Here is a 138,794-nt window from a genome sequence, read left to right as displayed (position 1 = left end):
ATCTGTGAAAGTAAAACAATTGAATACGTGAATCTGATTACAAATGTCTGATAGCTACCTTGAATACTGATGAATTTCAATGTAATAGGTAGATAGTGATTGCAAGGTTAAGAACATGTGAATTGAGATGAAAAAAATTTTGAATATGATAGGCATCGCAAGTTTGATTTTGAAATTGAATTAAAGTAATTAAAATAATTAAGAAATGTCATGTGAAACTTTGAAGAAATTTGATGTAAAATAGTAGGAGAATTGATGGAAAATCCACTTGCCATGCCATTTTGAAAACTTCTTGTTAATTTAAAATAAAAGGAAAGATATTGAGTTTTGAATTTAAAATAATTAAAAAATAATAGGAATTGACATGTGGCATTTTGAAGACTCCTTGTTAAATATAAAAAAGGAAGGTTTTTTAAAAATCCACTCTTTTATTATATAGGTAGATATGCTTCCCAACATATTTTAGGTTAGTTAAGTCGTTATGATATGATATGGCATACATATATTTTTTCTAACAGCAAGGCTTGAACGAAATCCTTTCTTCAATCAAAAACCTAAATAAAACATATAAAATGCGCACACACATTTTAAGAGAAGTTATAATATGGCAAAATAGTAATATCTCCATTTAAGATCACTAGATTTTATCCCCCGTATTACGAGGGTTGTTTTACATTATTCGTTTTTAATATTTATATATGTATATTTGGATTTTAATTTTATTTATCGTAAGAAAGTTAATAATTAATATACTTGAGGTTTGATGATAAAATGGTTTCAAAAATAAATGATATGTTATAATCCAGTTTAAAAGGTATCTGGGTTTGGTGATACCCATTACCCGTTTATTTTCTTTATTATAAAATTGTTTCTTAATTATAAATAATATCTTTTTTTAAATAAAATAGGATATTAATTTTTAGCATATCCCTATTTTATATGATTTTCATATAAAATATTTTATGAGATTAATTTTTAATATAATGAGATGTTATAACCCGTTTAAGAGCTATCTGGGTTTGGTGAGACATTTACCCGTGAATTCGGGTCAAATGCGTGAGAAACCTTCATTTATAGATAAAGCAATCTGATGGCTTAAGAGAATGGTTATTTTACATTTTTTGTTTTCTAATATTTATTTTTTAGATTTTAATTTTCTTTATTGTAAGAAAGTTAATAATATACTTAGAGTTTGATGATGAAAGAGTTTCATAAATAAATGATATGTTATAACCCGTTTAAAAACTATCTGTATTTGGTGACCCATGACCCGCTTATGTTTTTACTATAAAATTATTTATTAATTATAAATAATATTTTTTTCTTTTTGAATTGGATATTAAATTTTAGTAATTTTATTGGATTTTCATATCAAATAATTGGTAAGATTAATTTTTAATTTAATGAGATGTTATAACCCGTTTAAGAGTCATCTGGTTTTGGTAAGACCCATATCCATGAATTTGGGTTAAATCAATGAGATGTCTCCATCTAAAAATCAAACAATCTGGTGGCTTCCATAAAAGATGGGAACGACCACATCGCGACACATAGGATTTTAGGGTTTTCGTTTATATATATTATAGATTAGTAGAACCAAACTTTTAACAGGTTCAACTAAAAATATTAAAATTTAAAATAAACTTTTAACCTGAAGAATCTATAATTTATGGTGACCGAAAAGAATACACCGTTCATATAAATTCAGTTATAATTACATGGTTTAATAAAAAGTCCATTTGGATTAACATCAATTGGGTTCGGTTTACTGTAAATTTTCTCGGGTATATACCTAAGACTGAATATGACTGAAATTGTGGAATTAAGGTTTGAAGATCAAAATGTATACAATAGGGTCGGTCCGGAATTGGGTAAGTTTTGGGTCGGGGTTACGGTCTTAATTGAGAATACCTGTGTTTTGCTCACCCCTGCAATGCTGTACTAAATCATCGATGCTCACAAGCAGGTAAACTAAGTATAAGCTGCTTATAATTTTATTCATAAGTGAGGCGACTTATACTTTTGTTTAAACATATAGTGTTTCCATTTCGAGGCTATATAGTTTTGCCATTAGTTATGACACTAAAATACTTGATCATCGGCTGGGTATAAATTTAGTTTCTTTTAGTTTTCAAATCAATTGAATGAGTTTAACATGAAGTTTTGAAAGAAGAATTTCACTATATTAGAATTTATTGTTCGTAAGATTTATGATGAGAGTTTTAACAAGAAGAGTAATTATATAAAAAAGACAAGATGGCTAGTTATTTAGTTTTATGTTTAATGTTGTTGAATTAGTAAAGGTGTGTGGAAACAGAATAAAGAGTTATAACTTGCAACTCTAATTTGTCAATTTTGGTAAAATTCTATCCTTAAAGATTAGCTCCAAATGAAAACATTTTAGTCAAGATTGTGAGTTTAAAGGTTCAAGATACATGGAGAAAAGAGTTTGTGTTCAACTCTAAAACATTTGTCATTTGTGTGATTATGACTTTTGCCTAATCATGATTATCGATTTCATACGCATAACGAAGCTAGCGGTAAGGTCTCGGTTGGGTGAATGAGAGCAAACCTTACTTCTAACGCAGGGTGTAGAGAGACTATTTTCAATGAGACCGTCAACTCCAACTATTTAAATGAATGAAAGGACAAAAATCAATTTAAAAGGCAAATGATTAAGAAAAAAAAGATAAAGATTCAAATATGAAGATAAATTAAATTGTTTATTTGAATTGTTTTGGTTAAAATGTTGTTTTTTATTTGTTTATTTCATTAAGTTTGAATTATAATAAGATTAGTTTATAGTTAATATAAATATGTGGTTATGTAAAAGTTTTTGAGTTTAATAGAAACAAATTGGGGGAGTTTGTCTTCTAAAATGCTTGTGATCTTATTCTTGACTCAGTTGTATCATGCTGCTCTGTGCCTTATTTTTTACATTCGTTAAAGTAAACCATGTAACAACTTTTTGGATCGATACCATTACTATTAGTAAAGAAAGAAAATTGATTTTGGATGCTATTATCATGACTACTTGGTGGGTGATTTGAAAGCATAGAAACGACATAATCTTTGCTGCAGGTCCAAATAAACGTGAGTCTATCTTTGATGATATTGTTAATTATAATTTTTATGGTATTCTAGTAGGTATTCTAAAACTAAAATAGGTTTCGTTGATTGGTTAAAACCCCCTTTTTTTGATGATGTAATTTTGTTTTTGTTTCCTCTTTAGCTTTTTGCTAATATGGGTTTTATAAAGTTAGCTGTTCCAAAAAAAATGTGGCTAAATGCCTCAAAGCAACTTCCATACAAACATACTAAATGATAGTAGTAAACACTGTAAACTACCGTTAACATAAGGTTATGAGTAAACTACCCCCTATGTCCTTTCCTGATTCTCTAATTTAGAGTTGCTCCACCAGTCTTCTCCCTATCAGAAGTCAATTTCAAACAAGATGATTTTATGAGAAATGTAGTGCAATCTATATACGAATACAAATTACTTATTCTAATTTAGTTGTGTTTTGGTAATTTATGTAATTTTAATTTATATTAATGAAATTTTATCTAATTTATAAGTTCTATTTTATTTTATTATCAGAAAGTTGTTACCGTTTGAAATGGGCCCACCTACCTTCGTCCAACAAGGACCTGTTGAGCGGACTTCAACCACATAGGTACCTATCCATTTCATTCTCTTCTTGTTCGGAGCTTCCAAATCAAGCAAACGAGCCCCCGCAAACAGATTGTTGTGTGTGCTCTTATACAATATACGTGTGAAAACCAGATCCTCCAGAAGAGAAGTAGGAGCCAGATGATTTTAACGACATGTCAGAATTTTACAACCGATTGTATTTCAACAACTGATTTGAAGGCGAGTACACTACATATATTCTTTCGGAAGACAATTTCGAACAAGATGATTTATGAGAAAGAGAGTACGATACAAGACTTATGCAAATACAGATTATTCGTTTTTATTTAATTGTGTTTTAATAACTTACATATTATTTATATTAATTTAACAAAAAATTTCAATTTATAAATTTAATTAAAAACTTCGATTTAATTTATAAATTTCATGTTTCTTCTTTTAATAAAACGTTATTACCGTTTTGCATGGCTCCACTCATTTTCGATAGGTTTTAACGACCTGCTAAGCAGACTTCAACACACATAAGTCCCTATCCGTTCTCTTTTCATCAAGCAGACAAGCCCCACAATCAAACCGAAACCGTTATAGATGCTCTTATAGTCTTATACAGCATACATACATGTGTGAAAACGTAACATAATAGTTTGATAAAGTTAAAAATGTGTTCAAACACAAAAAAAAAACACTAACAAGACATATAAAAAAAACTCCATCTATAAAATAATAGAATTTGTTGGAAAATTATAGTAGAATAATATTAATACACCGATGACGAGCAATATATTTGGCTTGTCGATGTTTTGCATCGCCTTTGTTAAACCATCCAACACGGGGTCACCTATGCCTGTTTTAAGGTGGACCTCCCCCACTATTAATATCCTCCCATTCTTTCATCCCAAAACACCACAATATTATTATTCATTCCCACTCACTCTCACTTTCAAATTCCTTACAGGAAGCTACCTTACCACATAGCTTCCAGTTACAACAATGGCCTCTGCTAGTTTACCCAATCCCATAACAATCATATATTCACATAATACTAATAATAAACACAAAACAATCAAGTCCGCTCTTCAATCACCTACTGGCATTACTTTCCCTAAACAACCCCCACTTACAAAACCATGGAACTTCTTTCAAAAGGCGTCCGCGATCGCATTGGACGCGATTGAAAACTCGCTACTCGAACGCGAAAAGAAACACCCGTTACCCAAAACAGTCGACCCCAATGTCCAAATTGCGGGAAACTTCTCCCCGGTCCCGGAACATCCGGTGCAACACTGTCTAGTAGACGGGACAATCCCGAACCATATCGACGGTGTGTACTTGCGAAACGGGGCCAACCCGATGTTCGAGCCGACTTCGGGTCACCATTTGTTTGATGGTGATGGTATGATTTACGCGGTGAAGTTCGATAAGGGATCGGCGAGCTACGCTTGTCGGTTTACGGAGACGCAGAGGCTTGTTCAAGAACGCGCGATCGGGAAATCAGTTTTCCCGAAAGCTATTGGGGAGCTTCATGGTCATGCGGGTATTGCTAAATTGTTGCTGTTTTATGCGCGCGGGTTATGCGGGTTGGTGGATCATAGTCAAGGAATAGGTGTGGCGAATGCGGGTTTGGTTTATTTTAATAATCGGCTTTTGGCTATGTCCGAAGATGATTTGCCGTATGAAGTAAGGGTTACCCCGACAGGGGATTTGAAAACTGTCGGGCGGTATAACTTTGACGGACAGTTAAAGTCTACAATGATTGCTCACCTGAAACTGGATCCAGTTTCGGGTGTGCTTTTTGCTCTGAGTTATGATGTAATTCATAAGCCTTACTTAAAATACTTTCGATTTTCACCTGATGGGTCAAAATCGAAGGAAGTGGCGATTAATTTGGGGGGTCTCACTATGGTTCATGATTTCGCAATCACGAAGAATTTCGTTGTGGTCCCGGACCACCAGGTGGTGTTCAAGATGTCGGAGATGATCACGGGTGGGTCGCCTGTGGTGTTTGATAAAAAGAAAGTGTCGCGGTTTGGTGTTCCCGACAAGTATGCCGAAAATGATTTGGGGATCAAATGGGTTGATGTTCCCGATTGTTTCTGTTTTCATCTTTGGAACGCTTGGGAAGAACCCGAAACCAACGAAGTTGTCGTGATCGGGTCTTGCATGACGCCCGCGGACTCCATTTTTAATGAAAGTAACGAAGAATTGAAAAGTGTACTATCGGAAATTAGGCTTCATCCAAAAACTGGAAAATCCACTCGTCGGGCGCTCATTTCGCCCCAAAATGACGTTAATTTGGAAGCCGGGATGGTAAACAAAAACCTTCTAGGGCGCAAGTCGAAATTCGCATACCTTGCGATAGCAGACCCATGGCCGAAAGTTTCGGGGTTCGCAAAAGTGGACCTCTCCACGGGCGAAATAAAGAAATTCATCTACGGAGACGAAAAATGTGGTGGGGAGCCTCTGTTTCTTCCCAAAGACTCTAACCCCGAAGGTGAAGACGACGGCCACATTTTATCGTTTGTCCACAACGAGAAAACATCGCAATCGGAGCTTCAAATCGTCAATGCCATCACATTACAGCTAGAGGCGACCGTGAAGCTCCCGTCGAGGGTTCCATATGGTTTCCATGGAACATTTATAAGCGCCAAAAGCTTGTCGACGCAAGCATAAAGAAAAATCGTCGAAAATTACCTATTTCCAATACCGACACCAGTTCCAATAATAATATTCAAGATATGTGTACAGCTACTCTAATAGTAGAAGCAATTTTGCTAGAGAGATGGTTTGCAGATACTTTGGGGTGGTTTAGCAGTTTCTAAATATTTAGGGTTCGTTTTGGAATTACTTAAAAGGTGAGGGACCAGTTTGTAGCTTTTGTATATGTATAAATTGAAGCTCAGCTTGGTTCATTTACCATCTGGGTACCATCGCTAAAGCATGGAGTACATATCGTTAAGCAGTCAGTTTGTAAATAATATAATTATTATTGTTTGTAAAAAGCAACAAAGTAAGTCGTTATTTCAATTTAACCCCTCATTTTCCTCCAGCTTACAATATCTGTCTTAGATTTTCAGTTTTGACACGTTAGGTTTCTGTTAATGCAATTAAATATGTATTCCTCTTAACGGTTATAAGGTAGTTGATATCGGGTGAGTTCTAGATATTTTTGACATAAAATATTAATAATGAAATATTTATATTATCCATAGGCACAAAATGTGTGTTAATATAATTGGAATCGGCCCAAAACTGAAAGATATAAAATAATAAATTAATACCGGTTATATTTTAATGAACATTGAGCATTCATACCAAGGTATTTATAATATTACGAACAAGATCTACACTGACAACTTTGTCTGAAGAAAGTCACTATGGTATCGTTAGACTGCTCCTTTGATAACATCGTTAGACCTGAACTGACAACCTTCTCTAAGAAATCGTTAGTAGCTCATTTGGTAGCATCACTGCTGATTGAGTGATTTCACATCTTAAGTAATTGAATATTTAAAAAGCCTATTTAAAATACAAGTTATTACGGTTTTTTACATTATTTATTATTATCACAGATTGCGCATAACGGTGCTAAATTCGTTACCAAGAAAAGATCGGGGAGATATTTTATATATTAATTTAATTATTAGGAAAGCCTGTTTTCTTGGGAAGTAGGTAGCAGCATATCGACATCAATCCAAATTCGACCTCGTTATATACGCTACAAATATTCTTCTTTTTAAAATGTTATTCCTGATGGCCAAGGATGACATAAGCAAATAATAATAATAATAATAATAATAATAATAATAATAATAATAATAATAATAATAATAATTGATCAAAGGCTACTAATCAAACCAGCAGAGATATGCAGACCCTCAAACCCTTACTCATATTGGCCTATTGGCTCTCATTGTTTCCACATTCATCACTCTAGTTTTAAAAAATGTTCTGTATTCCTTCTTTGCTTTGTAACATTATTTCTATTTTTCTACTTTTGTCATAATAACGTCTTTCTAGTTAGGTTCCTTTATTTAGATAATGTTTACTAGTCTTTTAATAATTTTATTAAGAGACTACTTTTAAATCATTTAGAGAGATAGTGTGTTTGGTTATATCTCTCAATGACTCATAAAGTCTTTTATTAATTAAATTTCATAAACATGTTAAATGATTCAAGCAGTTAGACATCTTATTAATTTCGCACTAGAGTCTAGATTGTCAAATAATCCCTTAATTAGTTTTTGATATCATGGATCGAAACATCCTCTCTGCCAATGGCGTTCTAAATAAAGCCTAGGGGTAAACTTTTTGTGTGAAGTTTGATTTTTTCATCGTTTTATCTGTTGAGACACCCCTCAAAATTTATTAAAAGCCCAACACCTCACCCCTCAAAGCCGAACACCTCAAAAAGGTTTCAGGTAAAGCTCACATATTAATTAATAGCACAAGTCAATTGGCATGTCTTTGAACATAAAAAAAAAAAGAAAGCGAATAAATAGTTAGCGTGACTCCGATTGCACTCATCACCACCACCTGCCCACTAGTGACCAGGCTACCGCCTCCCGTCGGTCGCTTCCGCATGTGCTCTGCGCTCATCACCACTACCTTCCATCATTGATCAATATCTTACCAAAGTTTTCTTCTAATTGTTTGTATCTTGTTCGCTTCGGATTTTAGGGTTTTTGTGCAAATTGTATTTGTCTATAGGGATGAAATTGGTAGGCTAGGGTTAAGTTATTAATTTTAGTTGGTATTATGTATTTGACTAAACTTCACATTGTGTTTCTTTTAAAATTAGGGAACTTGAAACTTGTAGGATGAAATCACACTCTAAACAAGTTCTTATTAGTAAATTTTTTAAAAGAAAATTCCAAAAAAATGATGACTTTGATAGAAGTGCAAATATTGCTAATGATATGTAAGAAAATGATTATATTGGCCCAAATATTTCTTCAACTTCAATTCATTCAATACCAAAGACAATCAATTTGAATGATTTTTCTTCGGATCCTTTTTGATAGGCCACATATTGCTACTTATCACCCTAATTAAATGACATAAGAATATCATATCTTGTTAATGGGGCTTTTCAACTACGTAGTCATATTTCTATTCAAAGACTTTTATGGTAAGTGAAGACGTTTTGTTGTAGAATGGTTTAATGAATATCCGTGCTAATGATGAATTACTAAAATCTCTTTGTAAAGGTCTTTTTATTTGAAATTTAAAGTTAGTTAATGATAATAACCTGAATGTTCGTAAGCACGCATTAGGGAATGCAAAAAATTAAAATAAATTGACAGCTCCATTAATATAAAAAGAGATTATCGGATGCTTTGTGAAAGAAGTAACTAAAATCATTTGCGAAGAACTTAAAGACAATGTGATTGGGTTGTTAGTAGATGAGTATATTGATGTATCTTTAATGGAACAAATGGCTATAGCTGTGAGATATTTTGATAAACTCGGAGTTGTTAAAGAGAGTTTTATTGGAATTGTTCATATATGACGGTATAATGACTCGATTTCAAGCTTTTTTAAAATTTCAAAAAGGAAAAATCTATTAGATATATGTTTAACTTTTTTTATTATCATGTTTTTTAATGTACGATTGTACAATAAATAAAAATTTCAGATACCCTTGCATTTTTGTTCAAGATCTACCCAGTGATGGCATGGACCAGGTTCGGGCTGGATCCTAGACCCATACCCAGTTGTAAAATTCAGTCCCATACCTAGTCCATTACCCATCGGGTATCAAGAATACCCATGATTTGTTAGTTTGTTTAAAAAAAATTCCGTTAAGATTTCAAAGTATATTTTTAATCATTATATTTATCATATATATATTTTATGTATATATGAACTATTACAAATATAAATCTAACACATTACATACATATATGAACGCTATCATAAATAAATAAAATCACTATAATTTTTATATAACTTTATGTATAAACTTAATAACATATAAGGTATAAATAATATTTTTTTTAAATACATATTTTAAATAGTTTTTTTTATCATATAATGAACCCACAAAAATGAAGTGTTATTAGATGAGGGTTGAGGAAAAATAAAACTAACAATTAAAAATTTTCGGGTTTACAATTCGGGTACATAGTTCGGGTAAATGAGTTTGTGTATTTGGGTAATTGAGCCGAGTATCACCAAATATCATACCCGACCCGTACTCGTGAATATTTCAAAACTAATCTCATATCTAGGCTAATACCCATCGGGCTTCAGGTATACTCGTCTGGATGCTTCGAGTTTGGGTTAATTTGTCATTGCTAGATCTGCCACTACTCTCCGCATATCACACCTAGCCTTAGGGATCTAGCGAATGATCAAAAATTGATACCTCTTTATTTATTTGAGATGTTATGCAACAGGAAAATGTTTATCTATTCTGAACAATAAAATATTAATTTAAAAGATTAATTGATAATACATAGGATTTAAATACCCTTGGCGCAGTTACAAATATTGTTCGGACTATTACAATGATTTCAAAATAATTTGAGTGATCAGAGTTCTCTTCTATTGCCTATGGAGTCCTCGAGTTCGTCAACAGTCTATCCTTACCACAACCTATTCATCATTAGAAAATACTTTTAAAAATATGTCAGCACAATGCTAGTGAATGACATTAGTAAACTCGAAAGAATTTTATAAAGATTTGATCATTTAGACGCACAATCTAGGGCCCTTGTGGCCGCGCGGCGCCCGGGTGGGGAAGGAAAACTATTGGTTTTTGACATCTTTAGTCCTTGAACTTTATTAAATGGTTAAATATTAAATATTTTAAAGTTTAACAAAGAATGAACAACTTTAAGAACATAAAGGATATGAATTGAAAATACATTAAAGAATACTTGTAAATGTTTTAATTTTATTAATAATAAGGATCCGAATAATGTTCCTGAATCGGGTTTTATGTAAACGAATACAAGTACGAAAAATCCGAGATTTTACACATTTAGTGGTGGTGATGCAGCGGCTGAGGTTGTAGTAATGATGGTTGCTTTGGATCTGATGTAGCAACGTGTTTGACGGAGCAACGGCGAGAATGAATTTTCGACAAATGAAGGAGAAACAAGAAACTAACTGGCGATTGCGACCGGTTTTCAAAAACTAGTACCGCTTTGACAATTATATGTACTAAATCAGAGTCCTTGTCCTTGGCTATGTTACCAAGTAAAAACTATTAAGTGTGTCAATGATATATATTTACGGTATAATTGTATGACTATATTGTTAATTGTAACTACGGTTTTACAAGCAAGAATGTTAAACATTTGATTTATATTTATATAATATTACCTTTAACATTTATTTGTTACTCCGTGTCTAACAATCTTAGGTCAATAAAAATAAGCAAGTCTAGAGAAGCTCTAATTAAGCCCTTCCATCAGTTTTTATTTTCTATTAGCTAGGGGGAGAGGTAACCAACTAAATACTAAGGGCACGCCATTACACCAAAAAAGGTATCTATATTTATATAGCAACTACATGTGTCATGATGAGTAAACATGGTCAACTCATCGTTAGTTAGATTGTAAATGAAGTACCTAACTATTTCACTATAAGTCCATTTTATGATTCTTCATTGTTGCTTTACGATTACAAATTACTTTTATAGTTTTATATATATAGTCATACACATTTAGATTATTAAACTTTTCCAGGCATGCAACCAAACTCATTGACTTTTCATGTTTCGGGATGTGCTAACCATGTTGTTTATGCATTGACCATGAGCCGAAAGGCCACGTGTCCCTTACTAGTACGAGGATTTATCACACGTCAGCACTAGTTCAAGAGCCAAAGAAGTCATGCCTCAATCAACGCTTAGTGTTAAAAGAATACATAAACCTCTTGGTTTCCACATTTGACACGTAGAATTTTTGTGAGGGAATATTACAAACATGTATAAAAATAGACATGCTAGGAATACATGCAGAAAAACAGCTTCATTCGAACTGCCTGCAGAACATGCTAGCATTTAATATTTAACAACGGTCTTTGCATACGTAAATGAGCATACTAGTTCTATGAACCACGTACTGAGATTGTCAATTATTAAACAACCACAATTTGTGCAGTATAACATGTAAAACTAACCTATTTTTGAATGGGAATCAACATTATCTAGTGAATTCAACTGTTCATATAAATGAAAGAAAAATGTCAAGATGAGATTTTCATCCCAAAAAGAGGGATATGGCAAAATTGATATATGTTCTTAACCGGATTGAGCTTTTTATGGTTTAATTATGCATAAAACATAAGTCGATAAGAGTTGCCCTTTCAACTTCTTTATAGTACATGCCTACTTGTTAACTTAATATTGAGATTGAGGGTTCAAATCATACAGGACACGTATTAGGTGAATTTAAAAGTAGATATAGCCGTTTAGAAAAGAAAAAAGTTAACTCCGTACTTTATATAATTGAACTCAAACTATTAGAGCTTCCATACAGAAATGACTGTTTATTTTACTTTGGGAAAATCCCCAAAATAGCCCATCTATAAAATGAGATTCCAACTTTGTCTCCTAAACTTAATATTTTCAAAAATGACCATTTCTAACTCATCTTTGACCATGTATTAGGAAATCTAACGTGTCTTTGACGACATGTTAGCATAACACGTCGTCAAAGACGCGTTAGATTTTCTAACACATGGTTAAAGACGCCAACACGTCATCAAAGACGCGTTAGATTTCCTAACACATTGTTAAAGATGAGTTAGGCCTCCAAATACATAGTCAAAGATATGTTAGCATCAAACACATAGTTGAAGATATGTTAGTTTTTTTGTTTGTTTTTTTAATATTATATTTTTATAACTAGTTTAAATTATATTTGTTTTTCTTTTATAACTTTTAATATATAAAAGTTTTATATTATTTCGAATATACCGACGAGACATGCTTACCTTTACCTATTGACCGACATAAACTAACTCAAACTCGAGCTGTGCCAAATCAATATCGAAATATTCAATAAAATTTGACCCCACTCGGTTTTAAATAAAATTTATGTCGGTCCCTAGATAAAAATAAAAATTTCTCGTCAGTATATTCAAAATAATATAAAACTTTTATATATTAAACGTTATGAAAAAAACAAATATAAGTAAAACAGTTATAATAAAAATATAATATTAAAAAACAAACAAAAAGGCAAACATATCTTCGACTACGCGTTTGATGCTAACATATCTTTGACTACGTGTTTTGAGGCCTAACTCATCTTTAAACATGTGTTACGAAATCTAACGCGTCTTTGACGACGTGTTGGCGTCTTTAACCATGTGTTAGGAAATTCAACGCGTCTTTGACGACGTGTTATGCTAACAGCTCGTCAAAGACGCGTTAGATTTCATAATACATGGTCAAAAATAAGTTAGAGATGGCCATTTTTAGAAAATATTAAGTTTAGAGGAAAAAGTTGAAATTTTATTTCGTAGATGGACTATTTTAAGGATTTTCCCTTTTTACTTTTCTTATTTTGTTGAGCCAAACTTCGACTGACCGTGTTACGAAGTAGTTTTGCTAGGCAAACACATGACACAACGAAAGACATTGTGGGCCCAAATGAATTTCTTTTTCTTATTATTTGACTCATGTCCACATCAGCTTTGCAATCGTCAATGTATGCGTCACCCACAACTCTCTAACATTTCATATTGAAATGATGCAAGGTTAAAAAATGAACAGGAGTTTATTGCTAATGAATACTAGCCATGTATAAGTCTGACTGTCTGACATTATAGGATAGATAACCTTGTACCTGCACGTGGCGGGTCTTGGACCAAATATTAGTATACGTATTAATTCATGAAATAGATGGCGCAGTACTTCAGTTTATCAGTTCCCACTGCCCAGCTGTTGATGCACCAGAATAAATAATTAACCTAGCTCGAAGTATATATTGAGTTATAATAAACAATTTTGGACATCTCATAAAATAAAACACGAATAGAACATTTATCTTAGTTAAATTAGTTATCTTTTACCAAATTAACATTTATCTTAGTTAAATGAATAATATAATATGATGATGTGTTATATCAAGACATATATATAGAGGTTGAAGCCATAACACTATTGGTGATGAAAATTGGTAGCATGGTAAAAGGTCATAAAGTCAAGGAAACATATGATTAAGATCATGAAGTAAAAGAAGTTAACATCGTTTTGTGTTCCAATGGTTAACGGTATTGAGAGATGAACAAAATAGATACACTAATGTTAATAGCCCAAAAATAAGCTAGGGCTACACAAAGGAAAGTGAGGACAAAGGGAGTAAAGGGAAGCATATATGTATGCTAAAAATAAAAGGGTAGGCATGAATTAGAACCGGTGTAAGCATTGTACGCCACATCGCATGTTCACTCGACATCTCCGAATAACTATTAAATAACTAAATAATAAATACAAAATTTATTAGTATTGAAATAAATATTTAAAACATTTATTACGCTGACGTGTCATATTGTAATTTGTAATACCTTGGGGTGGAATGACATTGCGTGTCCGAACCCGTCCTTTAAATTACCATTTCACGCTTCAAGGATTATGATTATTTATAAATGTAAGGGTGTGTTTGGGATTCCTTATTTAGTTCAAAAGGACTTTTGATTAAAAGGACTTTTATAACTTATAACTTTTGAAAAAGAGTTTTTAAAAAAGTGTTTGGATTAGCTTATGTGGGTACATAGGCATTTTTAACCCAAAAGTCACAAATTCTTGACTTTTCAAAATCATTTTTTTTACACTAAATGAAAAGTTAAAACCTAAAGTCCTTTTCACTTATCTAAACATCTTTTTCTATTTTCTCATTTTTGCAAAAGTTAAAAAGTTAAAAGGAGGGGAAAATAAGCAATCCCAAACACCCCCTAAATATTTTTTTACAGGTAATTCTGGTATTTATTCTCCATATTACATTTGGAGTTACTTACGTCGTATAGACGACAATCACGTATAACACGCTGTGGATTAAGTTATATGTTACCCTCATTGTATCTAGTCTCCTAATAAACTCTTGCGGGATTATTGTTAATACAAGAGACTTTTGTCATAAACATTTAATTGTATCGCGTAAGATTTTGGTCTGCAATATAGATGGAGTTCATTATGAACGGGTTGGATTGTGTGATTAAAAGTTTAACAAGGTTTGGTAATCTTTTCTTATTGTGATTATGTATTGGCCCTTTAACGGGCCAAGTTTTCTGTTAAGCGGTGGGTTGTATCAGTTAGATCACGTAGATCTCTTGATCATTAGATTGTACATTGATTCTCAATGTATAACTTGAGTATAACATAAGTTGAGTAGTAAAGATGAATGATGGAGGAAGTGGTGATGTGACGAACATTGTTTTTACAGTACCATTTTTTATTTTATTTTCTAGTTATTAAAAATAATTCTTTAAGTGAAAAAACCTAATTTTCTTCATCAAAAGATTAAATCTAAAAGTGATAGCGTAATTAAAATTATTAATTAAAAATAATAATTAAATTAATGAATCATCAGGGTAAACATTTCAAATTCATAGTTAAAAAAATTATTTGATGAAAAAAAAACAAAAATTTAAGTCAAAAATCATATAATTTTTGTATTAAAAAAATACTATAAAATATATTTTTTAATTAATAATTTAAAAAAAATATTAAAATTAACATACCGAAAGATTGAAGACTTTATGGTCGAACATCGCTTGAACATGGGCCGATTGAAGATGGAGTGTAAACTGGATTTTAGCGTTATTTGAGAAATTGATCAACAATATGATAAATGAGATATAGAATAAGGATGGTCATAAAACGATCGGAAATATTGAAGAATCCCGAGCATCGTTAGACGGTTGATCAAGAGCGCCGTAAGAGAATTAGGGTTTGGGAGGTGTTGAGAAATATGAATGGATATACTAAAATGATAATCGGGTTAGAAAACATAAATGGGTCACGTGTGTTTGTGATTAGTATTAGGATTAAAATTAAATGCTTAATTATGTAGAAATTAGAAGTATGGAAGTTGGATGACATGGAAGCTTAGGTGGACAGCCTAGAAGATGAACAAATGGATAAATTGGTTTTGCTTTAATAGATTAGTTAGATTAGATAGATGTATTATGCCTTTAATGGGCCAAGTTTTTTGTTAAATGCTTGGTTGTATCAGTTAGACGTAGATCTCTTGATCATTAAATTGTACATTGATTCTCAATGTATAACTTGCGTATAACATAAATTGAGTAGTGAAGATGAATGATGGAGGAAGTGGTGATGTGGCGAACATTGTTTTTACGGTACCATTTTTTATAATTTGTTTTCTAGTTTATTAAAAAATTTCTTTAAGTAAAAAAAACCTAATTTTCTTTCTTTAATTTCATCAAAAGATTAAATCTTAAAGTGATAAACGTAAATACAGTGCATGGGCATGATGTTTTGTCAATGAGGTATGTTGAGTTCACACATTTAAAGAAAAATGCATCTGCAGTTTGCTATTTGATTGTGGTTTTGGTTTATTTATTTAAGTACGGTGGTCAAAATGACCACGTGAGTTATTTCCGTCAGAAATTATTCAATTAAGATGCAAGATAAGAAGTGATAACGTAACAAACTAATAAAAAAGACAGATCGTAAAAGCACATGTTCAATCGAAAGAAAATGCGGCTAACAGCGTCCACGTTAAGGTTCTAAGATCGTGGAGATCTGCTGTTTTGTCAGAAATAGAAACATGTCTACAAAGTCAAAAATCAACTCAAGTCGTTCCCGGGGTGGCAGAATAATAAATTAGATTATTCATAAAATTATTTGTATGGCGAAAAAATGTTTAATTATATTTTGGATACGTTATATCATTTATATGGCATCTGCGTGTCCCATGATGCAGACAACACGCGTCAACTCATTCTACCCTAAAACGTTTTTACATTATTATGACCAGTTCGAGATGATGCTCAACTCTGTAAAAATTGAAAACATCTCACTCTTCGAGTCTCACATGTCACAAGTAATTGACAAGAAACGTTAACTATTTTGTACGATAATTAACATACCACCATAATATACGATAATATAATGAATCTGAAACTGAAACGTATTTTGAGGCTTTGAGTTAATTTGGATGTCTAAACGAGTTCAGGTACCTACTACAAACACTTGATGGTTATCATAATCACGTTAACCTGTTTATTTGCCTTTTTAGTTTCTAAAAGTTTGTTTTAAATAATAAGTAAAACTATTAATTTGAGTTATTTTTATGTCAAAGTTAAAATTTGTTGGCACGCACACATTAAATAGGTAAATTTAAACGGTAAAGCATCGTGTAAACAAATTACACATTTGTTTCATGAAAAACAGTTATTGTTCGTGTAAACCCACAAACACAAACCGTTTAATAGTTTCAAACCTTTAGTTTAACCTGACTGACAAGTCAAGTCAACCATCAATCGATCAGCATGTTACATTAGCATATACGATGGTAGCAGATTTATATACAAGTGACCACATTGAAAAAACTTAAAACTTTTAATTAAACTTTAAAAGTAAAAGTTTTATGTCAACTAGTTTAGTAACTTTGAAACATCATTTCTATTTAGTTTTGTTTTTGTTAGAAAAATCTATTGCTAAATCTACTCTTTAGTATTTAGTTTTATTTAGCTGTATATATATATATAATAAGCTTGAAGATGTTGAACATGCCACATGCCCCTTCCTTGCTAGTATGAGGAACTATTACACGTCATGGGTATTACTTAAGGAACCTACATGGTCATGCAAGACCAACAGGTTTGAGCCCACAACTTGTGTATTGGAAGGTCACGACACAAATCCTATGTATGGGGATGCTATAAGATTGATAGTGAATAAATATTCCTCAAATACTAACAAATTTCTATATGTATAGGGGCAAATAGTTATGAATTAGGAAAAACTTTATAAAATGCATTCATTAAAAACCAGCTTCTTAACTTTTTATTGACAAGACTTGACGTAATATTGTGACAAATAAGATCTGTCATAAATAAGCGACGGAATTTTAATGGATGAAATCTGTAATTGCATAAAAAAACTAGGAAGAACTTTATAGATGAAATGTGCAACTGGTAATTCTATCTTAAATTAAGCTTGTTTTTAGTTTCAAAATTGGTCTGAAACGGTTGCAAATTGTTTGGCACAATGGCACGTTCTGCAAATCTGTTTGCTATAAGGTACATAAAACAGATAATTAAACAAGGGAAGAGAAATATAGAAATTTGACAGGTGAACATTATTATTGTTTGTAATGAGTTAAAGGTTAATATACTAAGCACTTAATATTTAATTAAACAAAACAAACAAATAGTTAACCAAGTTTTCTAAAAATGGGTATTTGGGATGAGCCTGACCCTCGTTTCCTGTCGCATAGAGATGAACTAAATTGGTCCGATCGGATTGAGTTCTGAAATGTTAAATATTCTTGATATACAGTTCTATATATTATTGATCATCTTAAATTAAGGACGTGATATTCTTCTACATATAATTAAGTATATAGTCTGATTATTAACCAGATACAGTAATCTTTTAGACCAAAAATGAATATGTGCTTGGACTCGTGATGTACGTGGTACTCACATACTTGGCTCACAAACTAAATAAATCAGCATTAGCTGTTTCACTAAACACGTTAAGGTCTACTTAACTTTAGGATGATATGCTAATAACTTACACATGCTTAAAATACATGTATATAAGCGATGCTTATTATATCTTGAAGGTATAATTTGATGGTTATTTTAGTGTTATTAGATTAACTTGTCGATAGAGGAAATGACGTTAAGAGATTAAACGAGTTAGGTGACGCGAGATTGTGGACTTGCTTAACAATAATGTTATTTGGGCTTTGTTATTTGGTTTCATACTTAGACTTAAGTGTAATGTTAAATGGGCTTTTAATTGATTTATTTGGGCTCATAATGGAATTGGATTTGGATTGTATTAATCTATGTTTTTCATTCCTTGGATTATTCTAACTTCATCGAATACATAGAATAGAGAGGACGGTTACTTCTTTCTCTTGTTCCTCATCACATACACAGATTCTTCAAAATCCAATTTCATGTGTAGAAAATCTCTGTCTTATCCGATAAATCATTGCATGTAACCCGTAAACAGGTTTATATGAAAGTGTTCACGATTCAGAGATTAATCCAGGCAATTGTTCAAGAAACCAAGATTGAAATCAAGATTACAGGTTTGCAATGATCGAATTAATCATCCAGGTACTTAAATTATACAACATATTTTAATACGATTAATCTTAAATTAAGGAATATGCTTGTTCCCACAAACAAAACTTATGACCTATTAGGGCATCCGTAGTGAAGGAGCTTAAAACACCCATTTTACATGACATGTTAACGCCACGTAGACATGAGGGCTTTTTCCAGTTTTATGCGTAATGGTTTCATTTAACCACATAGTTAAAGTAATGTTTAAATACAAAAGGTAGTTGGTGGCAAACGCTGCAATAGGGCAACGCCCAATCTTTAGAGAGGTTTTGTGACGTAGGGTGTTTTTGAGGCGACAGATAGGTGAGCAAACGCCCCATTACAGATGCCCTTACTTAGCAGGATCTACAAGAACTTTATGAGAGAATATTCCTCAAGTATATATATGCAGAGGGCCTTTCAAAATGTCACTTGTTCACAGGAAATAAGCAAACTAGTTGTTCAATGAATCAAAACGGATTTTCTTGAACTTAACTGCATGCCTCCTCAATATAAACAATGCATATAAAATGGTACCCTTTGGACTTCTCCAGGGTACATAGATACCCTTTCAACATCTCCATAAACTTCTCATCAGATACAAGATACAAACAAAAGCAGGTGTCACACATATGTAAGGGCCCACAGTTCATGATGACCTGTAAAGTGAACTACCTGGATATTTTGTTCCCATTTTCATATTTAAATCCCATACTTCATATGTAAACCAAGGAACTGAAGGCACCTTCACAGGATATTTTTCTGCAATGGAATGAGCACAAACACTCTTTCTATTGTGATGTTTGTTACTGAATAAAATTCTAGAGACTAGAGAATTCTTCACATGATGAAGTGTTTTTCTGAAGACAATGGTACAATACTAGTATGTTTCTCAGCTCTATTGTTTGGTCCTTTATTTTATCCTTCTTTGTTTTTGGATAGATAACCTTTATTTACTCATGTCTTGAGTCCTGGTTAGATGGCTATGCTAGTCTATCTTTGTTTGTCACTTCTTTTTCTATCATGGTCCATGTCCCAGAGTGACTAAACATGCTTAGCATGTATCTTAATAAAATTTTCCAGAGTCTATTTCAAAAAAAAATAAAAAGGTACTGGTCTGGTCACTTCAAAGAAGGTGAAGTTTGGAATACAGACCCCAAAGATACAAGAAAGGTAGTCTTATCAAACTGATTAGATACAGAATCAAGTACTTGAAAGTGGCACACATTGGTTTTCAATTTTGGTTGAATTGCACGGGACACCTGCCTATAACAGTCTTCCACTTAGAGACGCTAATAAAAAAAATTAAGAAAATAATTACTTCACCTAGCTAGGTTCATCTTATGGTTTTGTTGGCTCTCTCTTTGAATCTGAATCCCAATTCTCTGCATGGGAAAGTTTGATAAAATTATCTTTGAAATAATATTAATTCCTTATGCTAGAGGACCCATGCATTTGAGTGTACAAATAGGCATGTTGGTGGAAAAGCAGACCCAAAAGAGAACATGTAAGCAACAAAAAGAAAATTGGTTATTCTATAAACAGGGAAGATGTTTTTTTTAATTAATTAATTAATTTTTTTATCGTAAGCAACCTCAGCTTGTGCAGTGTTGTAGCCTGACATGCATTGTGACAAATTCTAGTTTAGAGTCTGCATAAGTTGATGGCATTGGGGGGCCCTTTCAGCTTCTCCAGGTCAGCATACACCCTTTCAACTAAAAGCGTTTTTGGTATTCAACTTCTGTGTGCAAGGCTGTCTTGGATATCAAAATACAATATACGCACACGATTGATAATGTATATGAACATAAATTGAATTAATGGATTAATCAAAGTGTGATGACTGTGATCAATCTTGTTGATGAACACCGAAATATTGACCAAGTATTTATACAATAATATGGCGGGGATAATTGCTGTTATAAATCATTGCAACGGTTGTGACTTGTGAGTTGTGAATGAAACAGTTTCTTGGAGACTATTTGTAGCTGCGTAAGTTACCCGACCAAACATAATAATACATATAAAACCCAAGTCTAAAACGTGTTACATAAAAATATATAAGTTCACATAAATAAAACCTAATGATGTTTATATAGATCTAATAGGCTGGCCCAAGGGCCATTTAACTCAAGCTAGGGCTTGGGCCCTTGTTACACTTTGGCCTACCCAAGATCGTGTTCTTGAATTGTGATTTCATAAATTATAAACACAAGCGAAATTAATACACCATTTGAGATAGATTGAGTATGAATGAAAATACACAAACTATAAGCAACACACTTCATTGAAAACTTATGACCTATTAGGGCATCCGTAGTGGAGGAGCTAAGACCGCCCATTTTTCATGCCACATTAGCGCCATGTAGACACGTGGGCTTTTCCCCTTTCATGCGTAATGGTTTCATTCCACCACATTAGTTAATAATGTTTAAATAAATTAAAAATGAAATGCAAAAGGTGTTTATGATCTTCATTGGTTATTGCAATTAAATGCAAAAGATGATGGCAAACTTTGGAAACCCCGTTCTTGCGATGACGCTGCAAATGGGCAATGACAAATTTTAGAGAGGTGTAGTGGTGTAGGGCGTTTTTAGGGTGCCACGTAGGTGGACAAACACCCCACTATAAATGCCTTGGCAAGATCCGTAAGAATTTTTTATGAGGGAATATTCCTCAAGTATATGATACATGCAGAATGCCGTTCAAAATGTCACTTGTTCACAGAAAATTAGCAAACTAGTTGTTCAACGAATCAAACAGAAATTTATTTAATTCAACCGCACGCCTCCTCGATTTGAACAATACATATAAAATGGTGCCCTTTGGACTTCTTCAGGGTACATAGATACCCTTTCAACATCCCCAGAAAACTTCTCATCAGATACAACATACAAACAAAAACAGGTGCCAAACATATGTGTGGGCCCACAGTTCATGATGACATGTTAAGTGAATCCCATTTTCATATTTAAATCCCAAACTTCATATAAAAACCAAGGAATGAGCAACGGCCAACATTCTTTCTAGTTAACAAAATTCTAGAGACTTTGAGGATTCCAGCTCTCAGGATGATGTGTTTTTTTTTTCTGAAGACAATGGTAATATGTTTCTCCATTGTTTGGTCCTATATATGTTTTATCCTTCATTGCTTACGGATACATAATCTTTGTTTACTCATGCCTTGAGTCCTGATTAGATGGCTAGCTATGCTAGTCTATCTTTGTTTGTCACTTCTTTTTCTTTCATGGTCCAAATCCAGGAGTAATCAAACATGCTTAGTTTGTAATCCTTTAATTTGATATACTAATAAAATTTGCTAGGCAATAAAAGTGTATATTAAAAAAGAAAAAAGGTGGTTGCTTTAAAGAAGGAGAAGCTTGGAATCAATTCAACAAGCGTTCTAAAAGATATAGTCCCCAAAGATACAAGAAACTAAGAAAGGAAGTCTTATCATGCTGATCATATACAGAATCAAGCAACCAGAGAAGCCTAGATGAAAGCAGTTTTGATGTGCTAGCGCGAAAGTGGCACACGTTGGTTTCCAGTAATAAATAAATGATAAGACACATAATAAATGGTGTTTACTGTTTAGCTTATAAACTTAGAGAGGTTGGTGAACATATTTAGAAATAATTACTTCACCTAGCTAGGTTCATCTAATGGTTGTGTTGGCTCTATCTTTGAATCTGCATCCCAATTCTCCACATGGATAAGCTTGATAAAATTACCTAGAAATAAAGGTACTTTTCAGAGGCAATATGATGACCCATGCATTAGAGTGTACAAGTAGGCATGTTGGTGAGAAAACAGACTCAAAAAGACCCGCAAGAAAACATGCAAGCAACAAAAAAATACTGGTTATAATATAGACATGCAGGCAAGGTGTTTTTTTTATCCTTAGCAACCTCCAATTGTAGCCAATGATTAGAGTATATGTATAAAATAATTACACTGGTGGTCTGGTGCCCTTTCAACTTCTCCAGTATATATATACCCCTTTCAACTATGGGCCGGGTCTGGGTCTTTTGAGCCCAATAAACATAAATGAGCCCAAACAAACAATGAATTAGTGTTTAATATCCAGAAGTTGAATAAAGGAAATTGTCTTGTAAAGCTACCCTGCGAAATTCATAGTCGCGGTTTGAGAGATTAAGTATAAAATGATCGAAAATACACCAACCACATGCAGGACAGATCTAATTAAATGTTCTCTCCAATTTCAACAATGGAACTTTAATAACCACATGATCTGTCAAGCCATAGTAGTTAATTTCAACTTAAGGTATCCACATGATCTGCTTAATTCGACAATTGAGTTTACTACCGGATGGCATGGCATGCTATTCATCTGCACCTACACCTCCCTTTCTCTTTGTATATAGATCCAACAAAAACAAAACTGGTTAATGTTATAAACTGGCAAGGTGTTTTATATTGTAAGCAACCTCCACTTGTGCGGTATTGTAACCTGAAATTGTGACCAACTCTGGATTAAAGCATACATAAAATGATAGCACTGGTTTCAACTTCTCCAAGTCAGCATATTATAATACCCTTTCAAGTTTCAACTAAATACTTTTTTATTTCGAATCTGTTTTGGGCCGAATACCAGATTTTATTTGGGTTTAACGATTAACATAAATGAGCCCAACTATAATCACCACACTTGACAAGACCATCTAATTAAGTTAAATAAATGCTCTCTCCAATTTCAACTATGGAACTTAAATAACCACATGGTTTGCCATACCATAGTACGTAGTTAATTTCAACAGTTGAGTTTATTACCACATGGCGTGCCGATATTTGTTTTTATTCATCTTCACCTCCACAATTTCTCTCAAATATATAAGAGGAACTGAAAGAGATTTGGAAAAAGCAGGGAAGAAGGGAAGTGCGATTGCAGTGACATGTAAGCATTATTAATTCTCGATGGTAATCGATGAAATTAGGAATATTTTGGCATCTAATCCCACTTTGCTTTGAATATATGATGATGCATTGCATATAGTTTATGTTCCTCTTTTATGTCATGCTTTTTGTTTGGGATGATACACAACCAAAATTGGTTCATTCTCAAGTAACTTTCTCACTACATGCCAGTAAGTAGTAACTATATGTGTTTTGGTTCTAACATGTATCCATTTGTTTGGTGATTCTTAAGGGGTGATTTGGTTCTGGAGTATTCCATGTGCAGTCAGGAATTGTGACACCAGAAATTGTCGCTGGAAAACACACCGATTGGAAGGTCAACGATTCAGATTACCTTGTTTATTGGGTGAGTGCTGTATTTGAATAATCCAGACATCTTATTACAACTCTAAACAAAACATAAGCACATTTGAATATCCAAACACACACTTTGAGGTCAAATAAACTGATCAATCTTTTACATCAACATACTCTAATATTTGGTTATTTGTTCTACAGGCATATGAATTGGAAGAAACAGGGCATCTGCTCCAGCTAGTTGATCCAAGCTTAGGGTCTAATTGTACAACACAAGAAGCATTGAGGGATCTGCAAGTGGCCCTCTTACGCGTAAACGACAAAGCAGGCTTAAGGCCTGGCATGAATGAGGTCGTAGAGGCTCTAACGGATCAAACCAGTTTTGACCAGCTACTGGGGAACCAGCGTTATGCGGATGATGACCCTCTAACTAGCAAGACTAGGACATCAGGTGTAACACCCTAGGAAAATCCCACATCGGTCGTGGACAGGAGAGATCCTTGGTTCATAAGTAAATGTCTCGCCTCTTAAATTACCAACGCATTTTGGGCTTAATGGTAGTGGACGAGAGGAGAGCTCCATAGTTAAGTGTGCTTAGGTGGGAGTAGTAGCAGGCCGGATGTTACATCAGCAAACAAGATGTCATGGTCCGATAAAAGTACAAATAGATTAGTTATGGATGAAACGTGCACTGCGTCTATAGCAGGACCATCCAGATTGTCATTGGACGAAATAAAAGAAACTGATTACAAAATGTAACAAAAGTTAATCTAATGGAAACAAAGATACCATAATTAAAGTTTTTGTTGAAATTACGCATGTTGGCTCGATCAAATTTTTGTAATTGGGCGTGTTGTTGTAAGATTAAAGAATGTAGGTCTCCTAACGTCGGATCTAACATAACGAACGAATTTGTTCTTGATAAGCGATCGAGACGGGTGTGGTGAAATCAAACGATCGAACAAATAATATGAAGATAATATTGAACGACTCCGTAATCGAACCAATCCCACCCAAGGTGAGCTCCCCTTGGGTGGTTGATTACACCTTCAAAAAACACACATAAAAAGACAACAAAATGATATATTTATAGCCTAACACATTTTAGGACCTACAATTGTAGAAGTCTATTTATAGACCTACAATTGTAGGTCCCTAAACCGGACAAACGAACGGATTGTTCTTGATATGTAGTGTAACTTTACCCATTTTTGCCGGAAAATTTTTGAGCTCAGGGAAGCATGTGAATAGTGTCCTAAAAATTCATTCCAAACTTCGTTTAATAGATTTAAATCTCGCAAATATATTGTATGTAATGGCCCAGATCGAATTCAACACGAACTAAACTCGAAGAATACTTTGGCACAACTCACCAATTTTATTAATCAAGAAAATAACTCAAAACTTGATCACTTCTCAAATAACCCTTACATGAATTCTTTGAGATTATATGGAGGCTCGATTACAATTAGAGTAAAATACAAACTTCTATTTATCTATTAAATAAAATTCCATCTTTATCTAATAAATAAAATAGATAATTATCTCTAATTATAATAATTAATTAATGAGATCAATCCATTAACTCGAACCGGCCCCACCTTCCCGACCTATAACTCGGTTCAGGAATTAACTCCAACAATCACCCCCTTAATTTCCGAACCGGAATAAGCGGACCTTTAACTTCGAACACGTCTCTTTTGTTCCTTTTGAGTTGACCCACGATCTTGACCTTCTCGGCTTTCACAACCATATTGGTCCTCATCATCTTGGTATTCACCTCCTGGAACTTCTTTTGATCCATGACTTTGTTCTTTCGGCTCTCCCGAACTCGACCTCCTTTATGACTGATGACCGTCGTTTGAGTCATGCAAAAACCTAATTAACCTAAGTAGCTAGGGTAAGTCAGGTATCGTATCCACGAGGAGTATGTGGTCAGTGTGCAGTGAAACTGATTCCTAACATTATGAAGTAGTTAAAGTAAAGTGCTGATCACACTAGCAAACAATTTTGTTTTATAGTAAACGAACAAGTAATCAAAGTTTCAATCAGTTAACAAAGACAAATCACACCCGGGAATCCAAGTAAGCAAACTAACAGCAAACTCATGCACATAACAGATAAACTATCCTGTGTCAACTACAGACTGACTAACCGGTTAAACCTTAGGCATCCACGCTCGCTAACACACGGCACTGGTTATCAAACGGTCCCTGCCAGTGTGACTCAACTAAGGGCAAACGTATGCTTTCTCACAATTAACAGGTCAAACAATCCTATAAGCAATTATCATAGCAACTGGCACACTAATCGTTCTGATCGAAATAAACCTAAACGGACGTTGTGCACGATAATACTAGACATCAATACTCATAGGTTAACATCAACATAATTACAATCAATCGTTCTAGTACATTAGAAAATAACTGAAAGATTACAACCTATACATCCCGGGTATGACTCGAAGGATCTAGCCGCGTCTCGGCATCTCTCGGGCTTCGGTTATGATGTAATAGGACATGGATGATGCCTAGAGATGATTGATGGTGGCTCTCCTTTCTGCTCTGAAAATCGCCTGGAAGGTGTAAGATAGCGTCTAAGGTCGTGAAGATGTAATATATGAAAAAACCCTAACTTTCACGATTCTAGGGACCATCGCGTAGCGCGATGGTCTCCTCTCCTGGTCCATCGCCTTACGCGATGAACCAAAGTCAACGCAGTCATTTATAGGGCATCGCGTAGCGCGATGCCCCACCTTCAACACCCATCGCGCTACGCGATGGGTCTCTTTTCTCAGCAATTCCATATTGATGTCTCGATTCTCGTGCTGGACATCCCGGGTCTTCATTCCATGCTCGTATAGGTCCAAATTAAGCGCGTTAAGTACCTGTGACCTGAAACATAATAAACATGTATGAAGTACCAAAGTTCCTAAACTAAACGATTAAAACGACTTAGTTAACATACATAAATCTATACAAATAAACCGAACATTAATGACCATATCCCCGACCATTTCCTCGGCCCCATGAACTCGCATAACCGCTCCTTTGGTTGCAATTCTTGTCATATAATCGAGCGAACAACAATTTTCCTTGATCATCTTTTGTTCCCGAATCGTCTAACTTTTCCTGAATCGCCGTGGTATTCTTAACATAACCCAGAACTCCCACTGTTAATTTAATCGTGTATAACCGGTTTCTCGTTCGAAACGCCTTCATCATAAGTTTACCCTCGTCATCATACAAGAGCAAATAATTCTCTTTCATCTGAACATCACACCCGTTCTCCGTTGCTTGACCGAGACTTATTATATTATCTTTCAAACTTGGTATAAAATAAACATCGGGTAAAACCCGATCATCTCCGGTTTTCGATTTTAACAAAGTCTTCCCTTTACCACATATATCAACACACGACCCGTCCCTGAATTTTACCTTACCCGTTATATTTTTGTTGAGTTCGGAAAAATACGACTGGTTACCTGTCATGTGGTTCGACGCTCTGTTGTCGAGATACCAAGTGCCTTTTTCCACTTTCTCGGCTTCAAGCCTTTTCGGGTTAACTTGTTCTTCGTTTAAGTAAACTGTCTCGTGAAGATTTAAATAACCAGCCGGATCACTATCGGCTTGTTCTTTCGCTTCAGCCAGATTTGCTTCCTGGTTTGCTCGTCTTTGTTCCGGACACGAGGACGCGAAGTGTCCCATCTCGTCACACCGAAAACACTTAATCTGGGAGCGATCTTTCCTTTCTCTTACCCGTCCTTCGGTTTGGTACGATCCTTGTCCTCCGGTTTCCCGGCCTCTTCCACGTTCCCATGAACTCGGCCCACCTCTACCTCGGCTACCGGACTGATCATACGATTTACCTTTGTAACTACCTTTTGATCGATTGAAAAGTAACTGACTTTGAGACTCGGAAACGCGCTCTCGCCCTCGTAAACGTTCCTCAAACGCCTTAAGTCTTCCAACAACATCTTCAAACCTCATACTATCGAGATCAACAGTTTGCTCGATTGAGGCTACCAGGTTGAAGTATTTGTCTGGAACTACGTCGAGTAACTTCTTCACTAAAGAATCTTGCTCGAATACGTAACCAAGACCCGTTACCTTTGAAACCATACCGGTTATTTTTCCTGCAAACTGACCAACAGTCTCGTTTTCCGCCATCTTGAGTTTCTCAAATTCACTTTTCAACGTTAGAAGTCGAGCATTTTGGACTCGCTCGGCCCCAACATACTGTGCCTTCAAAGCCGCCCATATTTCTCGTGCATTCTTGTATTGAGCAATTTGAATAAGAATATCACCTTCCACAACTTGAAACAAAAACGACATTGCCGTTTTATTCTTCTTCGCATCAATAGCCGCACCCTCTTCTGGTTGAACGACTTCCCATAACCCTTGATCGTCCAAAATTGCTTCCACCACAATCGCCCATGTGATATAATTTGTTCCGTTCAATTTGGTAACCTGTAGTGATATCCCCCCGGTCACTTTGGGTTGGATTATCGGCCTTCCTTCTTCACCTGCCATTGACGCCCTTTTTTTCTTTTGTCGGTAAACACTTAATGGTGTTGAACTCCCTTGCTCCAGTCCGTTGGAACAAACACAAACAAATCAGTCCTGAACAACTTTCAAAACCGAACCTGTTCGCTTGCAACACCGCAATTGTGATTACCTCTTGAAATAAAAACAAATCTTATAAAAAAAAACCTTTCAAATGCAACAAATTATTGTATAATATTTAGGGATGGCATATCGTGTATACCCGTACACGATAAGACACGAACACGAAATGGGTATACCTGTACACGACACGAAAACTTTTCGTGTACCTGTATCCTAAACACGAACACGAACCTGTTAATACCTGTAATACACGATAATACACGATAACAACTGTTTAGTAACACATATTTGACAACCTGTTTAGGGAAATAAAAGTCGTCAAAAGTTCATAAAAGTCTTAAAATAAAACATAAATCCATGATCCTTAACAATTTTAAGACAAAAAACCATAGAAGCAAACAATAACAAGCAAACAAAAGTCGTTGAAAGTTTATAAAAGTCTTAAAATAAAGCATCCGAATTCTAATCAAACAACATCAAGTTCCAAACTTCCAAGCTCCGATTGGTCTTTTTTCTCAAATCTTCAATTCCAACCAAGCAAACAATCCAACCTACACACAAAATAAGTATAGTCAATTAGTCATATTAATCATATGGACAATTGGGCATATTCATAAAGTTTTACAAGCAACATTACTAAGTAGAAGGAAGCACCGGCGGCGGCTCTGACAACGGAGAGGAGAAACTGAGAAAGTCCGGTGAGGAAGTGGTGCCGGCTGAGAAGTGGTGGCAGAGGAACCACCGAAGAAGGGCGGCGGGCGAAGAGAGGTTTAGCCGGAGAAGTGGTGACGGTGATGGAGAAGTGAGTTAGGGTTTGGAAGCGTGAAAGTGGAAACGGGAGTTAGGGTTTGGGGATAAATGGATAATAATAGTTTATAATTATAATATTATATATACATATATATATATATTTAATTATAAAAATCTAACCAGGTACTTAGAGGTAAACATGTATTTTACCTGTTTAGACACGAAAATTAATAGGTACGAAACCTGTTAAGGCCTTACCGTTAGGTAACGTTTGACTTTTATGGCACCTTTATACTCTTTTAAACACAAAAATCTGATCCGACAGCTTATTCAATTGTTGCCTTTCTCTCTCTTTTTTTTAATTGATGCCTTCCTTCTCCGATCAATGTCTTGACAACGCTAACTGTAATTAAACTTTGGTTCTCGAATCCTAGCGACGAAATTCTTGCTCAACGATCCCGATCAGAAAACCCTGCTTGTTTCTTGAATTCCGTCGATAACGCCGATCCTACTGCCGCCGCAAACCGAACCCTCGTTTTTAACACAACTAACCTCGCGCCTGCCTTGCTTGAACAGGTCCTGCGAAACTTGTTGAAACCACACAAACCCGAACAAATCCCTTCTGTTCGATCTGCAACCTTTGTCTCGCCGTTCGAACACAAACCCGGTTGTTCTTGGTCTGCTCCTCCTGCGATCTTCAGGTTATTCGATCCTAGCTCTGATGCCAATTAATGGCCCAGATCGAATTCAACACGAACTAAACTCGGAGAATACTTTGGCACAACTCACTAATTTTATTAATCAAGAAAATAACTCAAAACTTGATCACTTCTTCAATAACCCTTACACGAATTCTTTGGGGTTATATAGAGCTTGATTACAATTAGAGTAAAATATAAACTCCTATTTATCTATTAAATAAAATTACATCTTTATCTAATAAATAAAATAGATAATTATCTCTATTTATAATAATTAATTAATTAATGAGATCGATCCATTAACTCGAACCGGCCCCACCTTCCCGACCCATAACTTGGTTCGGGAATTAACTCCAACAGTATGTACATGGTTGTAGTTGTAATTAAGTGCATCAATGTTTATATATGTATATAAATAGAAAAACACATCTAGTTTTTTGTTTCCTTTTTGTATATTATAAGTTGTATTCTTCGATTCCATATTTCTTACGCATTTATTGAACGAAGCCGAATATTTTTGGCAAGTCTGGAAGAGAATTAGACACGCTCTCTTTGTTTTGAATGCGTCGTTTAGCTCGTGCAATCTATTTCGGACACTCGTGGTCAAAGTTGCAGTTTCCATGTCTTTTATAGGCTTGAAACCATGAATAAAATGGGATTAAAGATACATCAAGGTACCCAAAACTTTTACCACCAAGGTAAGGTTTGTCTGCAAGCTCTCCTTTAAGCAATTTAAGGCAGTCCATGAACTCTTTCCTTGATGCTTCATGTTTTTCATCTTTTGTTGTGTACAAATTCATTCCAGTTTGGTATAGCTTACACAAAAGATTACTAAATCCTGAGAAGAAAACAAAATATCATATCTATTAATATTAGCGGTGAATGATGCAGTCACCGATTTTAACAAGAAGCCAATGGTACTATGTTTCTCCGTTGTTTGGTCCTGTGTTTATCCTGATCATTGTTTTTGGATAGACAACCGTTATTTACTCATGTCTTGAGTCTTGAATAGATGGCTAGTCTGTCTTGATTAGATGCTTAATTAGTTTGTAATCCTTTATTTTGATATTTTAATAAATTCAACAAGCATTCCAAAAGATATAGACCCCAGATATACAAGAAAGTAAGTCTTATCATAGTTATCATATATACAGAATCAATTAACCAGAGAAGCGTAGACTATGGCGATTTTTACTACACCTAGCTAGGTTCATCTAATGGTTGTGTTGGCCCTATCTTTGAATGTCCCTCCCAGTTCACTGCATGGAAAAGTTAAAAGTTTGATAACATTATCTTGAAATAAGTATACACTATTAGAGGACCCATGCATTAGACATGTTGGTTAAAAAACAGACTAAAAAGACCCGAACCTCTTTGCCAGTCCTATTACATTCACGCCCCATAATGCAACACAAGTGTTGCTATGATATGATACCATTAACTCTATTGAATGACATCACTCAAATTAAAACAGAACAACAGTGTTTCTGAGATGTATCATCACAAAATAAAGAAAGGGTAATCAACCAACCCATTGAATGTCTAAAAACAAACACACTGAAAGAGGATTGTAACTTGCAAGTGCAACAATCTTTATTAATTTGCAGAAAGACACATCTAAGTATCTTTCTGCAACTTCTCAAGTCCGAACCGCTTCCTCAAATGCTGAACAAGGCAAAGACCTTTGGCATCTCAGCAAGAGTCTTGGACACACTCTCGTTGTTACGGATGCGCCGTTGAGCCCACGCGAACAACTTTGGACAAAAACTTGTTTATATATGTATACAAATAGAAAAAAACATCTAGTTATGTGTTTCTTTTTTGTATATTATAAGTTCTATTCCTTGATTCCATATTTCTTACGCATGTATTGAACAAAGCCGAATATTTTTGGCAAGTCTGGGAGAGAGTTAGACACACTCTCTTTGTTTTGAATGCATCGTTTAGCCCACGCGATCAATTTTGGGCATTCATGGTCAAAGTTGAAGTTGCCATATGTTTCATAGGCTTGAAACCATGAATAAAATGGGATTAAAGATACATCAAGGTACCCAAAACTTTCACCACCAAAGTAAGGTTTGTCTCCAAGCTCTCCTTCAAGCAATTTAAGGCAGTCCATGAACTCTTTCCTTGATGCCTCGTGTTTTTCACCTTTTGTTGTGTACAAACCCATTCCAGTTTGGTATAGCTGCATACATTGTTTGTATGTAAAATTGTAAACTTATACAAAAGATTACAAATTCAAGAGATGAAAACAAAATATAATATCTACTGGTATTATTTAGCGGTGAATCAAGTAGTCAGGGCTGGCCGTGAGAATTCACGTGCCCCGACCGAGCTAGAAAAAATTTGCCCCTTAAGCCTTAACGTACTAAATAATGTAAACACATTTTTATATACATATAAAGTTATGACAATAAACATAACAATTAGCAAAAATCATGGTATCAGAATGAGTTTATGACATACTGAATAGGCTAATAGCTAACCAAAGATTTGTGAAGTTCTCCTAACATTCTTGATAGCAAATTGATGAATCAGCTCTTCGCAACTTATGCCATCTAATATTCCGTTTGCTAAAGTCATTATCGCCAACCCGCTAAGTCTTTCTTAGTCATTGTAGATCGTAAATAATATTTCAATAATTGTAATTTCGAAAAACTCCTTTTTGCAAATGCTACCGTGACTGCTGGTGTTCGAAGTAGACTTTGTTGTTATCCCGCTTATCGTTTCTTGTTTTTATTTATTTAACTTTTATTGATTAATTTAAACAAATGGACCTTTTTCAATTTTTAATGGCCTATAAGTTTTTTGGTAATTAAAAAAATTGGGTCTAAAATGTGTTTGAATATTACAAAAATAGTGGGATTATAAGCGTTCGGGTATTTTATATATATAACATCGGAAATTTTCAAAAAAAATTGTGCCCCTGAAAAAACGCGTGCTCGGGCCAAGCGCCCACATAGCACACCCTTAGAGCCGGGGCTGCGTGCAGTGATCGATTCTAACGAGAGGCCACGGCACACACCAACGGTAAAGCTTGGATGAAATGTGGGGGGGGGGGAGCTATATAAGAGTCGCCCTTGCACAGGCCCGGCTCTCACCTCATACAGGGCTCCGCCGCCGTGTCATGCCCGATTCCGGCGGTGGGCACATAATTTTTATAAAATTTATATGTATAAAACATAGCTTATACTTATATAAGGCCTAGTTTTATACAGAGGGCCTAAAGTTTATCCAAAAGTCCAAATATAAACAAAATATTGGATTATAGAGGGACTAAATTTATCCAAAAGTTCAAATATAAACAAAATACTGGATTTGGACTCTTCTAATTTCTAAGAGATTAGTGACATATTTGGCCTGATAGTTGATTTAGTTAATAAATTAGGCCTAAGTTTTAATAGTAAGTTAGGGGGTGTTTGGGATTCCTTATTTTCATCAACTTATAACTTATAAACCTTTTGAAAAGTTAATAAGGTGTATAAGGTGTTTGGCAAACCATAAGGCCTTATAGATTTTAACTTATGGAGAAGGCAAAATAAAGGGGTTTTGAAAAGTTAGGAATTTGTAACTTACTAACTTAATGGGTTTGATTTACCTATTCCACCCTTCTAACCCTCAAACCCATTACACTCCTTTTAAAAAATAGTGTCCTTTTTAGTTATTTTGGCTTTCCCCAACACATAAGTTAATCCAAACATTTTTTTCAAAGTTTCTTTTAAAATATTCATAAGTTAATAAGTCATTTTTGTTAAAAGTCCTTTTTCTCTTAAATAAGCAATCCCAAACACACCCTTAATTGATAGATAATTTGCACTCATGATAAATAATTTTTATTTGTGTATGTTGTTGCTACAATAACTTTGTTTTGTTTATTGTTGTATTACAATTATTGTCGATCTTTTTAAAAAAATTATAAAAGGCCCATTTTCCATATTCATGTTGGTCACTCGATCAGTTGCCGCAAGCCCGCAAGCATGCATACTTGTGGGGCATAGGCGCTTTAGGTTCTAGTCAATTAGGCTTCGACCCACACCAATCAAGCCCATTATGGTTTTTGGCCCATACTTCAACTTAGAGTTGTTCTAGAAAGCTTGCACAACGATTTATTTGTAAACGAGCCAAGCTCAGTCGTTAAGAATGCTTTTTTTTTCTTGAAATGACGTTAGACATAGTTAATGAAACTCTTTGTAATAATCTTGTTCAAATCAACAAGAATCCAAAGACAACCAATCAAGATAATTGAAAGTTACCTTCTTGTCAATGAAGTCGGCCCAAAACTTAGCACGAGCCTTGGCATAATAATCAGAAGGGAACAATGGAGCTTTATGGTTCCAAACTTCATCTATATATTCGACGATGATGCTAGATTCACAGATAGGTTTGCCGTTGTGGATGAGAACGGGGATCTGCTTGTGAATGGGATTGGAGTCCAGTAGAAGCTGGCTCTTGTTCCTCAAGTCTTCTTCTTTGTACTCGTAAGATAGACCCTTCAGCAAGAGCAATCTTGACCCGCATACCATATATGCTCGTCCAGTAATCAAGTAGAATCAGTTGTTCTTGTTTAGCCATTGTTGGGTTCATGGTCATATTCACCGAGTGTTTGCATAGGCGTCGACCAAGATTGTTGATATCATAGGGAAAGTGTGGATATATGATGTGTGGACTTGAATTCAGAAACAGGATCACCATCTTGTTATGTTTGTCCTTTTTGTTTGTGACAGATGTACGTTAATACTTTTAGTTTGTTCCTTTTCAAACATAACCGATTTTATATACCTAAGAAATTTTATTTTATTTTTATTTGTCTGATTTCTCATTCCGTCAAACGCACTTCTCGTAAGACGTGTTATATCAAGTGATAGTGAAAACGATGCCACGTGAATTAGATTGTTTTCAGAGTTGATTAAGTCGAATTTGAATTTGAAGGTTCCTAAGAAACTTAATTTTTATTTTTATTTGTCTAATTTCTCATTCTCATTCTGTCAAACGCACTTCTCGTAAGACAACGTGTTATATCAAGTGATAGTGAAAACGATGCCACGTGAGTTAGGATTGTTTTCAAGTTAAATAAGTCAAATTTGAATTTGAAGGGTTGGGGACCGTATTCAAATTCGACTTGACTTGTGAATAGAAGTTGGAACAAGCCAATTCTGATAAGCTTTTCGAATTCGAGTCGAATTCAGGTTAATCCAAGTTATTCGAACAAGGCTAAATATTTCAAAAAGAAAATGTGAGTAGTCATGGAGCCTAACACATGGTAACCGAACCAGCCCAACCCATTTGCTAGTCCTATTACAAACACACACCATAATGTAACACAAGAGTTGCTATGAAATGATGGCATTAATTTCATTGAATGACGTCACTCAAATTAAAACAGAACAACAGTGTTGCTGAGATGTCTTAAAAACTGTAAAAATAAAGAAACCGTAATCAACCAACATAATGAATGTCTAAAAACAAACACTCTGAAAATACAACAAGGATTGTAACTTGCAATTGCAACAATCTTTATTAATCTACATAAAGACACATTTAAGTATCTTTCTGCAAGTCTGCAACTTCTAGTCGTCAAGTCCGAACCTCTTCCTCATATGCTGAACAAAGTCAAAGACCTTTGGCATCTCAGGAAGAGTTTTGGACACACTCTCATTGTCCCGGATGCAGCGTTTAGCCCAAGCGAACAACTTTGGGCACTCGTGCTCAAAGTTGAAGTTCCCATAGGTTTCATAGGCTTGAAACCATGCGTAAAATGGGATGAAGGATATATCAAGGAACCCTAAACTTTCACCTCCAAAGTAAGGTTTGTCTCCAAGCTCACCTTCAAGCAATTTAAGGCATTCTATGAACTCACTCCTTGCTGCTTCATGTTCTTCCCCTTTTGTTGTGTACAGCTTTCTCCCACTTAGGTAAAACTGCATTTTCATACACAAGATTATACAGTTTTGTTACCGGATACTAGTCAGGAGATATTTACCTTAATTGTCTATGTAATTACCCTAATTGTCTATCTTTACCTATATAGATGTGTAAATGAGCCAAGTTGCTCGTAAGCTGCTCGAGACCGACTCGCAAAAAGTACCAATAGAGCCGAGCCTAAAAATAAGTTTGTTCAATAAATGAGTCTAAGCCTGAGATTCACTTACCGAGCTCGAACCTACTCAGTAGCCTAAGCAAGCCCAACATAATAATAATAATAATATAAATTATCTGTTGAGCCCGAGCTTGAAAATCAAGTCATAAGCTCTAGAAACAGGACTTTGATTAGGGGTGCAAACAAGTCGAGTCACTCGCGAGCTACTCGAGCTCGGATTGGTTAAAAGCTCGAAACAAGTGAGCTCTTTCGAGTTCAGTCCAATCCCGATTCTCGAGCCTCAATTAAAGCTTGTTAATTTATTGAACCCGAGCTCGAGGTTTGTATGGGAATCTCATTTAACAGCATTGAGTCTTCACGAGCTTACTGTATTTTTAAATTTGATATCTTTTGAACTTCTATGTATTAATTAGTAAATACTACATAGCCGAGCTCAAACCAAGCTTTGACTTGTTTAAAGTTTTTCTCAAAATATATAATAGTATACATTAATAAAAACTTATATAATTTAACTAACAAAATTAGTAAACGAGCAAAGCCCTAGCTTGAAAAGGCAACTCATGTGCTGAGCTCGAGCTTAAAAAAAAAAGAGTTCAAATGAGTCTAGCTCAAGCTCTCGTAAACCAAAACAAGCCAAAGTCAAGCTCGGGCTCGGCTATGCCGATCAAGCTAAAGCCTAGTCAAACTCGGGTACTACTCATCTACGCTGCCCCTACTCTTATAAATAGATAATTTTTGTCGGTTTGTTCAATTTGAGACACCCAAATCAAAGTCTTTACAAGTACTATTCCACCATAAATAGTAAAAGTTTACCTTCTTGTCAACGAAGTCAGCCCAAAACCTAGCACGAGCTTTAGCATAACAATCCGAAGGAAACAACGGAGCTTTATTGTTCCAAACCTCATCTATATATTCAACGATGATACTAGACTCGCATATAGGTTTGCCGTTGTGGATGAGAACCGGGATCTTCTTGTGAACCGGGTTGGAGTCCAAAAGAAGCTGGCTTTTGTTCCTCAGATCTTGCTCTCTGTACTCGTACCGAATACCCTTTTCGGCTAAAGCTATCCTTACCCTCATGCCGAACATGCTTGCCCAGAAATCAAGCAGAATCACCTCTTCTCCTTGTTCCGCCATTGCTAGGTTCAGATGGGTGGAGTAGGTGCGTGTGTATGAGTGGTGTTCTTTAATTTACTATATGTGGCGTTAGAGGTGCACAAATCGGTTTTTTTAAAAAAACCGGTTCGGTTATTAACCGGACCGGTTTTTTTTGTCCTGGAAAAAAACCGGTTCGGTTAATAACCGGACCGGTTAATAACCGGTTTTTGTGCATGAAAACCATAACCGGTCAAACCGGTTACGACCGGTTTGTGAACCGGTTAATAAACCGGTTTTTTTATTAACCGGTTTTTTAATAACCGGTCTAACCGGTTAACCGGTTTTTTTTTTTTTTTTTTTTTTTTAAATAACCATTATTTTTTCACAGTATAAACAAACCGGTAACTACAAGTATTAAATCGTTATCGCATATTCGTAACTCAAAAATACATAACTTTCATTTATAGCTTTTACATTAAAAATACAAACATTAAATCGTTATCGCATATTCGTAACTCAAAAATACAAACATTAAAGAATGCTTAGACACGATTACATTAACAACTTGCTGTTTCTTACTCATTATTTTCATCGCTACCCGATCCCGAGCTATTCCTTAGGTAATCGTCGTACGCGGCTTCTTCATCGGTCATTGGTTGAGTGTGTCCTTGATTGACCTCGTCTTCATACAAGCCCGCCTCATAGTCCATTTCCCCCTCGAGTGAGCGTTGATGTTGTGCCCTATCTAAAGCGTCCAAGTAATCCTTGTAGCAAATAGACATCTCTACAGCTGGTGGAGTGAGTCGAGTCCTCCTAATCGATATAACCCTGCCAGAAACAGAAAAAGCAGACTCCGAAGCTACCGTGGAAGCTTGGACCGTTAGTAAATCTTTGGCCATGGCGGCGAGGATCGGAAACTCATCCTCCTTACCTCTCCACCAAGCCAGCAAATCAAGACTTCTAAATTCATCTGGAGTCATGTGTTTCACAAAGTTGGTACCACCATACCTTCCAAGTTCACTGCTTGGGGTGTTTACCTTTTGACGTTTACCGGCGTCTTCCCAAATCATGTAGTACATCCCCATTTCAAGGTCGGTTTGGGATTGGGATTGGGCAACAGCTCTTAACGAGTCATGAATTTGGGAAGACGACCCGTATTTTGTAAGGTAAACATCATACATGTTAGACAAGGTGGTGTTGAAAGCATTCTTTAAAGTTTGGTTATAATAGGGGTTTTGATCGTCGTTTAACTCTAGCTCATCACAAATTTTTTCTATTAAAGCTTCAACACCACCAACATTTATGCAAGGGTTTAACGCAGCAGCACATGTCAAAACAGCGGGTAGTTGTTGAAAATATTTTCTAAATTTTTCTTTCATTTTTACACCCATATCAAAATAAGGTGCACCCCTACAATGAAGTTCACTCAACTTTGTGCACATGACAGCAATTTTTGGTAAAGCAATGGGGCTTGTTGGATAGTAAACCCCGGATAAACTAGTTGTGCAAGATTTAAAAATTTGAAGGACCTCCGTAACGATCTCAATCAATAACCAGTTTCTAGGATCGTACGGTGCACATTTACCCCTACTTGACATTATTTGATGAAACGCAATTAGTGATTCTTTTTGTTGGATGGCTTTCTCAAACATATCACAAGTCGAGTTCCATCTTGTTGGACAATCCCAATTGGGCCCCAACCATTGACAATTAGCTTCATCACAAAATTTTTTGTATCTTGAAAATGTTTTATTGTTGCTAAAAACATCTCGTAACATTCTTTTAAAATTGTTTCTTTGCGTTTCGATCACGTTTAACCCATCTTGCACGGCCAAGTTGATAATATGTGCAATGCATCGGCTATGAAAAAACGCTCCATCACAAATAGGTTTATACTTTAATTTTAAATGGCCAACCGCGGCCGTATTGTTGGACGCGTTATCAAACGAAATTGAAAAGATTTTATCTTCAATCTTGTATTGTCGAATGACTTTATCCAAGAGTTTAAAAATATTTCTACCCGTGTGCGGGTAATCAAACAATTGAAACGCAACGGTTCGTTTCATCATTTGCCACGACCCGGGGTCAACCCAATGAGCCGTCACACAAATGTATGAGTCGGGCGAACCATTAGGTACCGACCACACATCCGTTGTTAAGTTTACACCAGTTTGTAAGTTTGAAAAGTATGAAATTAGTTCGGATTTAGCGTTTTTCCAAGCTTTAAGACAATCTCTTCTAAGGGTCGAACGACTTACGTGTTGGTAGCGTGGTTGAACATACTTTTGCATCATCTCCGTGAATTGAGGGTTGTCGAAGTGGTTGAAAGGAAGTGTATTTTGAATCACAAAGTTTGAAAACTTTTGACGTACCGCTTCAAGGTCGTACGTAAACACCGTTCCTTGATTCGTCATCTCCGGCTGCGAACTACTTCCCGATTCGTCCTTCAAGGCCTTGCAAAAGGGCCTTTGTACATGCGCTCTTAAAGTGGAGTTTGCATCTTTGCCATAAAACTTCAAACAATGTTTGCATCGAGCTTTTTGGGTACCGTTAGACATTTCGCATAGGTCGAAATGTTGCCAAACATCTTGGTTTCGTTTCGTGGGGATGACCCGAACGACCGTTTCTCCCGTGTTCGAGGCACCCATGTTGACGGATGAAGCAGCACTTTGGGAGGCCATGATAATCGACTACGAAATAAGAGCGTATGGAGTGGTAATGTGGTATAATTGAGCGTGAGATAACAAAATAATCGCGTATGTAATAAACGTTTAGAGCGTTTGGAGTTGTATAATCGAGTGTGATCTAACCAATACCCAACCTAAGCTATATATAGATGTTTGTGGGGGTAAAATGGGGGAAAAAAAAACGGTCAAAACTTATAAAAAACGGCTATATGGCCGTTAATCAACGGGAAAAAACCGGTTTTTAACCGGTTAACCGGTTTTTTTATAACGGTCAAAAACCGGTTTATAAAAAAACCGGTTAACCGGTTTTTTAAAAAACCGGTTATTAAAAAAACCGGTTTTTTAATAACCGGTTATTAAAAAAAACCGGTTTTTTTTATAACCGGTTTTGGCTCCAAATTGTGTAACCGATATATAAACCGCCGGTTTGTAAACCGGTTTACAAAAAACCGGTTTTCTTAAAAACCGGTTTCCGGTTTAAACTGGCAAACCGGTTCGAGGACCGGTTTTTTTGACCACCTCTATGTGGCGTGATTTCAGGAATATGTGACGAACGTGTCGTTTTGGTTAATGCCAACATATGCCTCGTGATATGAATATTTAATTATTTACACGTTTAGCGTGTAATTACGTGGCACTTTCTTATCAAAACAAACATAACTATAATTGTGGTGTATGGCGGTGGTGGGCTTTTAACAGCATCCAAAGACCGAACATGAACCGAGATGATCCGTGACATGATCTCACTTAGACCCGAAAACAGCCAACACGAACGTGCCAAGTTAAAGTTTAAGGAACATATATATGCATCATCAAACAAACAAAGAACAAAATAGTCATGTAACTAATGCCATATTAACCAAAGAGTAGGAGTGAGTATAAATCGGGTAAGACTTACGAGACTTGAACTGGTTAGTTACAATAGAGTCAGTCACAGGTTCTGATAATATCACTGAATGGGTCCGGGTCGGTCCTAGGTTTCGCGGGTCTAGCCATTTTCTCTTTATATAAACCGGGTAAGGCTCGCGAGACCCAAACTGATCAGACCCAATTATTTACAATAGGGTCGAGTCCTAAGTTCCGAAAATACCACATTTAATGGGTCGGGTTTAGGTCTGGCGGGTCTAACCCGTTTTCACACCCCTAGCCAAGAGGCCTTTTGATTCAGTGACATTAGGTGAATTTCATTCAATCTGGCGGTGATGGTTCAAACTTCATTACGGGTATTTAGGTGGATTTTAAAAATAATGTAGAATCAGCAAGTGTGTGATATTATTTTTATTTATTTGATTTTAATAATCCTTATTAACTGGTATTGGCCGATAATAATCCCTATTTATTTTATCACCACTGGCGGTCTCAAATTTAAAAAAGTTGGCCCCTAATGGTCCGCCGTTAAAAATGACTTAACGGCGTTATACTTTTTTCCGAATTTCAAACTAATTTTTTAGGGCTTTTGATCGGAAGGAAAATACAAGTCGATTGATGTAAAACTTAGCTCGAAACGGTGATCCAGACGACTTGATTTTTGTTAATTGTAAGTTCAAACACCCGAATTGAAGCGTTGTTTCGTCGTTTTAGAGCATCGTTTCGAACGAAGTTTTAAATCAATCGACTCGTATCCTCCTTCCGATCAAAAGTCCTAAAACATTAGTTTGAATTTGGAAAAAAGTATAACGCCGTTAAGTTATTTTTAACGGCGGACCATTGGGGGCCAGCTTTTTAAATTTGGGACCGCCAGTGGTGATAAAATAAATAGGGATTATTATCGGCTAATATCAGTCAATAGGGATTATTAAAATCCAATAAACCTATTTTTTTTTTATTTTTTTTTTGGGGGGGGGGGCTAATATCATATTAGGGTGAAGTTAAAATATGATTCTAAACTGTCGCTATCTAGTCAAAAACAATATAAATCAGTGTCCTAATCATCTTAAACAGGCTAGGGTAAGCAGGGCATCAAACCACGAGAAGTATGTGGTCAATGTAAAGTGAAATTGATTCATAACATTATGAAGTAATTCATTTAAAAGTGTTGATCACACTAGCAATTGATTGGTTTTAATAATGAGCAAGTAATTAAGCAAATAGTTGATCAATAAACAAACAAATCACACCCGGGAATTCAAGTAAGCAAACTAACAGTAATCTCATGCAACCTAACAGATTAATTATCTCGTGTCAACTACAGACTGACTAACAAGTTAAACCTTAGGCATCCACAATCACTAACACACGGCACTGGCTATCAAGCGGTTCCTGTCAGTGTGACTCAACTAAGCACAATCGTATGCTTCCTTGTAAATAACCAGTTACTAGTCAATACAGTCCTACAAGCAATTATTATAGCAAACGAAAAACTAATCATTCTAATCGACAAAAACCTAAACCGACTGAATGCACGGACATACTAAACATCAATACTCATAGATTAACATCAAGACAATTACAATTAGTTGTTCTAGTACATGAGAAATAAACTGAAATATTACAAACTATACATCCCGGGTATGATTCAAAGGGTCTAGCCGCGTCTCAGCATCTCTCGGGCTTCGATACGAATGATATGGAGCATATATATGACCTTGAGATGAATGGAGATGATGGTTTTCTCCCTTGCTGCTTTTAATCTTCTCTGGAAACTGATTAATGTCGAGTTAGGTCGTCAAATCGTATTACAAATTAAAACCCTAACTTTCCCGACTGTAGGACACATCGCGTAGCGCGATGGACCCTTCCACTGGTCGCGCTACGCGATGGACCGAAGTCAACATTTTTATTATAGTTTAATGGGTATCACGTAGCATGATGCCATGTCTTCCACACCCATCACGTAGCGCGATGGGTGCTTCAGTCAGCCTCTTTATTTTACCATCTCGATTCTCGTGCTGGACGTCCCGGGTCTTCATCCCATGCTCGTACAGATCCAAATTAGCCGCATTAAGTACATGTAACCTGAAACACAATAAACACGTATGAAGTACCAAAGTTCCTAACTAAACAGATAAAACAACTAAGTTAACGAGCTGAACTATATACAATTAAACCGAACATCAAAATACAAAAGACAAAAAAAATGAGAATGGTGAGAAGGAATCTAATCCATTAATCTTATATTTGAATGGTGGAGATTAATTTAATAAAATAAATAGACGAGAATGGCATAAAGGTAATAACCCACTTTTGTTGACTTTCTCTTTCCACATGCAAGGCACATGTCAATTTTCCCATCATTTTATAACGTCCACAACTTTTTCATGCAACATTATTTTTTTAAAAAAAATTACCATAATAACAAACGTTTTTTATCTTTAATACGAGTATCATATTGTTATATAAAAATAAAAAACAATTAGTGTGTTTTTTATATTGTGTTATTGGTTGTTCAATATGATTTTTAATTGGGTTTTTTTATGCATTGTATTATAGATTTTGGGTATTGTGTTATCAATTGATACTCATATTAAATATAACAATTAAAACAAAGATTACGTCATTGTGTCTTTTTGTTTGTCATTGTGTCTTTGTGCTCATCAGTTGTCTTTTTACTTATCATTGTGTTTTAGTTATTGTGTAATATGTAGTTTCCATTGTGTTTTACGTTTCAAGTCATTATGTTATATGTTTTAACAGCTGTGTATTACGTTTCAGGTCATTGTGTTATATGTATTCATCATTGTGTATTACGTTTCATGTAATTGTGTAATATGTATTCATCATTGTGTTTTATGTATTAGATAACTTGTTATTTTATCATTATATTTACATATTATTATTACACAGACGTATTATTAGCATTAAAAAAACACAATGATTACTTGAAAGACACAATAACGAAAAAAAAATAACAAACAGAAAGACACAATGACGTATTTTTTTTTTTAATTTTTATATAACAAAGTCATACTCATATTAAAGATAAAAAAACGCTTGTTATTATGGTGATTTTTGTTTTAAAAAACTAATATCATATGAAAAAGTTATAGAAGTTTTAAAATAATAGTGGAATTGGCATGTGACTTGCGTGTGTGAAAAGAGAAAATATATACTATTACGTTTATACCCTTTTACCTTTGGTCCCCGCCTGACACATATCAATCAATTATGACTTCTCACACTTCTCATTTCTGTTGAAATTTGTAGAATAACTCAACCCTATCATATTATAACATCAACCCAACTATTATACAAAAAGACAACTATCAGCATATTGTTATACCTAATAAATGTTAGGTCGCGTGTTCTAAGCTTTTCTTATTTCATCTATGAAATATTGTAACTTAAATTTAATAATTTATATGTAATTTCATATATTATCTCAAATTATCGTTTAATAATCCATAAATCTTTATTATTATTACTAATTATTTTTAACTTTTTATTCGAGTTTTGTTTTTCTAGTAACAAATATCAGTATATGCAATTTATTTAAGATCTTCTAATATTTTTATTTTTGAGCATTATGACACTGAGCCCATAAATATCTTTTCCTTGGCACAAACTAAACCCATAATACTTGGACCACAGATTATTTATCTGGGCTTATTGATTTTTGTCTAAAATGCAATTATGGATAGAGATGCACAAATCGGTTAACCGTTAACCTTTTTTTTTGCGGGAAATAGTCGGTTAGACCGGTTAATTGGGTCGGGTACTAATCGGTTTTGATAAATTAATAAAAAAAAATCGGTTAACCGGTTTTGAGATCAATAATATAAACCGGTTACTAACCGACAGTTAGGATCGGTTAGTATCCGGTTAGGATCCGACAGGTCGGTAACCGGTTAGCTTTTCGGTTAGAAACCGGTTAACCGGTTTATGTGTGCACCTCTAATTATGGAAATTAATTTGAATGGCCAACGAATAAAGCTCAACCCAGGGTAACCCAATGGCAAACGTGACCTAATACGCCACCCACCATCTCCTACTCTAGGGAATACCCACTTCCCAAAGGCCCGTTAATTGTAGTAAAACCTGGTTGTGATCGAATTCAAAAATGTGATATTATGACTTCTGACCTGGTCTTTAATTTTTTTTTCAAAACTTTGGTTGTATCGATTTTGGTTTTTTGGTTTGCCTTCTGGTTTCGATTATTTTGGTTTTGTCATTTGAGTTTGAAAATTTTGGGTCAAAAAAAGTTCGTCCAAAACATTATGCCTAATCATGTTGTCAATTAATAACTAATTGATTATTATACATTTTGGGTTAAATGCATATTTATTAAACTCTGATAAATTCCTTATAATAAAAATCTATAAATTTGGTTGTTTTTCCGATTTTATTACATGCAAAATCCCAAATGTAAGTTCAGTTTTTACAACAAAAACAGAATCGTTGGGTTTTTGTTTCGGTTCAATTTTTCGATTTCATGCGCACCATATTAGTAGATACTTCAATGTCATTTAAAATCATCACAACTATGAAAGTCACAATTGTATATAGCGCGAGCTGATGTGCTCTAATTTTGAATGGGTTAAGCAAGGCACTTGGTATCATGTTGAACTTTAGGAACTTCACTATGAGATTTCAAGTGGGTGATAGTGTTTAAGGGACTGAAATTCTAGCATGAAGTTGTAGTTCTCGAGGGTTATATTTGTGAAAAGAAATATGGATCTTTGCGGCTTTGTGTTTTTTGTAAAATACACAATGAAGCCATAGTTAAGAATTGTTATCCTATATCTCAAATTGAGGAGTAACTCGATAATTTAGGAGGTGCTATGATATTCTGTAAGTTGGATCTGAGTTCAGGGTATCATCAAATTTTCATGAACGAGGATGATATTCAAAATATGACTTTTAGAACACATCAAGGGCTCTTTGAATTCATGGTTCTTCTCTACAATCTAACTAATTCACTCGTCATGTTTCAAGCACTTATGAATAAAGAGTTTAAACATTTGAGCAGAAAGTCAGCGCTTATGTTTCGGTGGCATTTTTGTTTACAGACAAGATAATGCTTCACATGTATAAGATCTTCGTCAAGTACTTGTGATCACGAGGCAACATCAAATATTTGCAAAGCGATCCAAGCACCATTTTGGTGGTTCGCATGTCGAGTATTTAGGCCACATCATTTCCAAATATGGTGTAGCTACTCACCAATAGATAAAAACACTAATCCAATGGCTAGTACCAAGTACAATTCAAAAGCTTTGTGGATTCCTTGGCTTAGCGAGGTACTGTCACCAATTCATTAGATCTTTTGGCACCTTGGCCAACCAATAGTCGTGGTTAGCAACGATGCAAGGGTATATCTATGATCACCTCCTTGTTGTATATGCCTATTCTCGAGTTCATGGTATGGCGCCCTTTACACCATGCTCATCTCCTTATTGAACCACTATTGCTAGATTGTATGAAACATAGTTGGTCTCTTGATGATAATATCTACAACCTATCCTACAAAAGCTACAACAAGGGGTGTGTGTCTTTAAAACACACGATTGTTTTTCTACAATTGTTTCAAATTGTGATACTATATTCACTAGCCAATTTTGGCAAGAGTTTGTTTTGAAAATATGTTTGGTTTAAAATATTTGACATTCATTTTCTAAGTTTGATAAAGATTGATATACATCTTACGGGATGCATCCGAATTATTTTAGTAATGAAGAAAGATGGTGTATTTCGGGTGATGATCTTACAATCTTTTAGCACACATTAAAGGAAGATGATAAATTTTCAAAATTATGTGTAATGTGTGGCCTTGCTCATGCAATTGTGGAAATCGGAAAGCACACTACTTTTCCTTTGGTTTATCAAATATTGAAGCTACCGCTGGTTTTACCAATTACAACCGCAACCATTGAAAGATGTTTTACTAAAATGAAGCTTATCAAGACGGATTTGTGTAACCGAATGGATGATGAGTATTTGAAAAATACTTTACTTTGTGCTGTCGAAAAAGAAACGTTTGATAAAGTAAAAGAAAAGGATGTAATGACTCGATTTCAAGCTTTCAAAAACCGAATAGGCGAAATTTACACCCCATATATTTAAATTTATTCATTATTGTGTTTCTAATTGTTCTGTTAACGTTGTTGAAATACGGTAAAAAAAAATTAAACGTTACCCCTGAAATTGATGTGTAGATCCGGCACAGTATTGATTAATCCACGTGGACCATATGAACATGTAAATTAAGAGATGGATGGAACTTTGATTCGGTTGAGAACAATAATAGAAAATTTGTTGGGAGGATAATAACCTTCTTGATTAATATAACAAATAAAAATTAGAAAACGGAATGCAAAACTAAAATTGAAATGTTTTGTGTTTCAAGTTTGATTCCAACGATTAATCCGTTGTATTTATAATGTTGAGCTTTTACACTAATAACTGATAAAGTATCCCCGCCAATTACTCCATCAAGATTCTACTTCCACATTCTTGGATACCATTTGCTTTATATCCCATGGTGCCAAATCCAAATTCGTTTCATACAGCCAAAACCAATCTACAAATACTGATATTTTTTATCATGTGGAGTAGAAAGAGAACGGAAAATTACCACAAATTTGACTTTTAAAAAAATTATATTAAGCTTTTTCCTACAATTTTTAGAAACCCCCCTCTAGACATTAGATTATATATCATAAGGGATAAGCTGGCTACGGAGTCTAAACGTTAGTCAATTTTTTTTTTTCATATAAAATCATAAAAGGTAAGATGGGTCCCACCTTATATTCAGGTGACACAATTAAATTAATTCTAGCCTACAAATACATTTTTTAGCCTACAAGACAGATGAATATGAAAAACAGCCGCCTTGAACTTTTTAGTCTACATGTGACATGTGTTAACTACTGGTTGGTAAAAAGGTGGGAATTGTTGACTTTTTATCAATTTCATGCCAAAAGGCTTCATTTAAGGTTGCTCGACAATCTTATTTTGAATCATTTAGAACCTTCATTAATCATTAAAAGATGCATAGATGCATTTTCAGTGAACCAAACATACTATACTTTTGAATGATTCAGATGTAGGGGTTGTTTGGTGGCTTCATAATGGTCATTAAGAGGCTACCTCATAGCCTCTTAATGGTTAAGAAATAACCTTAAGTCTGAATGGTTAAGAGGCTGTCTTTTAACCATTAAGAGCTCTTAATAACCATTAAGAGGCTACCAAACAACCCAATAGTCTCATGATAGAATCATTAAGAGGTTAGTTACCAAACAACGCTCTAGCCTTCTTCACATATGTGATGACTTCTGCCCATGGATGGGTTCAATACGGGTTTCTCGGGTTCATGGGAACTCACTGATTTTCAAATTTTACGTTAAAACAACATATGAACGATTTTGCTTCCGGTTACTTTCATACCTATTCACACATCACGCCTTCACAACCCATCAATTGTAATTCATTTTTTTAATGACTTCGAAGTTTTATGCAAAATTTAAACATCGAAAAAGATGAGCCCATAAAACCACTTCTGAGTCCACCGCTGTTCCACTACTTCTGCAGGCTAAATTTGAAAATGTGTACGCAAACTAAATTGTCTATTTTTTAAAAAAAAGAAAAAAAAAAGGAAGGAAAACCTGTATTTTCAAAAAGTAGTTAATATCGTGTAGAAAGAAAGAACGAAAGAAATATAGATCACGGATGTTAGTTGAAAAGCAATGAAAGATTGAAAATTTGTGAACATGACACACAGCAACACACTTATTCATATACACATATATTCCAACTCATGACTCCACTATCCACAGTAGCACCAAAATCATGAAACCTACGACCCACAGTTGTTGTTCATTGTCCAATTTGTCAGGCCCAGCAACAATGGCGGAGGGTATCGTGATCCCAACTTTAACCCATTCCCTCAACTGTCCAGTCTCTATCCATCCTTCCTTCACACCAATTATTATTTACAACCAGATGATCATTAATGGGTGTTTCTTGAGTTGAGTTGAGTTGACTGGCTTTCGCTTTTCTTGTTTTCAACCCACCAAGTGTTTGATTAAATGCCTCACTCAATTCCATAAATTTTACCCCAACTGTTTGTGTTGTTTTCTCTCTCTCTCTCTTATCTTTTTGGTTCAATTCAATTGCTTTGCTGCCCATCCTTTCATTTATGACCCCCTTTTTCTGTTGTCATAACACTTTTTGATGATGATGGGTTGTGTTGCCCTCCAAGTGTTTGATGAAATGCCTCACTCAGCTCATCCTCAAACCCTTGTGAAAGTGGCTTAGATTACTAACCCATTTCACTGTTCATAACCTTGTCTCTTTCGATCTTCAACCAGACCACTTGTCTTGATAGCTACATCTTTCTACTTTTATTATCATGCTGTTTTCCTCTTGTTAAAACCACAACTTCATTTCTTTCTTTCTTTCCTTCTTTCTTTCTCATTGCTAACTAGTACTAGTCCTAGTGGTATTCAGATATGAAGAAGAGTCTTGATGTGGCCTTCTTGATGCTACTTTTGTTTTTAATTTCTACTCGTGTTGATTCGATTAACGAAGAGGGTGCTGTGCTTTTGGAATTCAAGCTCTCTGTTCATGATCCAAATGGGAATTTGGATAACTGGAATCAAGCTGATACGGGTCCTTGTAATTGGGTCGGTATCGGTTGCAACGATGATCATAAGGTAGTTTCTGTAAACCTTCATGGCATGAACTTATCTGGTTCTCTTTCATCAACCATTTGTAAGCTTTCGTTTCTAACCGTGTTAAACGTATCCAAAAACTTCATTTCTGGTTCCATTCCTAACGGTTTAGCTTCCTGTCGACATTTGGAAGTTTTAGACCTCTGCACGAATCGATTCCATGATCATTTCCCCGTTCAAATTTCCACTATTTCCTCCTTAAAAATCCTTTCTTTGTGTGAAAACTACATCAATGGTGTGATCCCTGATGATATTGTGAAACTAGTTTCGTTACAAGAGCTTGTTATTTACAGTAACAATCACACTGGGCTGATCCCCAAATCCATTGGTGGATTGAAACAACTTAAAATAATCCGGGCCGGAGTGAATTCGTTATCTGGCCCGATTCCTAGTGAGATCAGTGAATGTGAAAGCTTGGAGGTTCTCGGGTTAGCCCAGAATTCGTTATCGGGCCCGTTTCCTATAAACCTTCAAAAGCTTAAGAATCTTACAAGTTTGGTCCTTTGGCAGAATTCTTTTTCTGGTGAGATTCCTCCCGAGATTGGGAACTTCAGTCGTTTGGAATTGCTTGCACTGCATGCAAACTCGTTTACCGGAAGCATTCCACTTGAGATCGGTAAACTAACACTTTTGAAAAGGTTGTATTTGTATACCAACGAGTTAAACGGGTCGATTCCACAAGAATTAGGAAACTGCGTTAACCTAGTTGAAATCGATCTTTCTGAAAACCGTTTATCCGGGTTCATCCCGAAAGAACTGGGCCAGATTCCAAACCTCCGTTTACTTCATCTTTTTGAAAATCTTTTGGTGGGTGAGATTCCAAATGAGCTTTCACATTTGAAAGAGCTTAGAAAACTTGATTTTTCTATTAATAACTTGACTGGAGACATTCCTGTAGGGTTTCAAAATAATCCAGTTTTGGAAAGCTTTCAGCTTTTTGATAATCATCTTGAGGGAAGTATACCTCCATTGATAGGAGCTAGTAGTAACCTTTCAGTTCTTGATATTTCCATGAATAATCTTGTTGGAATCATACCGCCACATCTTTGTAAATCTCAAAAACTTATGTTTTTAAGCCTCGGGTCGAATAAGTTATCTGGCAACATTCCACACGGTTTAAAATCTTGCAAATCTCTCATACAACTGATGTTAGGAGACAATTTGTTAACGGGTAGCCTTTTTATTGAATTATCAAATCTTTATAATCTTTCTGCTCTTGAACTCCATCAAAATCGCTTCACCGGGCCTTTACCGCCCGAAATCGGGCAGTTAAAGAATTTAAAAAGGCTTCATTTGTCTGATAACTACTTTTTCGGTCACATTCCTCGTGAAATTGGGAACTTGGTTGAGCTTGTTACTTTTAATGTATCTTCAAATCGGTTGTTTGGTGACATTCCAGGTGAAGTAATGAACTGTTTAAATCTTCAACGGCTTGATCTTAGCAGAAACTGGTTCACAGGTCACGTTCCGGTTGAAATTGGCAATTTGGTAAATCTTGAATTGCTTAAACTGTCTGACAACAGAATGAACGGATCAATACCGAATTCGATCGGGAAACTGGCTCGTTTAACCGAATTGCAAATGGGTGGTAATTTTTTCACTGGAAATGTCCCGTTTGAGCTGGGTCAACTCACGGCTCTTCAGATTTCGCTCAATGTCAGTCATAATTCTCTTTCAGGCACAATTCCTCAGAATCTTGGAAACTTGTTAATGTTGGAATCTTTGTATTTGAATGACAATCGACTCGTTGGAGAGATTCCCGCCTCGATTGGGCAGTTAGTTAGCCTTTTGATCTGTAATCTTTCAAACAATCACTTGTTCGGTGCAGTTCCCGACACACCTGTTTTTAAAAGGATGGATTCTAGCAACTTTGCAGGAAATGAAGGTCTATGCATTTTGGGTTCAAACCACTGTTCACTTCCTTCAATCAGGCGGGCCCATCAACATTCGAGTTGGTTCAGTGACGGGCTTTCTAAAGATAAAATAGTGAGCATTATTTCGGGTATTGTTGGGTTCTTTTCTTTGATCTTTGCACTGGGTGTTTGTTGGGCTATAAAGAACCGAAAGCCTGTATGTGTGCCACTTGAAGATGAACACGTGAAACCTGATGTGTTGGACAGTTATTACTTCCCGAAAGCCGGGTTCAAATATCAAGATCTTGTTGAAGCAACTCGTAACTTTTCAGAAGATGCTGTGATTGGGAAAGGAGCGTGTGGGGTCGTTTACAAGGCGATGATGAGTGACGGTGAGGTTTTGGCAGTTAAAAAGTTGAAATCTGGTGGCGGTGGGGTCAACACCGTTGTTGACCGTAGCTTCCTTGCTGAAATATCGACTCTTGGGAAAATCCGGCATAAAAATATTGTGAAACTTTATGGATTTTGTTACCATCAAGAATCAAATCTTATACTATACGAGTACATGGAAAACGGGAGTTTAGGCGAGTTGCTTCATGGCAGTAACAATAATGATAGTGCGTGTTTTCTTGATTGGAATGCTAGATATAATATTGCGCTTGGAGCAGCGGAGGGTTTATGTTATCTGCATAACGACTGTAGGCCCCGCATTGTTCATCGTGATATAAAGTCAAACAACATATTATTAAACAAAAAGCTTCAACCACATGTAGGTGATTTTGGTTTAGCTAAATTAATGGATAACCCTTATTCAAAGTCCATGTCAGCAGTCGCGGGTTCTTACGGCTACATTGCTCCAGGTAGAACTTATACTAGTGTTAAAAGTTACAGTTTTAAATTTACTAATAATATTTAAATGGTTTTAATTGTTGATTTCAGAATACGCGTATACAATGAAAGTGACGGAAAAGTGTGATATTTATAGCTTTGGGGTGGTTCTGTTGGAGTTACTTACAGGGAAGCCGCCGGTTCAGCCGCTTGATCAAGGAGGGGATCTTGTGACATGTGTGAAAAGAGCGGTTAATGGGATGGTTTCGGCTTTTGAAATAGTTGACAAACGGTTGGATTTGAGTTGTAAAAAGACAAGAGATGAGATGTCTTTGTTTTTAAGGATTGCATTGTTCTGCACAAGTCCATCTCCTCTTAACAGGCCTACAATGAGAGAAGTGATTGCAATGATGATTGACTGTCGAGAAGTCAAAATCTATTCACCAATTTCACCATCATCAGAAACTCCTTTAGATGATGCTAATTCATACAAAGGTACGATAATTATTCATCTATGCATACTGTTAAAGTTAAAACAATTGCATAAGATAAGGGGTCTATTTGGGTCAGTTTTGGGCTCAAACTGAACCAAAAACTGAGATAACCGTTCAGTTTTGGTATTTTCTGTTTTTGCATGGGTTTGGTTTCGGCTTTTCCAGTTGGGTTTGAAATTTTTGGGCCGAAACAAAAGTTTTTCCCAAAATAATGAATTTAGGCCTGGAACTTTGGGCCTATAATTTTGTGTTAATAATTGATTGATTAATTGATTACACTACAAATTTGGGTATAAAATTTCTGGGCTACAGCTACAGCATGCATTAATCTTTTATAAATTACTTAACCTTCAAAATTAAATATTACAATCCATATATTCAATCACAAAAGTCGGTTTTTACGCGCTCGGTTCATTTTTTTCCATTTTCGGTGCATGCAAACCCGAAACTGAACCAGAAATTCGGTTTTTGAAAAATACATAAAACCAAAACGTTAGTTTTGGGTTGGTTATGTCGATTATTTCTGATACTGTCGGTTATTTTGGTTTCATGCACACCGTCAAGCGCGATGATAGCAAAGTCTTTATGGTCAAAATTTATTGGCATGCCAGCTGCCACATCATCGTTTTTACCCATGTGATTACCTTGAATAAAAAATTTTTAAATTTGGTACCTTACATCAAAACTTTCTAGCTAAAAAATAAAATTTAGGCTAAAGTTTGTTTCTTTTTATGCAATGGAATGCACATTTCAAAGCTAAAGTTCACATTCATCTTAATTTGATATGCAGATTATATGAATCCAGAAGAAATGGGGATGAGTCCTTGGCACTCTAGATCTTCATCTTCCATGTGTCCCTTGGATAATCCAAGTAAATAACGGTTTCTCAATCTTATTGTACAAAAAAGCAGAAATAACAACATATTTTCTAGTTATAAAATGGTGACTTTCATAGGTTCTTCAGGTGACCAACACTAATGATCAAGTCCCAACTTATTGTTTTTGGATTTTATTTAAACTGTTGAGTTTGATCAGAAGTAGAAGTTGGAAATGGAGGTTGTACAGGTTGTATGCTAATTATTGATTATGGTCTATTCTTATTTACTGGTTTATTTCTAGCATTTTGAAATAAAGTTCAATTATTTCCTTGTCTTTTATTGGGAATCATAAACCCCAATTATTAAAGAATTATGAATTTGTTAGGTGTAGTTTTATGAAGTCTGGTTTATGGGTGAGTGTGATGAATTTGGCTGTTGTGATGAATGAGGAGTTATGTGGCTAACTGGCTAAGGTCATGGTTGGTGCATAGTGAGTTGAACCTTGACATTTTAAACATTTTGTTTGGTAAGAATTTGAGAATTTGGCTCATTGTACTCTTTTTTAATTGTGCATATACTTTTTTCTTTAGACTTATTGTTTCCTCATATTAAGGATCAGATGCTATCTGCCATCATTTTCCACCATTCTTCTTTATGGTACAAAGAACATGTTATTGTTTCTTGTCAAATCTCTTTGTTGGGTGTTTCAAGCACATGGGGTGTGGTTTTTGGTCAAATGAAATGATATTTGTGCCTTTGTGGTATGAAAGTTAATATATAGTTATTACAAATATAACACGAGTGAGTTATAACATAGTTGTGTCTGGTACCGGTACACAAATCACCTTTCGTTTTAGTATTATAAGAAGTCGGCAAATTATAAATTCTATAAACAAACTCGTATATTTTAGGTTGTAATAATACCTTTGTGAATAAGATATGAAAGAATTTATCATCGAGGATACAAGTGTGGTTTTCATACTCTTAAGGGGTCTATTTAACTAACCAATAGCTTCAGGGACCAAATTGTTGTTCTGATTATTACCAAATTGCCCATGAGGGGAACATACTTGGAAGTAATTACGCATTTAAAATTTTATGCTCAAAATTCAGATCTAACATCCTTGATCATTATAATATTATTTAGCATATAATATAATAATTAATTTTAATTTTAAATTCTTATCTGTCTATTTCAACTGTCTGGTTCATAAAAGAAGGGTTTTTTTTTCTTTAAAACAAGCCAAACTAATAAAAACTATTGAATACAAAACAACAAAAGAGATATTTAACATCTTAATCACATTAAAAACCAAGTTTTTTTCATTTTTAAAGATTGTTTCGTTTCTCCTTTTCCAAATGTTCCAACAAGTTGTCATATTATAATAATAGTAATAAGACCGGTTGTTGTGGGCGCCAAAGCCCCTCCACCTAGAATGTTTAACGCTAACAAACCATTACTACCTGCACACGTATAAGCGCCAAAATGGAATGATCCCTCTAGGGCGACAACCGGTTAATGAGACAACAGAGTGTGTAGGCCACTACAAATCCAACCAATCACATTTCTTTGACTCATATTATCATATTAAAAAAAACATTAAATAATAATTATATTTCAGTTAAACTATTACGTGTATTTGATGATTTAGTTATCCAATCTCTCTTTGACATGACACCGAAAACCCCTCCATTACACTAGTTTTATAAACAAGCCACTTAAATGTTAAAAGTATAATAGGTTTTTCTTCAATGTTAAATCAAAAACATTGGAAAATGGAAATACAAGGGAATACAATTCCTTTTTACAATATTACCCTTGGAATAACTAACAACAACCAAAAAGTCCAAAAGGAAAAAACATTTATATATCCAACCCTGAACTTTAATTATACCTATTTCAAACCACATCTTTCCTATAACAATAATAGTTCTGGTTTGAATTCAAGTTTCCTTTAGACCCCTTACTTTTCATCAATAGACAATTCAACCCCTTCCAAATCCACCGCCGTCTCTTGGAACCAGTACTCACGTGACTCTCACGTGCCCTACCACTCCTCTTCACCGTCAACCCACGGACCTCCGGCGGACTATACGTCCGTATCAACGGCCACTTAATCCCATCAAAAAACGGATGCCGTTTAATATCCGTCGCACCCCTGGCGCACCCTAGCCTCGTCCGGTAATCCTTAACCAACAGTTTCGTTATCAAATCCTTAGCCTCCACCACCCCAGCTTCATTATCTCTATCTTTATGACTATCAAATGCCACGTCTCTGCTCGATGCTATATTGCGCAGGGTGGCCTCTTTATTCCCTCCACGAAACGGCGTCGTTCCGTACAACAACTCATATATTAATACACCAAACGCCCACCAGTCAACGCCGTTACCATGCCCGATCCCGTTGACCAGTTCCGGAGCTAAGTACTCGTGTGTACCCACGCATGATTTGGAAGAAGCTGACGTCGGCTCCGCAACAAACTCCGTAACCGTTTCGTAACGGTTTTGGTGTTTTCTGTTACGAGTGGTGTAACGAATTCTGTTAATTCTGTTGTCGAGTTTTGGGACGACGTCGGATGTGAAGCATAAGTCGAAATCTGATAACATAATGTGACCGTCTTCTCGGATTAATATGTTTTCAGGCTTGAGATCACGGTAGATTATCCCTAGCGAGTGGAGGTATTCGAGAGCTACTAATACCTCTGCGGTATAAAACCTGACTGAGTCGACTGGCAGGCGGTAATTAGGTTGCTTTCTGAGCAAGGAATGGAGGTCGCCATTGGGGCAGTAATCGATAAGGAAGCACGTGTAATGAGATACTTCTAAATGCGCGTAAAGCGTGGGAAGGAACGGGTGATCTAAGGACGAAAGTATTCGTCCTTCGGTTTGGACATGGGACAGTTTTTTAGCAGTTAGTGAATTTTTGTCGACTACTTTGATTGCGAAGTTGGCGTGTTCGTGTTCGTAGTCGCGGATGCGGCAAAGGAAGACGCGGCCGAGGTTGCCAGAGCCGACGAGGCGGACGAGTTTGAGGTGGCGGAGGTGGAGAGTGCCGTCGGAGGAGAGGTTGATGGCGGCGTTGATGGCGGACCAATTGGTGTCGGATTTGCGGTGAGGGCGGGAATGGAGGTTTGGGATGGTGGTGGAGGGGGCGGAGGCTGAGGCGGAGGAGAGACGGGTGGATTCGTTGAAGCTGAGGCATAAGCTTGAGCGGGCGAGGCTGGAGCGGGCACTGGAGGAGGCAATGGTGGTGGTGGTGCAGCTGGTGAAGCTGAGGTCAAGGTCGGAGTCTTGACGGAAGATGGTTTGATCGTCTTCCATTTGATTCTGTCGTTAGAAAAAAAAAAGTAAAGACCTAAAAAATAGAATTTTCTTTTAGTTGTTTGTGAAGGGAATGGGTGACTAGAGGGTGGGTTGTAGAAGAATATAAGGAAGTGGGGAGTGGGACATGTGTAATTTAATGTCGTTAACGTGTCTGGTTGAGTTGACCAAATGTGAGAGGAGAGAGAGAAGGGTGGTAGGTTTTGGTTGACCCAATATTAACAAGAGGTTTAACTGTTTAAGGTAGAAAAAAAGAAAATGTGAAAGTAGAGGGTAGAATTTTCGACCGGGTGGTAACTATGTTTTAGCATTTACGAATACGATGTTGGTTGGATTATGACTACTGGTTGAAGAATGTAAGTAACGATGGGATAAAAGGATTTTAATGGTTGATGAGTAATGAGGCTAGCACAACTATTGATTTAATGCAAAAGTGAAAGGATGGTGATAAATGAGCTACTATATACATAACATGTTAAGAAAAAAGCATTGTTACAGTAAAGAAAAATGTCTCATATGATCAGTTTCCTATGTGAAAATATAAGTTTGGTGTTTTGATATAATGTAGAAAGGTAAGATAAATAATGTAACGAAAGAGTAGGAGAGTTTGAGTAAGTAAGACAAAGTATTTTACTGCCCAAGGTCGGATTCCTAAGGACGTTGGAGATGTTTCCATTTATACTTTAGAAGGGATTGTCTGTGTTTTCCTTATGGCTTATCTTGGGGCGTGAAGGCTTCCTTAGTAATGTTATAAGTTGCTTTTGTATTATCTAGATAAGTGTTATGGAGTTTCTTTATAAATGTTACTAAATTTCGTGCGTTAAATACCAATAGTTATACATGTGAAGAATTACAGAGCATGTGTGATGCTTGTTCACGCATTATTTGTATTTAATAGCAAAACATACATTTTTTATGATACATTAAGAAAGGTGATACATCAAAGGTTTTTGTCCGTAAGATGAGTTTTTTTTTTTTGAATGTTCAAGCTTTTCTTCTACTATTTACATTATACCGCCAATGTCAGGAATCGAACCCTGGACCTCTCACCCAAAGGCCAAAGCCTTTACCATCCCACCAAAGTGGTGATGGCCCGTAAGATGAGTTTTAAGTAGGTCTTTAACATGATATGCGATTAAATGTGACGTACAACACATTACTCACGTATTAAAATATGGCTACTTGGTTTTCACTACTATTTTCAGGTTATTTTTGTAAAAACTATAACTAATAATTAAGTTTGTTAATAGCTATTATAAGTTAGTTAATCAAAAGTTAATTCCTACAACTATAACCTTATATTTTTTTTTTAACGGCGCCAACTTTTCCCTTATATATTTTTTCATTTCAAAGACCAGATTTACATGTAGTCAGAAAAAGGAATTGCTAATCACGTTTAAACTTATTGCTTTCTTTTAATATGAGTTTTATTTAGCTAGTATATGGCTAATTGGCTATAGTCTATTACTATTTAACAGAAATAAATAAAAAATGGTGAAAGTTTGTGGTGGCGTTTAATAAATTAGGTTAAGCCGTAATTAAACACGAACTGGGTGGTCCCCCACTTATTAACTATTATTCAAAGAACCATTTTTAATTAGACTTTAAAAAAAAATTATTACTATTTTTCACTTGAAATTATAAAGGCTAAATGGAATATTTCCCACCCTTTATGCTCTAAATTTGGTTTCCATTTTAGGGATTTAGGGAACCACATTCATTACAAGTTTGTAAAAGTTGTGATAAAGTTCATAGTTTGTTATAAAAGTTATTGATTTAAAGCATATATTAAGTTGATAAATGATTAAAAGCATATGGTGTTTCTCTTTTGCTAACGTGGACTACAAGCCAATTGTATTTTAAAAAATCTCATCCCGTAACTTTTAATCCGTCTTTCCGACAAACAAGCCCTACATTTGGTGTGGCACCTGAATAGAGTTTGGTGCTTTTGACAAATTCCTAACAAGCCATGTCACATTCTATAGGCGTGTGTTTCGAACGTTTGTTTTTTAATGATATTTTAGACGGTATATATTTGTGAACTCAATTCATTAGGCTTATATGTATCTACGTATCTGTTGAAACAAGGTTCATCCAAAGTTGGTATAATAATGTGTGTTTTCAGACATGTCTGCGGATAATAAACTTATTTATGCGAATAAACTTAGTGTGAAAGTAAGTATAAGGTAGATCACTATTTTAAGAAGTAGTAATTGCTTGCTTGATGTATTTTACGGGCATTTGTCGTATTTACAACGATCTTCTCAAGAGTAGTTTATCGTCATAAATGAACCCCATAATTAATGGTGTGTGGCATGGGACGATATACTTTTCATCATATACTCATACAGTGAGGTATGGGACTATAAATATCATATGCAGATTGTTTGTACTTTGTTATGGTTAGGTGGTAGTCGCTTAGAGCTTATTCGTTCCAATGTTGATGATATGAGATAGGAACATGTTGTCCAAATAACATAAGGCATAAATGTGCTAGGTGTATAAGGCACAAGCGTGTTTTCCGACTATGTACGTACTCAAGACTGTATCTACACCATCATTGAAATTACATTCTATCATTTATACATCATGAGGTTGGGGCAACTCAGTTTCCTGGACATATATAAAGAGAATTCTAAAATTAAGATCTTTTGTAAAAACAAACATAACTATTTTGTTTACAGTCTTAATAAATTTAGATACTATGGGGTCATTTTAATGAAAACACGGGAGTAATGCACTCATACTTTATATGATTGCTAACATATCGATTTAGATAAAAGTGCATGCTCTAAAATGTAAAAGGATTTTTCTATCAATAAATTGATGCCGGTTGTAAAGAACTTTTGTGCTAAACCACCAAACACATCGGTAAAGTTTAACATATTATGCAATATAATCTATTAACTTCTAAAAACATGAACACAATCAAATATATATCGTCTTCAATCAAATAGTTGTAAGTTTTAATCTCACTTGAGACATGAGGTAAACTAGATAGAAAAAATTAGTTTTTCAAAGGTAATAAAAACAAAACAAAACCTTGACATCTTTTAAAATGAATGTTAAGAGGAAGGTGGATTGACAACCACACCACATACTACTTTTGGTTGTATTTTCTGTTGATACGACTGTGATAGCCGGCTTTGAAAATTTTATTGACCATCTATCGGGTTTAAATCACATAATATTTTAGGGTGGCAAAAGTGTTAGTTTATATTGCGTGGTTTAATTTTAAACTAATACACCTAAACACCTCTCATTGTTTATCTAGATGGTTAGATTTGTTTTTTTTTTAACTGAAAACTAGTTAACGAGTGATGACATAACTTATACCATTTACGTGCCATTGAAAATAAAAATAGTTTCTAAGAGTAATTGAAGGGAATGATGGAAAGAGTCGACATAGGCGTCTGTATCGCTAGTAGTACACTTCTTGCACACTAGAAACAGATTGATACAACATAGAAAGTAGAAATTCTTCCAATTAATAACTACCATTATTAACTTATAATATAAAATAATTAACAATTAACGGTCCCATGTGATGGGCCCTGATTAACCCAATTAGTAATGTGGGATCCCCTCGTAGAACTGTCTGCCACGTGGTAAACATCGGGCCATGCATTCGCATTTTTAAGCTACTTAGAAATTGACAAGAAAACATATAAAATATATTATTCTTTTCGACTCAAGATTTTAGTATTTTTTACTTCCAACTATGTTGAAACTTGAAACAAACAAATCTTATGTATATTTCTTTTTTTACATTTCGTAAGCATGATATAACATTAGATAGTTATTTATTTATAGAGTTTCGGTATAGAAATCTAATAGGATGTTTTATATTAATAAACAACTGAACTTAACAAAGTAAAAATGAATTCAAAATAGAACCTAATCAAGTTATGTATCCTGATTATTCAAAAGATAATTACAGTTAGAAATATATAAATTGATTGGGTTTAACATTTTTAAAGTTTTCATTCATTAATAGTAATGTTTACATGGAAGAATAATTGTTTAAATTCGATTAAGGCCCCGTATAATTGCATTAACCTAGAATATCATGTGTTTATCGAGATGTTAAAAATATATAACATTTTCACATGTAAGATTTTTATTTAGTCAATCAGCGTGTTTAATAAATTATCTATTTTAAATGAAAATATGTAAATCCAAGCATATACACCTATTTTCCAGACGTGACTTAATAATCAATCAAATAGCTGATGAATACCGTAGTTACACATCGATAACGATTTATTAAGGGGTGCGATGTGCTGATGGTTCGCTAGTAGCCAACATACGCGTAACCCTACCTTTCTTGTTGATGAAGCGGTGTGATGGTTGGCCGGAAACCGACATTCGTTGTTACCCAGTGCTCCTTTCGTTTCTACATGCATGCGTTAAATGCAGTTAAATGTGAGACGACAGTTTATAGAATATATATAAAATAATGGTCTTCAAATAAAAAGTTAAAAGGGCGAGTGCATAAACAATATATGTGGCAAAAACGCAAAAACGCATACCTTAACTTTGTTGCACCAATTCTATTGTAAGTACTAAAAATTAGTACGTTGAAATCTTACTACAAGAAGCTTTATTTATTGTTATCTTTTAGGAATAAGAATATTTGAAATTTTTTCTGAATAGTTTTGTGAAAATATATAAACACTATTAGATTATGAGCCATCCATCTGATTTAAACAAAAAAAAAAGGTATTCAGATATCAACTACATTGTGTTTAAATTAAAATTTTCATTTATTTTCTTATAGATAACTATTTTATTCATATTCGATTCACCCAATAATGCTTTGCCTAGAGAGTTAATTTTTAAATAATTTATCGAAATAAAACCACATCTGCCATGGGCACGTGATGGAGTTATTTGCATTATATTTAATTTATTTACCTATTTATTTGTCTAAACCCACTATTTCACTCAATTATAGATCGATGATTGAATTTTGCATGGAAGATCGATCACGATTTTTTGCTTCAACTGTTAATTATCTTCATTATCAAGCTTTCAGGTGCATGTTTATTATTTTCACTAGGATTTACGTTTGGAATATACCAATGTATTAAATGTATCATATCTATCTTTAATATGTTATACATTATAGTCATAAAAAAAGTATTTCTTTTACTTAACATGCCATAAAAAATAAAGCCTTTTAAATTTTTAGATATATTCTCACTTTTATGTACCCATGTAAGCTCACAATGTACAATATAATGCATGCTACGTATGAATTTGTGACAAATAAAATGACAAATAGAACCGGCGGTCTAAGTTTTTATGAAACTTAATAATATAAAATCTACTAGATGTCTAAGGTATAAATCAGGTTTAGAGCAACTTACTGAACGAGTGAATGTAAAACAAAATATGGAGTAATAAGTTTTGGCGGGTATGCAAGTTCTAAACCAAGTCAGTTGTAGTCTTACACAACTCTAAAGAACTAAACACATACAAGAACTTATGTAACATATGTAAGTTTGTATATAGTACTTTAATTAACATACGGTCATACAAAATATAATTTTAGTTTTTTACTATTTGAAACCAAATTTTCGCTCAATCTTATTGAAGTGGAACATTTTACTATTGACTTATTGACTTCGGATCTTCTACGTCCTACCTCATGTCGTAAAATATGAGATGCATTAACAACGTTAACATCATAATACAATACAAATCAACTTGTATAAATGTTTTAAAAGTGAAAATAGTTTAGATTCTATTATAACAGTGTTATTTTATCCGACCATGTAAGTCAAAGAGTTGACTTTTTAGGGTAAATTATATAGCATGAAATGTGTCCCGTTGACATATCTGATGGTATATATTCCCCATAGTCATAAGAACATGGCACGATATATGTTCATATGATGCATGAGGGTGACATGTGATATTGTGACAATGTGACTCAATAATGGTTGCCTAACTTTTGGCCCACCCATATATTACAAATATTTGTATTTTGGGCCCTGTTTTTTAAATGTGGGCTTTTTCGTTGCATCTCTTGTCACATTGATTAGCTTGATTTGAAATTATTGATAACTAGTTTTAGTACCCGTTTCATACACGTGATAATTCAAATTATAAAATTATAAGTAAAACAAATAATTGCATAGCGTATATGAAAAAAATGTATTACATCTATACTTGTATCTATACTATGTGTACATAAATTGATTTTATTTATATCACAAAATTATTTTTTTTAAATGAACTTACTAAAAAAGTGTTCGTGCAAAAATGTACCTAAAAATGCTTCTTTCTATTAAAAAATTCATTCTCGATGTCATATATATATATAATTGAAAGAATTTTGGTTATGAACCAATTTCGGAAATAAGACCTCTCATATGATAGTAGTTCTAACCACTCAGCCTAAGTACAAAAAGGAACGTTACCTTTATTGATATATTTCTCAATTTACCACCCATCAAAGTAAAGTGGAACATTAAATTATAACGATGAATGTTCTTCAAGAACTATGTTTTTTTGAGCTACACCATGAAAAAGATTTTGATAAGTTTCAGAGAGCTTCCTGACTTGGTCATAATGACAACAGAAAAAATAACATGCTAACCTATTCAATTTTATGAATATTTTGTTTCATTTGAGCATATTTTTGCAAGGCATGCTTCCCATACAACGTTTTGATCACTATTGAAGGAAAAGTTTATGTTAATATAAATATTTCAAATTTGATAAAAGTTAAAAATATTGATAGGCAATCTTTTATTAAATGTTAATAGTTGAAGGAAAAATAATCGATTTGGCAAATCCCGAACCTTTTGATTATTTCAAAAAATGCCCTTAAAAATAAATTTGAAGCCCGAATCATGTATAAAATTCTAACTTTCATACTTTTAACATTTTCAAGTCAACACTTTGAACCCATAACAAATTTGACAATAAATCTAGTTTGCATTTTCAAACTTTTAAAAATGCTCAAAATTTTCATTTTTGATCCGTAACAAATTTTGACTTAAATATAGGTAACTTATACCGAACAATTTATTTACCAACTTTTGACCCATAAAATCAAATTTAAGTTTCACAACAAACCCGAAACAATTTTCATTTGAGAAACATAATTTGTTGTTGATTTTTGGAATTCACCAAGTATTTTGAAATATAAAGTAAAATAATATGTTAATAAATATATATATATATAAATATGTTAATATATATATTATAAATATATTGTAAAATGATATATATTAGTTTTGGAGGGGAAAAATTGTAAGAATTAACCAAAAGATGACAAGTGTCTACATTTATTTTACTTTATTATAATAGGTAGATTAAGTTTCTATTTTAAGCAAACAAGATTTACTTTTAATCTGAGGTAGGGTGCTCGTTATTCCAAATCCGACTTGAAAACCCTAAAATTATGTCATTACGAATTACAGTTTCGAGTATTTGAATTGGGTCCTTATCCAAACCGAATTTTCAAACTTACGAATCACACACGCACACACATACTGTTAGGATCAAATACAAAAAACTCTTAACATTAGATACGCACGAATTAATTATTATTCTACTTCAATTTTTGTAGCGTAATTACTCTAGCTCAAAACTGTAGAATAATAATTAATCTACTTATTTGTATATTTAATATGCTAATTTCATTTATAATGGATCATAAACACATACATATGGGCCGTTGAGCCATATTTTGTACAAAGCATTCTTAACATGCAAAGTGCACAAAGTAAAGAGATAGAAAAAAAACGTGACGACAATTTGGTAATTAGCATTATTAAGCTATAATATTATTGAACTTGCATAATTATATTATGCTAAAAAGTACAAGTAGCGTAATTTTATTACGTTCCTCTATGTTATTATAGTTAACTACAATTACGTTACAACAAAATGAACTAGTGTTTATATAATTTACAAAATTGTAGCGTAACTACTGGCCACAACAAAATTCTCTCTTTTACTGCATAGACTTAGCAAGATAATTCTTATATGTATGTGATATTATATATATATATATATATATATATATATATAATCCATTTTTATGAATTTAATTATCTTTTCAGAATGGAGAAACTTGTTGGGGATAATAAATTATTATGTTGGAAGCCTGGTTTCTAAGCGATAAAATGAAATAAAAAGGATGTTCATGCATAAGAACAGAAGAGTGAGAAATAGAAAAAGTAGTTGGTTGTATATGAACATCCACTCTTTCTTTTCCAAGGTGCAATGTATCCTTCCGTTCTTTCACTACCTAATCTTATTCCAAATAAATGTTCCTTTTAATTATGTCTTAATAATAAATATTATTATTTAGTTGTGTCACGTAACATCACGAAAATTTTGGACAAATTTTGACCAATAATAAAGTTAAGGGACTAAAAATATTCATGGTATAAGTAATGGGTAAAATAAGGTAAATAATAAAATAAGCTTATGTTAAGGAATAGAGTAAGGAGACTTCATCCCACATCGAAGAAATGAAGAAATATAAATCACTTTATAAAGAGGGCATTTCCTATGATAATGTTGTTTATAAGAAGCACCTGACGCGCACGCGCACGGGCTCGGGTGAAGGGCGATGGGCGCAATGTGGCGCTTTGATGGCGCACTTTGCACGCTCGCATCGTCGCGAGCCGCCTTTATATTTTTGGATGATGATATGGCAAGTTACCAAAATACCAGGGACCAAAAATGAACAGAATTGAAGTTTTGCATCTTCGCGATACGCCAAGAATCTGAGTTGCATCTTCAGGATACGCGAAGATGCAGGACACGTGGCGAGACCGTTGCGACACATGGCAAGCCTACACGGCGACTCAGCGAAGTTAGTGCAGCTTCGTGATACGCGAAGATGCAGAAAAATTTCTATAAATAGACCGGCCATGGGGGTGGTCCTCACTCATCCTCACACCATCCAAAACACATACTTAACCTCGATAAGCGTGCCACCACCCCGATATGTCGATATCCCGAGGATTATAGCCTCGAAGTTCGTGCCGTGACTCTACCTAGTTACTCTCTCGATTTCCCTCCAAGGAGAAGTGCAGTCCAAGTAGAGCATAGGCATTTCGAGTAAAAAGCCATTCAAGGTAGGGATTCTGCCCGATTATTATATTATAAATGGCTTAGACCTAGTTGGGGATATAGCCCATACCTTGATTTTATAAAGTGAAAATAAGATTTTATAAAGTCGAGATTATGGATAAAATAATACTTCTTTATTATATATAAAGATTTTTATATTTCTTATATACAAAGAAATTGAAATATATGTTTCTTCATAAAGAAGAAACAAAGGGTTATGAATGATTAACAAAAGAAAGGACTAGAGGTCCTTATATTTATAAAGAGACAAAATGTCAAGGTAAAGGTTATGCAATCGGACTAAAGGTCTGAAGCTAGATCGTTGATCTAGTACTTATAAAACGTTATTCTCGTACTATAGGTCTGAGGTAACAAGACAAATTGGTGAGAAACACCAACCAAGAAGAAAGGTGAATACGTCCAACTTTTTATAAAACAAGTCTGTGAATATTTGCATGGGATTATATCCCTAAAACTTTATAAACAAAAGTAATGCTGGCCCTCAGGCTATTGTATACGTTTGTTTGGATCCTTAAATATGTGGGTAGACGGTGCGCACACCGCACCACACTTGTTAATGCCTCCGCCACGTTGGGCCGGACCTAAGTAATGTCCTAGAGGGGATTATCTCGTGTATATTTATAGTTGCTAAGACCTCGATGCTGCGGTATCGCTGAAAGGTTTCAAGTATAATTGGAGGTTTATAATAGTATATTTAACTTGGTTGTTTCCTAAGCCACGATGGGCTGGGTCATAAGATACCCGAGGGGATAACTAAGTAACTTAAATGTTTTGTGTCAGCGTGTTCACCATCATTTGTTGCTGACGTATTTTTATAATTGTTTTACAGGTAATGAAGAATAGGTGTTTGGAGACGAATGATAGCCGTTAGACGATCTGATGGCTCAATAGATGTTTTATTATTAAAATAATGTAAAACATGGTTTTGTAATCCAAACACTTTTTGTACAAACTAACGGGTGTTTTAAAATCTCATCTTTTGAATATAATAATATTTTATTAAGTCTTCCGCTTTATAAACTTAAACTTTGATATATTTTCAAAACATACTAACGTTGGGTCACACGCCCAGGCCCTGAGCCGGGGTGTGACATGTCAACATGAGTAGCTTATTTAATAAAGGTTCTTGCCTCTTGGTGAAAAGTATTAGATTCAAACTCCCGCAGGTGATGTGAATATAGAAGTATTGAGGGATTTTAGCCGATAAAAAAGTCTACTTGGTTGTAATTATATAAAAAATAACTTCATAATTAGTGTTATATTTAAAAAAAAGTAAATTATAAGAATGATTATTTTTATTTTCCCCTCTCTCTACCCTTTAGGCTGGCCGGAATAGATTCCAAAAGTAGCTTGTTAAGGCACGACATATGATTTGGGTTGAGGCGGAGATGATGTGGGACGGGGTGCTGGATGAAGATGGAGTGGTATGGTCGTCCATTAAACGATGCAACATAATTCATATAAATTGTTATTTCGTGGAGCCATCATCTATACATACATACATATATATATATATATATATATATATATATATATTTAGGGACAAAGTTTTTAAGTTAGGTATTGTTTTTTTAAAAAAATTATCACATGTAAACATTAATTTGTATGGCTTTCCAATGTAGCGATCCCCACGTATAACACTTTGAAGATGGTATGGTTGGCTCAAAGAAGAAAGGCTGAGATCTTTGAGATCTCCGGTTCGATCCCGAGGGCGTCCGTACTTTACCACCAGTGGGCTTTCAGGCGGGTGGGTTTTCCTCGGAATTTGAGATAACTTGGAGCCGCTTAAGAGCTTCGTATGGCTGGGTTGGGCCAGCTGGCGATGATCTTTTACCATTGGGTCACCCCGTACAAATAGAGTACCTAGACAATTCTCTATTTATAGACAGTTACAAAAAGAAGAAAAAAACTCCTAACCAATCATTATTTAGTTACCAACATAAATATTAAATTAATAATAACGAAGGTTAAGATTCCCAATTTTCAATTATAGAGTTATCAAAACAATAATTTAAGACCCCCACCCCCACCCCCACCCCCACTCCCACCATCCAACCTGTTTGCAGTTATGTTAGTTGCACTTATCTATGTTATAAAATATAAAAGATGTTTTTCTTTACTAAAATCAGGATCATTAAAACTAATGTCTACAACATAAACATGTAGGAACATGTGTCCAAGCTTCAACTTGCATTAACTTTTTTGGCCAAAATATTAATAACCAAACAATACAGCAACTTAATAATAATAATAATAATAATAATAATAATAATAATATTTATTATTAAACAATACAGCATGTGTTATGGGCTTGTAACTATGGGCTTTTAATACTCTGGACCAATATAAACAAAAACTACAAAAGTGACAATCAAACTAAATAAAATTAAAAATTTCATTAAATCCACCTAAACATTCTTAAAACTATGAATGCTAGTTTTGTTTTTGTTTCAAACAGCCTATGAAACACTTATTGAAAACTAAAACTAAAAATCAACCAAAACAAGTGTTCACTCAATCCATAATCAATCACACTCACCCAAACTATCTACATCAAACATAAACATGCAAACATACACACTCAAAGTCCTCCTTTTCCAATATTCCACTTTCTTCCCTTCCCCATACAATTCTGTTGCTTTGTTCTTCTCCCATTGGCAACAAACCTATGAGCCACACGCCCTCGAGAACCGATAGAAACCCGCACGCGATCCACCACCACGTTCAAACCACCCGCTCTTCGTGCCTGCAACGGGGATTTCATTTGGTTTTTCTTGTTAACGCTTCGTCTCAATGCGTTCATCAGTTTCTTTTTAGGACTTTCTACTGCTAAAGGCGGTTCCACACAACACTCGGCCCGGTCTGCATATTCATTGTCACTTTTTATTAATGGCAATGGAGCAAATTTGGTTGGTGCTAGAGTAGTTGGTAAAGGGATCAAAGAGTTTCTTCGTGGTAATACCGATCTCACTGGGGCCCGGTGTGAAGTCGTGCAAATGGAGGCCCTACTGGTTCGTTTTGGAATCTTGAACGGTATGGGCAAATACGGGTTGTTTTCTTTTTCGTTTTCTTTTTCATTCTCTTTTTCAATATTGTCATCAAGGTTGACAAGGTCTCTTGATGGAGGAAAAGGTGTAGGTAGTTTGCAGGTAGTTTGAATGATGTTTGATTGGTTCTCTTTGCTTTCTTGATTGAGCTTGTGGGTGTTTAACGGTTTAGAAGCAAACGGTTGTCTTGAAAATGTGGAAACCGGGTCGTCTTGCTGCTGTTGTTTCATTTGTTGTTCTGCTATCTTTGTGTCAACGTGTTGGCGTGCGAGTTTCCTTTCTACTAAAAGTTGTGATTCGAGTTCTTTAACCTGAAAAGTGAAAAACAAAAAGAAGAATCGTATTCTTGATCTTGATCTTGATCACGGTTAAACCAAGGTTATTGATGATAAACATGATAAATAAAATATTAAACGCATACCTTATCTTGCAAAATCTTGTTTTTGAGTTCTTTTTCTTTCAACTTCACGTCTAAACCATGAAAGTTATCCTCCATTTTCTTGATCTGTAGATCTTTGTTCTTCAACTCGTGCTTGTATTTCTCGGCCATTTGTTTATACTTTAAAACTTCCGAGCTTTCGATTTGTTTCTTTGCAGGGCCCAATTCTATTCCCCTCACTCTGCTGGCGAAGTTAAGAGAGCAAAGTGATTCACCTAAATCATTCTCATTGGGACTAATCTGCACAAACATAAGTGTCTTGGAGTCTCCACCTAAAATATCATAAGCGCACATTGTATCGTGTTATAAAACAATAAATTATATTAAAAAGTATAAAAATGTACGCAGTATTGTATTTTAACAGTACCTAGAGAATCTTGAAGCAAATGTGTTAGCTTTGAGTTTCTGCAAAAGACCAAAAACATAATTAAAAGATTTAGATTTGTAGCCTTCAAAAGCCCGGGAAATTTGAAATACCTAAAGGGGATGTGTGGGCTCTTGGTTGCTAAAGCGGATATAACATCTCCAAGTGCGGAAAGCGATCGGTTTATGTTTTGGGTTTCTTTGAGTCTTTCTCCTTGTACCTCGGTTTTTGCAATCCGTTCACTTCCGGCTAAATCAACTAGCCAAAGTTTGCTCCTTGTGCATTCTCCACTCACCAAATTCTCACCTTTAACCATCACACAATGTATGCTGCATACAAATATGATATCACATTTACAAACACTAAAAGGAAGCAAAATGGTTGGGTTGACCCGTCTCCATTAAAGCTATTCTTTTCAACTAGCATGAATAGACCAATCAAAAGTAACTGTTTAGAAATTTTGCCACCTTTAACAAACTCCATTCAAGAAACTAATCTAGGGTCAAAGAAAACAAGAATCAAAACATCAAACCGGGTGGGTCGGCCCGTTTCCAAAAAAGCTATATTTTTCATCTTACTCGTTTGCCCGTTTGATCAGTTAAAGATAAAAGTAACCCTAATGATCCGATCATAAAAAACTAATAAAGGGTCAAGAAAACAAGAACCAAAACTCACCAATGAGATCGGCTACTATGCTCATTAGCATTGGTTGACCCGACCGCCCTTGAACTACTCCCGGTTTTCAAAACCTCCCAAACCTCACTCATGTTGCTCACCTCAGCCTCAACCAGACCTGGAACATGGTGCAGCCCTTCACCAACTTGTCTAATTTCAAGCCTACCCCCAAAAAAAAAAAAAAAAATTACACAATTTTCAAAAATTAAAAATCTTAAACAAACACACTCCAAATAATCAAATATACAGAATATTATTAAGAATCTACCTCTTTGCAGCAACTCCTGGCTGTGAACTTGGAAGTAGTAGATCGCGAATCTGTTCATTATAAACCTCCAAAACACTTACTGATATTTCATACCGGATTTGATTCTTACGTTCATTAATCACACGAAACAATTCTTCAAGGGTCCTGAAATTAACGCCTCGGTTTTCATGTGTACCCTCCATTGTAAAAGTCTTCCCTGTTCCAGTTTGTCCATAGGCAAATATGCACACGTTGTATCCATCAAGAACCGAGGTTGCAATTGATGAAGTGTCCTCGAAAACATCAACTATAAAGATTCATGTTAGCATTTATTAGCCATAAAAACATATAGTTTTTTGTGCAGTTAAATGTTAGTTTACCTTGGTCTGCTTCAGGGCTAAAAACTGAATCGAACTTAAAGTTCTTTTTAAATGCTATATTTGATTTTACTCTAAGTTCACCGTCTTTATAACCTTCAAAATCAAATGCCACTGAAGCCCCTTCTGCAATCTCTTCTGAGTTCAAAGGTCTACACCGACAAAATACTCTAATATTCCCTACAATATTAACAATCATATTGAGCACGGTTTGTTTCAGATCACACAACATGTTACTGAAAAACTAGAATCCAAAATCTAACCTTTTAACTCTTGGATCTTGTTGTAAAGTTCTTTTCTTTCTTTAGCTCCTTCATTGAATTTGATCTTAAGATCTTCATGTTGTGCAACTTGTTCATTAACTAACAAATGAACAAACCACATGAATTATGTTATTTTCGTTCTTTAAATTGATATTAACAAAATACAAAGCTTACTTCTTGATTGAATGATGCAACTCATGTCATTCATTTCAGCAGCATGTTTTCTGTAGGCCTCTGCCTCTTCCAGCAGCTTGATTTGATCCATTTTGATGATCTGTTTTCACAAATAAATCTTGAATTTTTTTGTATACGAAAAATTAAAACTTTATGGTGTAATATCATGATGCCTTATACCTTAAGTTTTCTTGACATGTCTCTTAATGATGAAAACCATTTACTCTTTTCTTTCACTTGACCCTCAACCGCAAAAGCTGTCAAAAACAATAAGAAAATGAATTTTTTTATGCAAATTTTAAAATCTATCGATCGGTTTCAAGAAACGTGAAAGTTAATACCCAATGATCCAACATGCATTGACTTTCTCATTAACTCGTTTTGAAGTTCTCTTAACGACTTTAAAGCTTCTTCACATTCTTTACTCTTTAATTCATTTTCTCGCTTCATCATCTCCAACGCCTTCTTTGCTTTCATTAACTCATCACACTCTTCATTAATTTCCTGCAAAATGAATCAAAGATTCAAATGGGTCGCTTTATAACTTAAATAATTTCATAAAATCATTGTGTAGCAATAATTACTTTGCTTGATGTTAATGGAAGAAGCTCAAATGAAGCTTGTGAGCTACCAAGATCTTCATTTGTACTTTGATTGTAATCCTTAATTCTGGATGTCTCATTAATACCATTTTCAAAAGAGAGTTCCATGAATAAATGCTTTAATAACTTGGGTGAATCTTCATAAGTTCGGTTAGGAATATCGGGTGATCCGGAGCAGATAACTAAATCGGGTGAAGCTAAAGAAAAACGTAGCTTGGAGTAGCCTATAAAATAAGAAAATGAAAAAAAAAGTTATGGTGATTAAGTTTATGAATCTTGAAAATTCATATAAAAATCGTAAAACATTATACTTTTTGTCATATTCTCGTCCTCAAGAACATCTTCAGTCCCAATTGCTTCTGAGATTGAGTTCCTCCATGAAATTTCTAGTTCAAGAAAACAAGAATTAGAGTACAAAAGATTTACTTTGTTCCAACAAAACTAAAAAATATAGTTTTCAATTGTTTGAATTATAAAAATTTATATAAAAGTAGGAAGATTTTGTACCTTTCTTCACATTTCCATCACCAAGGACATCTGCAGCAGGCCAAGTTGCTTCTGAGCATATGGAATGACCTATAAATTAAGAAAATGAAAAGAATATTCTAGTGATTAAGTTTATGAAACTTGAAAATTTATATAGAAGTGGTAAAATTTATACTTTTTGTCATATTCTCATCCTCAAGAACAACTTCAGTCCCAATTGCTTCTGAGATTGAGTTCCTCCATGAAATTTCTAGTTCAAGAAAACAAGAATTAGAGTACAGAATATTTACTTTCTTCCAACAAAACTAAAAATATATAGTTTTTAATTGCTCAAATCTTGTAAAAAAATACTTTAAATAAAAACATTTTGTACCCTTTTTCGCATTCTCATCAAGAACATCTCCAGGCCCAATTGCTTCTGAACTTAAATTTTCCCAAGAAATGTCTGTCTCAAGAAAAAAAAAACCCAAATTAGTAAAAAAGATCAAATCCATATATCATGATTTAATACATTAAATTTGAAAATTTTGCACCTTTTTTCACATTTCCATTATCAAGAACATCTTGATCAGTCCCAATTGCATCTGAGCTTAAATCCCCCAAAGACATTTCTATTTCAAGAAAACAAAAACCCTAATCAGCACAAAAATATTTACTTTCTTAATAATTAATCCTTTATTCACAAACACCCACCATCAAGAACATCATTTCCGATCGGATCCATACAATCTTTAGCCCTAATTTCTGTTACAAGAAACCAAGATTTAAAAAACCCAAGAATAAAAATTGAATCTTGAAACACAAAACCCCTAATTGAGTGGCAAAAACATACTGTGAGATTGGGTTTCTTGCATGAGAACATCAGTGATTAGAAGTGGGTCAAATCTGTTATCTTCCATATATTTAAACTTTGAACCAAAAAGGGTGTTTGATTGCAGTTTTCTTGAAGGAAGAGAAAGTGGATGGTGATGCTTTTGGTGTGTGTTGTGAGTGAGATGCGATGATTTTGTTAGGAAGTGATTTCACTTTGTGAGATGAGGAAGACCGTTGGCTATTTGAAATTTTAAACTTTTAGCCCGGTTCAAGAATTAGGAAATTGGGGTAAAAGTTGCAACTAGTTAATGTCCCAACAATAAAAATTATTGAATTGATTACATTTACCAAAAATGACTTTTTTTTTAACTATCAATTTCAGGGGAAATTCACCGTCCGAAGGCTTGCTGTGGTAAAACCTCTGGTTCGGTTTTGAATAAGGCTCGAACTGATGATCGATCTATTATAGAGAAAGTCATTAAGATACCATTAAAGCACTGCTACTTTAATATTTACTAAAGATGATTATTCACTATCTTGGTTATATGCACATTAATATTAATATAACTATTATAAGTATATATAATTGATTGATGGTACAGAACTACATATAATGTAATTTATAAGTAAAATAAAGAGTGAGTGACTTATATCTAATAAACACGGTGATGAAAAAAAAAACATAACCAATATGGGGTGTGCAGCCCTGCAGGTCAAAGGTGATAATAACATGGAAATGGTTCAACAGATGAAAATGACTGTTGTTACTAAAATAATAAAAAATTAAATAATAAGTGATACCACGGATCATATCCACCACCAAGCCACTAATTCAGGAGGGAACTCAATATTTGAGAAAACCCCTTCTTGTGATATTCAAACCCAGGACCTTATGGTCACTAAGTCTTATCCCACCATAAAAACACCATTGGACTAGAAGTCCTTTGGTATTGTATAAATTTACTACAATAAAGAATTTAAAAGAAGCAAATCAATTTGTTATTCAAATCAATTTAAAAGAGGTATTAAAAAACTTAGTATTAACAAGTTTCGAAGTAACAGACTAACAGCACATTATTATGATTCAAAAGTTATCTAAGTTATATATGTGAAACATTATATTAAATCTCTATGAGTAAAATTAACTATACTGGTAAACTATTTATATGCTTACTAAACATTTTTTAATTAGAAAGTGGCTAATAGCGAATGACGTTAACTTATGTTGAAAATAGCATAAGTTATGTTATTTTGTCTAGCAGGATAAAACAAAGAACTTATACGGACCTTTAACGCTGAGTACTTGACTTAATAATTGAAGACCTTAATATGTTCAACATACATTTATCGTTTGTGATTCTATAGTTTATGACATTCTAAGTATACCCAATCTAGTGATCTACTATTCAAAGGTGCTGGGTTGTGCATTTAAGTTTAATATTTGATGTTTGATTGAAAAAAAACTTATTTAGTTAATAAGTAAAAAAACCACAGTGTTTAAACCCAGACAGGATGTGAACCTACATCATTAGCTGACCGTTTTTGGCAGACCAAACCACTCACATTGTAATCGGATGGTTTTTAATCAAACCGGAAATCATGAAACCATTTGAACTAGAATGTTAAAAAATATTGGTAAGGGTACTTGGTTTTTCGTGTGTTTACACAACTACACAAATGTTTCATATGCTATGGCATTTGCTTTATATTTGCTTTCACATATGATTTGTATCATATATATAAATGTTTTTTTATCGACACAATATTATTTATTCAGAATGTGTAGTACACCGGTTACTATCATAGTTTATTATATATAAAGAGAATTATTGACTTTTTGTATCTAAATATACAATATTCATAAAAATTACTTATATCTACAATACACCTGTTTTGTATGAATTACTAAATTAGTTATCACAGCCATTTCAACCGAACTAACAGGTCCTACCAATGGATTAATAAGACGGCCGGTTCCATATCCTGTCTGATTCTAAAAACATTGGTTTAAAAGTATTTGTTATTTAGGATACAATAATAAAATTTGAAAAAGTAGAACTCAAATCTGATAGAAAGTGGGCAAGTAAAACATATATAGACCAATTTACCATTTATACTTAATACTTTAATCAACTAATTTATCTTTTTTCTAACGGTATATGAAAATATATTAAAAAATACAAACGCATAGAAAACCTGAACTAGAGTACATCAAGAACACCCAATATCTACGTGGCGTTAATGTGAAGTTTTAACTAGCCTTGCTACCATAACACATAGTCTAATTGGCTCCACGTAGTGCTCTTGGTCTCAACAAATCCATGACATTAGGCTGATTTGTTTTTTGAAGGTTAAAACCGAAGATAAACTCCCTACAAAAGCTCTATTCATAACACTTAAAAGAGCTAAATAGATTTATCATATGCAATAATGCAATTATGAAAAGCTCTTTGCAGATAATTTTTGAACATGTAATAGATAGAATACATATCCATACAAATTTTATGTGAATGGCATGATAAGAACCAACTTGAAAACTTCTTGATGAAGCCCACTCAGGAAGAAAAAAAAAAAACCCACTTTAATCCACGGTATCAAGGTACGTAGATAGTGATATTTCTTCCTAAGTGGCTGAGGGTACAAATTTTATGATGGACAAATGCGTAGATTTAGAAGTAGGATTAGTTGGCGTGTTAGATAGCCGTTTAAAAAAAGACCAGTGATGACACTTTGTAGAAAACATGTTTGATTTATTGATCTTAAAAAAATTGGATTTCACTCCAAATGGCATCATCTTATAGATATGTACTCGTTTTATGTGCGGAATGCAGTTTTATCATAATCAGTGGCGGCCATGTGGATCTGGTGATACATTTTTGTAGGCGTCTAGGAAACATTTGTAGCAGAACGGTACCGCACAAGTGGGAATCGAAGTTGGGTCTTCATTGGAAGGCCCAAGTCTCCTATCACTAGGCAGAGCTGACCCTAGGGGGTTGGGTGGTCGACGACCCCCGGCCCGACACCCGCCTAGGCTCGAACTGTTTTTATAAAAACTTTATATATATTTAATGTTTAAAGTTAATTACGTAACAACTAGCTTGGTCTAGTGGCAAAATTGTATGACTCTCAACCCAAACCTAAAGGTTGTGAGTTATAGTCCCATTTAACACATGTTTAAGCATATTTCTATAGAAAAGTTTGTTACACGAACCAAATTAAGTAAGTCCATTTAAAAATTACATTGTTTAAACTCAACAATATTTTAACAATTCTCGAAAACGCTATGTCACTAGACCACAATTAAGGTATCATAGAGGTAAACAAAACAAATAGCAGTAAATAGTAATTATCCCTGAATAGAAAAATAAATATAAAACCAGAAACAAACGAGTATCGAAGAACGTTCTCACAGAAATATCTTCTTCCGTCCGTTGGGTAGTAGTAGTAGTAGGAGTCGTCTTCTTTCTTTTTCTTGGTGGTCTGACCACCGATACAAAACAAATGGTCAGTTTCTCTTTCTCTCTGTTTACTTAACACCCAATGAATTAGGTTTTCTTTTTCTGATTGATTTGATAGTCGGAACTTGATCTCTATAGTTCTAGTTAATAACGTTTTGGAGGTTTCTCCGCTTCAAATTGATTTCATTACATCTGTTCCTGTAAGTAATATGTGCATCAGTCTAGAGTTTGCGACTGTTTTCCAAGCATCAGTTTCTGTAATAATCTCTCAATTTTAGTGCGTGTAAGTTATTTTAAATCTGCAACAAACACTCATTAGATGTGAAAGGATATGGTTCTCATCTAGATGGATTTTAGAATTATCGTTTCTGCCATAGTTCTCAAATAGCAGCAAATAAAACAAACACCAAACCTGTGATTGAGTTCACACTTCATCAAAGAAACACCAAACCTGGAATCGAGGTGCTAATTGGTGAAAACATCATATAGTGGGGAGTTGCCACAAGTTGCTATTGACAACTATGGTTTGTGGCTGCTGTACATGCTACTTAATCTATTACCTGTTTGGTAATTCTTTAAGATATTATTTGGTTATCATTTCTCAAATCCTTTGATTTTTGGAATTAAGGTGAAATGCCTAAAGTTTTCAAACAAGAATGCATCTTTCGTTCTTCAGTTTTGAAACTGGTTACGTAGGTAACATGATACTTTATTTGAAACTTTGCTGTTTGTTGAACCTGTTACATTGCACTGCATTGGAACTGTGGAGATGTGCAATCTTATATGATATAGTATTTCCTCTCTTTTTTAATGTTGGTCTTTTGAGGACTCTTAAATTGTAAATTGAACACAAGTAAGATGATAAAAGTTTTAATAAACAAATCACAGTTTGATAACTTTGAATTTCTGTCATGTAGGTTTTGTGATAAACATTGCAGCATCACTGGTTTCATTTGGTTGAAGTTTTAGACAATGGCTTTGTTATTCCTCTTTAAGAGGACTTATTTGGTTCTTTTCACATATGTGCTTTTTCTTGGACATGCCTGTAATGGTTTTTATCTACCCGGAAGCTACATGCGTACATACGCACCCGGTGAGGAAATATATGCGAAAGTTAACTCATTAACATCAATCGAAACTGAGCTTCCTTTTAGTTACTACAGTCTACCATACTGCCCTCCCGCTGGTGGAGTAAAAAAAAGTGCTGAAAACTTAGGAGAGTTGCTAATGGGAGACCAAATCGACAACTCACCTTATCGTTTTCGAATGTATGTTAACGAGTCTGTTTTTCTTTGCACAACACATCCATTAAACGAGCATGAAGTAAAGCTTTTGAAACAAAGAACACATGATTTGTATCAAGTTAACATGATTCTTGATAACCTGCCTGCAATGCGGTTTGCTAACCAGAATGGTGTCAAGATTCAATGGACCGGTTTCCCTGTTGGTTTTACACCTTCTGGAAGTCAAGATGATTACATCATCAACCATGTTAAGTTCAGGGTGTTTGTGCATGAGTATGAAGGTGCAGGTGTGCAGATAATCGGTACTGGTGAAGAAGGAATGGGTGTGATTTCGAATTCTGATGATAAAAAGAAGTCGGCTGGGTATGAAATTGTTGGTTTTGAGGTGTTCCCATGCAGCGTTAAGTACGATCCTGAAAAAATGGGGAAACTTCATCAATATGATTCAGCGGATTCAGTGAACTGTCCATTATAGCTTGAAAAATCTCAACCAATAAGAGAACAAGAAAAGATATCTTTCACTTATGAAGTTGAGTTTGTGAAAAGCAACGTGAGATGGCCGTCTCGTTGGGATGCGTATTTGAAAATGGATGGTGCGCGTGTTCATTGGTTCTCAATTCTCAATTCACTAATGGTAATCTTCTTTTTAGCGGGTATCGTTTTTGTTATATTTTTAAGAACCGTGAGACGTGATCTTACCCGGTATGAAGATTTAGACAAAGAATCTCAAGCACAAATGAACGAGGAGCTATCGGGATGGAAACTTGTTGTTGGTGATGTGTTTCGCGAGCCAAATTATTCTAAACTTTTATGTGTAATGATTGGAAACGGAGTGCAAATAACGGGAATGACAGTTGTCACGATCTTATTCGCTGCGTTTGGGTTCATGTCACCCGCTTCACGAGGCATGCTTTTAACCGGGATGATAATTCTTTATCTTTTATTGGGAACCGGTGCTGGGTATGCGGGAGTTTATCTGTGGAAAACAATTAAAGGGACTTCAGAAGGTTGGCGGTCAGTTTCTTGGTCGATTGCGTTTTTCTTCCCTGGTATCGTTTTCGTGATCTTAACTGTATTAAACTTTATTCTCTGGGGCAGTAGCAGTACCGGTGCGATTCCCATTTCCTTATAGTTCATACTTTTATCACTTTTGTTTTGCGTCTCGGTCCCGCTCACTTTGTTAGGAGGTTTCCTAGGGACCCGGGCTGAACCGATTCAGTTCCCGGTTCGAACCAATCAAATTGCTAGAGAAATCCCTGCTCAAAAATACCCGTCATGGCTACTAGTAATTGGTGCGGGAACACTTCCATTCGGGACTCTCTTTATCGAGCTCTTCTTTATACTTTCTAGCATCTGGCTTGGGAGATTTTATTATGTGTTCGGGTTCTTGCTTGTGGTTCTTATGCTGTTGGTTGTCGTATGTGCTGAGGTGTCGGTTGTTTTGACCTACATGCATCTATGTGTCGAGGACTGGCAGTGGTGGTGGAAGGCGTTTTATGCTTCTGGTTCAGTCGCGGTTTATGTGTTCTTGTATTCGATGAAGTATTTGGTGTTTGATCTAAAGAGTTTGAGTGGGCCCGTGTCGGCTGTATTGTAACTCGGGCACTCGTTGATCGCGGCAATTGCAATTATGTTGGCTACCGGCACCATTGGGTTTATTACGTCGTTCTATTTTGTTCACTATTTGTTCTCGTCAGTGAAGATTGATTAGAGGGTGAGTTGTGCAAATTGTTATAGGCAGGCTTTAATATGAAATCTGACGTGTCATCAGTTTAGAAGGCCTGTAAACTTTCCAGATTATTGAAGGTTAGACAAATATATTTGTTTTCTGTTTTTGTTTTATATGACTTGTAATAATTGCAAGGTTGTTTGTTCCAAAGTTTTAAGAAATAGTTATATGATTTGTTCTTACTTGTTTTTATAAGTTATATATATTTGTCATTTATCCTTCTCTATATATTAAATTAAAGCAATTGCTAATGTTTTATTTGGCCTAACATATGACTGGAGGTATCAATTGAAGCAAACTAGTTTGGATTCACCCACACCCAAAGACAGAGGCCAACTGAATTAACTGAACCATGGATTTCAATAACCGAATAACCAAACCGTTAACTAAACAATTGGTTATGAAAATATAAAAACCAAAGCATCGTTATAGATTTGGTTTGAGTCAATAACTGAATTTTTTTGTGACTGCTTTAAATCTCTCTTCTACAATGGTCTCTCGTTCTACAAGCTCACTTACGGACCCGGATCTTAAGACCTAAAGAAAATATGCATTTCTTCTCTCTGCTCTTTTATAGCTATCATGATCTTGATGATATCTGTCCGAAGATGCATCCCGACCTAACGCTTCAATATCAAGTTGCACTAAAAGGCAAGAACCTCTACTGAGCAAGCTAGCAACATAACACGTTGGCAATATAAGAAAGTTGTAAATGTACATTTAGTAAACATTTTTTTTTTATTTATCTATAACGCATTCTCCTGTCAAGGACTCAAGGATAAAACTTTGAAGGGTCAAGTTATTCTATAAAGGGAGACAAAAATGATAAAGATGAGAAAGATTTATAGACACACAAAAAAACCTTTAAAAAATTAAAAATAAATAAATAAATAATCATAACTCCAAATTTAATAAAAAAACAAAAAAATAAAAAAACACGCAAATGTTTCCACCGTCTTTTTCGTTCTTAAAAAAAAAATAACCTCGAAAAAGACACAATGTTAAGTGAAAATGACCATTGTGTCTTTTTGTTTATCATTGTGTTTTGTTTTTATTTTCGTCATTGATTATGTCTTTTTTCCTTAACATTGTGTCTTTTTTTCTTGATATTGTGTTATATTACTCAACATTTTGTTATATTTTATTCGGCATTGTGTTATATTTTGTGATTTATTGTGTCTTTTTTAATTTTAATTGTGTCTTTTGTTCATTTTCGTCATTGTGTCTGTTATACTTTATTCGGCATTGTGTTATATTTTGCGATTTATTGTGTCTTTTTTTTAATTTTAATTGTGTCTTGTTCATTTTCGTCATTTTGTTTTTTGTCTCTGCATTGTGTCTTTCGGAGTTTTTTTTTTTGAACGAGAATGACGAGGGAAGCATTTTTGGTTCTTAAACTTTTTCGTTTTTTATTTATATTTTGAGTTATGCTTTTTTTTATTAATTTTTTGAAAATTTTTTTGAGAGGTTTTTTATATGGCCACAAATCCTTCTTACACTTTTCATTTTTGTCTCCCCCTTTGTATTTTAACTTTTCCCAAAATTTGAAATCCTATAAAAAAATTATTGAGGGGACGGATAAAGTCGTCTAGTGTAAAACTGTACCGACCCAAAGAGTTTAAGCCCACACATATTGGCCCATAAAAGCCTTATCTATCTTCTATACAAAGAGACTTTAGGCCATAGTCTTAACACTTAGAACGGATTCTTCTTCTAGCACTTTTACAAGGATATTTCCTCCTATACATTGCCTCCCATCTCCTCTATTATTTACACTGCATACACATTCATATACATGTCGATTACGATGAGATTGAAACTGACTTGAGCGTTGAAAGGTGGCCATCTCGCCCTTGAAACCCCTTCTAATGAGCTTTTCAGGATGTTCACAACTATGCTACAATAAAGAGAAGATATAGCGTGGTTGATTCCTCTCTTATACGGTTGCAACGATCCATGTATCCGTCTTGGTAGATCTTTGTAGACACATACATGCTACAATTATTAAAATGCACATCAATGTAATCAACATGCACTGGTTCTATGGATCATGTATGTTTTAAAACCGCATTAAGAAAAAAAAATTACCATGATAATTTTTCATGACTTATAATCCAAAATGAGTATATTTTTATAATGTTATCGACATTTTAATAAACATGTATTCATCAAAGCTTTAATAAACATGTGACATTGGTAATCCTTAGGCTATATCACTTCATATGTGTTCATATATTATACATGTATTAGACATTTGAGTAACAAAGATTTATGAGATAATAAGAAAAATCATGTATCATAAAAGCACTTCTAGTGAAGGTGCACCGTGACATGATACCAAAGGGTAAAATACTTTAGATTTCTAAAACAAAGCATCTTAGTTAAACAGTTTTGTGTTTTCTCTTAGGGGGTGTTTGGTACAGAGAATTGGGGGGTGAGAAATGGAAATGGAAACAATTCTCTTATTTGTTTACGAAAGAAAGAGGTGAGAAATGGAAATAAACCATTTCCATTTCCCTGATTTCTTTTCTTTAAAAAAAGCGGAGAAATCATTTCTCTAGGGTTTCATTTCTCACTTCCATTCTCTTCCTTTTCACTTCTATCACCAGCTTCCTCCTTCAGAGCACCGCAACCCAAAACAAGGTATGGTTCAAATTTCTGATTAACAGATCCATAAGCATTCAATCTATATATATCAGCTTCCTTTTCACTTTATTATTATTAATCGTACGAACTGGGTTTTGAGATGTTGAGTTCTGTGCAGTTTGTCTGTGCTTGCTGTATCAAGTTGGTTTTTCTTCCATCTGTGTGTACCCACCGCTTTCCCACAAAACCTTAATCATAATCAGAAATGCTCTTTTTCTCTCCCTCTATGTGCGATGTGATGGTCGTTGTCGCCCCTGTTTGCCTACTGTTGTCGGGTTCAATTTCTGAACCCTAGGTGACGGTGGTGTGGTGGCCTGGTTAGGGTTTCTGATGTAAAGCCCCGTGACTGACGGCTGTGGGTCTTGTTTGCTGTTTGTTAAACCCTCATGGTGGCTAGCGGCCATGTTCAACAATAATTTTAGGTTTTAGCAATAATTTGTGAGGTCAGTTCTATCTATTTATTAGTATTTTGCTTTTAGAAAGTACTTGGGCATAATAATAATAATTAATGCATTCTCTCTGTTAATAGTCATCTTAGTTCTATGATAGATGTTTTAGTGTGTTAATAATAATAATTAGTTCTATGATAGATGCGCAAGTGATTAGTGCCTAAATTGCAGTTTTAGGAGCTTTAATATTGTAGGTTTACATATTTCAGATACAGCTGTTATATGTTATAAGTTACTGATTTACATAGCATCTGGTTCATATTTTGATCTCGAATTGTTAATCTTAGTGTGCGGTTTAGTCAGAAGGTTTCATGATTGATGCGAAAGTGACTAGTGCCTAAATTGTAATGATAAGAGATTTAGTGTTGTAGGTTTTGTTATTTCAGTTAGATGTGTATATGTTATGAATTACTGATTTACAGAGCATCTGATTCAATTTTTTATCTTGACTCACTAATTGTTGTGTGCGATTTACTTAGAAGGTTTCTTGGTTAATCAGTAAGTGATTAGTGCCTAAATTGCAATTTTAGGAGCTCACATGTTGTAGGTTTTGTTTTAGAAGTTAGATTTGTATTCAAAATGGGTTTGAATGATTGGATTAGGTACTCAACTTATGAAATATGAACTCCAAGTATAATAATCCAATTCCAATTCGAAAGTTGTGGTTTTCTAGGGTTTGCAATTGAAATTGAGGCTAACCAGATATACCATCACAGAATCTCATTTTCTTTGAAATTGATTATTTGAACATAAAGATATTATATTCAGTTTTCTATTTATGAGTTATCATGAGTCATAAAAATGATATTGTTGCATTGAGTTCATAGTCCAGTGTTACTGCAACATTAAATATGAACATTGTGTTTTAATGATGTTAATGATTGCATTATGATTTCAATTTTCAAGCTATAGTTTCATGGTCATAATTCTTTCACTTTAGCTCAATTTTGCACTTTAATGTGCTGCATTTTGGTGTGCACTTTGGCTGCATTTTTGCATTAATTTACCTGCAATCTCTCGTGAGGTCTAGTTTAGTGTATAATAGGAACTATGAACTCTTTTGATTTGTTATATATATGAGGTCTAGTTTGTTTTTCTTGAATTTTCTTATATTTTTATGTGTAGATGGCAAGATCACCTTCCAGACAAAGAATAGTTGCCATAGGTGCATTTTATGTCATTTATGTTACGATTCGTTGGTGGATGTTGTGTACTTATCATTTGCGTCGGTCGATTGAGTCAATGACTTTACGTAAAAAATATTTAATGAGTTACCATAATAGGCGTGAAAACATGGTGAGGATGGTTTATGAAAGTGATGTTACGAGTGTTGTTAACATAAGAATGAATATACATGCATTTACAACACTTTGTGATATGCTAGAAACTAGAGGGGGACTAAAGAATAGTAAAAACATGCTAGTCGATGAGCAAGTTGCTATGTTTTTACATACCCTTGCTCATAATGCAAAGAATAGGATACTAGTCAACAGATTTCATCGGTCCGGGGAAACTGTAAGTCGGTATTTCAAGTTAGTCTTAAATGCTATATGTCGATTACACAAAGAACTCTACAAGTCACCCGTGCCAGTGCCAGATAATGAAACTGATGAAAGATGGAAATGGTTTAAGGTTAGTCAAACACATTTTTTATTAAAGATATTTTTTGCTAACATACATTAGTAAGTAATGATTTCTTTTAACTCAGGGTTGCTTAGGAGCATTAGATGGAACATACATTAAAGTTAAAGTCCCTGCTATTGATAGAAAACCATATAGGACAAGAAAAGGGCAGATTTGTACTAACGTACTCGGAGTATGTACGAGAGACCTTTTATTTACGTATGTCTTAGCGGGATGGGAGGGTTCTGCAGCTGATAGTAGAGTTTTGCGTGATGCAATCAGTAGACCCAATGGTCTTAAAATAACTCCGGGTATGTGATAGGCAATTTTCAAAGAATATACATAGATTTAAGTATGATAATTAACATAGAGTTTATGGTTAATTGTAGGAACATACTACCTTTGTGATGCCGGTTATACAAATGGTGAAGGATTTTTAACTCCATATCGAGGTCAACGTTATCATCTTAACGATTGGTCTCGTCCTCCTACGAATGCTAAGGAGTTCTTTAATATGAGACATTCATCGGCCAGGAATGTTATAGAAAGATGTTTCGGAATGATTAAAGATAGATGGGCTATTTTGCGTGATAACTCATATCATCCCATAGAGTCCATGCCACGTATCATCATTGCTTGTTGTTTATTGCACAATTTCATACGAACAACAATGAGTGAAGACCCTCTTAATAACGAAATCCCAGTAAATCACACACAACCTGCAAATGACCATGACAATGTTATTTCTATGATCGAGCCCTCACAAGAATGGACCGATCGTAGAGACCTTCTTGCTAATGAAATGTTTAATAGTTGGACTGCGATGCGTGCGCAGCGTGCCAACAATGTTTCTTAATTATGTTTGACAATTATGTACTTTTTATTTGTAGAACCAAGGATGTTTCTTATTAATGTTTATTTATGCACTTTATTTGTTTCTTATTAATGTTTCTTGTTCTATTTGTATTTGTAGTTACATGAATTATGATTTTTAATTGTATAATTATGCATTTGTACGTAGACATGGCAGATTCAAATATAGTGAGAGGAGTTACTCGGAGCAAGCATACCTGGACAAATGATGAAAATGCAAAGCTAATTGATGCATTAATGGAGATACATGCATCCGGAAAGTATGCTAGTGCTGACAATGGATTCAAACCAGGTTATTTAAATGGTGTTCAACAATTGCTAGATGTAAGTCTTCCTAACTCTGGCCTCAAAGCAGAACCACATATAAAGTCTAGGATGAAGACATGGAAGACACACTTTAGCATTGTATATGATATGGTGCATACAAGTGGGTTTGGTTGGGATGAACAAAAATGTTGTATTATTGCCGATGATAGTGTAACATCCCGAAATTTCCAAGTAATATTAATTATGTTACTTAATAATAGAGGGAAAGTTTACTCGGGTTATCAGGAAATAAATAAAAGAATAGGAGTTGGTATGGGTCGGGCTAGTGTCGGATAATGGATGTGGGTTATGGACTTGGATTAATAGAGATGGGTTAAATAAAAATGGGCCTTAGGTCCATGGGATTTCAGGGATATAAATATCCCCTAAACCCAAAATATCTTTCATTTTTCACCAAACTCCCTAACACACACACCACACACTAACTTCGCCGGAACCGGGCCGAGCCAAGGGAAGAATCGGGCAGGTCCAAGAGAAAAAGATTAGTGTGCTAGCAGGTTAACGAGATCCAACAAGCTCAAAGGTATGATTCTTGATCTTTGAAGTTTAAAGATCCAAGCTTTTTTAGTGTATAAGCGACCGAAAATGGTCGGGAAGCGTAGTGGGTGAGATTGAACCATAGCAAGGGTGTTAAAATCGCTCGAAATGCCGATCAGAAACTAAAACAGCGGCTGTCTGGGCAACTTCGCCTTCATCTGGGCAACTTCGCCTTTATCTGGGCAACTTCGCCTTCAAAGTGACGAACTTCGCCTGCAAGCTAAGTTCGCCTGATGAACTTCGCCTGCAAGCTAAGTTCGCCTGATGGCAACTTCGCTGTAAAGTTAAGTTCGCCTGATGGCAACTTCGCTGTAAAGTTAAGTTCGCCTGATGATAACTTCGCCTGAAGCCAAGTTCGCCTAAGGTTTAACTTCGCCTGCAAGCTAAGTTCGCCTGATGGCAACTTCGCTGTAAAGTTAAGTTCGCCTGATGATAACTTCGCCTAAAGTTAAGTTCGCTTAGAAAATGAATTAAAAACCTAATGGAAAATGTGTTAAGACAGTTAATGTAAATAAAATTTTTCCAAGCTGACCTGGCATCTCGACCCCAACCAGGGGCTCTGCCCCTTGGACCCTGCTAGGGGCTGCCGCCCCTAGACCCCGCTGCCAGGGGCGCTGCCCCCGGACCCCCGTTCGTTGTGGGTAGTAGTTAAGACTGTAAAGATGATATGAGTAGTGATAGTTGTTTGATACGTGTACTTGTTATACAGTCAGCCGTGCACAGCTGAAGAAAGGGATTACGATTAACGGTGAACGTAACCGTGTTCAGGTGAGTTTCTAGCCCCATTCCTTGTTATGTTTTCGGGGCTGTGTGCATACTCGATGTGTTGTTAATACATTTATCCTAAGTGATAAGTGTATGTCATATGTGATATGTGTGATAGATATGAATGATTGTTTGTCGGTACGCGAACGATCTTCGAATATTGCGCGTACTGTCAGGTTAAAAATAAAGGTACGAATATTATATATCGAAGATGTATGAATATTTCAAATGAATACTTGTCGGGGCGTGAACGATCTTCGGATATTGCACGTAACGACAAGGGGTATGGTTGTTAAATGAATGAGGTAAAGAATGCCTAGAGTGTTCTTATGTTATAATGTAAGTATGTGTATATAGGTACACGAATGGCATGTGAGTTCTACGTTCGACATAGTAAGTTAGGATGGCAAATCCCTCTAGCTTCTGTCGGACATAGACTCGGCTGGTGATGGCGTAGTTAAGGACTGCGAGCCTTATACGTGAAGTAGATGATATATGTAAACGTAGACAAGGACTGCGAACCTTATACGTAATGTAGATAGGCGTCAGCATAGGAAAGGACTGTGAACCTTATACGTGCTGTATTTGTAGCATAGGGGAGGACTGCGAACCTCGTACGTGCTATGAATTAGGTTGCAACATAGGGAAGGACTGCGAACCTTGTACGTGTTGTGGATGTATTTCAGCATAGGAAAGGACTGTGAACCTTATACGTGCTGATTTTGTAGCATAGGGGAGGACTGCGAACCTCGTACGTGCTATGAATTAGGTTGCAACATAGGGAAGGACTGCGAACCTTGTACGTGTTGTGGATGTATTTCAGCATAGGAAAGGAATGTGAACCTTATACGTGCTGATTTTGTAGCATAGGGGAGGACGGCGAACCTCGTACGTGCTATGAATTAGGTTGCAACATAGGGAAGGACTGCGGACCTTGTACGTGTTGTGGATGTACTATGGTATAGGGAAGGACCGCGATCCTTGTACGTACCATAAATGGTGAACATGGGTAAGGACTGCGAACCTTGTACGTGTTCACGACCTTGAGTACAGGTATAGACGGTGAACTATGAACGTACTCTCGGTAGACTGAGGTTAGTGATTGTAGATATGTATGTATGTATGGTAGCAAGTATGTAAGTAGAACAGAAGGGTAACTAGTGAAGTATGGATATGTATCTACGGATATGTGTGTATGTGTATGTATTGTATGGCGTTCGATTAACTAGAACTCACTCAGCGTAGCTGACTTTTAGTATGCACGCAGGTGAGCTGATTATAGAGTTAGCATGAGGATGACACACGTCATGGATTGAACGGCTGGCATCTGAAGAAAGAAGTAAAGATGTTTTAAATATAAAGTTTTGTGTTATGGTATCAAAGAAAAGATTTAATGTTTTGTAACAAATGATTGACGTTTTATATTCCGCGAAAAGTTTAATAAACTCTGATTTGAAGAACTGTGTTTATGAGTAAATCCGACGCTAAAGTAGGGTCACCGGGTTCGGGGCCTTACAGATAGTGTTTGGAATGAATACGTGAAAGTATATTCTAAAAAATATATTTTTAGATTTTAAAATTTTAGTCTAATTTATTTGTAATTGTCTTGTAGTCTCACAAAGGTGCTGTGAATTTTCGTGACAAGTCATTTCCATTCTATGACAAATTGTGTACCATATTCGGTAAGGATAGAGCTACTGGTAGTAAAGCAGTTGACCTTGGAGAAGAAGATGTTGTTCAAGAGACGCAAAAAAGCTCACCTGTTGATATTGAAGACTTTGATTTTGTTGATGAAGCCGTTCCAAATGTTGATAGATCTGAAGGACAAACAGGAAGTGTAACAAGCAAGCGCAAAAGAGGTAGAAGCACGGATGCAGATGAGATATATCGAGAGTCTTGCAAAGATATCAAGGAAGTTTTGCTTCGATTTGGGGAGATGGTGGGTGAACAACTTAGCAAAGAAGGTATGGAGGCTCGTGAAATCTATGAAAAGGTTAGTGATGAGTTGAAAGCTTTACCAGGTATCACTACGGAAAAACGGTTCAAAGCAGCTCATTTGATTGGTAAAGATGTGGATCTAGGACGTTCTTTTCTTGCGTTGACAATAGAAGAGAAAATTGAGATGGTCGAGTTGTATACCGATGGTTCAATGGGATAGTTGTGTATGGTTGAAGTATGTTTTGTATGTGAATTGGTTTTAACTATGGTTGATGTTTTTTGCTTAAAAACTATGTTTTGTATGTGAATTGGTTTGATCAATGCATATTTTGGTTGGAATTTATGCATCTTTTTATATGTTTTTTATTTTTTAATAAATATTTGTTATGAAAAAAATACTTGTGCTAATGATAAAGTTGATATAATTCTCTGTTTATTTCCTATGTACCAAACAAGAGAAATGATTCTCAGCTATATTTCTCTACTGAAATCTCTGTACTACCAAACAGAACAGTCAATTCTCATTCTCCAGACCAATTCCATTTATCTGCAATTCCATTTCTCTACAATTCCATTCTCTGTACCAAACACCCCCTTAATATCTTTTAAAGTTAAGGAGAGTATGCTGTAAATTTTTGCTCTTTAATAAACCTATTCTCTTCACTTTTACAATAACAACACTGTAATTTAAAATTTCGCATGATGAACATCCATAGCTCGGTTAGTATCCTGCTAGACCGTTTGATAGTTATTCATAAAATCTTTTTGTTGGTCATTAAAACAATAATATTGCTTAAAGAAAGTCAGGTTTTTCTTTTACACACACAATCAATCATAAACCAATTTTCCTTTTCTTAATTATTTAACAAAAACATAAATATCAAAAATAGAAAACAAAAGCATCATTGAACAAGTCTAAAAAAGTAAGTAGTATAAAAAAAGAGGGGGTGTCGGTAACATATTAAGAAACGTAGGGTTAAAAACAAAACTATAAACAAGTAATGTAAGTATGAAGCAACTTTTCAAACTAGCCGTTACAACACAAACGCTCCACTTTGTCTTCTTCATATCTCTGTTCAATCATCAAAACCAGCTTAAACCCACTTCACATTTTGTTTCCTAGTTGATATTCTTCACTTAATTTCTCTCTGTTCCTGTAAAAATGTTCACTGAAGGCTTAGACGAGACGGCACTCAACTGGGTTAAGCAGGTACATCAAATTTACCCAAAATGCTTTCTTGATGTATGTGTAATTAGGATCAATTCTATGCATTTTTATGGACAAAAATTGAATCTTGAATCAGGGGTCAGTGAAAGAAAGAATATTTATTACTGTTATTTCATTACTTTTGGTTTGTTGATCATATACACATAAATTTCTTTTGAGGTTCATTGAAATCTTGCATTTTTGCATATTTTCTTGATGTGTGTGTGATTAGAATCAACTGTATGCAATTTTCTTGGGGTTTACAAGGAAAAAGGTTGAATCTTGAAGGCTCTGTAGCAGGGAAAATAATAATAATAATAATAATAATAATAATAATAATAATAATAATAGTTGATCATATGCCCATAAATCCCAGTTGGTTCTTATTGAAATGATGGGTTTATGCATGGTTTCTTTATTTTTTTAATCATTAAAGAGCTGAATTTTGAATGCCATGTTACTTAAAAGTTATATTTTGCTAGCAGTGATCATAGACAGAAGGACCTTGTTCTAACATACTGTTGTTTTTCAGATTCTTGATCATATATCCCTAACTAAACAAAATATTTCTCGGTCATTATCGATAACATACCAACATAATTTGTTTTTCTTGGTAACTTTTTTGTTAAAACGATTGCAATTGTCGAAAAATATGTCTCTAACAGTCGTCACGACTAATCGCTTTATTAGTTTTCAGATTCTTGATCATACGCCGACTTGATTGATTGATGAGTATAATCATTTCTTAACTTTCTTTGATAAAAAACACTGAATCTTGAATGTGTGTTAGCAGGGGTCAGATAAAGACCTGCTTCGGGCCCGTTCACCATTAAGTGAGACTGCAGTTGATCATGAATACATGCTTCCAAAATCCCCTCTTTCCTTCAATTCCACAACTTATAAATCCTCTAATGTATTACCACCCCTTAAATTTCATTCCAGCCTGCTTGGATCTCATAATCTTGAAACAAATGATTATGAAGATGATGATGATGATTATGACGATTATGGCGATCATAATGAGAGCGTGGGATCCGCTTCTGATGACATGGACTGTACTTTCTCTGAGGGAGAAGAGTTCAATGAAGAAATCTTTAAGGAAACTTTTGTTAAACCAAACAAGTCAACTTTGAATAGAGGGATAATTAAAGATGATCTTTCAGTTGAAGTTCCTAGAAAAACAAGAAGTTTTATTGAAACCGGATGGCATGGTGGAGCAAGCACACATGTTAGCAACTATGTAAGTGCAAGCTTCTTAATGTCATATGTTTTCTATATTTGTAAAGGTTGACTTTTGTTGACATTTGGAACAAATGGCTTGTTAATGTCAATTGCTTTCTAGGTTTATAAAGGTTAACTTTTGTTGAGTTTCGTTGGCATTCATGATATATGTAGGGTACCCCTATAGCGGACTTGGGAACTCCAAGTGCACCGCCTATTTTTGAAGGAGGACACATTGATGAGGTTGATTGTGAATCAAGTAAAGAATCTTCAGGGTATTTAGGGCAAACACAAAAGGATATTAATGTGCCAGAAAACCTCATTAATGATGATAAACTTGCTCATGATGTAAAACTGGAGTCTTCGGTTAGTGAAAGGTTAGACATTTGAGCATATGCTTGTTTATGTTCGTTATTCAACACTTTTTGCATTGTGTTGAGATAATAATCATTTTATGCAGGGAAAATGAAGCCATCAAGTCAATGCCTTGCAGCGAAGCGAATTTACTAGATCTTGCACCTTATTGTAACAGGTACCATATCGTTTAAGATTGAGTCATCTTATTATTTTTTTATCATAATTTAACTTCACTTACACTGAATGTTGACTCTTGGCAGTAGTCGAAATCCATGGCAGACTTTAATAACATACGATGCATGCTTTCGGTTATGCCTAAATGCATGGGCACGAGGCTGCACAGAAGCACCCGTGTTCCTAAATGATGAATGCCGAGTTTTGCGCAATGCCTTCGGGTTTGCTAACTTCTTTTTTATTTTTAATTTTGCTGTTTTTTCATTTATTTATAGCCTTATAGCCTTAAAAAAGGGTTGTGTTTACTTTTTATTTAGATTACACAAATTCTTGTTGCAACCTCGAGGTTTTAAACCGGTTGCCAGTAGTGGTACTGAGAATACAGATAAAGCATGTCCCTTGAAAGTAAAGAAAGTGATTGGAAAGATTAAAGTTGAAGGTATGGTTTTTCAATTCATTTTATTTTAAAGAAACTGTCTTTTTTACTTCACAAATTCAAACTTTTATGTTCTTTAACTCATAACCGATGTGCATTCATGCATATTTTGCAGTGAGAAGAGTAAGAATCATCCTACAGAGAAAACTCAAGGACACATACTCTCAACAAAGTGCTATTTACGTGCAAGCTGGAGTTGAGTACATACGACATGTTTCTTCGCTTGTAAAAAGCAAAATTAACAAATTAGGACTGTCTTCATTTTCACTTCCATGTGAAGGTATGTTCTTTAATCATCCTAATAGTTTAATCAACGCAAGAATATTCAAATTTTCATACGATATTTACAAATTATTGTCTTGTTGCAGAACCGGTTACATGCTTATTGCACCTTAAAAGTTCTCAAGAACATACAGAAACAGAATCAGCTATAGGCATTTGCTTGAGGCCTGGAACTGGTGATTCACATGACTTGTAAGTACCATAATAAAAAAAATAATTTTTTGGGAAAAAAATTGTATACTAACTTTGTATTTTGTAATATTGCATGTGACATTAGTTTTCCAGAGAATCAAGGAGATGCCCTTTTGCTAGAAGTGCAGAGCGAGAGGAGAATTATCCAGGGTCGTGCGATTATTCCAGTTTCGTCCTTACATGATAATCTTGTAAGTTTAAAGTACATCTAATGGTATAATAATTGAAATGTAGTTTATAAATGAGATTATTAATGCAATTTATATTATATGCAGAATGATAGAATCAAATGGTGGCCAATTTATCATGAAGACAATGAATGCATAGGGAAGGTCCAACTTTCAATCACTAGTACAGTTACATCTGATGAAACTACTCACCTCAAGGTTTAAAAATCATATAAATTTTTTTCCAAAGTTTTCGCTCTAAATTATTTTATCATAGTGTTAATTCTTTTCATAACTTTGACAGTGTGGGCCCGTGGTGGAAACGCTTGCATATGATTTCCTACTGGAGGCTGCCATGCGTGCGCAAGGTTTCCATGCGCGCAATTTATGGGTCGTTGAACCTTGGAAATGGTTGTTGACCGAATTTTCTGATTATTATGGAGTTTCTGAATCATACACTAAACTCAGGTTGTCACATTTATTAATCAATGAACTATAACATATATTTTCTAAATTTTTCTTGATCATCTCATAATCTTACATCAATTTTAGGCATCTTTCACATGTTATGAACGTTGCGACACCTATAAAAGATTGCTTAGAGCTCATTTATGAACTACTTGTACCGGTTATCAAGGCTAGAACAGAAAGAAGACTAACAAGACAAGAGGTATGAAAACTTAAAGTTTCAAGCTTGATTCTTGATTCTTTTGAAATTTTAATACACACCCAACCATATATTTTAAACATATATATATTTTATTGTCGTTGTGCAGAAAAGCTTGCTATTGGACTGTGAAACACAAATCGAGAGTCTACTCGCACTTGCTTTTCAAAATTACAAATCTTTAGATGAAAATTCTTCTACAGGATTATCAGACACATTGACTCCAATTCCAGAATCTGCTGCTCCAGCATTAGTGCCAGCTGTTCAATTATATACTCTTATTCATGATATACTTTCGCCAGATGGACAAGCTTTGTTGACTAACTATTTACAGGTGGAATATCTTGTGATCTTTAAGTTAATTTATTGATTTAAGGTTTATTTGTTTAACAGTTGTGTGCTTTTACAGGCTGCAGCAAGAAAGAGGTGTAGGAAGCATATGGTGGGCACTGATGAGTTTGTGGCAAGCAATACAGATGGTTTTCTTATGGATTCTATAACAATTACAACGGCTTATTTGAAAATGAAGAACTTGTGTATAAATTTAAGTGATGAAATAAAAACAGATATCAAGATACATAACCAACACATACTGCCAAGGTATGCGTTATGTCATGAAATTATTTTTTGTAATGGTTTTTAGTAGAGATGGAAATTTTGACCTGTTTGCTTTGGGTTGATTTCGGTGGGGCATGTGTTATCTCAAACGGGTCAAACAAAAAATATTTACTTTTTTCGTTCTTTAGGTTTGTCATTTCCACTTACTGGTGTTAAAAAGTCTATATTTAAGCATTTGACACAATTGTTTCATTCAAAGGTTTAAACTATTGTTGTAATTAAGTTGCTTTTATAATCACAGTTCACACATTCATTATTTTAATTATGCATATATTTGCCTTTTTTCAGCTCCATTGATCTGTCAAGCATCACAGCAGCAGTTTACAGCAGTGAATTATGCAAACGGCTTAAAGGATTTCTTGCCACGTGGCCTCCTTCAAGTCCTCTGCCTCATGTCAATGAACTTCTTATAGCAACTGCTGACTTTGAAAGAAATCTTGAGTCATGGAACATTAGGTCTGTTTAATTAAATCCCATTTCCATATGCCAATAAAAATGATCATATAATTAATAAAGTTATCATTTTTTATGTTTCAGTGTACCTCAAGGAGGTGTAGACTCAAGAAACTTGTACCATAATTACATTATGGTTTGGGTTCAAGATATGCAACTTTGTTTACTTGAATCATGTAAAGCCGAAAAGGTACCATGGGCCGGTGTGATTACAAACTATTCAACCTCGCCTTTTGCTGAGGAATTATACGAGAAAATTAAAGAAATGTTGAGTGAATACGAAGTGGTGATCAGTCGATGGCCACAATACACGTTGGTCTTGGAGAATGTAAGTTTTAAAGATCTTTGTTTTGATTGATCCAAAACATAATTTACACGCGTTTATACGTTTTGATTCTAAATGTTTTTGTTTTTATAAGGCGGTTGCAAATGTTGAAAGAGCTATTATGAAAGCACTTGAAAGACAATATGCAGATATTTTGACACCTTTGAAAGATAGTATTCCAAAAAGACTTGGAATTCAAGTTCAGAAATTAACAAGAAGACAATCAACTGCCCTTTATACTATTCCTAATCAAGTAAGTGGTATACTTATAAAGTTTTTAACTTTTTAAAAGATAAAGAAAGTTAATTAAATATATTTTTTTGGTTTTGTTTTATGGTAGTTGGGAACCTTTTTAAACACCATCAAGAGAATTCTTGATGTTCTACATTGTAGAATAGAAGACAAATTGAAGTCATGGGCATCCTGTCTTCCGGTCAATGGGGATAAAAAGTCAACTTATGGAGAGCAAATGAATGCGGTTACAGTTTTATTCAGAACAAAGTATAAAAACTATATGCAGGCTGTAGTTGTCAAGCTCACTAGTAATGTAAGTAATATTATCTTATAACTAACTATACATATTTATTATCTTAATTGTCGATAAGAAGTGTTTTTTTCTTAAATTAATCGTTCTTACAGACACAAGCGAGTCGAACCACACGACTTCAAAGAATTCTCGAGGAAACAAAGGAAGCAGATGGAGAAAGTGAAATCCGTGACAGGATGCAAGTTTTGTGTTCCCAGCTTGTGGAATCAGTATCCAACTTACATGAAGTTTTTACAAATCAAATATTCATTGCTAGTTGCCACGGTTTATGGGACAGAATGGGACAGGTGATTAACTTTAACATTAATATCATTCTTGATCTTCATATGATTTTAAAAAGAATATGTTGTGATGTATTTAAATGCATGTTTTGTAGATTGTGCTAAAGTTTTTGGAGGGTAGGAAGGAAAACCGTGTATGGTATAATGGATCGTATTATGCTCTTGTGGTAAGTTCAAGTTGTGTAACATTTTGTAACCTTTTATTTTCTAGCAATGTAATAACATGAATTTATTGTGTGATTTGTAGATTTTGGATGACACTTTTGCTTCCCAAATGCAAAGATTGCAAGGAAATGCATTACAAGAGAAAGATCTGGAACCACCTCGGTCAATTGTTGAGGCGCGGTCCATTCTTTGTAGGGATACTAACAATGCAGCAGATACTTCCACCTACTTCTATTAAGAATATACAAATTAAAATTTCATTCTTTTTTATATGGTGCATGCCAATTCTTTTGTAAAGAATAACAACCAATCACATTTTGTTTTTATGTTAATCATTTTGTTTAAAATGTCATACTCTTGTTGTTCAATGATCTTTATTTTTTCTTATTTATTTGTCTGCTATTTTTAGTCAATTTCTCTTTATGTTATACCATGATATACTTAATATTGGAAATTGGATATATCTACAGCCATTGGTATTACATGGTAAAAAGTATGCAATAAAAGCCACACCATCATGGAAGTCAAATATGAACATTACAGTCCACTCGAGAGGTCGGCCCATACCGAACCCATGATTCTGCTTGCTGGCTTTAATAAGGTTTATCTTCTGCAAAAACCAGAAAAGAAACGGTTTAGTCAAAAGGTCAAATGATATGAAATAAGTGAGTTTTAATAGCATAAGGGGCTTCTGGTTATTCATGCCAGTCCAAGGGCCATTAGTTCAATTGTTGAGCTGTTAGTTTCATTACAATTCTGTTATATAACTTACGTGTAGATTGAGGATCCGTATGTAGAAAAAAACTTGCACCAATCATCAAATAACAAAATACAAGCATTAATCCCTTGAAGCAAACGTAAAAAATAGTTTAGGTACGAATTTGACTGAAAATGCTAGAAGATATTATTATTAAATAAAAGAGCTGAACCTGCAACATGAAAGCCACTATCAAAACCGCCATAAAAAGAGTTGTAGTCTCAAAAAGTTGAAAATTTAGGTCGAGTAATGATCCACGCAAAACGGTATCTACAGTTACATGAAACAAATAATAAAAATAGTAAGTCCGTAATATTGTAGGGCCCAAAACTCTCAAACTCCCAAATTCCACATCATATTTGTTTATTTAGAGAATTAGATTATTAATAAATGTTTTACTTTATTATTAAATAAACTTAAAAAACATACCAAATGAATGAAATTAACCTTTCATAAATTTAAAAATAGAATTACAAAATTGCCTTGATTAAAAAAAAAAAAAAAAAACTATGAGTCTAAATACAAAACCTAAGGGTGAGCGATAAATTCCGCAAGATCCGCCTTTTTTATGAAAATAATAATAATATATAGTGGCGGGATCCAGCACAATTGAAATTAACCTACTAAACACACAAATAACTAGAGTATTTATTACTACACTACAAAAAATGACGTATACCGTGAACATTGATATTTTTGTTGATGAGCCAAACGTCACTTCTAAAGACATATCCTGCACACAAGGCATTGGCACTCACAAGCTTATCTTTAACCACTTAAAAAAATTAATAAATATATAAAATAAACAAAATTATTTAATAGAAAAAACAAGAAAGCACTCACAAGCTTGTCTTTAACTGCAAATACGATGGCACTGGCATGTTCTGTTGCATTTCCAACAATAGGAAGCAGAATGACACTAATAAATTCTATGGGAACATTCATTGCAACAGAAGCACCCTAAAGATATAATAATAAATAAAGATTCAGGAAATAGTTTTAAATAAGATCAAAACAATTTTAATACCTCAATTGTGCTGACTAGATATTCAGAAAAAACCGTAATTGCAAATGTAAATATGCCGAGCCAGATAACGGATTCATACTTTGAAATCTCTGGCGATTCCTCGTCATCTGAACTTTCGTCGTCCAAATTAGTTTCCTGATGTTTTTAACTCGATATTAGAACAACATTAGATCTTTTAATTAAATAAAAATACATTTCTGAATCTAATCAATTACCAACCTCGTTGATCAGGGTATATGACTTCTTACTGGTCAACTGAAAAAAGGGGTATCCACCATATGCTGTAAGCATTATACAACTGATATATCTTGAAAGTGCTAATTCTGATGGCCCAAAATACAATTCAGTGTATTTGAATTGGAGAGCAGTTGGTAATAACAGACCGATAACGGTCATTAAAAGTAACCCTGAGCTCATTACAGCATTTGACTGTCAACAAGTTTAAATTTCAAGTTTTGATCAACAATTATCAACAAGTTAAAAGTACTAAGCTGACCTTGTTAAACACTTGTTGTTTATAAGGATGAACAATTCCTCCACAGAAAAATGCACATCCAAGAACAAGCAACATGTCTGACAAAATTGACCCGAGCAACGAGTGCTGTACAACACGCAATATTCCATGTTTCATTGCACATATTGTTATTATCAACTCTGTTACATTGCCAAAAGTAGTCAGAAGTTCCCCGCCTGCAATTTCAGTTTGTAAATATCAATGCATAATTCATGTAACGGATTAAAACAGCTTATATAAAAACTAAAGCTACCGAACCACGTGTAGAATAACAAACAGCTGGTAACTAACCTGTAGGTCCAATGTAGAAAGCCAGCTGCCTGCACAAAAACATCTACATAAGATCCATCACAAAGACCCTTAATATTATGACTGCAGAAAAAAATATACAAAAGCTAAGAATTACTCGGTGGCCCAGCCCAAATGTTTTGCCAACGGTATGATGCCCATTAAGCTCAAGGAAAAGACCCAACCCTGATATAAGATAGAATCCAGGCAAAAGTCAAAACAGCCATGATTAAAAAGTGTTTTTTTTTGTATCGAAGTTGAAAAACGACAATAACAAAGATAATAATAACTCACATGATGACTAGTCTGGTGATAAACCAGTATTGCCAAGGGGCCAAAAGGTAAAAGCAGACAAATATTATCAGATAAAAGAGCAATATTTATGCTGGTTATTACTGCATTCATAGAAAACATATAGATATTTCTTTTGGTTGATAATGAAACGGAAACGCCCTCATTGTGTGGCTCGATAACTGGATTCCCCTCTGGGTGTGTACTTAACACACGGGAGCTTAATCCAACCATCTGCAGATTATTGGCATTCTCCATTTTTTAATTAATGAAATTGTTGAAAAGCCAAGAAGCAAAACTTTATAACTTGAAGTAGACAAAAAATGAGACATACTTCTAGGAAAGTTTCAGGAAGCTACGAGGAAAACCAAATATAGTTTACATGGGTCTCTCAACAGACAACAGCATTAATTGTCAAAGAAATTAGAAATATCATTTCTGGTCTCCTATTCACATTTAAGGTCCTACTGTTGTAATAATGTGGATAAGTTAGGTTAGTAGCCGGTTCCTGCTTACCCGTACCTGGAGTGATTCCGCGATATTAATTAGTTCACTTTCGGATTAAAGTATTTCGTCTTTATGCGAAATCAATAATCGAATAAGTCAAAAAGTGTTCTGCAAGACGAGATGTTCTTCCTTGTGAAAAACGAAGTGTTAATTGTTGTTTTAATACAAACAGATGACTGTTTTATCCAGCGTTGAACCATTACAATTGTTGGCAGTGGCGGAGCCAGGAATTTTTTCATTAGGTTCATAAGTTTTTGGTCTATGTTTATATATATAATATATGGAGATAGTTTTGTCGCGTCATCATCGAAAAACATACCCGGAAAGTTGCAAAGTCGCTAAACATAAGTATGATTCTTTACCCACACACCCAAAATGGTTATTTTCGTCTAAAATACAATATGTTTATCTTCTTTTAAAATACATGATCACAAAAATAAACATGCTCATGTCAAGAACAAAAAAAGATAACCCGAAAAGTGAGTCTAATAACGTGTTTATCAACTGAACCTTCAATCCTCCACCAAGTTTGATGTTTTCTCCTCCAAAAGTAGGCTAGAAGGCAAAACCGTCGTCTCGAGCCTTCTGGCCCTCAAATCAAGGTTGCCTGGTTATTTTAGTTAGCATCCAAATATTATACTTTTCATTATTTATGTTAACAGGCGGTATTAGACTATACCAGTAATCATTTATAATGCACGTTCCCTAAGCGTGCGTGCCATTTGGTTGGGTAGTTTATACTATTACTAGTACTAGTCATGCAAATAGAATCGTTGTCAAATGGAATATTAATACTTAATCCAAGACATTCCATCGTTTAAACATCCGATGTGTATAATCAAGAGTTGCTTCACTAAATCCTCTCTAGTATATATGGTACAATCATCTCACTGAACTAGGTGGTGATCACCTTACAATTTGTCTCACTATTACAAGGTAGTGACTAAATCTTCTCACCAAATAAGGTATAAGGTATTGATGCCAACAAGTATAGAATGATAGATGATGAAGCTTGAACATTCATTTTAACTTTTTACAAAAGACCCTTGACCCTTATTCTGAAAGCCTTTACACCAAAATATATTATTTTACTTTTTTAAAGTGCTTTAGGCTTTAAAACAATTTTAAGATGTCTTATGTGATCCACATGGATTCATGTTGGAACATTTCTTCTTATAAAAGATTCTACCTATTTAAATTCAAATTTGAGTCTTTATAAACATAGTCTCGAGATTTCTATTTATATAAACTCAGTTTCATAAAAGATATTAAGAAAATGAATTTAGTTTTACAAAAATTTATATTTTCAAAAATACCCGATTGATTTTTATAAAACGTTTTTATTCGATCCCATTAATTCAACCTATATTTCTTTTTCATCATTCGAATCATTGGTATTGGTTCATTCATTGTATGACTTGTTTCCTTGTCTCGTAGACGCCATTGATGACTCGCTAATCTTGATGGATAACTTGAGTATTGGATCGCTTGTATGTGGCATGCATATGGATAATGATTACTAGCAAACTTTATAACATGTTAAATATGTTTATCATCATCAAAACTGGATTTATACTTCCTAATTAACACATTTTCACTAACAAGTTGCATGTTAGCACGCCATAATGCAGAGTTTTCAGGAATAGAGATAAGACAAATGCTATGGTCACCTAATTTGCAAGTGTAAAGTCTATTCCTCACATTTCCACTTGTTTGAAAGTAGCATTCAAGTCATTATCACATTGTTTTCCTACACTATCCAAGTTAAAGTTCTAGTTATCAAGATGCTCAACATTTGTAAAGACAAGGTTTTCAAAAGTAATGCTACCTTTACCAATTACAAACACCACATAACCATCATCATATTGTTAATATACTATGGATGGATTGTTTTACTTATTTTTTTTTTCACCGGCATCTAATACGGCTCCTCTTGAAAACATCATTGGCACCTTGTCACGCGCTTGCTATAACAAACCTGAGTGCTCTATATCCACTTCTTGGGTATTAACAACCAGAGAGAAAAAAATATATCTTTTTATCTCAAGCTAAGTACACTAGGTAAATCTTACATCAGGCTTCTATGACTTCTTGCAAACCCTGCGTTAGTCTTGTGGATACATCCTGAAAACTTAGCGCCATTAGTGGCGAACTCCTACCAGATGACACCATTACCATACTCTTGTCAGGGCGCTTTGGTTTCTTACATTTACTCGACCAAATATATCTTATATTGTCTAGTGGGTTTACCTACTTTACGTGTGCCCCAATTTCAGTTCATGAAACGGATTCTTCGACACCTACAGGGATGGGACTATAGTTGCTGGTTTGTTGGCTCACCTAATTATAGCCTCACCGTCTACTCCCATGCTGATGGGGGTGGATGTCTAGACTCACGCCGATCCACATCTGGCTATTGTGTTTTCCTAGAAGATAACTTAATTTCATGGTCCTCTTAACGTCAACATACTATCTTTAGGTCGAGTACCAAGTCGAATATATAGGAATATAGGAGTCACAAATGTTGTAGCTGAGACTAGTTGGTTATGAAATTTACTCCTCAAACTGCATGTCCCTCTTCATAAGTTTATTGTGATAACGCTTTGGTTGTTTATTTGTCGGAGAATCTCCAGTTCAGCATCAATGAACAAAGCATGTGGAGATTGACATTCACTTCATTTACGAGAAAGTTCGTCTTGTTCACATACGGGTTCTCTGTGTCCCATCCTCGTCAGAGCATGCAGAAATCTTCAACAAGGGTCTCCCAGGTCTCATGTTCACTTTTCGATCCCGTTTGAGCATTCATTCTAGGATATTAGCATATATTCTTTAGTACTGATTTTAGTTATATTTGTATGTTTCTCTCCAAGAGATATTCTCTCTTTGTATTGCACCCTGTATATAGGGTCATATATGTAACCAGGGTTATCATTTATCAATACCATAAACACTTTTAGAATCGCCTAACTCAATTATCAAAGCTCGGTCTATTCTTTGTAGGGATACTAATAATGCATCAGATACTTCCACCTACTTTTACTAAGAAAACAAAAACTTAAAATTTCATTTCTTATATGGTGTATGCCAATTCTTTTGTAAAGAGATCATCTTAGTTCATATGAATGAGAATCAATCACATGGGACCTTTATAAAGATTATTTTGGCCCTTAGTTTGTTATGTTGATCATTTTGTTTAATTACTCATGTCAGATGCTTCTTGTGTTCAATTACTTTATGTTTTCTAACTTATTTGTCTGCTAATTTTAGTTAGCTTCTCTTCTAAGATAATAATGAAGGTAAGAATACCATAATATAATTAATATTGGAAATTGGATATATCTACAACCATTTGTAATATTACATAGTAGTAGTGTGCAATAAGCTACAACCATCATGAAAGTTAAATAGGAACATTATTTTGGAACCTGTCGAATTGGTCAGCTGACCATATGACCTTTAGGGTTTATCTTCTGCAAAACCGGAAAAATGATAATCACTTCCAATAACAATGCAGAAGAAAAACAGTTTAGTCAAACAACAATGTAGAAGGAAGTTATATAACTTACTTATAGATTCAGGATCCACATGTACAAAAAAACTTGCGCCAACTATTAAATAACAAAATACGAGCATTAGCCCCTTGAAGTAATTAGCCGTTCCATCCTGCATACATAAACATAATTCATCTGCAAATTTGACCAAAAATAACATAACATGTAAAACTAAAGATTTTTTTTCATAAGGGTCAAACCTGCAACATGAAAGCCACCACCAAAACTGTCATAAAGAGTGTTGCGGTCTCAAAAAGTTGAAAATTTAAATCCAGTGGACGTCCGATGATCCACCCAACCACCACACAAAACGGTATCTACAGTTACACGAAATAAATAATAAAATTAGTAAGTTCATAAAATATTGTAGAATAATGGATTTAATGTGTAATAGTATACCGCAAACATGGAAATTTGCGTTGATGAGCCAATTGCAACTCCTAAAGATATATCCTGCACAAATGGTATTCAAGTAACCATTTTTTAAATAAATGATTTTATGATAAATAATATATGGAAAGCAAGAACTTACAAGCTTGTCTTTAACTGCAAATATTATGGCACTTGCATGTTCTGCTGCATTTCCAACAATAGGAAGCAGAATAACACTAATAAACGCTACTGGAATATTCATTGCAACAGAAGCACCCTGAAAGATAGAATATTGTTTATAATAAGTTAATAGCAAATAAAGATTCAAGAAATAGTTTCAAATAGAATCAAAACAACTTGGATACCTCAATTGTGTTGACTAAATATTCAGAAAGAACCGAAATGACAAGTGTCAAGATACTGAGCCAGACAATGGATTCATACTTTGAAATATCTGGAGATTCTTCATCATCTGAACCCTCATCGTCGTGACTTGTTTCCTGATATTATTTTTAACTCAGTACTAGAAAATATTATATTCCCGATAAACAAAAATATCATTTTGAAGGTGTAAATACCGTCTCTGTAGCTAACAGGACGAGTTCTTTATAATTAACCAACCTCATTGATTGGGGTATACGCGTTCTGTTGACCGGACAGCTGAAAAAAGATAAATCCACCATATGCTATAAGCATTACACAACTGCTAAATCTTGAAAGTGCTAATTCAGATCTCCCAATATGCAATTCGGTGTGTGTGAAGTGAAGAACCGTTGGGAATAACAGACCCATAACTGCCATTAACAGTAATCCCGAGCTCATTACAGCATTCGACTGCCAACAAATTAAGTATACTTTAAATTTCAAGTTTTGATCAATAACTATCAACAAGTTAAAATTACTAAACTGACCTTGTTAAACACTTGTTGTTTACTAGGATGAACGATTCCACCACAGAAAAACGCACATCCGAGAACAAGCAACATGTTTGACAAAATTGACCCGAGTAATGATTGTTGCACGACACGAAGCATGCCATGTTTCATTGCGTACATTGATATTATCAACTCGGTTGCATTGCCAAAAGTAGCATTTAGAAGACCTCCAACTGCCATATCAGTTTGTGAAATCCAAGCAAATATCATAATTCACATAACCATTAATAAGTTATTAATAACAACTTACAAACCTGTAGGTCCAGTATAGAAAGCCAACTGCCTGCATAAAAACAAGTCAAAACATCAGTCAAAGGCGGTCATAACTCATAACACGATATCACATAAAATTATAAAAAGATATGAAGATAACAATTACTCGGTAGCCCAGCCCAAACGTTCTGCCAAAGGTATGATGCCCAATAAGCTCAAGAAAAACACCCAACCCTGATAATAATGAAAGTGAATAACAAATTAACAATACTAACAATAACAATGATAATAATAATAATAATAATAATAATAATAATAATAATAATAATAATAATAATAATAGTAATAACAACAATAAAATTAATGATAATAACTCACATGATGATTAGTCAAGTGATCAACCAGTATTGCTAATGGGCCAAAAGGTATAAGTAAACTAATCTTATCGGATAAAAATGCAACCTTTATGCTGGTTAATACTCTACTCCATATATACATTTTTCCCCAATTTTCCGAAACCGATTTAACAGAAAGTATATTTCTTTTTGTTGATACCGAACCCGAATGCCCCTCATCATGCGGATCCATAATCGGCTTCCCCTCAATCGATCCCATCGGTTCAACCCGGCACTCGAACCCAACCATCTGCAAATTATTGGCTTTTCCCATCTTTTTATCAACAAAATTGTCAATCATCCAAGAAGCAGAACTTGACTGTATCTTCACTTAAACCTAGAATCTCAACTGTTCCATGAAACCCCACAAAAAATCACAGCAAAAAGACCCCAAATTTGTTAACTTTGAAACAGTTTTCGAAGTAGGCAAAACGTCGAACACCTGGTGTGCATTAGGAAAAAAACCTAACATTTCACATGGGTATTGATAGAAGTACGTAATGATGCAAATGGGAAGGTTCGAGGAAAATAGGGTGTATGATTGAAGTCAATGAATTCGGCTTAGTACACATTAATTGTCAAGATAATTGAATATGAATATTAGGTGTGTAGATTAAGGGAAGAAAATGGGTGTTGTGGTTTGCACGTTGCTGATGCTGTTGCTGTTATGTGTGTGTGGGTGGGTTTCTTTAATTTAATTGAAAGCTTAAAAGAATTGATTAAGTGTCAAGAGTGTGTGGAGAGAATGCAAAGACTAGATCAATGAAAGCTGCATGTAAGTGGACCTTTAACTGGTTTTTCAGAAAAAATATCCATGGTGTTCAACGCGTATAATTAGTAGGGTCTCGGAAGGATGTGTTGAGGGCCGACGTTACCTCAATCTGTTGTTAAAGCCCTTGGCTTAAAAGGTTTTTTTTAGTGTGAAAATATAGAATATTTAGCGTTAAGACAATTGCATCGCAAGAAATAATTCCCTTGGAAATTCATTCCTAGCATAAATTTTCAACTCAAATTATCTTATATTTTTTATAAAAACATATTTATGTAAGCTTAATCAAACATATCAATCCATTCTATAATCAAATAACTAATTACATAAATTATAGGGTATTAAAATATGCGGGTATCTAGGTTAATATGATTAAAATACTTATATATGTAAAGAAATCATATCTATCTATTTTTATTAAATCAATTTATGTATATTTTTTAGTGTATGAGATGGATGTGGTAAAATTCAACGAACGACAAATACTTTTGAGTGTAGGAGATGAATGTGGTAAAATTCAATGAACGATATTTATAGGTTTAAGATGATAAAGACAAGAAGAAATTATAAATGAATAACAATTATATTCTCACATATTTATTCAACCTCAATGGATACATGAAGTTTTCATCCTTTCATTCGAAACTGTAATATAAAAGTGTGTTTTATTCATGATAGTTTTATATGTGATTTTTTTTATGTCATTCATAATGAAACATTTTATCATCTTTTGTTAAAATTCGTTATTCCATTGAAAAAATAATTACAACTTATAAAATATTCGAAACTGTAATATAAAAGTGTGTTTTATTCATGATAGTTTTATATGTGATTTTTTTTTATGTCATTCATAATGAAACATTTTATCATCTTTTGTTAAAATTCGTTATTCCATTGAAAAAATAATTACAACTTATAAAATCAATAGGTGCATCTTTTTCGTGATTATTAAGAAGTTGCGTGAGAATACACCATGTATTCGTATGAATATTCCATTAGAAAATATAATTTGAACTTATAAAACCATTAATGATAAAATATAGGTTTGTTTTTTAACTTTAATCATTTAATTTTTATAGCTTAATTGTATCTATTTTAAGTATCCCGTGCATCACATGGGTTCTAAAGCTGGTAGTTAAAATGATGAAAGTTTAATAGTATCATTAACCTACAATAATGTGTGAATAGTGAACTACAGTAGCTACGGAAATAAGAAGCAAAGTGACAAGAAAAAGAAGACGTAACGCTTACGTTGGTACCTAAACACTCCCCTAAGAAATAACATTAAAGCAATTCTAAGACTGTTTCAAAGTAAAGGTATACAAAACTGATATTGGAGGTAGCAAAGATGATGAGGATGCTGAAGTGGATGTATTACACACAAAGATGGACTAAAAAAAGGGAATAGAATTGTTATTGAATTAAAATCATCAATTAGTTGGATAACTATTATAGAATATTATCGGTTTGGAATTTGGATTACTTTACACGGAAACACCAACGTTTCTGGGAATAATTTTCTCCTTGGGTTTAGAGAATTTTGTAACAATGGTGGGTTGGTGTAACGACAAAACAACATCATTGATTGCATAATGAAACTGTGTCATTAGACAAAGTCAGTCACGAGCTAAACTCAACAAGCTTGACTATGCTTCACGAACTGCTCTCGAGCTTTAGACACGGAGCTTGAAATGAACTAAGCTCGAGTTTTAAACATAGAGCTTGAAACAAACCAAGCTCTAACTCTTGTGCGCTAACTACTGCTTATGCACTTCAACTTACGGTTCAAAGTTTTTATGATGAGTTAATATAGAAAAGGCTAAATAGGTTTGGATATTATCATGTAACCAATTTATAATATAAAAAAATTTGTGTAGAATCAAAAGTTAAGTGAGTATGCCATTCATACTAATGATAATTAGATTTTATAAAAAAATTCCAGGCTTTGTAGAAATTTATGTGGGTCTAGATATCTTTATAAATCATGTTGAACACTTTCAGAATAAAATATTTTCAGTGCACTTGTTAAAAGTTTAATTGGATAATTCAAAGAGAAACACACAAGAACGAATATGAAAGTATGATATGAAAACTTGTATCAAATATAGAACATAGCCTTTCTTATGTAGGGGACGAACCATTAAAATGTTGGGTTGTTAAAACTGTCCTAAGTTAGAATGACGATTACCACTAATAGTTAGTTATGACTGAGGATTAGTTTACAAATAAATTTCCATTAATGACGTAAATCCAAAACAGCTTCCAGTAGCATATCAATAATGTAATCGTCATTAGTGAGAACCACACTAGGGACTCTGCCCCTTGGAATCTGCCCGGGATCTAACCCCCACCAAAGGGCAAAACCCCTTGGCTCATAAAATATTATCGTCATCCACACCCTCTAACTTATATCAATCTATATTCTTATTTCCTTTTGTCTTAAGTAAATACCGATTAACCAAAATGGCTTGATGATGCTAAAATCACTAACAAATACGTGCAGTATAGTACCAAGGTTAAATTTGTAATTTAACGATTTATGTGATGTTGCAGTCTAGTAGGAAAGTAGAACATGATGGCCAGGCAATTGCATAAGTCTATAAATAAATATGTTATAAAATATTTTGTTGCACTTTATTAGCAGTGATTTGACTACTTTGCCCAAGTACAATAACCAAATAAATAAATTTCAATAATAATAATAATCAAAAATTATTTTACTGAAATACTTTTCCCACCCTTAAATCATATGGTCTTCAGTCTTCACCACAATTGGACTCCTCACATTATGCTTTCCATCTGACCATTTCAGTTGACCAAAAACATAGTCTCCAACTGCACTGCCCTTTTTGGACTTAAAACTAACCTTAAACATTTTCTCTTCACCAATCTTTTTAAACTTCAAACTCTTCGGCTGAACCCGGACCGACACACCAGCCGGTTGAAAAACTCGTGACGTGTAGGTGGCTGGTGAACCCACATTCTTAACGGTTCGAGTCACTGTCACCGACCCATTAAGATTGTCAACCGTGATCGATGGATAATTGAAGTTTATAAGACTAATGTTCTTAGATGGACATGCATACGGTGTTTCTGAAAACTTCTCAATCTGAGACTTGGTGTAACCGAGTGCACACAAAAGGTCCAAATAATCAGTTGTGGTCAGGTCATAAACCAGACCAGGGTCCATGGCTCGGTTTGGCTGCACATGTCCTGCGCCATAGCTAAACGGTGTTGCTTTAACGTGGGACGCGTTTGTCATTGGTTTTGCCTCATTGTCACGTGTTCTTGCTGCATGATTAAAAATCAAATTACAAAACAAGTATCTCAAAATTATATAAATATATGTGTGATCTCACCAGTGGTCATGATCGCGGATCTAATTGCAGCTGGACTCCAATCGGGATGCAGGGTTTTCAGAAGCCCTGCAATGCCCGAAACATGAGGACACGACATTGAAGTGCCAGAAACGCAATTATATTGAACTCTACGCTTATCAAAATCTTGATTTGTCGGTCCTTGTGATTCTGTGTATGCAGCTATTATACTCACACCCGGTGCAGTTATATCGGGCTGTACATAATCAAGAACCAAATTATCAATAAATGACTAAAAATGGTGATATATAAATATATTTATATAATAACCTTGAGAATTTGTGGAGTGATGGTGTTGGGGCCTTTAGATGAGAAAGCAGCCATGAATGGAGCTGGCTTTGTGTCAAGTTGAGTTGATGGGTGTGTGATGTAAGCCAGTGGATTGCTGTTATAAGTCATGTTATTTAACTTTCATTTCATAAATAATAATAGTAATGCAACATTTACATACTTAGTGGAATTAAGGTAATGATAAACAGCAAGACCATCAGAATAAGTGATGTGTGTAGCAGGTAACACATGAGGATCTGCGATAATCTCGTTTCCGGAAGCATCGTTATTAGCAAGAATCATTCCAACTGCTCCAGCCAAAGCGGCTTCTTGACCTTTGTCAACCCGAGCATTATCTCCACGAAGACATACTAATATTTTCCCTTTTGCTATTTTAGGGTCCAGTGATCCCGCCTTACAAAGCTGTCTGTGTTACAAAAGAAGGATAAAGTTTAGCCATTCTCAGTCGCGATAATGTTATGCATCATGACTCGTTAACTTGTGTTACTTACGCGTCCATAGCATTAGCATTGGCTGATTTAGCTTCTACAGAACTTATAACCGGAAAGAACTTGTTCTTCGGTAATGCTTTAATAGATAGGCTTTCACCCTGAAATTCAGATTTATTGAATTATTGTAAGTAATGATTGATAACTAGGGGTGTAAACGAGCCAAGCCGAGCTGAGCCAAGCTCGAGCTCAGCTCGTTAAACATAACAATGTTTCGAGACTTGTAAGAAAGTTTTCAAGCTCAAGTTCAGCTCAGGCCGGGTCTCGACTCATTTGTTATATGTTTATTAATTATATATCATATACATATATAATTACTTTTATATATTTATAGTTAAAATATTATTTATATAGCATAATATATATCTTATGGGCGAAGTTCGTTACAAATAACTAAATTACTGCGAGAACAAAAAGAACAAACCTAAATCATTTAAGTTTTTGATCATTGGTTCATATTTTGTAATTTTTCTACTTTTTAAATGCAAACGTGTATGTTATGTATATAAAAAACAGTCAAAATAGTTTATTCGTATTTTTTTATTTTAAGCATTTACTTGCACGCATATAGGTTATGCGTAGCAACACATGACTAATACGTGCATAGATTTTAATTAAAAAAGAAATTATTTTTCTTTTAACTTCATGAGAGATGAATAAGCATTGCATTTCACCATTTTTTGTATTTTATTATGTTTTTAAAGATTAGGGAAAAATTAATTGCTTTATTTTGTTGTGCATTTTCTAACAGAAAAACTGTGTTCTATCTAGAATCCTCCCTTATATATTATTAAATTACTTCTATCATAACTATATGTATAATTATTTTCATTATGCAATATATATTTTATATATCAAATGAAAACTGTTATATTAAAATATATAACGGGCTTATTTATGCTCGCGAGAGCTTGGTACATGAAGCCCAGGCTCGTTTATTAAACGGGCTTTTTCATTTTGCTCGTGTTTGGGCTCGAGCTCATTTAAGCTCGTCTCAATTCAAGCATTTAGCGAGTCCATCTCAAGTAGTGAAAGAACTAACCTTGAATCGCATTTCATTGCCCAAAACTGCATAACTAGGGAATTGACGGTCCATGGTGCTAGCTCCAACCGTAATTTGCCAGGTGGCAACATTTGACACGGTACCATCACCGGGACCCGAGTTTCCAGCAGAGCAAACAACAACAATCCCATGCTTAACTGCATGAAATGATCCAATGGCAACACTATCATTAAAAAATGGAACTGCATCACCACCAAGAGACACAGACAACACATCAACTCCATCATGAATTGCCATATCAAATGCTGCTAAAATATCCGCATCAAAACACTCGTTTCCGTTTACGGGTGGGAAACAAACTTTATAAGCAGCGACCCTAGCGTGTGGTGATCCGCCTTTAGCAGTTCCGTTCCCATACCCGAATACACTTGCACCTGGTACAAAGTTGCCTCCGGCTGTTGATAGCGTGTGGGACCCGTGCCCTTCATGATCACGTGGCGTGTCAAATGTGGAGTTTAGTGGTTCCACCATAGATGCATAACCTTTGTTGAAGTATCTTGCTCCTATCAACTTTCTGCACATAGCAAAACAAAACATGAATAATTGTGGCATGTAGGTCTGTATACGAACCGAACATTCAGTGAATTGTTCGTGAACTGTGCAGCGGGAAGTTCATTTATTTAATTAACGAACGAACATGAACACGTGTCTCGTTCTTTCATTTATGTTCTTGAACGTTCGTTTGTTTACATTCATCTAAATTTTTAAGCTCAAAACAATTTAGTCTAGTTATAATAAATTTTTAGGCCCAGCATACTTTTGTTCATGTTTACTTTTAATTGGTGTTTTTTAGTTACATTCATTTATCTATATTTAGTTTTGTTCCTTTGTTTACGTTTATGAATTGTTCGTTTATACTATTAACAAACGAACACGAACAAGAAAAGCCCATTCATTTAATTGTTCGTGTTCGATCGTTGGTTCGTTACAGTTAAATGAACGAACACGAACATGCTATGTTCGTTTGTTCGTTTAGAGGCCTAGTAATATAAATACTAAGAAAATTTTAACTTAAGACAGAAATCATGTAGTTATTAAACAAATGGGAGATAACGCTATTGCAGGAATCTGACTGGTTACAACGAAAGCTAGCATCTGCACCATTCTGACAGACGCCTTTCCACTTTGATGGAACGGGTCCCATTCCTTCATCACTAAAGCTCTTTGATTCTGGCCAAACACCTGTTTTAACAAGATTGGATAAAAAATTTAAGGTTCGATATAGTTTAGTATAATCAGAACATATGACAATTGTATTATGTGTTTTGTTAACCTTTAAGAATGTGTCAGTGAGTTTACTATATAGTATGCCACTTTCCAAAACTAGTCAATGTTGACTTTTATGATGCATTAATCAGTATAAAGGGATTAGTGTTAATAGCAAACTGTAACTATTACATTTCATAAGTTCAAATAATAATAAAAATTCAGAAGTTGAGTTACTTGGATGCTGATGTACAACTAAGACACTGAAAAGTCAACGATCCCAAATGAAAGAAGCTAAAAGTCAACTTTTTGGGAAGAATATAATTAATAACAAGTTGTCTACAGGGTGTAAAATGAAAATAAACTGTAAACTCTTATCACAGTCTTCAACAAAAGAGACTGAAACTTGAGTTCTAGTTACCAATGTCCTTAACCAAAAGTACATCAAAATGGATTTGAAGACTAACCCGTGTCAAGGTTTCCTATAATGGTGGTTTGACCGAATCTCGCCTTCTTCCATATCGATTTTGAAGAAATTAAACCATTATCTTCAAGCCCCATAAAATCCCATGATCTAGTTGTATGCAATTTCCTACCCTTGTTCAAGAACACTGAAACTACCCCGGGTTGCTCTGCATTGGATCACACAAAACACAATTTAAACACACAACTAACTGTCAACAGTTCAGCATCATCAAAACACATTAACTACTTACTGGCTATCTGGGCAGCTTCTTCATCTTCAAGAATGGCAGCAAAACCATTAATATGCCTTGTGTATGAGTAAAAGATGGCATCTTTAGCCTTATCTTTACTGCAAATTCATAAAACAATAAACAAAATTCAAAATTGATATTGAATTATTAAAGGACCAGTTCATATGCACACATGGCAGAACAAACACATTACCTTCCCAAACAAGAGCCAAGAAACTCATAGTGACTATCTTTTACTTGATCTAAATCAATGAGTGAAGCTTCAAGATTATGTGAATGAGCTCCCAGGTACACAACATATGACTAAAAAAAAAGTGATGAAAAGCTTCATATTCAAATTTAAATTTACATACAAAAGCATGATTAGTGCTTCAAAAGCAATAATGGATGCTTACCCTTTTAGCAGCAAAGGTGGGTCTATACAACAGTGCAGAAAAAAGAAGAAGATAAACAGAAGTAACACTAACAGTACATGATGCTGCTCTCATTGTTAAATGCTAAATGCTATGCCTTTTGCTCAACCCTTGTTTCTTCTATTTAAAGACTTATGGTGCAGTACAACTTCAGTGGACTAAAAAGGCTAATAATAATAACATTTCAAACCTTAAAATAAAAAAAAGGTTAAAAGAAACAAGTTTATGATATTGTGATGGATGCCAAGAGTAGACAACAATGTTTCACTAACACCCACATAATCTTTTCAATCATACATACGATCGAAATTCGAAAGTCTTGGTCTAATAATAAATAGTGTTTATTATTAATCTTTAATGAGCACATGGTTAACAAGCAAAGCCATGTTGAGTTGAAAAGCATCTTCCTTTTAATTAATGAGATGATGTTAAACTAACTATTTACATTTATTTCATACCGTCAAATATAAGTAAATTTTAAGTGGTTGAATTCAGTGAGGCATTTCAGCAAACAGTCTGTGTGCATAAAGATAGAAATGATGTGTTTGTGGTGGTGATGAGTATGATGCATGTAGTATAATGAATCTTACTAATGGGTATCGTTTCGAATTTAGGGTTCACATATAAATTCAAAAGTCAACGAAGATCTAAAGCCTTATCGTTGACGATACGCAAGCCGCCGCCGCAGATTGCTCGATCTGGCCGTCCCCAGATCGATTATTATTGAAACTACGATTTTATTATATTTGGGAACCGCACCTCTTGAATTAAAGAGTTCTCACTCCGGATAGATTATGTTGTTTTAACCGAACGATGGTTTCAGAGTTTGGCTTCGGTATTTCCCAAAAAAAACATACCATCGGCTGCTACTTGACAGGTGTCACCACAAAAGCAGAACTCTTCGGCATTATACACGGTGGGACAAAAACTCGGGTGGGCTAGGGAATCGAACTGGAAATCTTACATAAAGCCAAAGCCTAGTTCAAATCCTTCATTGTCTTAAACTCTTAATCCACCAAACATGAGATGAAAACTCGGGTCGGCTCGGATTCGAACTGACAATCTTGCACAAGGTCTTGCTGAAATCCTTCATTTTCTTAATCCATAAAAAATGACATGAGTGGGGATCGAACTTCGGTCTCCACTAGAGAGCCCAAACCACCTACCACTTGACCACACAAGTGGTGGATAACTCGTGTTTTTTTATTGCTTTTAACTTTTAAGTTTAAAAATATAAATTTAGACGAAAATGTATAGAAGCAGATTGTACAACACCAGCACCACATACATAGACGAAAATGTATATAAATTGTAAGGTATAAATTAGAATTTCATTAAAAAAAAAGAGGAAGTGTTTACATTGATACAAAAGACGAATAGCAACGATCTCCAACGCTAGCCCTTTTTGTATAGCAAATTAAGTAGTTTAAAAATAACACTCGTATAACGTGGGGTTATAACATTACCATTCATGACTCGCTAAACACGACTAAGTAGCTTTACAGCCTCAGACGCCAAGCAACCAAAAATATCAAATTCAAATGATATAAATACTTGTTGGTTGTTAAAATGCATTTCCTCGTATTAAACCACTTTGCATGCGTATTTTCTTCTTATCAATTCGATGACCAAAATGTTTTCCTTCCTTTTCATTTACTTTAAAAAATCTCGATATTCCTGTTTTCGTTTTCATTCTCTATAAAATACTTTTTCCTTGCACTTATCTTTTTTATTCTGTCATTTTCGATATTTTGTGAAAAATACGTAAATCAATAAAAGTATCCGATCATAAAAGATCTATCTTTTATGCTAGTTAAATTGAAACCAATATTTAAATAATAAATTTGTTTACTTTTATCATTGTCACCAACCTTTGATATGTAACGAGATGGTGGGCGTTACCTCACGATGTAGCTGTGGATCACTCAACTTTTTAATAATTGAACAATTATTGTGTTTTCAACACTATCAAAAATAACATTTTGACAGTTAGATCATATATAGATGCTAGCTTTTGTTACTAAATAAGTCAACCATGATTTGATTCCTAATATCATTTGCCTACTTTGAACTACTAACATGTCGTCATGATCATCGCGACACAATGAAGCAAATATCTCAACATACGTCTAACTCGTGATCTTAATTAAAGTAACAACCTTATCATACGCATATAATGGTCTTTAGGTATCTCATAATTATGAGTAGGGTAGAGTTTCTACTCTACGATGTTTGTGTTGGATTGTTGTTTAAGCTTGCCGAATATGCACTATATTGTATTGTCTTATAATTGTAGTGCAAATTTAAGCTTGTAACGACTTTCTTAAAAAAAAAATATGTCAGTTTCTTTGGTTGTTATTAACCAAATATTTGCATTTAAAAAATTAGTTATAAATTGTAATTAAAGACTGTTAGAGGAGTTATGGTTTTAGCTATGATAAGAAACTTACGATTCATTCTTACATTTGATGTTCTTAAGAGATAGGCTAGTATAGTGGTTAAGTATGTTTTAAGTGACCATTCTTATATTATCACATGGTCACAATCAAACCGATTCTACTTGTTTAACATATTCTAACAATGTTTTTGGTATGTTCGGACTAAGCATACCCTTGCCATGAACACTATAATTTGGTATTGTGTGCCGATCTCCCATCGTTTCAATCTCATCATCAGATTTACATATGCTCTAAGTTTATCCCTTCAACTGTATGACCAAATTAGGCCTAATGTAACTTCCTTCGGCGATCGTTATCCACTAATTATTATTTTGTATCACATTGCACCTTTAATTGACCACAATATTATGATTTTTGTAATACAAATTTGGTTCTGAAGTCTACCGGACAATGATAAGAGAGATTGTTGGTTGTATAACATGAACTTCCAAAATGGAAAATAAGAACTTTAAATGAATGATTGTGATCAGTTGGTACAAGATAAACATTTAAATCTAAAATAAGAAATATAATATATGGACAAAGCATGCTATGATGATGATGATGATGATGATGATGATGATGATGATATTATATAAGTGGTAACACTTCATTTTCCAGTCGGTAAATGTAATTGATATGGACCATTCAGTTAAAGAAAGTCAAACATGAAAGCAATATGCACAACACTGTTTTCTACACTTTATTCCGCTACATCCATCCTTTCCCCACTTCATTATTATCATGTAAAGTGAAATATATATATAGGGAAAAGTTAACGTACAGATGAAATTAACGTGTCAAATGTGATAATCAAGTAGAGTAATTATGTGATTACATCATAGAGTAATTACGTTTAGCACGTTAATTTTATTTATATTTGATCCAAACCCTATATATATATATATATATATACATATGGGTTAGGTTATAATAGGAAGCATAGTTTTTGTAGGAAGAATATGAAGTAATCTTATCTATTGATTTTGAACATGGAGGTTTGAGATTAGTTTAAGAGAAAATAAAGTGTGAAAATAAGGGAAAGGACATAGAAGGAATAACACATTTATTGACTTTCTTTCTCCACATGCAAGACACATGCCAACTTCCCCCATCATTTTAAAACGTCCATAACTTTTTTTTACGACCTTTTTTTTTGAAAAACAAATTCACCATAATAACGAGTGTCTTTTTATCTTTTATATGAGTACCATATTGTAATATAAAAAATAAAAAAAATAGTGGGTTTTTTACAAATTGTGTTTTACCAAAATTGTGTTAAACAATAGTATTTTTCATTGTATTTTTTCGATTGTGTTTTTTACATTGTGTCATACAATTGTGTTTTATCATTGTTTTTTTTTCATAGTGTTTTTTTCTATTATGTTTTTTACATTGTGTTTTTCATAGTGTTTTCCATTGTGTTTTTTTCGGCGGCCTTTTTCCGGTGACTTTTTTCAGTGACTTTTTGGTGAATTTTTCGGCGATTTTTCCGGCGAAATTTCTCGGGGATTGTTTTCAGGTGAAATTTCTGGCGAATTTTCCATAGAATTTTCCGGCGAGGTGGTGGCGGTGGGTGACGGTTGTGGTGGTGGTGGGCGATGGAGTGGTGGTGGTTGTAGGAGATGAGTGTAGATGTAAGTGTGTTCTATGTAAGTGGGTTTTTGAAATTAATGTAAGTGGGTTTTGAGATTAAATTAAGTGGGTTTTGATATAAAAGTGTTAGACAAAAATACCCTCCCTCCTAATCTTGTTAGAAAAATCAAACTTCTTATTTGAACCTAACCCTATAAATATATATAGGGGAAGTATATATTGAAAACCCATGTTAGTTAAGAAAACCCTTGCAAACTCATTTAGTAGTTCTCAAATGTCCATGTTTTTTAACCCACCAACATTTTTATTATTTAGGTAATTTCTAAACTTCTTTTCTTCATTTGTCTACTTGCAGCTTGTGTAAGATTCTTCAAAACTAGTCAAGCTAAACACACTCTCTCTCTCCTCATAGTTTCCTCTTTATTCATATACAAAACTATTTTCATTTTTCATTTGCATACTCTCTTATAAAATCATCAAATCCACATTCTTCTTCTCGTCTTCATAGCCACCACCAATCGCACCCGCCGCCACCACCACCGCCGCCATCAAAAAAGACACTGTCACCACCAAAGAACTTACCACACAATGATTTTTTTCAACCGTAAGTATGTGTTCATTGTAGAGGTTTAGATTTGCGACCATCTGCGGCGTTGGCTACATCGGCGCTAACCCTAAGTTCGTATTTGTTGCGGAGGTTACAGCTTCGTATATTAGGTAGGATTCGTTTTTTGGGTTTGGGTTTTTGTTTCAGTCAAGTTCATTTTTGTTTATGACAAATTGGTTTTGATTTTGGTTTTTGATCTTTGGGATTTAAATGAATAATTTTCTTGAGCAGATTTTGCTTTTTAATTTTTAGGGTTTGAGAATCATTATTCTTATCATCAGAATTGGAACGATAGTCACATGTATTGTTCATAGATTATTTAGTTTCCTTTTAGTATATGAGGGTTTACTTATTTGTATTAAATTTAGGATTACAAAGTCTATCAAAATTATTTATTTAAATAATTTATTTGTATTGTGATATTATGATATTACATACTAAAATATGTCAAATAAAAGAGAGACATTTTATCTCTCTTCTTCAACTCCATTTCCATTAATATTTGTTCAATCCAGATAATAATGGTGGATGGTTATGATTTTCTATTGATCATGGTTATGATGCCTTTGAACGGAATCAAGAGAATTAAGAAAGACGCCAATATAGCTGGGATTTAGAGAGAAGAATTGATGGATGACATTGTTGGAGGCATAGGCCGCGATACATTACATACTTTTATAAATGTAAACTTATTTAAGAATATTTAAACTTGTTTAAAAATATTTACACATTTTTTTAAACTACATTACGTACTTAAAAAATTATGTTACCTAAAATATGTAAATTTGTTACATATTTACAAAACATGTTATTTAATTAAAAGAAATTATATTAAGGCATATTATTAAATTTCTATTAAAATATGTTAATTATGCTAAATAATGTGATATATTGAAATGCTAAATTATGTTATTTCTAACCTATATATAAATATGTTAAACTATTTATAATTATGTAAACATATTACAAATTATGTAATGTTAATTTAAAAATTTATAAAAAATGAACCTTAAATATATTTATACACTAAAAAATGTTAAATTATTTCTGAATATGTAAACATATTAAAAATGTGTAATCTTAATTGAAAATTTTGTAAAGATTTTATCAATATTTTAACATACTTAAAAATATGTAACTTATTTCTTAATGTGTTAAATTAAAATATGTAAACTAAATTAAAAATTTTGTTACAAATTTAAGTAGCTACAAATTTGTAACATTAATGATAACAAATTTAATGTTACAAATTTACAATATTATGTATATACTATGTTACGTTTGTAACTTATAAAATTCCGTGTTTTCATATGTTATGTATTTGCTACATTTGTAACCTTATAAAGCTTAAGTTTTTAAAAGTTATGTAGTTGTTATATTACCTTATTGTATATGTTTTGTATCAAACAGTTTTTACATTTCGTCAACAAAATGATTTTTATGTTCAATATAATACGTTAAATATTAGAAAAGAATAATAATAAATATATGTTATAAATATTACATACTGAAACTTATTCTCGATATAGAATGAAATGTAGAAATTTAATTTTGGGTGTATTGTGATATTATGATATTGCATACTAATATTAATATTAATATAATTAATAATAGTATAGGATGAAAAATTTAAGTTGACAAAAAGAGAAGAGAGAAGGTAAAGAATAAATTTTTAAGTTTTAGTTAGTTGTATATTTATTTTATTATTCTTGGTGTTTTGATGTAAAATAAAAACTACAATTGTTTTTTGACTAATAAAGAAAGTGTTAGTTGAAATGTATACGTGCGTCAGGAGCCAGAGAAAGTGTCTGCATATACTTGGTAAGATAAAAACAAAATAAGAAAATACCTACTTTTCCCTTCTTTGTACTACAACATAATATAATAATACTTGTAACCATTCTGCAAACTTCTTTTTCCGATCACGCGGTTGTCCCGGTAAATCTTCTGGAAAGACATCAGAATATTCTGATACTACCGGAATTTCTTTTAGCTCCCTTCCTTTGCCGCTAATAATTACATAAAATTATATATACTATACCCTGCTTTCTTAAGAAATTTGCCGCTTTCATTATCGATATAAACTTCGTAGGTCTAAGAACTTTGTCTCATTGAATTGTAATAATCTCTCCTGTTGGCCAATAGAATTCTTATTACATAGGATTCGAGCATGATTGGCTGCTAATCAGTCCATTCCTAATATGTAACACCCCGACCAAAGGCGGATTATACATCGGGGCGCCACATATTGTTTCATTACTCGTGACACTATTGGGTGTCAATATTTAATAAATACATTCGTTCGCGCACGCGCAAAGCAAACACAAATAATATAAATCAACATAAATCAATATATTATAAATCATAATATCCGAACAGCAATAACTTGTCTTGATACATTTTAATCTAGGTCAAAAGTAAAGAAAACTTCCTACGTGTCCACAAGCTCCAAAACAGCTACTGCAAACCTGAACATGTGTTAAAATAAACGTCAAACACTTGCGTGTTGGTGAGAAATCAAGTTTAATACAATACATAGATGACCATAAATCTGCGCGCAACATGTGTATGTCTGGGTTTCAACAAGGGTGTAATCAGATCGGGACCAACTCTAAGAGACAAGACTGCCAGTGCTCACAATTGAGCTCACAAACAAGACTAACTGTGCAAGTGTAACAAAAGAGAAAATCATAAACGATAGTTCTCCCGTGTTCATCTAATGGTACCATGAAAACTGCGGAATAGACCGACAAGACGGTTAATGATCCACACATACAAATAACAGCCAAGTCTACGTCCTCAACACATGGGATACTGCGCGACTAAAGTTCATAAACAAGTTTAAGACTCTAAGTTTGTATGAACACATGAACATCCCAAAACATTAAAAGCAGAAAGGGATTAGGTACGAGATTACTCACTTGATAAAGATGCGATGATAGATAAAGCAAGAACCAAACAAGCAAGTTAACCTATAAGTAAAGATTATTGTTTTAACGATCGGTTTTAAGTCTTGATTATAAGTTAGCATAATTAATAAGTAAATTATTATATATATATATATTACCGGAAAAGCAGGGCAGAACAGGGAGGAAGACGGAGGCAAGAGAGGAGGGAGGCGGCTGAAGAACAACGGCAGAGAGCAAAAAGGGAGGAAGAGAATAAGTGTAGTGTGTGAAGTGTTAAGAAAATAGTACTATATATAGGCAAACCCTAGGGGACACAAACCCTAGAAAAGATCTCCAAAAGTAAAAGAAAAGATATCAACAGTAAAAAGTTCTGAAAAGTAAAGATATCAAAAGATATGTGTAACATCCCGAAATTTCTAAGGTAATATTAGTTATATTACTTATTAATAGATGGAAAGTTTACTCGGGTTATCAGGAAATAAATAATATAATAGGAGTTGGTATGGGTCGGGCTAGTGTTGGGTAATGGATGTGGGTTGTGGACCTGGGTTAATTGAGATGGGTTAAATGAGAATGGGATTTTAGGGATATAAATACCCCCAAAATCCCAAAATATCTCATTTCTCACCAACTCCCCAACACACACTCCATACACACTCAAAACACACACATTCTAACCGATCAAGATTCGAAGCCGAGACCCGAGATTTGTTGATAGATCTGAGTTGGTAAGGTAAGAACTAATCCCGCAAAGCTAATATTACTGAAAATGGTTAGGATTTGACGGGTTAACCGGACCCGAAACCTTACTGCCCAAATCGGACCCCTAAAACGTCGATTTTAGGCCGATTTGATGGTTGGGGTTTGTAGGCGCTGATCATACGATTCCGTGGGTACCAAAATCGAGTTATTTGGCTAAGAAACGAAGGAGTTATGGGCAAACAGATCTGCAGCGCGATAACTTCGCCTGCAAGATTAAGTTCGCCTGATGAACTTCGCCTTCAAGCGTAACTTCGCCTTCAAGCGTAAGTTCGCCTAAGGATAACTTCGCCTGAAGCCAAGTTCGCCTAAGGTTTAACTTCGCCTACGGTCAAGTTCGCCTAAGGATAACTTCGCCTGAAGCCAAGTTCGCCTAAGGTTTAACTTCGCCTGAAGCCAAGTTCGCCCAAGGATAACTTCGCCTGAAGCCAAGTTCGCCTAAGGTTTAACTTCGCCTGAAGCCAAGTTCGCCTAAGGTTTAACTTCGCCTGAAGCCAAGTTCGCCTAAGGTTTAACTTCGCCTGAAGCCAAGTTCGCCCGAGGGTTAACTTCGCCTGAAGCCAAGTTCGCCTAAGGTTTAACTTCGCCTGAAGTGAAGTTCGTTTAGAAAATAAATTAAAAACCCAATGGGAAATGTGTTAAGACAGTTAATGGAAATAAAATTTTTCCAAGCTGACCTGGCAGCTCGACCCCAGCCAGGGGCTCTGCCCCTTGGACCCTGCTAGGGGCTGCCGCCCCTAGACCCCGCTGCCAGGGGCGCTGCCCCCGGACCCCCGTTCGTTGTGGGTCATATAAAGATAGAAATACGTTATGAGAGGTGATAGTTAATTGATACGTGTAACTTGTTCAGTCAGCCGAGCCCAGTTAAGAGAAGGGATTTACAGCTATCAGAAACAGAAGCAGAGTTCAGGTGAGTTTCTAGCCCCATTTATGTGTTATGTTTTCGGGGCTGTGTGCATACTCGATATGTTTGTTAATACGCTTATCCTAAGAGATAAGTGTATGCCTTATGTGAATGATATGATATATAGGAATGATTGCTTGATGGTACGTGAACGATCTTCGGATATTGCACGTACTGTCAGGTTGATGTTAGGGACCAGACCCTTATAATATCTGTGATGTTAGGGACCAGACCCTTATAATATCTGTGATGTTAGGGACCAGACCCTTATAATATCTGTGATGTTAGGGACCAGACCCTTATAATATCTGTGATGTTAGGGACCAGACCCTTATAATATCTGTGATGTTAGGGACCAGACCCTTATAATATCTGTGATGTTAGGGACCAGACCCTTATAATATCTGTGATGTTAGGGACCAGACCCTTATAATATCTGTGATGTTAGGGACCAGACCCTTATAATATCTGTGATGTTAGGGACCAGACCCTTATAATATCTGTGATGTTAGGGACCAGACCCTTATAATATCTGTGAGGTTATAGGGCGAAAGGCTCTTTAAAACGTATGAATATATGAATGTATAGAAGTATGAAAGAATAAAAGTATGAATACATGAATGTATAGAAGTATGAAAGAATAAAAGCATGAATATATGAATGTATAGAAGTATGAAAGAATAAAAGTATGAATACATGAATGTATAGAAGTATGAAAGAATAAAAGCATGAATACATGAATGTATAGAAGTATGAATGAATAAAAGTATGAATATATGAATGTATAAAAGTATGAAGGTAAGAATGTATGAAATGCAAGAATGTATTGTATGATTATGTGATTAACTAGAACTCACTCAGCGTAGCTGACTTTTAGTATGCACGCAGGTGAGCTGATTATAGAGTTAGCATGAGGATGGCACATGGCATGGATTGAACGGCTGGCATCTGAAGAAAGAAGTAAAGATGTTTTAAATATAAAGTTTTGGTGTTATGGTATCAAGGAAAAGATTTAATGTTTTGTAACAAATGATTGACGTTTTATATTCCGCGAAAAGTTTTAATAAACTCTGATTTGAAGAACTGTGTTTATGAGTAAATCCGACGCTAAAGTAGGGTCACCGGGTTCGGGGCCTTACAATATGGTAGCAGGGAAAAAGGGAAAAAGGCTGACAGGATTCAGAAAAAGGCATGGGGGAGGACAGATAAAGTTACTGGTCAAGCATGGCAAAAGCAGATCTCAAAAGATTATGTCAGTCACTTTATCTGCCAACCAATGGGGTTGGTGCGCATGCTGCGCTGAAAGTAACTTTTCAGACATAAAGCAGATTAGGTCAACAGCTCAAAAGATAAGACAACTCAAAAGCAACGGCTAGATTAAACAGAAGAAAACTCAAAAGGATTCAGCGCGAGAAGGCTAAGGCGCAAAGGCAGACACAGAAGGTCAAGAGAGCGCGAGCGCGAAGGCAGACAGAACTAACCTTAACGTGTCGCGGAAAGAGCTACATTTCTAAGCGCGCCGCGGGAAGAATCACATTTCTTAGCGCGCCGCGGGAGGAACTAAAATTCCTAGCGCGTCGCGGGAAGAACTATAATTCTTCGCGCGTCGAGGGATGAACTACGATTCTTAGCGCGCTGCGAGAACTACAAATCCTTAGCGCGTCGCGGGAAGAACTTCCGTTCTTAACGCGCTGCGAGAAGAGTTCGTCTCGCGAATCGCTGTACAGGTGGTCTTCACGCAGGATTCCTTGTAAGGGGTCTGGCGCGTGAAGCTGCGCAGACAACCTTAGGCGGGAAGGAACAAGGACAAGCAAAGAGTTAGAAGAAAAAGAGGGAAACAAGGCTTAAGGGCGGGACGGCGACAAGAGGGAAAAGAAGGCGGAAAGAGAGAAGGAGAGGGACGGGACGGCGGAAAGAAAGAGAGAGAAAGAGGCGGGAAGGAAAATATATATATATTATTATTAAAAATAAAGTATAAGTATAAATAAATACTAAATCATAAAAGAAAGAGATCGGGTCAGAGAAACGGGTACCTGGGTCGGGTCAGATCGGGTCAGATGTCACAGTCTCCCCTACTTTAAGAAATTTCGTCCCGAAATTTATCTCGAAGTAGGTTGCGCAGAGAACAGGTGCGGGTACTTGATCTTCATTTGATCTTCCCTTTCCCATGTAAACTCGGCTCCGCGCTTGGACTCCCAACGAACTTTCACGATAGGGATGCGACTGCGCTTGGTTTGCTTAACCTCGCGATCCATAATCCCAACAGGCTTCTCAACGAAATGCATAGTTTCATCAACTTGAACTTCATCAAGTGGAATGTGAAGGTTCTCGTCAGCTAAACACTTCTTGAGATTGGATACATGGAACGTTGGATGCACATTACTGAGCGCGGGCGGCAGGTCAAGTCTGTAGGCAACTTTTCCCACACGCGCGAGAATCTTGAATGGACCAACATATCGAGGAGCAAGCTTACCTTTCTTCCCAAAGCGGACAACACCTTTCCAGGGCGACACTTTGAGGAGAACAAGATCACCAACTTGAAATTCGAGAGGCTTCCGCCTACGATCTGCGTAACTCTTCTGTCGGCTTCTGGCAGTCAGCAGATGATCACGGATCTTGGCGATTTTATCGGTTGTCTCTTGAACAAGTTCGGGTCCTGTGATTTGAGTTTCACCCACTTCGCTCCAACAAATCGGGGAGCGGCACTTACGACCGTAAAGTGCTTCAAATGGGGCCATACCAATACTGGAATGATAGCTGTTATTATAAGAGAACTCGATCAAAGGCAGGTGCGAATCCCAATTACCTCCAAAATCAAGAACACAAGATCGGAGCATATCCTCAAGAGTCTGAATAGTTCGCTCAGACTGACCGTCAGTCTGAGGATGATATGCCGTACTCATGTCCAAGCGAGTTCCTAGCGCAGATTGGAGAGATTTCCAAAAGCGAGATATAAAACGGCCATCGCGATCGGATATGATGCTCAAAGGAGTACCATGGCGGCAGACAATTTCCTTGACATAAAGCTGCGCGAGATGCTCAACACGGTAGTTTTCACGAATGGGCAGGAAGTGAGCAGACTTAGTCAAACGATCCACTATTACCCAAATGCTATCATGTTTGCTTGCTGTCAAAGGTAACTTGGTAATAAAGTCCATCGCTACACATTCCCATTTCCACGTAGGAATTTCTGGTTGTTCGAGCAAACCAGATGGGCGTTGGTGTTCAGCTTTCACTTTAGAACAAGTCAGGCATTTAGCTACGAACACAGCAATATCCTTTTTCATACCGGGCCACCAATAAGTTATGCGCAAATCCTTGTACATCTTATCAGCGCCAGGATGAATAGAATACCGAGATTTGTGCGCTTCACTCAGGATATCAGCGCGAAGATTCTCATCAAAGGGAACCCAGATGCGATTAAGATAGCAGAGAATTCCACTCAGATTAGGGACAAAGAGTGCTTCCGCGCCACACGCTAACTCGGCGCGAAGGTTACCATTACTGATGGATGCGCGCTGCGCGTCACGAATACGCGATTCAAGGTTGCTTTGAATCGGCGCGAAGTGACGCTGCGTGCGCGGCAAAATACAGTTAAGCTGGCAGGGTTTTCGGCTGAGCGCATCGGCTACCACATTAGCCTTACCAGGATGATACCGGATCTCACAATCGTAATCGCTGATGAGTTCGTTCCATCGGCGTTGCCTCATGTTAAGTTCCTTTTGATCAAAGATATGCTGAAGGCTTTTATGGTCAGTGTAAAGGATACACTTAGTACCATAAAGGTAGTGTCTCCAGATCTTCAAGGCAAAAACAACTGCACCAAGTTCGAGATCGTGAGTTGTATAATTCTTTTCATGAACCTTGAGTTGCCTTGATGCGTAAGCGATAACCTTGCCTCGTTGCATAAGAACACAACCGAGACCTTGGTTGGATGCATCGCAATACACGACAAAATCATCATTACCCTCAGGTAGCGCAAGAACAGGAGCTTCACACAACAAACGCTTGAGCGATAGAAAGGCTTCTTCTTGCTTCGAGCCCCAAATATATGGTTTACCTTTGTGCGTTAGAGCTGTTAAAGGCAAAGCGATCTTCGAGAAGTTCGAAATGAAGCGCCGGTAATATCCAGCTAAGCCCAGAAAGGAACGGATCTCAGAAGGAGAGGATGGCGTAATCCAGTTCTTGATTGCTTCAATTTTGGATGGGTCGACATGAATACCCATCTTGTTTACAATATGACCAAGAAACTGTACTTCATCAGACCAGAATTCACACTTGGAAAGCTTAGCATAGAGTTGCTCAGTTCGAAGCTTCTGCAACACCAACTGGAGATGTTGCTCATGCTCGGCCTTGGTCTTAGAATACACCAGAACATCATCGATAAACACAATCACGAATTTATCCAAGAAAGGCCTACACACCCGATTCATTAGATCCATGAAAACGGCGGGTGCATTGGTTAAACCGAAGGACATGACCAAGAATTCAAAATGGCCATAACGAGTTCGAAAAGCAGTCTTCGGGACATCTTCATCGCGGATGCGCAACTGGTGATAGCCAGAGCGGAGATCAATCTTCGAGAAACAAGAGGCACCTTGGAGTTGATCAAAGAGGTCGTCAATACGCGGTAAGGGATACCGGTTTTTAATGGTGAGTTTGTTCAACTCGCGGTAATCAATACACATGCGAAACGATCCATCTTTCTTTTTAACGAACAACACCGGAGCACCCCAGGGCGAAGAGCTAGGGCGAATGAATCCTTTAGCAGTCAACTCTTGAAGTTGGCTTGCCAATTCTTGCATCTCAGCGGGCGCAAGACGGTAAGGAGATTTAGCTACGGGGGAAGCACCAGGGACAAGATCAATACGAAACTCGACTTCACGAGCGGGAGGGATACCAGGAAGATCATCAGGAAAAACTTCAGGGAAATCACGCACAACAGGGATATCGCGAAGCTTCTTCTCTTCAGCAGGTTTGACCACATGGGCTAAGAATGCAACACACTTCTTCCGCATGAGTCTTTGGGCTTCGGCGCACGACATAAGTTTAAGACCGCGGGAGGGTTTCTCGCCGTAAATATGAAGATCACCATTTTCTCGAGGTATGCGAATCATTTTCTTGGCGCAAATAACTTCGGCGCGATTCTTCGAGAGCCAGTCCATACCAATGATAACATCAAAGCTTCCAAGAGGCATGGGGATGAGGTCAATCAGAAAATCGTTTTCGTTAAGGTTAAGCGTGCAATCTTTAATCACTGAGTTTATTAAAACAGTTTCACCATTAGCCAATTCAACTGAAAAATTTTCTTTTAAATCGTTGCGCGGTCGCGCAAGCTTCTGCTCGAAGGCGCGAGAGATAAAACTTCGATCGGCGCCAGTATCAAAAAGTATAGAAGCATAAAATCCGTTAAGCAAAAATGTACCATTAACTACGTCATTATTCGCTTGCGCTTGGTGCGCGGTTATGTTAAAAGCTCGTCCACGCGTCACTTGGTTCGAAATCTGGTTCACCGGATTCGCTTGTGTGATTTGCACTTGTAGTCTCGGGCACGCGTTCCGGAAATGACTGGGATCACCGCAGTTATAGCACGACCTGGGTCGTGGGTTTTGGTATGTTGGTTGTGGATTCTGCGGGTAGACTGGTGGTGTTGGCGCAAGTGGATTGGTGGGAAGGACTCTACAGTTCTCAGCAGTGTGACCAGTACGGCCACATCGGTTACAAAGTCGACACGGGGTTTGGGTTGGGTGGTGAAATCTACAGGTTGGGCAGAAGGGATGGTTTCCTGTGTAAGGTTTCTTAGTTGGCGGGGCAGGGAGTGCTGGATTGGTTAGGGCATAGTTGTGAACTACAGGGGGAGTTGGGTAGGCTGACAGTGGGTTAGGCGCGTAAACTGGGGGTTGATAAATGGGTTGCTGGACAATGGGCGGGTTGGTAAGCGCATAGGCCTTGCGCCTGCGCTTGAGGTTGTTATGGTTTGAGGGTTCAGGTTTGGTTTCTGTTGGTTCAGGGGCGGTCTTGGTGAGTTTGGTCTTCTCAGTTCCCCGCAGGAACAGGGTTCCTGCTCTGACATGGTTGTCGCTGAGCACAGCGGCCAACTCAATAGCGTCAGGGAGGGTTACTGGGTTTCTGGCCCATACAGAATCTTGAATTTCCATGGGGAGACCCCCAAGGAATTTCTCTATGGCTCGGCGGGAAGGGGTAACAAGGTGAGGGACAAGCAGGCTTAGTTCATGGAAGCGCGTCGCGTACTCGCGCGCTTCGCCACTGTATTGCTTAAGGTTCCAAAATTCCTCCTCCAGGCGCTTAACTTCGTTGGGAGGGCAGAATTCTCGCGTAAGAATTTCCTTGAATTCCTCCCATGTCATGCTGGAAGCAGCCTCTGCGCCACGCGCATGAGCTACTCCATTCCACCATGTAAGCGCTCTAGATTCCAGGACACTGGAAGCATACAGGGTTCGTCTGTCTGAGGGGCATTGGGTATGGAGGAAAGTGTTTTCTATTTTCTCAAGCCACTGGAGCATCACGGTGGCTCCTTCAAGACCTGTGAACTTTGGAGGGTTACCCGCGTTAAAGGACTTAATGTTATAACTCGAGGTATTGTTTTGGCTCAAGGCTTGGGCTATCGCGGCGGCCATCTCCTGGGAACGTTGCTGTCTACGCATGCGCGAGGCTTCTCTTCTCTGAAATCGGCGAGATAGCGGAGGCATTCTATAAAAGTTTTAATTTTGGTTAATGTCTTAGCGCAAAGTGTAATCTCATAAAGCTTGGTTTCGCAGGGTTAGATACTATCAAAAGTTAAAGTAGATTAAATGACTTTAAATGCAGACTTAATAAAGGTAACAAATTCGAATCAAGAATCGACAATTCATGTATTACCATGACTTTCCGAATTCCCAATTTAAAATATACGAGCAAACGAGTATTGGAGATTGACGATTCATGTATCACCATGACTTTTCAATCCTCAATATAAAATATACAAGAAAATGAGTATTGGAGGTTGACAATTCATGTATCACCATGACTTTTCAAGTCTCCAACCTCAGAACATAATCGTAAATGGAAATTGAAAATCAACTATTCATGTATCACCATGACTTTTCGGATTTTCAAATCCAACAAACGAATATGTAAGTAAAATCAATAAAAATCGAAATTCAACAAAAATCGAAATATCGCGAAATAAAACATAAAATCATATACTGCGCAAGCGCGAGCATATTCATAAATAACGAGTAATTAACAGTAAGCGCGCAAACATGAGATTTCTCTCATGCGCGAGAAGGGACTCTTAGGTATTCTAGGCCGTTACGTCTAACCACCTATCCTAAAGTCAACGAGCTCTGATACCAATCTGTAACACCCCGACCAAAGGCGGATTATACATCGGGGCGCCACATATTGTTTCATTACTCGTGACACTATTGGGTGTCAATATTTAATAAATACATTCGTTCGCGCACGCGCAAAGCAAACACAAATAATATAAATCAACATAAATCAATATATTATAAATCATAATATCCGAACAGCAATAACTTGTCTTGATACATTTTAATCTAGGTCAAAAGTAAAGAAAACTTCCTACGTGTCCACAAGCTCCAAAACAGCTACTGCAAACCTGAACATGTGTTAAAATAAACGTCAAACACTTGCGTGTTGGTGAGAAATCAAGTTTAATACAATACATAGATGACCATAAATCTGCGCGCAACATGTGTATGTCTGGGTTTCAACAAGGGTGTAATCAGATCGGGACCAACTCTAAGAGACAAGACTGCCAGTGCTCACAATTGAGCTCACAAACAAGACTAACTGTGCAAGTGTAACAAAAGAGAAAATCATAAACGATAGTTCTCCCGTGTTCATCTAATGGTACCATGAAAACTGCGGAATAGACCGACAAGACGGTTAATGATCCACACATACAAATAACAGCCAAGTCTACGTCCTCAACACATGGGATACTGCGCGACTAAAGTTCATAAACAAGTTTAAGACTCTAAGTTTGTATGAACACATGAACATCCCAAAACATTAAAAGCAGAAAGGGATTAGGTACGAGATTACTCACTTGATAAAGATGCGATGATAGATAAAGCAAGAACCAAACAAGCAAGTTAACCTATAAGTAAAGATTATTGTTTTAACGATCGGTTTTAAGTCTTGATTATAAGTTAGCATAATTAATAAGTAAATTATTATATATATATATTACCGGAAAAGCAGGGCAGAACAGGGAGGAAGACGGAGGCAAGAGAGGAGGGAGGCGGCTGAAGAACAACGGCAGAGAGCAAAAAGGGAGGAAGAGAATAAGTGTAGTGTGTGAAGTGTTAAGAAAATAGTACTATATATAGGCAAACCCTAGGGGACACAAACCCTATAAAAGATCTCCAAAAGTAAAAGAAAAGATATCAACAGTAAAAAGTTCTGAAAAGTAAAGATATCAAAAGATATGGTAGCAGGGAAAAAGGGAAAAAGGCTGACAGGATTCAGAAAAAGGCATGGGGGAGGACAGATAAAGTTACTGGTCAAGCATGGCAAAAGCAGATCTCAAAAGATTATGTCAGTCACTTTATCTGCCAACCAATGGGGTTGGTGCGCATGCTGCGCTGAAAGTAACTTTTCAGACATAAAGCAGATTAGGTCAACAGCTCAAAAGATAAGACAACTCAAAAGCAACGGCTAGATTAAACAGAAGAAAACTCAAAAGGATTCAGCGCGAGAAGGCTAAGGCGCAAAGGCAGACACAGAAGGTCAAGAGAGCGCGAGCGCGAAGGCAGACAGAACTAACCTTAACGTGTCGCGGAAAGAGCTACATTTCTAAGCGCGCCGCGGGAAGAATCACATTTCTTAGCGCGCCGCGGGAGGAACTAAAATTCCTAGCGCGTCGCGGGAAGAACTATAATTCTTCGCGCGTCGAGGGATGAACTACGATTCTTAGCGCGCTGCGAGAACTACAAATCCTTAGCGCGTCGCGGGAAGAACTTCCGTTCTTAACGCGCTGCGAGAAGAGTTCGTCTCGCGAATCGCTGTACAGGTGGTCTTCACGCAGGATTCCTTGTAAGGGGTCTGGCGCGTGAAGCTGCGCAGACAACCTTAGGCGGGAAGGAACAAGGACAAGCAAAGAGTTAGAAGAAAAAGAGGGAAACAAGGCTTAAGGGCGGGACGGCGACAAGAGGGAAAAGAAGGCGGAAAGAGAGAAGGAGAGGGACGGGACGGCGGAAAGAAAGAGAGAGAAAGAGGCGGGAAGGAAAATATATATATATTATTATTAAAAATAAAGTATAAGTATAAATAAATACTAAATCATAAAAGAAAGAGATCGGGTCAGAGAAACGGGTACCTGGGTCGGGTCAGATCGGGTCAGATGTCACATAATATAACATCGAATCCGACCAAATTCATTGGAAGCAAATTTGCTTTAAACTTGTGACCTAATAAGTCTATATTTTCTCCTTGAAGTATTTCATGAATATAAGTGGAATTTCCGTCGGCTGTTTTTACTATGCAAACTTGTTTAAGTTTGGTTAATGGTTGGTTTAGGACTTGACAAAAATTCTTGTTTATGAAACTTTGATTTGCTCCGGAATCAAATAGTACTTTAGCGTAAACGTCATTAATAAGAAACGTACCCGCAATGACGTCCGGAATCATTGCTGCCTCTTGTGCAGTAAGCTGAAAAGCTCGTGCGTTCCTCTTAGGTCCATCTGTATTCTTAGCTTTGCTGTCAGGCACCTTTATCAACTTGGGACATTCTGGACGGATGTGGCCAGGTTCTCCGCAATTATAGCAAACACGGGTTTCTTTTCTTCTACACTATTCATCTGTATGACCAGCCATCTTGCAGTAGTTGCAGAATTTGGTCTTTTTAAAAGCACATCTTCCTGAATGCCTCTTTCTGCAGACCTTACAGAAAGGCTGAGCATAGGATTCCCCTGCCCCTTTCTTTCGGATGTAAGGCCCCGTTCCCGGTAACCCTACTTTGGCGTTGGATTTACTCATAAACACAGTTCTAAAATCAGAGTTAATTAAAACTTTTGCGGAATAATTAAACATTCACCATCGTATTACAAAAACAACAATTCTTGTCTCAAACAAAGTTGAATTGTCTTAACATAACATCACAATTCATAATATTCCAAGATGCCAGTCTCTCCAGTCCCTGCCATGTGTCCCTCCTCACGCCAGCTACCTTAGCTTATTTGTCTGCATGCATACTAAAGGTCAGCTACGCTGAGTAAGTTCTAGTTTAACAGTTTACAGGATTATTCTTACACATTCTTTCATTTACATACAAATATTACTTGTACTACTCTTACATTATTCTTACACATTCTTACAAACATACAATTATACACACATTCTTGCACAGATATTATAAGGGTCTGCCACCCGACTTCTTGTACCGATATCGTAGAGTTGGCCACTCTATTCTTGCCCAGGTATTAGAAGGGTCTGCCACCCTGACTCTTACTATTCTTGCTCAGGTATTAGAAGGACCTGCCACCCTGACTCTTACTTCACATTCCTTCTAGATTCTTACAAACATGTTAAATTAAACAACTAACATATACAAGTTCTAACCTCTTCCTTTCATTCTTACATTAATCATTTGCATTAATCACATAGATATATATCTTTCTTTCTTTCTTGCATTAATCATTCACGTTAAGCACATAAGTATATATATGTTACTATTCTTACAAGTATGCACATAGCCCGAAACCATCTCAAAGAGAAATGGGGCTAGAACTCACCTGGAGACGATTTCTTTCATCGTCAATGGTAATGTCCTTCCCTAGCTGTGCACGGCTAACTATACAATACATTACGCACGTCAATTATCCATTACTACTACTTCTTACATCTAAGTTAATTAAACCCGCAACTAACGGGGGTCCGGGGGCAGCGCCCCTGGTAGCGGGGTCTAGGGGCGGCAACCCCTAGCAGGGTCCAAGGGGCAGAGCCCCTAGCTGGGAAGAGTTTCGTGAAAATGAATTTCATGAAATTTCACTAACAGTCCTTTAACAAAAATGCATCAGAAAATGAATTTCATGAAATTTCGCATGGAAGAATTTCATGAAATTTCACTAACAGTCCTTTAACAAAAATGCATCAGAAAATGAATTTCATGAAATTTCGCATGGAAGAATTTCGCTTCGCATGACCTTTTCGCTTCGCATGGAATTTCGCTTCGCATGACTTTTTCGCTTCGCATGGCTGTGCGATGTGAAATTATTGACTTCGCTTCGCATGGCTGTGCGATGCGAAATTCCTGCCTTTCGTCGTTTTTACCATTTTAAAGCCATTTTTCTCCTTGTTTCCTCCTTAGGGCCCGATTCTACTCTTTTTATGGGTTTTGGGTTGTACCAACTTTGTATACCCGTGTTTCTCATAGTCCAGACGTCACCTTTTTTGTTCTATAATACACCAGTGAGGCTAAAACTCACCAAGTTCATATTTTTCTTACATTTCACAGCCCAATCTATCATTACATCGGTTTGCATGTCGATTCTAATCATAAAATTTAACCCTTTGGCCGAAGCTTACCTTTTTGCTCCGGGTTCGGTTCAGATCTGGACAACTCGAGGATCTGGACGTGTTCTTGTTGTTTGAAGACACTTGAACGCCAAGATCTTCCTTACTTTAGCCCGGATTCGGATTCGGGTCTTGAGAGAGAGAGTATGTGTGTGTTCTAGGGAGTGCATGTGTTGTGGGAAGAAAATGGTGAAAGGATCGGGGGATGGCCTTATATAGAGGGCTATGGACCCCACTACCCACTTTCTTTACCGAACCCAATCCTTATCCAAACACTTAACACACGACTAGTTTAACGACACACAGTTAACAACAAAACTTTCCGTTATTTATTATTTAACAAAATTTGGATGTTACATCGGAATTCTTGAGAAATCTTCTTGGCTAAATCCTTCTTTTTGTTTTCTTCCTGTGTTTGGATTAATCCGTCTGTCATAGTATTGGCTAGTTCAACTGCTTCCTCAATAGTATGAGGTCTAGCCGATTTTACCAGATCACGGATTTCACTTACTAATCCCCAAATATAACGAGAAATTAGTACTGTTTCTGGCGAAGCCAGAGCCGGTACCATTCTTGCATATTCAAAGAATTTTGTCGTATACTCACGACATTTTACACCTTCCATCTTATGGTTCAAGAACATAATAGCAATCTTTTCTCTTTCATGTGGATGGCAAAATTTTCTTTCTACTATTTCTTTGAATTCACCCCAGGTCATAATGTAAACTATGTTGCTTCCTTTTGCCTGGAGGATTGTATTCCACCATTCTAATGCTTCATTAATAAAGAGATTAGAAGCATATAATATCTTATCTTCTTCAGCACATTTACTAATTCTTATAACAGCTTCTGTCTTTTCTAACCAGCATAGTGCTAAAATAGCTCATTCATTTCCAGAAATTTCGGTTGGCTTACAGGCCAAGAAATCTTTGTAAGTACAACCATTAGTTTTTAACTTTTTAGGTTGTTTATTTTATTTCCTCCATTCACACTATTACTAGCTTCAGTGTCAGATTTTCGTTTATTGCTCTCGGTTTTATCTCTAATGACAGTTACTGGTTGTCTAATAGCTGCAGCAATTTGTGGGATTGCTTCAGCAATTCTTTGAGTTATCATATCGTCAATAGCATTCCTATTCAGAGCATTTTCTTGATTGGAATTTTCATGATTATTTTTATAGTTGTTAACAGAAACTTGATTTGACTTCTGAATTTCAAACAAGAAGGAATATTAATATCATAATTAAATAATAAAATAAGCAAGGTATTATCCACATATAAGCACAAAACATGTTAACACATAGGCACAGAATATGTCAAAATCGTCGAGCTTTGCGACATTTACTCTTTTTATATATATATTTATACATATGCGTCACTATATTCTATATCTAATCTCTATATATATATATATGCATCACTATATTTTATACAACACACTATTTTTTTACAAAGAGGAAATTACGATAATTAACATATATATATATATTATATATAGGGTTCTCTATCGTAAAATCGCCAATGTTTCTCAGTCGGTTGATGGTTTCATTAAGTTCTTCCCCGTAATGACGGAGTTGTGTGGTTAGCTTCGGCGTCATCGTGGGGTAGTTGGCAGTTTCCGGCTGGAATGGTGCGTACGGGTTTGTGGTCATTGTGTGGAATTGCCAATCGTTAGTCCACCATTCTTCAAACTGAGATTGGTTTATGAGGTCATCAGGGGGAAGCGGGTTTTCTTGGTTTTGGTTTTGGTTTTGGTTGGTCGAGGTTCCTGCTCCCATGTTGTTAATTATTGGTTGAAAGAACTCACACTGATTTAGGCATTGGCCTAGCCTTTCTTCCATGGGAAGTTCAGCAATGGGTTGTGTTGGAGGGAGTTGTGGTTCAGTTGGTGGTTGAATTTTTGGTTGTGGTTTTGGTTTTGGTACTGGAATCATAACTTTTCTTTTTAGTTTTCTCATTCCTTTTCTCCAGTCCATATATCGTTTTCTTCTTTTTGGTTGATTTGGGGTTGAAGTCGAGGACTGGGCAGTGAATACCATTGGTTCATTTGGTTTTTCTTCAGTTGTTAGGTTTACTGTCTCCATCTCTTCCGTACTAACCGATATGTTCTCAAAAGCCTCTATAAGCTCGCTCATGCTGTTTAATCAAAAACAATAAAATAACGACTTCCAAAAGAAAATCATATTAATATTTATGTGCAGTTAAAATTTCATCCATAAAGTTAACACATAAGTTAACACATAGGTTAATACATTTATTTCCTAACACTTAATTAGGTATTGTTAAAATACCTATATTGCTTAAACCAGTGGCTCAGATACCACTTCAGCTGTCACAGCCCCCGACCCCTATACCCCGGGAGGGGAGCCGTAAACGTTGAGTGGTGGTATCGATGTTTATTAAAATAATTTGCAGAGGAATATTTCATCAAAACCGTAGTTAGGAAAGTTAATCAGAGTTATAAAAACACCATTATTCTTATTTCATAAACTAGGATAAAAACCCATTTTTATACAAACATAAGTTTTATAGGGATAAACCCTAATTTACAAAACACGTTTCTTTATTCTGGTGACAAGCCACTTATTTAAGTTGGAAGCCCGCAGGCATCATTCCTTTGTCTCTAACAGGTCACCTGAAACATGTTTAAAAATATTTGATCAGCAGGAAATACTGGTGAGTACATTCATTTATAAATGACACATTTTACAGTTACAACATTAAGATGTTTTTACATATGCCTGCTTACAAATTATCGAAAGGTACTTGTCACTCGACCGTATCTGTGACTGTGGTCATATTACTTATTGGCTAACACTTGTCCAATAAATAACGTGTAATAGCCCAGTAGGCAAGCTTTGTATACAAAACCCCACAATACCAGTAGTAACCATCCCGTAAGTCTACAGAGACTTAATCAATGTAATGTATTTAAAATCGTTTGAAAATATTTGGACTATCTGTCATGAGTTTAATGGATTTAGAAAAGCATCATGACAACATTGGAAAATCAGTTGTCTCGCGCAAATGTGAGTTGTGCAAAACTCGAATGTCTCACCTTGCAAGTTTATATTTAACAAGCCTTCTGATATTAAGCACCTAGATTAAGCACAATGTAGTATATCTCTATTAGTATAAACCCATAATCATGACGATAATCACGAGACATGAAACTTTACACGATGGCACAATGTCATACCCTCGTTAGGTAAAGCTTTTGGATTCGTGTTATAAAAGTTTCTTTCGATCGGAGAGGTACCGTTACAATTACTTGGTATAATACTAGCCCTTATATAAGAAATATGAGAGAAAGTACGATTTTTGGGACGAGTTTGTGAAGTCCATATTGCTGCCCTATTTATGCTTGAATTTGAGCATCTTCAGGTATCGCGAAGGAATCTTCGTGTATCGCGAAGTTGCAGTAGGGTTGTCGAGTCAGCCCTAGCTATGCCACGTGGCGCAACACGTGTCAATGCTGCGTAACTTTTACATCACATCTTCGCGTATCGCGAAGAAGCTTAAGCATACTCTTTCGTGTATCGCGAAGGTTCAAAAATACTAAGGCGGCCCTTAAGCGGCGATGCGAAATGCAAAGTGCGCCACATTGTGCCCATCGCACTTCGCCCGAGACCGTGTGCATGCACGTCGGGTGCTTTGCACCCTCCGCTAGGACTACTGGGTGTGATTTGGCATATAAGAATATTATCATGTGAACTCTCTTTCTTATAAAGAGCTTACAAGTTTTGTAATATAGCGATGTGGGACAAGAGTTAGAAATCCTATTTATATCATGGTGAAAGCTTTCCATTTTCTTTCCTCCACCAATATGGGATGGAATTTTCCTTTATATTTTCCATTCTTCTTTTTACTTCTTCTCTTTTCTTTCTCATTTCTTCATTTCTTTCTTTGATTATTTTATTCTTTATTATGGTTTGTTATATATATATATATATATATATATATAGGGGAAGTATAGAATGAAAACTCATTTGAGTTGTGAAAACCCTATGTAATATCGTTTTTTTTTTGCACACGTAATATATGCTGTAACATTTAATACAAAACATCGAAAATTAAAAAAAAAATTGTTTTGCTATTTTTTAACATTTTTTTACAAATTTTTATATATGTTTTCAGGAGAGAGAAAAGTTATATTTGTATTTACGATTTTTATTAACTTTAATTGTGGACCAAAAGATTTAAACTTTAATTAAAAATATGTGGTTGAGAATTAGTTTCTAGAGTTTTCACAACTCAAATAGGTTTTTATTTTAACCTAACCCTATTAATAGAAAATATAGATAACACACATGTTATACTAATATCGTATAAAGGCTTGTATTTTTCACTTTCCCTTTCACTTGGGGATTTTCTAACATGTGCCCTAAGGACACATATAAGAAACATTTATTATGAGAATATTCTTATTAAAACTACTACTAGACATTAATTTCATTAATCTTATAATAATTACCATATTTAACATTTTATTGTTACTCATAACTTTTCCTTCCATTTGTGACTACCAAAATA

General features: G+C 35.3%; 9 protein-coding genes and 4 pseudogenes across 10 annotated transcripts; 6 read left to right on the top strand and 7 right to left on the bottom strand.

The window, feature by feature from the left end:
• Positions 1-4,645: 4,645 nt before the first annotated feature.
• LOC143590489 (9-cis-epoxycarotenoid dioxygenase NCED1, chloroplastic pseudogene) lies at positions 4,646-6,325 on the top strand (annotated as a pseudogene).
• A 17,696-nt stretch (positions 6,326-24,021) lies between these two features.
• Positions 24,022-24,619, top strand: LOC143590488 (putative LRR receptor-like serine/threonine-protein kinase At1g07650). The gene is made up of 3 exons (XM_077070952.1): positions 24,022-24,027; positions 24,123-24,203; positions 24,356-24,619. Exons 1-3 carry the CDS (start codon positions 24,022-24,024, stop codon positions 24,617-24,619), a joined length of 351 nt encoding a protein of 116 aa, XP_076927067.1.
• A 7,296-nt stretch (positions 24,620-31,915) lies between these two features.
• On the bottom strand, positions 31,916-34,845 carry LOC143590484 (putative glutathione S-transferase; annotated as a pseudogene). Its single transcript, XR_013145476.1, has 2 exons — positions 34,490-34,845; positions 31,916-32,421 (listed from the first exon to the last, which is right to left on the bottom strand). The product of XR_013145476.1 is annotated as a putative glutathione S-transferase (transcript).
• An 814-nt stretch (positions 34,846-35,659) lies between these two features.
• Positions 35,660-37,497, bottom strand: LOC143590483 (putative glutathione S-transferase). Its single transcript, XM_077070949.1, has 2 exons — positions 37,147-37,497; positions 35,660-36,154 (listed from the first exon to the last, which is right to left on the bottom strand). The coding sequence occupies exons 1-2, from the start codon at positions 37,468-37,470 to the stop codon at positions 35,804-35,806; spliced, it is 675 nt and encodes a 224-aa protein (XP_076927064.1). The 5' UTR covers positions 37,471-37,497; the 3' UTR covers positions 35,660-35,803.
• Positions 37,498-49,496: 11,999 nt separating this feature from the next.
• On the top strand, positions 49,497-53,851 carry LOC143590478 (uncharacterized). Its single transcript, XM_077070945.1, has 3 exons — positions 49,497-52,439; positions 52,519-52,902; positions 53,692-53,851. Exons 1-3 carry the CDS (start codon positions 49,505-49,507, stop codon positions 53,778-53,780), a joined length of 3,408 nt encoding a protein of 1,135 aa, XP_076927060.1. The 5' UTR covers positions 49,497-49,504; the 3' UTR covers positions 53,781-53,851.
• Positions 53,852-55,619: 1,768 nt separating this feature from the next.
• Positions 55,620-57,041, bottom strand: LOC143590482 (serine/threonine-protein kinase WAG1-like). The gene has a single exon (XM_077070948.1). It carries the CDS (start codon positions 57,039-57,041, stop codon positions 55,620-55,622), a length of 1,422 nt encoding a protein of 473 aa, XP_076927063.1.
• Positions 57,042-68,662: 11,621 nt separating this feature from the next.
• Positions 68,663-73,332, bottom strand: LOC143590487 (kinesin-like protein KIN-14Q). Its single transcript, XM_077070951.1, has 16 exons — positions 73,212-73,332; positions 73,014-73,088; positions 72,860-72,928; positions 72,664-72,738; positions 72,335-72,576; positions 72,092-72,254; positions 71,931-72,007; positions 71,751-71,850; positions 71,577-71,675; positions 71,317-71,493; positions 70,958-71,243; positions 70,690-70,851; positions 70,128-70,343; positions 70,018-70,055; positions 69,633-69,922; positions 68,663-69,522 (listed from the first exon to the last, which is right to left on the bottom strand). The coding sequence occupies exons 1-16, from the start codon at positions 73,330-73,332 to the stop codon at positions 68,746-68,748; spliced, it is 2,967 nt and encodes a 988-aa protein (XP_076927066.1). The 3' UTR covers positions 68,663-68,745.
• Positions 73,333-77,982: 4,650 nt separating this feature from the next.
• On the top strand, positions 77,983-80,264 carry LOC143590477 (transmembrane 9 superfamily member 12 pseudogene; annotated as a pseudogene).
• LOC143590486 (transmembrane 9 superfamily member 12 pseudogene) lies at positions 78,985-79,950 on the top strand (annotated as a pseudogene).
• Positions 80,265-90,316: 10,052 nt separating the features above from the next.
• On the top strand, positions 90,317-96,649 carry LOC143590476 (uncharacterized). Its single transcript, XM_077070944.1, has 21 exons — positions 90,317-90,450; positions 91,241-91,687; positions 91,843-92,045; positions 92,129-92,200; positions 92,286-92,420; positions 92,517-92,638; positions 92,751-92,915; positions 93,004-93,109; positions 93,195-93,300; positions 93,385-93,495; positions 93,581-93,744; positions 93,829-93,946; positions 94,053-94,277; positions 94,353-94,543; positions 94,850-95,017; positions 95,099-95,342; positions 95,434-95,592; positions 95,680-95,886; positions 95,979-96,173; positions 96,263-96,334; positions 96,415-96,649. The coding sequence occupies exons 1-21, from the start codon at positions 90,403-90,405 to the stop codon at positions 96,568-96,570; spliced, it is 3,414 nt and encodes a 1,137-aa protein (XP_076927059.1). The 5' UTR covers positions 90,317-90,402; the 3' UTR covers positions 96,571-96,649.
• Positions 96,650-97,201: 552 nt separating this feature from the next.
• On the bottom strand, positions 97,202-99,467 carry LOC143590481 (vacuolar cation/proton exchanger 5-like). The gene is made up of 9 exons (XM_077070947.1): positions 99,213-99,467; positions 99,037-99,104; positions 98,922-98,950; positions 98,613-98,806; positions 98,336-98,545; positions 98,117-98,251; positions 97,933-98,049; positions 97,750-97,822; positions 97,202-97,359 (listed from the first exon to the last, which is right to left on the bottom strand). The coding sequence occupies exons 1-9, from the start codon at positions 99,465-99,467 to the stop codon at positions 97,202-97,204; spliced, it is 1,239 nt and encodes a 412-aa protein (XP_076927062.1).
• A 3,705-nt stretch (positions 99,468-103,172) lies between these two features.
• On the bottom strand, positions 103,173-105,836 carry LOC143590485 (vacuolar cation/proton exchanger 3-like). The gene is made up of 10 exons (XM_077070950.1): positions 105,166-105,836; positions 104,954-105,021; positions 104,829-104,857; positions 104,551-104,747; positions 104,261-104,473; positions 104,005-104,139; positions 103,800-103,916; positions 103,667-103,720; positions 103,468-103,584; positions 103,173-103,379 (listed from the first exon to the last, which is right to left on the bottom strand). The coding sequence occupies exons 1-10, from the start codon at positions 105,481-105,483 to the stop codon at positions 103,173-103,175; spliced, it is 1,455 nt and encodes a 484-aa protein (XP_076927065.1). The 5' UTR covers positions 105,484-105,836.
• Positions 105,837-108,580: 2,744 nt separating this feature from the next.
• On the bottom strand, positions 108,581-113,677 carry LOC143590475 (subtilisin-like protease SBT5.3). The gene is made up of 11 exons (XM_077070943.1): positions 113,488-113,677; positions 113,286-113,395; positions 113,093-113,190; positions 112,844-113,008; positions 112,244-112,352; positions 111,150-111,684; positions 110,111-110,208; positions 109,780-110,025; positions 109,599-109,713; positions 109,311-109,524; positions 108,581-109,242 (listed from the first exon to the last, which is right to left on the bottom strand). Exons 1-11 carry the CDS (start codon positions 113,578-113,580, stop codon positions 108,692-108,694), a joined length of 2,334 nt encoding a protein of 777 aa, XP_076927058.1. The 5' UTR covers positions 113,581-113,677; the 3' UTR covers positions 108,581-108,691.
• Positions 113,678-138,794: the final 25,117 nt, after the last annotated feature.

Source organism: Bidens hawaiensis, unplaced genomic scaffold (genome assembly GCF_021521415.1).
Source record: "Bidens hawaiensis isolate Kalapana, Puna unplaced genomic scaffold, B.hawaiensis_p1.1 tig00038606_1, whole genome shotgun sequence".
NCBI classification, from domain to species: Eukaryota; Viridiplantae; Streptophyta; class Magnoliopsida; order Asterales; family Asteraceae; genus Bidens; species Bidens hawaiensis.
The sequence above is the reverse complement of the archived record's forward strand: the minus strand, read 5'-3'. Positions and strand labels throughout refer to the sequence as shown.

Coding starts and splice junctions, on each gene's coding strand:
- LOC143590482 (XM_077070948.1), bottom strand. CDS start 57,041: ATGGAAGACGATCAAACCATCTTCCGTCAAGACTCCGACCTTGACCTC.
- LOC143590475 (XM_077070943.1), bottom strand. CDS start 113,580: ATGAGAGCAGCATCATGTACTGTTAGTGTTACTTCTGTTTATCTTCTT. Junction 111,685..112,243: donor GCTAGCTTTCGTTGTAACCA/GTCAGATTCCTG, acceptor TGCTATGTGCAG/AAAGTTGATAGGAGCAAGAT. Junction 110,209..111,149: donor GCAATGAAATGCGATTCAAG/GTTAGTTCTTTC, acceptor TCTGAATTTCAG/GGTGAAAGCCTATCTATTAA.
- LOC143590476 (XM_077070944.1), top strand. CDS start 90,403: ATGTTCACTGAAGGCTTAGACGAGACGGCACTCAACTGGGTTAAGCAG. Junction 92,421..92,516: donor GTTTTGCGCAATGCCTTCGG/GTTTGCTAACTT, acceptor CTTTTTATTTAG/ATTACACAAATTCTTGTTGC. Junction 95,343..95,433: donor ACACGTTGGTCTTGGAGAAT/GTAAGTTTTAAA, acceptor TGTTTTTATAAG/GCGGTTGCAAATGTTGAAAG.
- LOC143590483 (XM_077070949.1), bottom strand. CDS start 37,470: ATGGCGGAACAAGGAGAAGAGGTGATTCTGCTTGATTTCTGGGCAAGC. Junction 36,155..37,146: donor CTGACTTCGTTGACAAGAAG/GTAAACTTTTAC, acceptor ATGAAAATGCAG/TTTTACCTAAGTGGGAGAAA.
- LOC143590485 (XM_077070950.1), bottom strand. CDS start 105,483: ATGATTGACAATTTTGTTGATAAAAAGATGGGAAAAGCCAATAATTTG. Junction 105,022..105,165: donor ATCACTTGACTAATCATCAT/GTGAGTTATTAT, acceptor CATTATTATCAG/GGTTGGGTGTTTTTCTTGAG. Junction 104,748..104,828: donor TTTCTATACTGGACCTACAG/GTTTGTAAGTTG, acceptor CTGATATGGCAG/TTGGAGGTCTTCTAAATGCT.
- LOC143590481 (XM_077070947.1), bottom strand. CDS start 99,467: ATGGAGAATGCCAATAATCTGCAGATGGTTGGATTAAGCTCCCGTGTG. Junction 99,105..99,212: donor ATCACCAGACTAGTCATCAT/GTGAGTTATTAT, acceptor ATCTTATATCAG/GGTTGGGTCTTTTCCTTGAG. Junction 98,951..99,036: donor CATTTGGGCTGGGCCACCGA/GTAATTCTTAGC, acceptor GTTTTTGTGCAG/GCAGCTGGCTTTCTACATTG.
- LOC143590488 (XM_077070952.1), top strand. Junction 24,204..24,355: donor CAGATTACCTTGTTTATTGG/GTGAGTGCTGTA, acceptor TTTGTTCTACAG/GCATATGAATTGGAAGAAAC.
- LOC143590487 (XM_077070951.1), bottom strand. CDS start 73,332: ATGGATTTGATCTTTTTTACTAATTTGGGTTTTTTTTTTCTTGAGACA. Junction 72,739..72,859: donor TGATGGAAATGTGAAGAAAG/GTACAAAATCTT, acceptor TTCTTGAACTAG/AAATTTCATGGAGGAACTCA. Junction 71,494..71,576: donor CAAGATCCAAGAGTTAAAAG/GTTAGATTTTGG, acceptor TTAATATTGTAG/GGAATATTAGAGTATTTTGT.
- LOC143590478 (XM_077070945.1), top strand. CDS start 49,505: ATGAAGAAGAGTCTTGATGTGGCCTTCTTGATGCTACTTTTGTTTTTA. Junction 52,440..52,518: donor TTACGGCTACATTGCTCCAG/GTAGAACTTATA, acceptor TGTTGATTTCAG/AATACGCGTATACAATGAAA. Junction 52,903..53,691: donor TGATGCTAATTCATACAAAG/GTACGATAATTA, acceptor TTTGATATGCAG/ATTATATGAATCCAGAAGAA.